The 133202-nt window shown below is 37.7% G+C and overlaps 1 protein-coding gene across 1 annotated transcript; it reads left to right on the top strand.

Moving 5' to 3' along the window:
• Positions 1–12560: 12560 nt before the first annotated feature.
• On the top strand, positions 12561–120894 carry VAT1L (vesicle amine transport 1 like). The gene is made up of 8 exons (XM_074282493.1): positions 12561–12716; positions 14315–14530; positions 49743–49885; positions 55595–55698; positions 59456–59511; positions 64412–64606; positions 108455–108538; positions 117847–120894. Exons 1-8 carry the CDS (start codon positions 12609–12611, stop codon positions 117943–117945), a joined length of 1005 nt encoding a protein of 334 aa, XP_074138594.1. The 5' UTR covers positions 12561–12608; the 3' UTR covers positions 117946–120894.
• Positions 120895–133202: the final 12308 nt, after the last annotated feature.

Below are 133202 nucleotides of genomic sequence, written 5' to 3'. Positions count from 1 at the left end.
CCTTCTCTCTCTCTCCTTCTCTCTCTCTCCTTCTCTCTCTCTCCTTCTCTCTCTCTCCTTCTCTCTCTCTCCTTCTCTCTCTCTCCTTCTCTCTCTCTCCTTCTCTCTCTCTTTCTCTCATTTTCTTTTCTTTCCTTTCATCCCCTCTTCCCCCTTCCTCCTTCCCTCCAACTCTTTAACCATTCCTTATTCTTTCTCCCTCCCCCCTCTCTTTTCCTTATTTCCTCCTCTCTTCTCTTCTCTCCCACTCCTTTTCCTCTTCTCTTTCTCTTCCTCCTTTTATTCCCTTCCTTCTTTCTCTTTCTTTTGCTCTTTCCCCTCCCTCCCCTCTCCCTTTTCCTCTCCCTCTCTTCTTTTCCCCTCTCCTGTTCCCCTTCTTCCCCTCAGTCTCTTTTCTCCCTTTTTCTATCTGCCCTGTTCCCCTCTTTTTCTCTCCTTTTTTTGTTCCATCTTTCTCTCTCTCTCCATTTCCTCTCTCCCTTCTCTTCTGTTTCCTCTTTTGTTCTCTCTTCCCCTCCCCCTCTCTCTTCCCCCTCTCTCTTTCTCTCTCTCTCTCCCTTCTCCTCCTTCCCCCCCTCCCTTTCTTTCTCCCCCCTCCTCCCCCCTCCCTTTCTCTTTTTCCCTCCCCCCCTCTTCCCTCCCAACCCCACCTTCTTATGTATCCACCCCTCCTTTTCTCTCTCACTCTCTGTTGAATGTAAAAAACACATACATTACACACACACTCACTCAGAGAGCACATTATTTACAGTCCCCACAGGAGGTTATAAAACAGGTCATACCCAAGTGAATTGATTTTGGGGAACAAATGGGACTAATTTTGGGTTTCTTTTAATGGTACTAATCTAACCTTTACCAATTTTCCCCTGTGTTCTGCTATCGGGATAACTTAGACTAGCTTTAGTGTCTTTTGTGTTCTCCTTATCCCCTTCTAACTTTCCCGACTTCCTTCAAGTCTCAGCTAATATCTTTGCTGCAGGAAGCATTCCTGGGTTCTCCTTAATTCTGCCTTCCCTCTCCAGTTATCTCCAGATTATCTTGAATCTATCTTCTTTGTACATAGATGTTGTGTCCTGCGATAGATGGTGAGCTGCTTAAGGGCAGAGGCTATTTTAGCCTTTCTTGGCATCCCCAGCACTTAATAATGTCTGGCACACATGCAGACAATCTTAATAAATGTTTGACTTGATTTTAATTTAAACCTTTTTCAACATCTGAGTCTTCTCTCTTCTGACTGGGAATGTGCTAGATTCCATCATAAATGATCAAAAATTCAGAAAACTCACTTTCATTCCAGGAGGGCTTAGATTCAATTTAACAGGTATTAAGGACCTCATGAGAGTAGGCCTTGGGCTAGATACCAAGCATACTAAGACAAAAAAAAAAAAAAAAAGAAAGAAAGAAACAACATTATAAGGGAACTTTTTTATTTTATTCAGGGAAGGTTGAACAACAGCCCCAATGTTAAATAAATGTAGCATATACATATAAAGTAATTTGAGGGAGGGAGGTGGCTTGGAGATGAACACTGGCTAGAAAGGTAAGTTGGAACCAAGGAGTTTGTATTTTATCCTAGAAGCAAAGAATAAAATATATCACTCATTTCCATTGAGCTTTGTAGTTGTTGTAAACATTAATCTGTTGATAATAAATCTAGGACTTACCAACTAACAGCTGTTCTTTGGAAGCTAGAGGTAGGATGATATAAGATACACCTGAAGGAAATATCAGATTCCTGATGTCTTTTTTTCTAGGGCTCATTAGCCCCCCTCGAGACTAAGTAGGAAGGAAGCAAAATATGAAGGAAGGAAGGATGGGTAGATTAAAAATTGAGTAAATGTTGGTAGATATTAGAGAACCTTGAATGTGGACCAGAAATTTGAAATTTTTCATCCTCAATGGCTAAATCACTCTTGAGAGAATGTTAGAAATAACTTAAGATTATTGGGAACAACATCTTGTTAAAGAAGTTAGGAATCAGGCTAGTGCATCTCATTTTTCAACCAAAGTGAGGTTGACTACAAAGCAATGAGGCTTTCTTACAAACTATGTGGGAAGAGGATTCCTAGGGAAGTTCTAAGTATGTTTTGAGCTTTTTAATTGATTTACTAAGAAGGCAACAATCCTTGTTTGGATATGGTAGGGTTCAGAACAAATGAGGGGAAGTTGTAGAGTAAAGATACATAGCTCACAACACTCTTCAAGTACTGCTTGAACCAGATTAAAATGTAATTGGGAAATATTTTCAAATAAATAAAATTACATTAGGACATAGATAATGTTGATATGGTTTTCTAAGTTAATATGTGGCCTTCAGGGATTCCCAAATATTTTTTAGAGCCTGTTTCTTTCTTTTTCTTTTTCTTTTTTTTTTTTTTATGAATTTGACACCACTTGTTGTAGAGAACACTATTTTTGCTCTACATAAGGAAAAATGTCCAAGTAGGGGGAACTATCCAATTAGACAGAATTTTCCTTGTAAGGGAGTTATTTTACTGTCACTATAGATTTCCATGTAGAAGCTGGAGGATTCCTTATTGGGGAAATAGTAGAAATAATTCTTGGGTTGAACAAGAAGGACTCTGAGATCCAGTGAAGTCTTTTCACTTCTGTGGTCCAGTGTTTAAAAGTGATTTGTTCAGGGTCCTTTACTAGATCTTAGTACCCACTTCTTCTGAGTACTAGTACCCACTCTTGTGAGAATGGATATGCTTCAGGGAAAAAACCCACAACAAATTTGTCTTTTTAGTGGTACCCTGGACATTCCCAGTTCTTTGGATATGTGGAGGTCAACTTTGTTATTCCTGGATATCTTTAAGCAGATACTAGATGACCACTTATTGGACATATCAAAAAGACAATTTTTGCACAGAAACAGATTGCATTAGATGCCTTTTGAGGGTCCACCTCTGAGGTTTTGGTGATTCTAAGTGGAGGAAGGATGGGGATGCAATTCAATATGACTCATTAGTATTTGTTAAGTGGATAAAGTCCCAGGTTATAAAGACAGCAATGAAGGCATTCTTACTCTCAAGAAGATTACATTCTACTGGTGTAGCACCAGTACACCTTGATAAGTGAATACAAAATAAATCTAAGTGATAAAAGTTTTTTGTAGAAGGGAACATTTAAACTGAGTCTCTATGGGAACTAAAGATTTCAAGAAGCAGAGAAAAAGAGAGTATTGAGAAGTTGAGAATGATTCTGAGATCATGAACTTGGGTGATAGAGACAATGAAGGTGCCCTTGAAAGAAATAAGGAAGTTAGGAGAAAGGATGAGTTTACAGGAAAAGATAAACGAATTAGACATGTTAAGTTATCTTGCAGACAATTGGTGGTATGGAACTAGAGTTCAGGAAACAGATGAGAGATGGATATATAAGTATAGAAGTGGTATTAAAAGGGAATTGTCAAGGCAGCTACTCAGTGTAGTGGATAGAGCACCAGCCCTGAAGTCAAGAAGACCTGAGTTCAAATCTGGAATTAAACACTTAACACTTACTGGCTGTGTGACCCTGGGCAAGTCACTTCCCTCCCTTTTTTTTCTGAGGCAATTAGGGTTAACTGAGAAGGAAGACAAGAAGAGAAAAAGGAGAATGCTGAGTCTTAAAAATCCAGGAAAGAAATTATCTAAAGGGGCAACAGTTTAAATCAGTACAGAAAAGTCAAGAAAGATGATATCTGTGGAATAGTCGTTGGTGTTAGCAATTATGAAATCATTCCAGCTTGTGGAAAGAAGCATTCTTGGTCAGAACCTTGACTAAGAGCAAATAAATGTGTGGGACATTAAGAAGTAGGGGCAACCAATATAGACTTTTTTTTAAAAAAGGAATTTTGTTATCAAAAAGGAGGAGAGAATTTTAAGAAATGGTAGATTCAATATAGGCATATTTGGAAGCAGGAGGAGAGAGGGAGGTGTGTGTGTGTGTGTGTGTGTGTGTGTGTGTGTGTGTGTGTGTGTGTGTGTGTGTGTCTATTCAGGAAAGAAAGAGGGAGGAAAAAGGAGGGAGAGGGGGAAAGGAGAGGTAGATGGAAGGAAAAGGGGAAAGGAGAGGGAAGGGAAGAATCAAAGTAGTAAACAGCTGAAAACAGCTCTCATATCCATCCATTAGCCTCCCAAAGCTTTCAGCTGAGATTAATGGGTCATGATGTCAAGGCCCTTCATCCATTCAAGTTGCCCTTTCCTGCTTACTCTTCACCTTAATAATAAGCTTTCTAAAGTTCCAAATGGGTTTTTACTAGGACAGAAGACAGGAAGAGTGTCATCTTCCTAATCTGAGATATTCCTGCTCTTGCAAGTTGAGATGGTTTTAGGGATCATCTTCTAGCATTTTGAATGGAAAGAAACTTTAACAATCATCTCTCTCAGCCTTTTATTTTACAGATGAGGAAACTGAGGCCCAAAGAGAAGAAGTGACATTCCCAAAGTCACACAGGCAATGAGTAACTAAATGTCTTACTGCTCTCAATGTTCTACCTTAAGATGCCCCTTATTCTGTGTGAAGTAACTGCAGATGAGGTTGAAACAATAATTCCAAGAACAAATAGTGCCCTTTTTATTTTGATCTCCTTACCTCTTCCCCTTCAATTTAAGCCCAGTGCTTCAGGTATACTCCTCAGCTCTTGTAATGAAGTACCAGAATAAATCCATCGTTAAAGGCTTCAAAAACAAAACAGAACCAGATTATTGTCAGGTTTCAGAGTGCTAAATATTCATATGATGGTTAAAAAGAAAATTATTACCGAGATAGAGATGACTCACATCCTAATCTGTTTGGGAAGGAGGAATTGGAGAATCTGATGTTCATATTGTTTTATTAATCATTTCTTGCCTGATAAGAGCTCAGTAGTCCATGATTTACTTGAGTCTTTGATGACTGGCCCTCTCAAGAGTCCTAGGGAGAAGAAATCCCCTGTCAATAAGACAGAGAGAACCAGCAGGGAATAGAGAGATGAAATGGGAGGACGGTGGCTTGGTTAGCACAGGGGTGCTTGATTTTTTTATATGTTATTGGGACCTCTGGCAGACTAGTAAAGCCTATGGTTCCCATCTCAAAATAATATTTTATTTTATTTTTTATTATAGCTTTTTATTTACCAGATATATGCATGGGTAATTTTACAGTATTGACAATTGCCAAACCTTTTATTCCAATTTTTCTCCTCTTTCCCCCCACTCCCTCCCCCTGATGGCAAGTTGACCAATACATGTTAAATATGTTAGAGTATAAATTAAATACAATATATGTATATATGTCCAAATAGTTATTTTGCTGTACAAAAAGAGTCAGACTTTGAAATAGCCTGTGAAGGAAATCCAAAATGCAGGCAGACAAAATTAGAGGGATTGGGAATTCTATGTAGTGGTTCATAGTAATCTCCCAGAGTTCTTTCACTGGGTGTAGCTGGTTCAATTCATTACTGCTCTATTGGAACTGATTTGGTTCATTTCATTGTTGAATATGGCCACGTCCATCAGAATGTATCCTTGGAATAATATTTTAAAATGTTTATGACATAAACAGTGTTACAAGGGAAACCAGTTATATTGAAATGATTCCAAATTAAAAAAAAAAAAAAATAAACCAAGTTCACACTTTCAGGTTAAAACTCTCCTTCTCTCCCCAAAAATCAAGATGGGTTAATGATTGATCAGCAAAGACGTAGCCAAAAGGTCTTGGTCCAAGTGTTAGCTCTTATATTAACAAACTATGTGATCTTTGACGTAGTCAAAAGGTTTTGGTCCAAGTGTTAGCTCTTATATTAACAAACTATATGATCTTTGACAAATCATATAACTTCTCAATTTCCTTATCCATAAGTGGAAATAATACTTGCACTACCTATCTCAGAGTTGTGTTGAGGAAAGTATTCTATAATAAGCAGAATTATTACTGTTAACTAATTGGTGAAAGATTCTCTCCTGTAGGGTATCGGTATACTAGGCAGATCTAGTGAGAGAAACTCAGAGGATCTTGTCAGCCACTCTGGGTTTCACTCTCCCATAAAGCCAGCATAGAGTAGCTAGTTTAAAAAATTTACACAGAGACTATTTCCATGAAAGTTATAAAGGATCATTTTCCCTACTTCTTAATTGAAAAGAAACTTTCATTGCTTAATAGTAATACCAATAGCTCCCATTTCTGTAACATTTTATAGTTTACAAAATGCATTTCTCAAAACAACTCTATGACACATTAAGTTCAAGTATTGTTATTGCTAACTTATGTATATGCAACTGAGACTTGGAGAGGGATATGTGCAACCAATTGTGGCTACTTTTGTCTCTCATGGCCTTAGATTAATTCTCTATAAAATGAATGGATTGGACCATATGCCTCATAAGATTCATTGCAACTCTAAACTGTTTACCATAATTTTTACATGTAAACACACACTTTAAACCAATGCCTTCCCTCTATGCCACTATACCTTTTCTTGTCATAGTGTCTTGCCCAAAGATCTGATATAGTCTGAAAGGTTATTTTCACAACTGTAATAGTGTCTCCTTAGATTCCTTTTTTCCAGACAGCAGTGACTCTTTATAATTCTTGGCATTTATCAAAGAACAGAACTGTCTGTTTTATTAGAAGCAAGAAAAAGAAATCCTTAATAGAAAAGTGCGTTAGGCATGTGGCCTCAAATTAGTTTTATCCTTATTTGTGTGTTCTCATCTAGAAAAGACATTGAAGATGATATTTTAAAACAAGCACAAGAAAAAAAATTCATGCTTGAAGTATCACTAGTCAATGGAAGTGTTAACATCAAAGTACATTATTTTTGAGATGTTAACAGGCAGAGGTCTCACATAATTCAGCATTTCTTCAAAGGACCTGCCCATTTTGAAAAAAAATTAATATAAGAATCATCAAGTTTCCATCTGTGTGATAAAATGCTACCACTTGAATAAGGGTAACCATGTCCTTTGTTTAACATTGGTTTATATAAGGAACAAGAGATGTTCAACTACCACCTTGGGAGGAGCTGTGAAGGCATGAGGGAAGCTACTGCTCATTTATGGGCGTAAACACAGGCAACATACTTTAGTCTTTGTTGAGGATTCATAAAAGACATGATTCATTGAAAAAGACCCTGATGTTGGGAAAGTTTAAAGTCAAAAGGAAAAGGGGACAGCAGAGGATAAGGAGAGATAGTCATAGAAGCAATGACAATGAGCTTGGAAAGATCTGGGGAAATAGTGAAGGATAAAAGAGAATGGTGTACTGTGTTCTATGGAGTCACAGAGTCAGATGCAAACAATAATGATAAAAGGATCCTTCAATGTTGGCGATTGGTGAGATTACAGACTGATTCTGTGGGAAATGTGAGAAATCATTGTCTCGAATACAGCTTTTTTTTCTTGTCTTAGCCCATGATTAAAACCTTTATGTGGAACTATATGACCTATAGATTCCGCCTATGAGATTAGAATAATAGTGAATGAACCCCAGCAAAATGGGGACTCACTCATTGTATCTGCTTGTAGGTTTCAGGAGGGGATTGGTTAAAGTCTTCAAGTTGATTATAATTATCAAGAAAACTGTGATGATAAAGTAGACCCAGAATGGAGTTAGTAGTTCATGCCTGAGTCATCTCTCCTGAGACACATCTTTTCTCAATCAGGATACACTGGGATGATGCAGTAGTGCCTAACAGCCCAATTTAGGTTATATATTTTTGAGACAACATCAATCTGATATTTATCATTTAAAATAATCATGTAACTTTATTCTTCATTTTGAATATAAGAGCTACCTTAGGTATCTCTACATCCATTAATTCTGTTGCTGTCATGCTTTATCTCATATTCCTTGACTTTTGATTGGGACTGTACAAATATATTATACTTCAAAGGGACCTGTGATTTCATTGATCCCTAGGTCTCAAATGTCTCATAACCCTTTTATACTTTTAAAAATAAGTGGGCTTTTAAAGAGCCTTTGTTCACATGGGTTATATCAGTATTTGCTATTAGAAATGAAAACATCTTAGTATTGTAATTAAAATAGTTTTTGAGCTCCCGGACACTCCTAAAATGATTCCTTAGACCACAATTTGAGAATCAAAGGTCTAAGCTTCTAATTGGAGCTAGAAAGCACTTTAAAACATAGAATGTCAAAGCTGAAAGAGGCATTTGAACATAGAACATCAGAACTAGAAAACAACTTAGACTATAACATGTAAGAGCTGGAAGGGACTTTGGAACATAATGTTCATGCTGGAAGGAATCTTAGAGTATAGAATATCAGAGCTAGGAGACTAACCCTCCCTTATTATTATAGAGGAAATGACCTAGCTCAGCTCACCTAGGTGGTTACTAACAAAGCATTCGAATCGGAAACACTTTTGAACTCTTTAATGAAAATAATTTCCTGGTAGTACATTCATGGATCTTTAATTTGGGGGTATTAGGCATGTAGTCTACAAGTGCAGGAACCAAATTAAAATGTAATTGGCAAATATTTAACAAAATGAATAAAAACACAATAGAATATAGATAATGTTACTATATGATTTCTAAGTCAATATGTGGCCCACAGGGATCCTTATGCCTGATTTAATGGTTCTGCTTCTATTTTGAGTTTGACACCATTGCTCAAACCATTTTTTATCTTGTTCCTTATTTACAATTAGCTGCTATGGATTACTGAAGTCCAGAATCCTCAGAATGGTTCCTTTGCAGAATTGTGGCCAAAATTTGTGATTTACCTTTTGAAGATGTTTCCTTAACTGTGTCTACCTTTATAGACAGATTCGTTCTACCTTTTTATCACATCATTCTATAGTCTACCCAGGGAGACTGTCTACGTGTCTCTCCTTTTCTCTTTCTGTCTGTGTCTTTCTGTCTTTTTCCCTCTTTGTTTCCTCTCTTTTCTCTCCTTGGCCTTTATTTTTTTGTTGTTGCTCATTTGAGACCTAAAAACAATTATTTCATTTATTTGTACATCCCAATTCAATCATCTTAATCAGGCAGAATGATTTGATTCTCTTTCAAGCCTGAGCTCAGATCACCTCCATACTCCCACCCTGAGGTTTAGAATAGCCTCTTGATCTGAGGCTCCTGGACCTGCAGGTGAGGACCTTAGATTCACAGCCAGGTGGGAGTCTGGAGACCTAGGCCTTATTCTACCTCTACCTCTCATTTGGTTCCCTGAAGCTAATGACTTTTCCTCTCCTGGCTTCCTCATCTATAAAATAAGAAGGTTGGAGCTGATGAGCTCCATTGCCTCTTCTAGCTCAGAGCAGATGCTATATTCTCTCTATTTTAAGGTTTCTGCCAGCTCTGAAATCTTTTTACTTCTGTGTCATTTGTCAGTCACTTCAACCTATCCTCATATGGTTCAGCAGTAAGTGGTATCTGCATTTTCCTCTTCTTTCAGTGCCCTAGGAAGGATAATGTCCACAAAGCAGAGCAAAGGCCTCACATAGCCTTTGAGACTATTTCATAGGATATAACCCAAAAAAGCACTTTTATTCGTACCTACTTCTGTTAGGGAAGAGATACAGATATGGAAGTATAAGAAAGTAATTCTTAGGATAGCTCTGTCTCTGATGCTTCTTTAGTCACTGACTTATAGAACCAGGAAAGCCTGGGAAGTCATTAAGCTCAATTGCTTTATTGTACAGAAAAGGAGACTGAGGCCCAGAGAAATGAAACAATTTTCCTATGGTCACATGGTAACAAAGACAAGCCTCATTTTTAGGGCTTCAGATATCCAGACCTATACATACTATCCATTACATTGAGTATATATCTCCTTTCTGCATCCACCTTCTGGCTCAGATGATATGAAGTTCAGAAGGAAAGTATCAAAGTGTTGCAAAGGGAGTATTCCTGTATGCTACAGATACTGGGAAAAGAGGTTGATTGACTGTATTTACTCTGGGGTATTTAAAAGCATCGGGAATTAAATAGAACAGTGATAGGTGGTGGTAGATGGTGAATGTAATATTAGCATCGGGGTAGAGGTAGAGAATGGCAGTAATCAGTACTTGCTATAGACAGCATTGGCAGACTGGAGAAACAGGGAGGCATAGTCACTGAATCATAGGAGTGGGTCCCCTTTTGGGGATCACCAAGAAACTTAATGTACCTTTTATTTTTGTCCCTCTTCTCCTCTTCTCTTCTCCTCTAGTTTTTAGTCCCATCAGGTCCCCTCTGAGCTAAAAATTGCCAATTCCTGGATTGAGGAAATAAAGTACCCTAATACTAGTGATCCTGTTAGTTGGTATTGTTCTCCCCATAAATCTATAGCTCATATCTTGCTTAGACCCTAGTCAGTTCTTTCTCAGAGCTTCTCAAACCAGCAAATTCATGCTTCTTTTTTAGTCTATAAATATCAGGCTGTACCAACTTTTAGTAGAAAGAGCACTTGATTTAGACCCAGAAGACGTGTTTTTGTAACTGATTTACTGTGTGCCTTTGGACAAATCACTGCCCTTCTGAGCCTCAGTTTATTCCTCTGTAAAGTAGGGAATACTGATTATTACATAAGGACATTATGAAATCAAATGAGATTGTACATGGAAAATGCTCCTTAACAAGGCAATGCCATGAAAACATCAGCTATGATTGTTATTGTTTAGGGTAGAATAAACAACCATTGCTGGAGATCAAATTTCAGTATAGCTTCATCAAGTCTAAAAGTTATTGAATTTATTCATTCAACAAACATTATTTCTATTGTCAACAAAGCCTGGCATTCCTTATCATGTCATTTTTAAATTAGAATTTGTTTTTAGACCTGAAAAATCAATATAAGCCAGGTCAATGCTGAAAGGAACAGATTTTTTTTGTTTGCTATATTTAGAGGAAGTTTGGGGGGGAGGGCTTAAACGAGAAAGCCTTATTTAAGTGAAGGTATCCAAGGAAGCCAGATGCAAGGACAGCAAAAGGAACTCACACACAGGCTAATGGGGTTGACACATTTAAATCCTAATTGGGAAGAAGAAGTACATCATTTCACTAGCACTGTCTTCAAGTCCTTTCAGGAGGAGATCTTGTGAGAAGACCCTTGATGTTCTTGGTAGACTTTATGCTCACTTAAATCCAACTCACTTGCATGTCATGTCGTTACTTCCCTGATGTCATTGTCTTCTTCAAGAAAGAAAGATAAATAGTAGCTGCCTCTGAAGACCCAATTGGAACTGGCTAATTGGACAACACAGCTCCTTCCTCATCTTTTCCCTTTTTCCCCTTCTCCCCATCTTTCTTTCTCCTCTTTTTTTTCCCTCCCTCCCCTCCCCTCTCCCTGCCTATCTGCTGAAACCTTTCAAGATAATCTTGGAATTTACTGGCTAGATTCTTTCTTAAGAAACCTACCTTAATATATAGTAACACATTTAATATGTATGGGATTGCCTGTCATCTAGGAGATGGAAGGAGGGGAAAATTTGAAAAAGTGAATATAAGGGATAATGTTGCAAAAAAAAAAAAATTACCCATGCATATGTACTATCAAAAAAAATTATAATTATAAAATTAAAAAAAAAAAAAGAAACCTACCTTAAACCCAAATCACTTTGACTCTCTCTTATAGGCCCCAGATCAAGACTTACTTGGTCATTGTATGGACTCATATTGTCTCAGAGTGAACATAAATACCAATTGTTTCTATTTTGGCCCAAAACCCTGAAGGTCTTTCCCTCTCTTATTGATTTTTTTTTCCTTTGACTAAGTAAAAGAGGTTATTTTCTGCCTCATTTCTTACCCAGTTTTAATTACTGGTTAGGTGTTGCCTCAGTCAAACTGAGACTTTTAAAACTCAGCTTAAAAAGGCCAAGGTCTTCCATTACCTCTAGGGCCATTTTCAGTCATTCTGATCTATATTATGTCGATGGCAAATGGACCCCAATGGTTTGAGGAAAAAGTGAGACTGATGACTTTATACAAGCCCTCCTTCACTTAAATACAAGTCACTTGCACGTCAATACATTGCTTCCCTGATATCACATTCCTTTTTGAGAAAGATGGACAAATAACAACAACTTCATAGAAATTTAGGAAACTAGGTTCAAGGCAGCTCGGTGGGTTTAATGAATTTCCTACCATAAAGCCACACTCAGAGGAAAGGGGAAAAGGCATATCTGGGACCTAGAAAGTTTGCTGGACTGAAAAATTTGGCCAGGAAAAACAAACATTTTCCTAGGCTACAATACCTCTGCATTAAATGGCCCCATATAATTTCGCTTTGGGTGCTTGTGTCTGTATTTTGTAGTCTTTCCATCTCTTTCCTTTCTTATCAGGTTTTGCTGCTGCCCGCAGATTCTTGGCCCCATGCTGATCTGTTTTGGGCTAGAAAACAATATAATTCAGTTATTTCAATTTGTATCTAAAATAAGATTAAATCAGTAAAATGAGGACGTAAGAGAAGTGTGGACTTTGTAGCAGCTGTAATGCCTACTCTGATGCTATTTCTCATACTCTGTCATGTTGTCTATGTTCTGCCTAGATGAGATTATTGAATAAATTCTGTCTCAGTGAGTGATGTGTTCCTTGGCACATTTCAGGAGAATACTTTTAAAGTTTCTTTTAGTCAAATTTCCATCACATTGATTTCCTTTTCTCCTTTTTACTGTTCACAGTGGTTTAAACTTTATTGATCTGATGGTGAGACAAGGGAATATTGACAACCCTCCCAAGACTCCCTTGGTCCCTGGATTTGAATGCTCTGGGATTGTGGAAGCCATTGGAGACAATGTGAAAGGCTATGAGGTAATAACAGGAGGGTGATTTCAGGAGCCTGAATTATCTGGAATCACCTGATGAGAGGGAGATGATATCAAAGGGACATGTATAAAAAATGTGTAACCTGTCATAGAATCAAAGGTTTTAGGACAGGAAGGAAATTTAGAGATCATCCAGATTAGGGACCTCTTTGGCATAATACTATTGTGCCTTGTAATCTACACTCATAATTGAAGGAAATGCCAAATTTCAGTTAGAGGTTAGTGAAAATAAATATTCCTTCCTAGTACAAGTCGCCAGATTTCCCCTCCTCTTCCACTTCCAGAAATCTCTTCACATATTGCTTGTGGATTTCAGGTTAAGAACCCTTGGCCTAGGCCATGTTTGATTTTCTATGTGGATAAAGTGAAGGCTCAAGTGGTAATTATTCATTAAATCATGATTCCGAGTCATATCATCTAATCTGAAATGCAGGGTTTTTCCCACTATAACCTGGGAACTTGAATATGACAGCAGGAAGAGGTCTGATGTTAGAAAAGACTTTACTTCTGATACATAGTATCTGTGTGACCAAGCCATGTAACCTCTGCAGTTCTCAATTGGCTAATTTATAAAATGAGCATAATATTTGTAAGTTGTATTTCTTAGGGTTGTGGTAGGATGGATATAAGCACTTTGGAACCTTAAAAAGTATACCTAAATATATATATATATATATATATATGCATGTATATATTATTTATTAATATATTCATTCTGTATATGTGTATACATGTGTATGTATTTTTATATGTTATATATATATTGCCATATAGCCATTTAAATATGTTATTGGGACTGAGAATACTGTTGGCTTCCAATCCCTGCTCTGTCTCTACCTTTATGTATGACTTGAAGAAAGTTATTTCCCTTCTCAGAGCCTCAATAATAGCTAACATTTACATACTACTTTAAAATTTATAAAACATTTTATATCCATTATCCTGGACTGCCTCGTATCTCAGCATGGATCCTACCTCTAATTTTGCTGGCTGGGGGACCCAGCCAGGTCTCATGGGGATGGGGGTCTAATTAATCCGTTCAGCTTTGGAGTGCTGCCCTGGGGGTGAGTTGTCCTCCTCATTGGTAGGTGAATGATCTCCCCACCCCCCATCATGTGCTATGCCTATCTGGCTCCATACTATGCTTCACACCCCAGCTAGCCATATACCAAGATATTACCCCAAGAGCTAGCTGGTGGTAATTGCCCCCTAGCTCCCTTCACTGGTTTCCACTTCTTACTATGAGAATAATAATCAGATCAGTAACACCATGTCATTTACATCACTTGGGATACCTGGACCAAGACTCTTTCTTGGCGATTGCTCTCTTATGTATATAAGTCCCTGGGCCACTCTGGCACCTGTTTTTCCCTTACAAAGTGAGAGGGTTGGTCTAAATGATTCACAAGAGCCCTTCCAACTAGAAACCTTGTTGTCATCTATAGTGGATACTAATTTCATTACTGTGTCTTAGGACTTTAACAAGTATTGTCATCATTACACAGCAGGGGAGCTAGTAGTCCCCTTTCCCTGTTTTGAGGCTATCTCCAGGATTTTCCTCTCACCTTACATTTTCCCCCACAGATTGGAGACCGTGTCATGGCGTTTGTAAATTACAATGCATGGGCAGAGGTTGTTTGCACACCAGTGGAGTTTGTCTACAGGATCCCCGATGACATGAATTTCCCCGAGGCTGCCGCCTTCCCCATGAACTTTGTAACTGCCTACATGATGCTTTTTGAGGTTGCCAACCTGCGAGAAGGAATGTCAGTGCTAGTGCACTCCGCCGGAGGTGGTGTGGTAAGTAACTTTGTCATCTGGGGTCAGGAAGGCATGGGCCAGGGAAAAGGAATCTTGTTAGGGGAATCTTGGAATGCTTGTGCCCTTTAAATCAAGGGTCTTAATAACTGAGCTCAGAGATGGTGTCTCTGGGTGAGAGGGATCTGAGAGGTGGTTTCTCTCTAACATGTTTTGGAGATGCCCTCTTCATGTGAGGGGTTTCATTCTCTTTGGATGTGTGGACATCTCAGATGTGGTCTGAGAGATCTCAGAATTGGTGCTTGCAAATGTGAGTAGAGCTTTTGATTTTGGATATCAATAATGATATCTGGTAGATGGGTCTTTCTGTCTTTGACTCAGAAATAGTCTCTTGGAGTTGATGGGTGTCTCAGATAGGCTTTCTATATATTAATTATCTCAGATTCTCTCTCTCTCTCTCTCTCTCTCTCTCTCTCTCTCTCTCTCTCTCTCTCTCTCGGTATAAAGGATCTCAGGTGGTTGTTTAGGTTTAGGTCTCACAGGATTTCTCTGGATGTGAGAGATTTCAGATAATGTCTCGAAGTGTATTTAAAAGAAGCAGAAATGGTCTTTTTTGGTTTGGGTCTTTTTGAGTCTAGATTTGAGTGATATGTTTTTCTGAGTTTGACTTTCAGAGAGGCACACCAAATTACAAATAACAATTTTTAAAAAGAAAAATATCAGCAAAAGTGCTCAACTAATTGAAAAAGTCTGAAAAATATGATGTATTTCACTCATGGACCTTCCATTTCTGTAAAGGAGTGAAGTGGAATTGTCTTATCACTTTTTTGGAGCAATATTTATTCTTTGTAATTTTGAAATATTTCCTTTTGATTGTTTTGTTCTTTCCATTTACATTCTTTTGGTCATGGTATACATTGTTTTCTTGGCTTTGCTTCATTTTGTTTCTATTCATGTAAATCTTTCCAAGCATCTCTGTATTCATCATTTTCATGGACTGCTATTTGTATAGTCACTCCCCAATCTGAGCAGCTATTTTGTCTTCGATTCTTTACTATCACAAAAAGTGCTGCTGTAAATATTTTGGTATAGATGAAGATTTTATTTTTATTGATGATTCTCCAGCAGTGGAATCTTGATGTAAAAATTTATGAACATTTTAATTGTACATACATAATTCCAAATTGCTTTCCAAAATGTATGTACTTATTACAGCTCCATCAATAAAGCACTAGTGTATTTGCTGCCAATGCCTCCAACATCAAATCCTAGCTCTGTTAATAATTATCTATTTGACTTCAGCAAAGCCACTTCCTTTCTTAGAGCAGGGCCCCAGTTCCCTCATCTGTAAAATGGGAACAGTAGTACTTGTACAAAAGTACTTTGTAGATGTTAAAGTGCTCTTGAGACATGCATTACACTTGTTTCAGACGGGGAATCAACTTAGTTTGTCTGGTTTTTGGCTTGGGTTAATATTAAGCAACTGTTGAAAAAGAAAAATGACAATGACATAGATCAAGAGGTAAGATATATTCGACTTGTGATTGTCCTAAACACAGTCATTTCTCAATAATGTCATTAATAGAGTATAACCAAAACCCTAGTAAAACCACAAAACCCCAAGATAATGCTTTTAAATCATTACCCATTTATAACCTTGCTTCTAGAATTAAGTGCCCCTTGTAATTCCATTTCACCAATCAATTAACAGTCTATCCTTAGCTATTTTCTATTCCCTTCTTCAAACTAGAAACTGAATAAACCCAGACAATAACCTGTTTAGCCTAATTAAGACAAAAGATCCTTAATGAAAAATGTAGATCAGGGCTTCTTAAACTTTTTCCACTTGTGATCCCCTTTTGCCTGAGAAATTTTTATGACCCTGAATATATAGGTATACAAAATAGGTATAAAAATAAAATATTTGCTGATAATAAATCATAATTTTATGGCCCTCACATTCAGTTACAAGCCCTCCTAAAAGGTTTCAAATCATGGTATAAGAAGCTGGGGTCTAGCTGATGTTCAAAGAACCCCAAGCTTCTATCAGGTTTGTGCTCAAAAAGGGGTCACTGGAAGAACTCGGCATAATTCTGCAGCAAATGTTAATAAAAATTGAAAAGAAAAAACATGGGAGAGTGTTGAGTTCTTACTTATTCATTTTATATTCAATAACCTATAACCTCAAAGTATAGAAATAGAAATATTTGGTATTTATCATTGTTGGATAATGCTGGAACTAGAAGAGATTAAAGACCATGTACTGTTAGATCTCCATGAGATTTTAAAACAGAAATGAGCTGTCAAGACTGGGAGAGATGTTAGAACAAACATTCTTATGACTAGGAGGGACATTAGTACTCTTAGATATGGTATGTTATAACTAGAAGGCATGTCAGGGATCATGTGGTTCAGCCACCTTATTTTTCAGATAAATAGCTGAGAGTCAGAAAGGAGTTATGACTACCCAGGCAGAGCCAGGATTTTAACTTAGTTCTCTTGTGAATCTCAATCTACTTTTTAGTCATTTTATCACTTGTATGGAATTCATTTGTTCGCCTATATATTCAAATATAGTTTAAAATTATAAACAGATGGTTGGATTTAAAAATGTTTAATTTGAAAGTGTCCTATTATTTGAATTATTTAATAAAATCAATTTGATTTATTAATAACAGCAATTATAGCTAGCATTTATATAATGCTTTACCATTTGCAAAGCATTTTACACAATCTCTTTTAATCATGGCAGCAACACTATGAGATGGTTGCTATTGTTATTCCCATTTATAGGTGGGGAAAGTGAAGCTGAAAGGAGTTAAATGACTTGGCCAGGGTCCCATAGCCAATAAATCTTTTAGGAAAGATTTAGCCCAACATCTTCTTGATACCTCCATTTAAATTTAAGAGTTTCTAGTCTCTTGGGTAATGAGTGTTAAATCTCCCTTACCCAAATATTCCTTTATTCCTTTATTCTCTATCAGAATTAGAACATCAATCTTGGATGAGGTTTCAGCAATCTTAAGTTCAGAATCTTTTGGCTTTGGCATTAGTACATCTTGACAAATTAAATCCAAGAAGTCCCAAATTTGAAGAATTCTCCTTGAAAATAGGGTTTTGTTTTGTTTTGTTTTGTTTTGTTTTCCTTGATGCTCTCCTGTTGTTTCAAGGTAGACCACCAAAGGATGTGAATAGACAATTTTTGGATGAAGGAATTGAAATCATTTCTAGTCACATGAAAACTTGTCCTAAATCACTGTTGATCAGAAAAATACAAATTAAGACAACTCTGAGGTACTATTATATACCTTTCAGATTGGCTAAGATAAAAGGAAAAAAATAATGATGAATGTTGGAGGGGATGTGGGAAAACTGGGACACTGATACATTGTTGGTGGAGTTGTGAAAGAATCCAACCATTGTGGAGTGTAATTTGGAATTATTCCCAAAGGGCTACAAACTATGCATACCCTTTGATCCAGCAGTGTTTCTACTAGGCCTTTTTCCCCAAGAGATCATAAAAAAGAGATCATATGCAAAAATGTTTGTAGTAGTCCTTTTTGTAGCGGCAAGAAACTGAAAACTTTGTAAGTGCCTATCAATTGGGGAATGGTTGAATTGAATAAATTATAGTATATGAATGTTATGTAATATTATTGTTCTAGAAGAAATGATCAGAAGGATGGTTTCAGAGAGCTCTAGAGAGACTTATATGAACTGATGCTAAGTGAAGTAAGTAGAACCAGGAGATCATTATACATGGCAAGAGCAAGATTATAGGATAATCGATTCTGATGGATATGGCTCTCTTCAACAATGAGATGATTGGCTAGTTCCAATAGACTTGTGATGGAGAAAGTCATCTGCACCCAGAGAGAGATTGTGGGGACTGAGTATGGATCAAAATTTAGTGTTTTCACTCTTTCTGTTGTTTGCTTGCATTTTGTTCTCTTTTTTTCCCTTTTATCTGATTTTTCTTGCTCAGTATGATAAGTATGAAAATACATATAGATGTACATGTTTAACATACATTGGATTACTTGCTGTCTAGGGGAGAGGGTTGTGGGAAGAGAGTGAGAAAAAAATTGTAACAAGGTTTAGCAAGAGTGAATGCTGAAAATTATTTTATGTATATGTTTTAAAAATAAAACCCCTTAATAACAATAATAATAAGAGAAAAGAGGCCTCATTCTAATATCCTGGTGATGTAAAAAGTAGAGATACATTGGTCTAGTTTTGACTCCCACTTCTCCTCTGGACCAGAATTCAATGTGCATTTTGTGTATCCAAAGCACTGCTACCAAAAAAAAAAAAATCTTTCGTCTTTTTGTTCTTGTTAGTAGCACTCTGTGGTTTATTCTTATGGGGAACTGCCCTGGCAAATGTCCTATTAGCTACAATTATTGCTTTCATCAGGGATTTTTGAACAGGTCTTAATTGATTTATAGTGGGCTTCTTTACTGCCTTTTTTCATGATATGCCAAACCGTCTGTCTAGCTGCTTTTGATGGGCAACTAGCACATTCTTGCCAAGCCCCAGTGCAAATGGAAGCTGTTTTAGCATTCAATTGCTAACAAAGTTCTATCAAATTAATTTTAATTACCTCTCTTTTCTCTTTCAGAGAATATTTTTCTTGCAAACTAGGAAGTTTAACTAGGAATGTTTACATTGGAGAAGGAAAGATTTAAAGGCATGTGATTGATGTTTGTATTTGAAATGCTGTCATGGTATAAGAGAGATGAGTATGTTTTTCCCAATTAGCTCTAGGGGGCAAAATAGGGGAAAATGTTATTGGGAATCAGATTTAGCTTAAAGTAAAGAAAACTTTCCTAACAGTTAGACCTATCCTAAAATGGAATAGTTGCCCTAGGATATGGTGGTTTCCCTATCCCTAGAGGTCTTTAAACTTAAAGATCACATCTTGGGAAAGCTGTATTTTCTGAGATTCTGTTTAGCTCTTGGACTCTGCAATTCATGGATTTCTATTTAAATTCAGCCAACATGTCTTAAGCCACCCTACCCAATCTAAGGTATAGTTCTAAATCCTAAGGATGCAAAACCAAAAAGGAAATAGCCAACTCTTGAGAAGTTTACATTCTACTGAGAAATTACAAGTGCAATAGTGAATATATCTGAAATAATTTGTAGAGACAGAGATCTCTAGTCCCTGGCAGGATCAGGGAATGTTTACATATGAAGTGGTACCTGAGCAAAACTCTGAAGAAAAAAAGAAATTAGACAGGTGAAGTTAAAGAGGGAGTTCATTCCAAAAAAAAGAGGCTTATGCCAGTATATTAGGGTGGGGCAGGGTAGGAATGCTGAGTTTGGGAAATCACCAATGGTCTAACATGTTTGGAACACACAGATTATGTAAGTTATTTAATCTAAAATCAAATACACCCCAGTTTTTTTCACATGAATAGTCAATAAACAATGTCTTCCCTATTCCATATTTGTGCATTTGGATACACTGAATTGCTTCCAAAAAACTGTTCCTGATGAGAAGTAGTTCCATACCATAAGACATGGTCCATTTTACTGGAGATTCATGTAAAGTCATTAATACCCCCTAGGTTTTAGAGTGTTAAAATGCTCCCTGTGACCCCAGTTAAAGACTTCTCTTAGAAGTACCATATAGACCTGTACTGGTCCAACATCAATTCCCCCGTGTAGCCTAATCAAAGAAGATTCCAGGTACGGTTGAATGAATAATCCTTGCCTTCCTCAGTTTTGCATATAAAAGTGACAGCCATGGCATGGATGCTGAAAGGAAGAAATTTGGGAGAATTTTAAGTACCTACCAGTAAGCTGATAGCAGGAGCTTCGTGTCCCAGCAGCATCTTCAGTGCCAAAGGTCTTTGGGATGAAATCAGGGCATGTATTTAGATAAATGATGCTCAATTATTAAATTCTATTCATTATATATGTTGCCTTTACCACTGTAGTTCAAACCACTTAGAGTTGAAAGCTCATAGAATTGTTCATTGGGATTGTTAGAAAACTTCTGATCTGCTTCTGGGCTTCTTCATTATCAAATTGCTGCCTAATGAGCTAACTCTTTTTTTTTTTTTTTCCCCCCACCTGAGCCTGGGGTTAAGTGACTTGCCCAGGGTCACACAGCTAGGAAGTGTTAAGTGTCTGAGACCAGATTTGAACTCTGGTCCTCCTGAATTCAGGGCTGGTGCCTCTATCCACTGCGCCACCTAGCTGCCCCCCACGAGCTAACTTTCTAAAGATTCACTTCAACTATCACCTCTTCCAGGAAACCTTTCCTGGTCCTTCTAACTTCTAGTGTCATCCCCTTGAAGTAGGGCTATGTTGATGAATGTTTTACAACTGGCTCTGTGGGTGGAAGGGAAAGGCAGGATTGAGAGAGAGCTAGAATGTATTGAAGGCACACTTTCAAGCTTAATCTGCATTAATCACATTTTCTCCATTCACTTTCTTCAGTCATTCAACCAATAAACATTTATTAAGCACTTCCTATATACCAGGCTCTGTGCTAAGTACAGGGGATAGAGAAAAGGGCAAAATACAATCCCTGTTCTCAGGGAGTTTACAATCTAAAAAAGAAGACAGTGCATAAACTATTATGTACAGATGAAATAAATAGAGGATAAATTTGAAATAACTATTAGAAGAAAAATACAATCAACAGAGCAATAAATTAAGCCTTGATTTTTAGTACTTGCCAATTTCCAAAATGTACATACTCATAATGAAAATTTAGCAACTCTAGGTAGTAGAATTGGTAAGTTGGAGCTGGCTCCAGCACCTCTGTCTTTAGGATTACTTTCCATTTATTGTACTCTATTTTTGTCTTGAGTAGTCTGCTTCTGGAAGCATTCCCAGTGCTTAATAGGGTCTGGCACACCATAAACATTTAATAAGTGCTTATTGAATGAGTGAGAGAAAAGAAAGACCTATCTTGGAGAGAATTATACAACAGAAAAGATAAAAGCAAGAAGGGATGTTACAAAGTAGAACTCCAGTCCTGAGTAATTAACACTTAAACATTTCCACTTGGATGTCCTGTCATCCTTGCTGTTCCTCAAATGTGACACTCAATTACTGCCTATTTCCCATATTAGAAGCACTTTTCCTCCTTATTCCCACCTCTTGTCTTAGACTCAGGCCTTCCCTCTGTTTCTTTCCCCAGTTTTTTCTCTTGTTTGTACATCATTTTCATATTGTCTCCCTCATACGACAGAAAACTCCTTGAGAGTAGTAGCTAGTTTGGGATTTTTGCCATTCTTTGTATCCTCAGGATTTAGCTCAGTGCCTAGCACATAGTAAACACTTTAACATAGCAGTCAACTGACTAAATACTATGTTTAGTAGTATAGCCATACTACACAGTCCACCTCTTTGCATATGTATCCCATCCCTGGAATTTATTTTCTCCTCATTTCTGCCTTTCATAATTCCTATCTTACTTTGGGATTTAACTCCTCCATGATGCCCTTTCTCTTCCTCCTATTTATGTTCTTCCACTTCTCTGATTTCCTTGTATTTGTTTGTTGTTCAGTCATTTTATTCCTGTCTGACTATTTATGACTCCATTTGGGGTTTTCCTGGCAAAGATCCTCGAATGGTTTGCCATTTTCTTCTCCAGTTCATTTTGTAGATGAGGAAACTTGAGGCAAACAAGTTATTTGTCCAGGATCAAATAACTTTACAGTGTTAGTGAATAAAATGTTATTAAAATCTGCAAAAAACATCTGCAAGTAGAGGTATTTGATTGAAAAGACACTAAGTGAAAAAAGGTTAATAAGGAGTTAATGACTATAGAATATTTCTGTGATGATTTTGTCAAGATATTAGGAGACACCTTGTTTTCTAGAGCTGAGACCCAGTTTACAATCTATGCCCTGATCTTGACTTACCAATAAGCCTTTGCGCTCACCCTGTCAATAGCCTTACCCTCTGATCACATAATCACATAATTGTGAATCACAAAATCACATAATTATTGTATTGTTTTTACTAATACCAGGTATTCTCTGAGCTCAGACGAGTTCTGGTCATGGAGCCTTGCTATGAATCAAACTTGGTATATTGTTGCTGTTACCTTTAATTGGCAGACCTACAGCTCACTATACAATCATTATTATAAGTATCAGGATATCCCCACACTGCCTTGGGTCCCCCCTCAAATGGTGTGGGGCTCCAAAACTTGAGTCCCTACTTGCAAGCTGTTTCCCTCACTTTGAAATTAAGCTGCTTGCTTTGTTTGACTTCATGCGTAAGACAGAAGCCAGTTCTGTGTGGTTAAAAATCTAGAGTGTAATTCATTGAAGGTTTTACACCGTTAAGAAAACTGTTCCTGATAAATAGCCCTATGCCATATAAGAAATGGCCCATTTTATTTGAGATTCATGTAAAGTCATTAACACCCCCCCTAAGTTTTATGAAGTCATAGAACTGTGAAATGTTAAGGGACCTCAGAAGCAATCTAATCCAATTTGTACCTGTATCAGGAATTTCTTCATTAACCTGCCAGAAATGCAGTCAACCCTTCTCTATTTGAAGACCTCCATTGAAGGAGAATTCACAAGCCCATTTCACTTCTGGACAGCTCAAAGCATTAGGAAATGTTTCTTTATATTAAGCTGAGATTATTTTCCTTACATATTCTAGCCTTCTCTTTTAGTTTTTCCCTCTGTGTTGAAACAAAACAAGATCCCCGCTATGTGATAGCCTTTTAAATTCATAAAGATAGTAATCTTGTTCACTCTAGATCTCCTCTTCTCCCAACTACACATTCCCAGTTCTTTCAACATATCATAGCTTTGAATCTCCTCACCATCCTAGCCACTCTCCTCTTTAGAAGTGCTCCCACCAATCAATGTCTTTACAATGTAATGTGTAAAACTGAACACAATACTCTAGGTGTGGCTGTGTAACATTGTTGAGTTATTTAATTTGAAATCACCAAGACCCCAAGTCTTTTCTCAATGAATGATCAATAAACAATGTTTTCCCCATTCTATATTTGTATATTTGATTTTTAAAATATTTAAAATCTTTTAAGAATGCATTTTAAACCACATTTATTTTCCAGTAATTCCCTCCACATGCACATATTACACTCCATTATAAAAATAACAAAGCCATCTGAGTCTGATATATAACTATGATTAATAGGCATACCTACTACTTCTCACCAATAGTCTTGCATCCTCTCAAGCAATTGCAAGAAAATGTTTCTTCATCCAGATGAGTGTCTGCAGCCAAAAGTTGGGCATTACTTTTAATCTGAATTTCATTTTCCTTTAGTGTTTTATTTGTCATATTCATTGTGTCTATTATTCCCTTGATCTTTCTTTACTCTGTATCAGTTTACATAAGTCTAATGTAAAGTACTGTTCCTTTATTATATAAACATTTTATTGACTGAAAGGTGGAGAAATGAAACATGTGAGAAACACAGGGAAAAAGTAGCTTGAGAAGAGATATAGACAATTTTAGAAGAACTTGAATGAAAGCATTTTCTCTGAAATAAATGTACTAACAGATGACTGTAGGCCATTATTTCTCAGTAGGTAATATGACTGTTTTCTAGGACGTGGACATTAATTACTGAAAACCCGAATCAAAGAACTGTGGAAAACTTTGGGAAAATTATATACTGGTTATTTGTGTCATGTGACAGGAATCTGGATTTGGTGGTTGTCAACTTAAATGGGAAGTTTTTCACTGAAGGCATGGGAAATCTACGGCTCCCCTGCACACACGTGCACACGCACATGCACGCACACGTACACACGCCACAGTTACCTTAGGACCTTGAGAATGAACAGTTGCAATGTGGTCACCACCTATCCCCAGCATGGGTACATTTAGGGTGAGTAAGCTTAGCCTCAACTCAAAAAGAGAAATCAAGAAAGTTGAGGGTAGGTCCTTGTAATGTGATTTAGGAGAGCAATTTCCAGCCAAATTATGTTTGTGGTTCAGTACCAAATGAGGAGATTGATTTAGGCACCAAATGTTGGGGTTCTATCATGTGAAGAATTCACTATGGCTGTTCTCTTTGGTAAAAGGTAGACTTATTTATAAAAAAAAATGAAGATTTATTATAATAGATACCAGGAATGGTAACTGCGAAATAGAGTTGGGAGAGCATGTAACAATTAGCAATGGAAAAAACAAATTCTTTAGTGGAATTCATAATTAGCCAGAGAAAGGGAATACTCCATGAAATTGAAGTATGCTTTTAGCTGGCAGGATAAATTTATAAAAGAGTTTAGCACCCTAAAAGAGTCAGTTAGCTATAAGAAAGAGAAAGACACCACATGGCATGGTGGGGAGGGGAAAGGGGAAAGATACCACGATATATATAGCTGTGAAAGGCCATAACCCCAAAAGAGATTCAGCAAAAGTGGCATGGGCCATAAACAGATTTATAGGAGAAATTTAACATTGGAGTTTTAATATAACTTTGATTTCTCACTGCATACATCAAATTCATGGCCTCCACAGAAGGTGGGACTACTATAAGTTTGAACTGATTCCCATCAGCGCCCTTTTCTGCTTGCCTCAGGGATTAATTTTATCAGTACTTCAGGCTCTCTCTGCTAACTCTGTTTAGTAATCCAGGACCTCATCAATTGTCACAGGACATTCTATTATATTCATGCATCACAATTGTTCTTCTGTTCCCTAATTGATGTCCACTTTGTTTCTCATGTTCCTGTAATTTATTTATTTATTTATTTTTTTTTTTGAAACTGTATCTGTGATGCTTTCTGCCTGTGTATCCAAGACACTGGATTTTAGTTTCTCTATTTATGAAATGAGAGGTTTTGACTATGTGGTCTTTGAAACTCCTCCTAATTAGGGGCAGCTAAATGGCTCAGTAGGTAGAACCTAAGTCCTGAAGTCAGGAGTATTTGAGTTCAAATATGACTTCATACACTTACCATAACTAGCTGTGTGATCCTGAGCAGGTCATTTAATCCCAATTGCCTCTCAAAAAAAAAGGCAACAAAAACAAAAATCAAAACTAAACAACAAAAATAAAACTAGAAACTCCTTCCAATTTTACCTCATTATATTCTCACAATAATCCTAGGGTTTTAAGTGAGACAACTGAGCCTGAAAGAAGTGAATTGACTTTTGAGATGGAAGTCAAAATGACTTGAGTTTATATTCTAAGTTCATCCACTTTGCCACCTAGCCACTTTTCAAAATTATCCCTATTAAATGTTAGATCGTCAGCACTGTATGGGTGAGTTTTTTCAAGCTCATTTCTGATATCCTTTGCATGAGTGCTTCTATTCAATCCTATCACCAAAAAAAAAAAAAAAAATAGAGAGAGGGGGGGGGGAAAGAGAAGGTTCTGGAGAGAATCTTGGAGAGATATTTGTGGTTAGTGAATATGATTTAAATGGAGATCAAGTAAAAGAGGAGTAAAAGCAGACACATAAGGGGAGAACCAGGATAGGGTAAAAGAGTGACAGAAGAATCAAAAGAAAAGACAGACTATCCAAGAGAAGTAGACAATTAACCCTGCCAATGACTGTAGAGAGGACAAGAAAAGTGAGGATTGGAAAAAAAACCTTTTGATTATATCATTTGTAACATTAGAGAGGATTGTTTCAGATAAATGATGAAGTTGAAAGCCAAACCAGAGAAAATTAAGAAAAGAGTGAGAGAGGAAAAAAAAGCAGAAGGATTTTTCAGTGGCCAGCCTCCTCCTAGAAGTCAAAAGAGATGTGGGGCAATGGTTACTAGGGCTGAAGGGATCAAGTAGGGATTTTTTGAGTATGGAGAGACACAGGCATGCTTGTAGGCAGGAGGAAAACAACCAGTAAAGTAGGAGGCACTGAAAGTTGAGAGAGTAGGAATGATAGAAGGAAAAATTGCATGTACAAAGGTTTGTCCTGGCAAGAAGAACCACCTCTCCATGTGAGACAAGAGTAAAGAAAGAGAGAGCAATAGAAGGTATCCGGTTAATGTTCGATGGTGAGAGGGGAAGAAGAGGGAACATAATCTCCCCCATCTTAACCCCTAAGTTAGAACTCCAGAAATATGTTCACGTGAGGCCTGCCCTGTCAGCAGTTCCACTCCCATGAGCCCTGTGCTGGTAACTGGAAGAATGGAAACTATTGAAAAATTAAATAGAACAAAACCTCTCTATCACACCCTTCATTAATAATAGAGAGAACCATACATTAACATCTTGGGCTTAGATATTTATTGAACATTTGACGTAAAATGTAATGGGGTATGCTTCACTTGCTGACCAGGAAAATCTGCTCAGCTCCTTTTAAATGTCAGACATTTCTGATGACTTTAATTACACTGCTTGACTGCCCCACCCAAATGACAGACTTGCAGTTGGGTCAAAAGTATATTTTGCATATTTTTAAAATAGAATATGAGAATCATGCCATTCCCTAGGTCTGAGAAAGCTTTCTGGACATATAGAATGTCCATAAAGCCTTTGTGTAGTTATTCTTTTATCCAAGGCTTTTGTGGAGTCTTTTTCCGTGTTTTTTCTTTTATCCAAGGCTTTAAGCAATGATTACCATAGTTTCCTTTTTCTTGATTCCACTTGTTTTTGTATCATATTGTATTTATATAATGCTCCTCTTCCCCACTGCCATCCCCTTATAATCAACAGTCAGACAAAAACCATGGATATAGTGGCCTCCAATGAGTAAATAACCTTCTGCTCTCATAGTTGTCATCTTCTCTTTTGAGAGGAAAGAGAGAGATTTCATTATCTAGTGTCTACAACTAATATTGGTTTGTCAATTACTGAGCTTAAATTCCTTTTTAGTGTTTTTAAAAAAACTATTGTACTCTTGTCTATTGTTTTCCTTGTACTTCTTGTCTATTATTTAGTTACTTACCTTATCATCACTTTACAGAAATCTTTCTACATTTCTTGAATTCCTCATGGCCATCATTTCTGAGTACATAATAATTAATCTTCCATTACATTAATGTATCACAATTTATTCATCTCTTTAGGAGGGACTAGATGGTACAAATCCTCAAGTTCAAATATGGTTTCTGATATTTATTATTATATATGTGTGATCCTGGACACATGACCCTTTTGCCTCAGTTTCCTCATCTGTAAAATGAATTGAAGGAAGTGACAAATCACTCTAGTATCTTTGCCAGGAATCCTAAATCAGTCAAGAAGAGTCCCACATTGTATAAAGCTGAAGAGTCTTACATTATAGAGCGCTGGAACTCTGAAAAGGTCTATTTGAATCAAGGACAGAAGGTGCTTATAGTTAAGTACCTACTCAGTGTGAGATGATGGTTCTCTAAACATATACTTATTGTGATATGGTGATATAATGGTTGTACATGCTCAGTTGCTGTAGTGATATAATCGTACTAAAGGGCTGGGAAGGAGCTTCTCAGCCACAGACATAGAAGAGTCTCAGACATAGACACAGAGAAGATTCGGGACTCCATCTCTGACAGCCTCATAGTGGCTCTCCTGCCTTCATCACTTATCCACCTAAAGACTAAGGCCTGTCCTGAGACCCTCTAGAGCACTACCCAGACATTCCATTACATGGCCAAACAAAAGCAACAAAAAAGTCAGCCATTCTCCACGTGGTAGAGATATTCTTTGTTTCTAGCTATTTGTTACCTATCAAGTGTTGCTGTAAATGTTTTTGACCCACTCCATACTTTCTTGAAATAGGTGTTGGGTTCTATTTCTCTCTATTAAACAAATTCAACAAAAATTATGGTGCATGTTCTGTGTCCAGTATTTCTACTAGAGTCTTGCTGATACCTCACTATGTTGTGAACGTGACCCTGGCTTTTCAAAGACTATGCATGTGGCACAAATGTTCTAGTATGTCCTGCCAAGCTTGAAAAACTTGGGGATGGAGGCTCAGAAAGATTATCTTTCTCTTATCTGTGGATCAACCTTATTTAAGTTCATCGAGGGTGGTCATAAAGTGGTGAATTTTTTTGGTCACTGAAATTCATGAAGCTGCCTACCTCAGCTTTGGAGAAGGGCCGAATTTCATTGGTAGACATTAGCTTCAACTCGGTGTTGAAAATCCTCCAAACATTTCCAGATTTTTCATGTTGTTTCCCTTTTCACACTCTACATTCTAGACAAATGGGCCTGCTTCCTGGAACTGGCATCCCATCTCTCACCTCCAGGTTTTTATAGAGGCTGTCTTTGAATTCCTGGAACATCTCCCTCTTCACCTCGGTTATACTCTCAGAATCAATTGTAAATGTGTCTTTTCTGATGATCCAAGCTGATAGTCTTCCCTTCATTCTCAAATTCTCTGATAGCTATCTGTATAAATATTGTATCTGATAAAATGTAAGTTTCTTGGTGCTATGGACCATTTCTTGCTTTACATCCCTAGCATTTAGCTTAGTGTTTTACTAATTTGGGGCATTGAAGACTGTCAAAACCTTCAATCAGTGTGGGCAAACTCTCAGTATGAAAATTCCTTATACCAATACAGACTGATAACTTATTTTCTAACTTATAGTCATAGTTCCTGAGGGCATTGAGGAATTAAGTAATGATAACATAGCCCTCTGGCTCATTATTTCATACTGAGAATTCACCCTCCCAAGATTGGTGTCAGGATAAAATGGAATAATATTTGTAATGTGCTTTATAAACTTTAAAGTAGTCTATAAATGTTTACTATTGTTACTGCTACTGCTTTTGTTATCTTCTATACCATACTGCCCTCACAAAACAGGCACTTAAAAACTTATTGAATTAGTAGAGTGACAGACCAATGAATTCATATTCATATTGAATTGAAGCATTAATGGGAATGAAAGGCTTTTTCGAGCTGTTGGGATAAGATATATACAAAAATAAGCATAATAAGTTAAGAGTATGATGGGGGCTTCTTTCTTTTTAATAAGGTGTGCTTCTCTAGAGTTGCATTTAAGTCATGGGTTTCATTGCATTTGGTGTCAGTGATACCTATGAAATCAAATTTACCTTCTAACATTTACAATCCTAAGTCATCTTGTTTACTGCCTTAACTTTGAATATTTGTGTCCAGGCTTTCAGACTGTAAGTTTGCTACCATCTTGTTTTCTGCATTTTTGCTTCCTGTGAATCTGTGAGTATTTTAATTGTCATTCTTTGCTTTAGTTCTTCTTTAGGACTGTCTTGATAAATATATACAGAGGTGATATATACTATTCTTTTTAACTTAATGCCCTTTTGATTTTATTGGCAAGATATCAAGCAAATGCATTCTCAACGTTGTTAAGTACTAGACAGTAATGTATGTATTTAAATCCAGGATCCAGAAATTCAAACTCCATTTTCAAACACTACCTTCTTGGGTTCATTCCATATCTGGATGTCATCTACCTGACAAGGTACAGATTAAATAAAATTTTTCAAAAATTAAAAAAAGAAATTTTTATTTTTTTAAAGATTAAATGATATAATATATGTAAAATGTTTTTTAAACCTGAAATCCATTACAGACTCACCAAACATTTATTAAGCTACTCTTGTGTCGGGCACTATTACTAGCCACTGCCTTCAAAGAGTAACATTCCAATGGGGTATACACAGCAGATACAAAGTAATCTTACTATGGAGAAGGAATGGGGTGGGGTGGGGGGAACCATGAAAAGCCTCATTTAAAATGGACCTTGTTATTTTTATCTCCATAAGATCTTCTGCATCTTTCTATTTCTCTATCCTCATCTAATCACTCTTAGTTTAGGCTTTAATCAATTTTTACTTGGGCTAGCCTCAAGATTAGTTTCCCTTACCCAAATATCTTCCAATTCTAATTCATCTTTCATATAGCTATAGAAGTGACATAACAAGAAATAACAAGCTTAAATGAAACCAAAGATTCTAAAAAGTAAAGATAAATGGAATGAAATGAATGGCTGGAAGAGCATTTCAGGCATAAGGAATAGCAGGTACCAAGACACAGAGATGGGAGATTCATCATATGAGGAACATCAAGTAAGGCTAGTATGGCTGAATCACACAGCGGGAGATGGGAGTGAGATGGCAGAAAATCCAAAAGATAGGAAGAGTATAGCTTATGATGTGCTTTAAATGCCAGAATTGTTTGTGTTTGATTCAAGAGGCCTTGAGAGTCTAGAAGGAGTCATTTGGGTTTATTGAGTTGGGAGTAGCATGGATAGAGCTATACTTTAAGAAAATCACTTTTACAGTTAAATAAAGGATGAATTTGATTTGTGTAATATTTGAATCAGGGAAACCAACCTAGAAGTTCCTATAATAAATAGCCTAAGTGAGAACTGATTAAGGCCTAAATTCAGAGAGTAGTTGGATAAGGGTAGAGAAATGGGAAGATGCAGAAGATGTAATGGAAATAGATTTGGCAACTGATTTGATCTCATTTGAGGGCTGAATTTAGGATGCCCAAGGTTGTAAGTCTCAGAGACTGAAAAGATCAAGATGCCCCTGAACAGGGTTTGTCAGGAAATATGAAAGGTGTTTTTTTTATATGAAAGTATTGCAAGCATGTCAATTGTTTTTAATTTTTTGTGTATTATGTGTATTGATCCACTTTAATAACTTTTTTGAAAACCTTTACCAATAAAATATTTGTCTTCTAAGTTCTTCTTTGCAAATCCCTCTTCATATGTTGTATTTCTACAAACAGTGCTGCATTTATCCTAAATGAGTTCTAAAAATCTAATTATTCCTTGCAAGAGATCCAGTATAAATTTGGTTTTAAAGTGTTTTAAGTAAGATCATTTCAAAATGTTATGATTATTAGAATCATCCCTAAAGCTGCCAGTCTAGTTTAGGTTTTCATCATGTCTTCCTTCAACTACTAAAGAGTTTCTTCACTGTTCTCCTTGCCTCCACTGTCTTCAATCATAAGGTCATAATTATATAGGTTGAAGGTAATTCAAAAGGCATTTAATTCAGTATTCTTATTTTACAGATGAGGAGACTGTTAAATGCTTTGCTCAAAGGTAACAAAACCTCAGAGGATTTAGAGCCACCAGTTTGTATTACCAATTGCTATTGCCTCTTTCATATTCATTCCTATGCACAGGTCTAATCACCTGTTTGACTTTTCCCCTCTTCCCCATAAAGCTTTTTGTGGCTCCCTTGTAATTAAGATGAAATTGAAGTTCAGCCAATGATCAAGGATCATTCAAATCTCTTTCCAATCTATTCTTTCAGGCTTATGTCTTCATAAACTGTGTCTCCATCAAAAAAGTCTATCCACTATTCCCCTAACCTTCTCCTAACTTCCCTTGCCTCTTTTCAAGTTTTCATTATCTCCCATATCTAGAATGATCTCTCCCATTTAAAACCATTTCTAAGATTTAGCTCAGCTACTACCTTCTCCCAAAGTTTTCCCTTATCTCCATCCTTCCTTCACCCCTCTAGAAGTGTTCCAACTCTTCTTTAATCTCATGGCATTTTATTTAGATTTTTCTTCGTACACTTCTATAGATTCAGAGCTGGAGGAGTCATTGAGGCTTTTAAAACCTGGATCATCTGCTTTCATATCCAGCAATCTTTTCATTCTACCCACCAATCAATTTATGGCAATTGATATGTATTCCTTAGAGGAGGAAAAGGGAAGAGCCTTTTCCTTACCCCCTTACTGATGCTTCTCATTTAGTTAAGAAGAAAATTAGGGAATAACACTAGTATGCCAGTTCTGATAGCCATATGCTCACCTGGATGCTATGACTGGCAAAACATCCTTGATAGCTACTTTCTGAGTATATATTTGGTATGTGTAGTGGCAGCAGATAGAGTATATGTAGAGAAATTCCAAAGAGCCTAGGAAATATTTTATCTGGCTCTGATCTGTTGAAATTACTGCTCTACAAATTGGACTTGTGGGGACATGATTTCTACCTTAGCATCTTCATTCTTGTGAAGTCATTGTTCAGTGCCTTTTGTTGATTTGCCTACCTGCTTCCCATCAGCAGAAGACTGGATCAAAAAGGGGCAGCAGCATAATGCAGTGAAAAAAAGCACTGGATTTGGAGACAAAAAACCTGGCTTGAATTCTTAGTTCTGCCACTTTTTAACCATGTTACTCTTGGGCAAATTATCTATGGACATCTCCTTTATTTGAATGAGAGCCTCTTCAGGACAGACACTAGTCTTTTATTCATATTTGTATCCTCAGCACTGAGCAGAGAATAAGTATGTAATAAATGTTGTTCAGCAGAATTGAATTGCTGTAAAGTACTGACTTCCTTATATTTAACATATCTGAGTTTCTCTAATTTAATTCTCATACAAATCTCACCAAATTTTAGACCCTATCACATTGTGAAGAAAAAACATATTTACTCATATTTCAGCACATGATGAGTCCTTTTTATGGACAAATATGATTTCTGATGGGTCCTCTTCATAGACAAATATGATCTCCAGATTGGGGTAAAGCAACTTTTTTTAAGCCTTTGAGAGAGTAAATTATGCATTGAGTGGCTTAATTAGAGCATAAAACCTTGTTATTATTAAATCACAGAAACTCAGAGCCCCAAAGGACCTCAGAAGACCTCTAGCCCAAGCATGACTTTAAGCAGATATTCCCTTATATTGCCTCTGCTTGGAGACTGCCACTGATCTAGAACTTACATTAAGCACAAATCTGTCTTCTTCCAACCACTTATTGTTGTTCTCATCAGAGCCAAAGCAGAAAAGTTCTGCTATGTTTCAAGTCTTGTTCCCTGTTCCCCAGGCCGCCAATGTTCTCTTCTCTAAACTAAGCATTTCAAATTTCTTCAACTAATCTTTTTCCCCTAAGGCAATTAGAGTTAAGTGACTTGCCCAGGGTCACACAGCTAGGAAGTGTTAAGTGTCTAAGGCCAGATTTGAACTCAAATCCTCCTGACTTCAGGGTTGGTGCTCTTTCCCCTATGCCACCTAGTTGCCTTTAATTAGTCTTTATATGGCCTAGCACCCTGTGGCTCAGCCATTCGAATATTCAAAGGAAGTATATGTACCAGCTTGTACAGTGTCCCTTCTGAGAAAGAAATAGTCATAGCTCACATCTTTATAATGCATTATGGTCTATATTGTTCAATCGTTTGTCAGTTGTGCCTTATTTTTCATGACCGCATTTGGGGTTTTCTTGTCAAAGATATTGGAGTGGTTTGCCATTTCATTCTCCAGCTCATTTTACAGATAGGAAATTGAAGCAAACAGGGTAAAGTGACTTACACAGGGTTCTACAGCTAATAAGTGTCTGAGGCCAGATTTGAATTCTATCTAGCTGCCTAGTTTACAAAGCATTTTCATTATGACAATCTTTTAAGGTACATAATGCAAATATTATCACCATTTTGTAGACTCTGAGATAACAAGAATTTGTTAAGCATTTTCTATGTGACAAGCACTTGTTAGTGCTAAGCATTGGGATCACAAAGAGGCAAAAAAAAAAAAAGTCACTGCTCTGAAGGAAGGCACAGTCTAATAAGGGAAACAACCTGCAGAAATTTCTTGTGCAAATAATATATGAACAAATTAGGGAAAATGAGACGAATTGAAGTTAATCTTAAGGGAAAGACACTGGCATTAAAAAGGACTAGAAAAAGCTTTTTGCAGGAGGTAGGGTCTTGTCTAGGACCTAAAGGAAGTAGGGAAGCCAGGAAATAGAAAGTCATAGAGATGAAATGACCTGCTTAGGGTCATACAGCAAGGAAATGTTAGCATTAGAATTTAAGTACTATGTGATACTTCTCTATAACTCTTACTAGGTAAAGGAAGGGAATGAGTACCTGCTATGGCACAGGTGCTGTTCAATATACTTTACAAATCTGTCTTTCTGGATCTTTACAATTGCCCAGTGACATAGGTGCTATTGTGCTCATTTGATATTTGAGGAAATCAAGGGAAATAGAGATTAAGTTACTTGCCCAGGGTCACACAACTAGTATGTCCAAGGCCTGATTTGAATTTGAGTCTTCCTGGCTTCTGGTCTTAGAGTCTACCCTTTGTGCCACCAAGTTATATCTTATATAACAAAGAACTTTAAAAATAGAGGGAAAAAACCAGTTCAGCAAAACTAACCATTATGCCAACCAAATCTGACCTTACAAGCATTGCTCTTCTACACCCATTCTCTCCCACTAATGCAAATAAGGGAGGGGGATAAATTCTTATAGTCATTCTTTGGGGGTCGAGTTTGGTCATAATTTTAGTGTTCACTTTAAATTTTTGTTGCTAATTCCATTTAAGTTGTAGCCATTGTGTATATTTTTTCTGGTTTTGCTTCCTTCACTTTGCAGAAGTTCTTGAGTCAGAAATTGCATTTGTCACATCTCCAAACCTTAAGACAACATCTGGCACATAGCAAGTGCTTAATGAAATGCTTTTTCATTCATTTATTTTTCATTCATTGCATTCACAACTTGCTTAGCTATTTCCTAGTTATTGGAAATGTACTTTGTTACCAGATTTTTGATACTACAAAGTGTATTGCTATAAGTATTTTGGTATGTGTGGGACCCCAAATGCGTTCATGAAGAATAAGGCACAACTGACAAACGATTGAACAATATAGACCATAATGCAGTTCTTTTTAACATTGATCTCCCCAGGGTCATTTTCATTCATGCTTCCTGGTCACACAAATAATCGACAGTAAATAGTTTTAATAGGAAAGCTACTCGGTAGACAAATGTAGGGAGGGGAGTCAAAACCCAAGCTAATGTTCTATATATTTTGGGTCCCTATCTGTGTTTAACTGGCGTTGTTAAATCAGTTTGTATGTTAATTTTTTTTTTTCTTGCTAGAGATATTGCAGCTGGAGCAACTAACTTGGGGGTGGGACAACAGAAAGAACAATTGGTCATTACAAAACTCTGATAAGTTCTGATGCAATCAGCATAATATCATCTACAAATAAGAACATCTGAAGAACCTTGTACCCATAGGGAGTCCCACTTCTATTTGAATTGTGCTATATGTATAAAGTCCCCATGATTTTAGCGAACAACTTTAACAAGCATATATATCTTGTTTTTATGCTTTTCTTAATAATAATAATTAGAGGATTATTGGGAAAAACACTTATGAAATCTTTCAAGGTGTCATGCACCCTATTGATATGTGCATTAGAGACAAGATGTTGGGAGAGTCTGTAAGGCTGTGTTTTGCTCTAATGAATTACATAATTTGTATAGATAACCATAAAGAGATTTGGTATTATCTAAACCTTGTAATCAATTGTGTTTTTATAAAAGATATTGTCTATTGTGGAATATTAGTTATAAAAGCCTTTCAATTCCCTTCTATACCATCATCAACAATTTCTTGGGTTGTACGCATAACATTTTTATATACATGAAAAAGTAGGCATGAAGATTAGCTATTATTACAATTTTTCAGTCACCCTTTTTGGGAATAATAAGTTTTGAAATTTATCTATGCCTTTTTGGATTCTTCCTTCCTTTTAGAAGTCTGGAAAGTAGAACTTTCAATGCCTTAAATATTGTGTCACTTCCAGCATGGATCCCCTCTGTCTATTTAGGCTCTTTCTCTCATCTTTGTTTTCTTAGGTATTTCCATTCTCTTACAAATTCTTGGTAACTTGATTCAGCATATTAGTGACTATAAAATTAGATGCTATGATAGCTTTACTGTCCTTATGTTAAAAAGTTTGTTATAAAAATCTTTACAGATTTTTTTCCATTTTTTTTTTTTTTGTTTGCTGCACTACTTCCAATTTCAACCTAGAATGTCCTGGGCATGTTTTCTTTCTTTCTTTCTTTCTTTCTTATTTTTTTTTTTTTTTTTGCTTAGTTAGATTTCTTAGAAAACTTTTCATTCCACTGTGCCTTACTATTTTGCAAGGCAATACTTCTACCATATTTCTTTAGAGAATTTTATAAGTGCATTTGTATTATAAATCAGTATTGTACTTGGTTGCTGTATAGCTCCCCTTGGCAAGGATAGCGAGCATTTTCTGTATGCTGAAATTTCTAGGCTCTTGAGAATTTTTCACTATTGCAACTGATTTGTATCAGTAATTAAAAAATAATAACAAACTGTTGTAACCAGCAGCAATGTCTGTCCTACAGTCAAATACTCTTTTTTTTGTTTGTTTCAATTCCTTATTTAAATAGGTTAGATTAGTTGCGTGTTTTAATTATTTAACTTTTTCCCACTTTAATTTTCAAGTTAATTTTGATCTTTAACTTTTTTGATTAATCTTTATTAATTTTGATCTCTCCCTCCCTCCTCTCCCTTCCCTCAAGCCTATTATATGACTGCATACAGATGATCTAGTAATTATTTCCACAAATGTAGAGTTGTTTCCAGTCAGCTAAAATATAATAATTTCATTTTTATGATGTTAGTCTTTATCATGTCTAGTTTTTCTTGAATCCTTTTTCAAAGAAAATAATATCGATATGTGTGTGTGTGTGTGTGTGTGTGTGTGTGTGTGTGTGTAGTTTGTAAGTCTATGTCCTTTCTCATTTCTTACTCACAAAGCATATTTTCTTTTTTTCTTTATTAAAGCCTTTAAAAAAAAAAAACATATGTGTGGGCAATTCTTCAACATTAGCCCTTGTAAAACCTTGTGTTAAAATCCCCCCCTTCCCCCATGTCCTTCTCTAGGTGACAAGTAGTTCAATATATGTTAAACGTGGTAGAAATATATGTTAAATACAATATATGCATATATATTTGTATAATTATCATTATGCACAAGAAAAATCAAATCAAACCAGTAAAAAAAAGAGAGAGAGAACCAAAATAAAATGCAAGCAAACAACCACAAAAAGAGTGAAAATGTTATGTTGTGAACCACATTCAGATCCCATAGTCCTCTCTCTGGTGTAGATGGCTCTCTTAATGACTAAACAATTGGAACTGGTTTGAATCATATTGTTGAAGAAAGCCACATCCATCAGAAGTGATCATCATATAATCTTCTTGTTGCCTTGTATAATGATCTCCTGGTTCTGCTCATTTTACTCAGCATCAGATCATGTAAGTCTCTCCAAGCATTTCTGAAATCATCCTGCTGGTCGTTTCTTACAGAACAATAGCATTCTATAACATTCATATACCATAATTTATTCAGCCATTCTCCAATTGATGGGCAAGTATTCAATTTCCAGTTTCTTGCCACTACAAGAAGGGCTACCACAAACATTTTTTGCACATGTGGGTTCCTTTCCCTCCTTTAAGATCTCTTTGGGATATAAGCCCAGTAGAAACACTTCTGGATCAAAGGGTATTCACAGTTTGATAACTTTTTGAGCTTAGTTCCAAACTGCTCTAAAGAATGGTTGGATCCGTTCACAACTCCACCAACAATGTATCAGTGTCCCAGTTTTCCCACATTCCCTCCAACATTCCTCATTATCTTTTCCTGTCATCTTAGCCAATCCGAGAGGTATGTAGTGGTATCTCAGTTGTCTTAATTTGCATTTCTCCGATCAATAGTGATCAGAGCATCTTTTCATATGACTAGAAATAGTTTCAATTATTTCATTTGAAAATTGTTCATATCCTTTGATCATAATGGTTTGAATTCTTATAAATTTGAGTCAATTCTCTGTTTTGGAAATGAAGCCTTTATTAGAACTTTTGAATAAGAATGTTTTCCCAGTTTATTGCTTCCCTTCTAATCTTGTCTGCATTAGTTTTGTTTGATTACGTTAAGTTTAAAAGTTTTTGTACAAAATTATCTATTTTGTGATCAATAATGATCTTTAGTTCTTCTTTGGTCATAAATTCCTTCCTTCTCCACAGATATGAGAGGTAAACCATCCTATGTTCTTCTAATTTGTTTATAATATCATTCTTTATGTCTAGATCACGAACCCATTTTGACCTTATCTTGGTATAAGGTGTTAGGTATGAGTCAATGCTTAGTTTCTGCCATATTAGTTTCCAGTTTTCCCAGTAGTTTTTGTCAAATAGTGAATCCTTATCCCAAAAGCTGAGGTCTTTGGGTTTGTCAAACACTAGATTACTATAATTATTGACTCTTTTGTCCTGTGAATCTAACCTATTCCACTGATCAATTACTCTCTTTTTTAGCCAGTATCAGCCCATGGCCTATGCTCTCCTTTGCATAAAAACAACTCATATCAATGTATATGTTGCTTTATTCTTGATATATTTTCTCTATTTCCTTATCTTCTGAAGCTAGTAGTGTATTAGCTCATTATAATTATGGGGGTCTTTTTGAAAATGTTTATAATGAGCATGGAATTACAAAATGAACAAATGTTACAGAAAATGTTTCTTCTTTCCTTCCGACATGCAAGAAAAACATATCAGTCATCTTCTTTATTTGCCAATTCAACATGAACCTATTATGCCCTTTTCCATTTAGCTGCAACTTCCTTTTATTTTCTGGTTTTGTTTATAGTGAGTGTTAAGATTTATATGATTAATTTCCTCCATAAGAAGATCCACTTGTTGGTCACTGGATCAGGGATCTCACATTTAGAGTACTAATAACTAAGGTAATGTTTAGAGATGGTCTAAAAGAATCTTCACAACCTCTTTTCCCTTTTCTTCCACTCTCCCATTGCTCCTGGAGAAGCAGAAAGGAGCTATAATAGTGCTGAAGACTATTTTATAATTTTGTTCTATGCATTTTCATGAATAAGAAATTCATCTCTAAGTGGTCAACCTACTGGCAATGAGCTTCTCTCCATTCTTAGCTGGGGAATGGGAATGAGAAATAGACACTCAGATTAGGCTATACTTAAAGTTTTCTCAGCATGGTAGAACCTGCTAGAGCTTGCTCTTCCCTAACATGCACAAATAGACTTTTCAGAGTTTTATGTTGTCTTTACACCATGATGAGGCATGAGAGTGGGACTTGATTAGTTAATAAATGAATCACAAATGAACAACTGAATTATTGGATGTTCTCTTTTCCCAGATTGTCTAGAACCAAGCCCTGTCTGTACCTCAGCCAACTGTCCTAAACATGCTCATATTTACTCCTCTATGATCCAAATGGTTGTACAAGCTTTAAAAGTACAAAATCTGATTCATAAACCATATGGAATTCCACATGAGGCAGCAAGTGATAGTGATAAAGAAATGAGATATTTCTCAGATAAGTTTAAAATAATCTAGAGGATGGAATGACAATAATTCAGCATTCCATTGATTGAGAGGCAGTCAGCATAGTGGAAGGAACGAGGGAATGGCTATCAGGAGATGTGAATTTCTATACAAACTCTGACTCATTATGTGATCCTGGACAAATCATTTCTCCTCTAGGTACCTGTTTCCTTATTTGATAAAATAAGATGACTAAACTGCATAGTCTGTAGTGTCAACATTCAGTGTTCTTTGTTCTAAGTTTCTTTTAGCTCCAACATTTTATGTTCTAAGGCACCTTCCAACTTTAATATTCTATGATATGTGGTCCATCCTAACTTCCTTTCCAGCTCTTAGATTTATGTATCTAGGATTCTTTAATTCAGCTCTTGGTCAAGGGAATATAGAGGGGAGGGAAGAGAAAAAGGATTTTCCCTCTCTACTCTGTGTAAATTACTCCCATATCCTGAGCCCCAAGCCAAGAGTTAATCTCAATTTTTATACCAAAGGTACTTAAAATTTTTCAACAAAGACTCCAGTGAGCACAAAGTATTTGCTTTTCAGAGATCAGGCGAAAACTCCAACAAAGAATTCATTAAGAAGACCAAAAATGTTAATATTTTAAGCCAGCACTGTGCTTGTTCTGTTCTGTGAAATTACCACATGGTTAGTGGTATGAACGTTCATTCCTGAGCTTTGTGTTAATAGAATCACACTCTGTAAGTGGGAAGGAACCTCAGAGGTCATTTCCAGGGTAGTAATCCCCCTCCTCCAAACACAGCAGATAGTCTAACTGCCTCATGCTATTGAATCATTGTCTATGACCTTCACCTGTTAGGTCAATCAGCCCTTTCTTGTGTCATGCAATTCATGCTTCTTGTCAGAAGTAGACATTTTAGCCTATCCTTCCACATAGGAGATACCTCTTCATGGAGAGGCAGCCTGGTAACTTGGATTCAAATCTTGATTCTCGCACTTTCTTGCTGACTAACTCATGAATTCTCTGGGCCCCAGTTTACTTCTTTGTAAAATGGTGATAATACTCATTACTTTCATAGGATCTTCTTGAGGATCAAGTGAGATGAGATACATATAGATGTATATCTATATATAGGCATAGAGGTAGATATTGAGATATGTAGTGTTTTGCAAAACTTGAAGTGATATAAACATGTGAAATGTCTTTAAAATGATTATCTGTTGACTTCCTTCCCTTGTCTTTAAATAATCCATTAATATGCTTTCCTCATTCAGCAACTCTTCTAGGACCAAATAGATTTCACTGGCCTTTGTAGCTCTTGTAAAATTACCAACTTTCCATAAACTATCATTTCTTAGAATCTTACTCTTGCTGCCTAGCAATAGAATAAACTCTAGACAAGGGGTCAGAATATTTTAATTTTAAATTTATTTCTTTCACTTATTAACTATGGAACTTTGGGAAAGTCATTTTCCATCTTTGGCACCATCTACCTACCAGAGCTTATGACCTTCTGGTTTAGCCTTTAGGGACCCATGGGCATCTCTTACTACAAATAGGTTTCAGTGGAAGGCTTCAATCAAAGAGACTATAGATCTATGTATTGAAAATAATCCTCTGAATTAGGTTAAGTTGAAGTGTCCAAATCTCTAGAGTTTTTTTTATTGTGAGTTTGCAGGGGAAAAAATGTTTCATTAATAAAAGCTATTGTGTAAGTTAAATTCTGACTGCCACATTTTAGTGAGTATATTAACAAATTAGACTATAGCTAGAAGAGGATGGCTAAAGTGATTAGTGACTAGGAAACCATTCTATGTGATAATTAGTTGAAGAACTGGATATGTTTTGTATCAAACAGTAATTTATTAAGCGGCTCCTATGTTCTAGGAAAAGTAGTGCCTAGGAGAAGACTTGGGAGGGATATGATCCTGTCTTCAAGTTTGGATAGTCTGTTATGAACAAGAAAGGTTAGACTTTTCTGCTTGCCCTTAGAGAACAACACTGGGATCAAGAGGTAGACGCTCAAAAGAGGCAGATTTAGATTTTAGAAAACTTAATAATTGGAGAGATCCAACAAAATAGAACGGAGGGCTTTGAGAAGTTGTGAACCATTTGTCACTAGTGGTTTTCTAGAGGACGTTAGATGGCCATTTGTTAACCAGTTGTTTGGATTCATGCTTTAGGTAAAAGTAAAATGAGATAAAAAACTCTTACGTTTCTTGGAATTTAGAATCTATAATTCCATTAGTGGCCGTTCTTGTTTGCTTTCTCACAATTTATTTTTTTCAATCAGAAATCACCCCTTTTTTCATCCAGAATCTCCCCTCTAGCCAGTGCTACAGACCTCCTTCATATTTGTGCCTTTGAAAATTTTACCTTATAACCTAAATGAGATCATTATAGTTCCAAACTTCTTAAATCCAACATTGCCTTGAATGTTATGGAATATTATTGTTCTGTAAGAAATAACCAGCAGGGTGAATACAGAGAGGCTTGGAGAGACTTACATCAACTGATGCTGAGTGAAATGAGCAGAACCAGGAGATCATTATACACTTCAATAACAATACTATATGAGGATGTATTCTGATGGAAGTGGATATCTTCCAAAAAGAGAAGATCTAATTCAGTTCCAATTGATCAATGATGAACAGAATCAGATACACCCAGAGAAGGAACACTGAGAAATGAGTGTAAACTGTTTGCATTTTTGTTTTTCTTCCCAGGTTATTTTTACCTTCTGAATCCAATTTTTCCTGTGCAACAAGAAATTCTGTTCTGCACACATATATTGTATCTAGGATATACTATAACATATCTAATATGTATAAGACTTCCTGCCATCTAGGGGAAGGGGTGGAGGGAAGGAAGGAAAAAATCAGAACAGAAGTGAGTGCAAGGAATAATGTTGTAAAAAAAAAAAAAATTAGCCATACAATGTACTTTCAAAAAAAAAAGTTATAATTATAGAATTTTAATTGTTTTTAAATCCACTATTGCTTTTTCTTATATTCTGCATTTCCCAGAAAGCAATTTTAGTGAGCCAAATCATTTTGCTGCATTAGGAAAACTGACTTCCATTATGGCAAGTGCCATTTGGACAGAAAGGAAATTTGGATAAATAGGACCAAAGGATTTAGAGCTGGAAGGAAGCTTAGGAACCATCTGGTCCAAAGCTTGCTTTTTTTTTTTACCAAGGAGGGAACAGATGAAAAGAAGGGAAGGTATTTATCTAAGATGGCTCAGATGCTGAGATTTGAATCCAGATTTTCTGAAAACAAATCCATGGTACTTATATTTTTGTTGTTGTTGTTGTTTTGTTGTTTTTGTTGTTGTTTTTGTTTGTTTTTTGGCCCTTTACTAAGAAAATCATTTTTAAAGTAGCAATCAAATGATAGTACAATTCCTGAAAATGGAAAGAAAGTAGGCAAAGAAACTAAAAGCTAATTTGTTTTTCATGACTTAAGAATTCATTTTTATACATGCATATGTGTGCACACGCGCACACACACAAATATATCCCCGACAGTAGAAAAATCCAATACAACCACCACAGGAGTTTTAATAGCTGAGAGGCTTCACAGTTCCCTTTTATAGCGTACATTAATAAAATTCTTGAGGAAAGTGATAGTTCTGCTCTGGTCAGTTAGTCAATAAGCGTTTATTAAGCATCCACTGTATGGCAAGCCTCTGTGCTAATACAAAGAAGCTCATAGTCTAATAGGGGAAATAATGTGGGAAAACTATACAAACTTATGCTAGACAAATTAGAAATAATCAATACAGGGAAAGCACTGGAATTAAGATGGAGGATGGGGAGCCAGGAAGACTCAGAAAATTGCAATTCAGCTACAATTTAAAAGAAGCCAAGGAAATTAATAGGCAGAGATAAGGAGGGACTGTATTCCATTCATAGTAAATTACCAGTAAAAATGCTAAGTCTGGAGATGAAGTTTTTTACATGAGAAACATCAAGGAAGTCAGTATCACTGGATACGTTATAAGTGGGGAAGGATAGAAGATATAAGAAAACTTGAAAGACAGGAGGGGCTCACATTGTGAATAGTTTTAAATACCAGAGGATGTCATGTTTGATTCTAGAGGTGACAGGGAATGTATTGAAAAGGAGGTGACATGGTCAGCTCAGTGTCTTAAGAAGATTAGTTTGACAGTTTAGTGGAAGATGGAATGAAATGAAGAGAGATTTGAGAGAGGAAGAGCAACCAGTAGGTTAATGCAAAAATCTAAGTTTCAGGTGAGAAGGGCTTGTACCAGAGTGACATCAGTGTCAGAGATGAGGAGATATGAAGCATTCCATTTTTTCCCCACATATAACTTTTATGTACTTGGCTCACTAACTTGATGTGATTAGATACATCAAGAATACTGAGTTTGGCTATTTGGCTCTTATACTTTGAGAGATACTGGCAAGCTAGAGAATGTCCAGAAAATAATGAACAAAATAATGAGAAAATTGGGAACCATCATGTGAGCATTGATTGAAAGAACTGGGAAAGTTTAGTCTGGAAAGGAGAAGACTTGGAAGACATGGGAGAGATATCTGATGTGAAAGAGGAATTTGACTTGTTGAGTTTTACCCGAGATGGTAAAATTTAGAGTATTAGGGGGACGTTATATGAAAACAGACCTGAAATTAATATGTTTTTAGAACTGTCCAACAATAAGCTCCCATCCCCCAAAAGCCTTCATATGGAGGTTTTATAAATACCTGTTGAAAATGTTTTGAAAAGAATTCTTGTTTCTGAAATGGATTAGGAGAGAGAACTTCTAGAACAAATCCTTTCCACTCTTAATTGTTTTAACAAACATAATAGAAGAGGCAGTGTGTTGCAATCAGTAGAGTTAGGAAGAACAGTTTGAAAATCTGTTTTCAAGTCTCAATTCTGATACATACTGGCTGCATGACCTTAGTCAAGATACATAATATCTCAGAGAACCAGGTGACCTAAAACAGACTAAATATTGTAGAATAATTGCTTATCTGAATTGGCAGTTTCCTCACCAAAAATTTCCTGTTCCAATGGAATCACTATGAATTTTTTAAAAAATTCTAATTAAAATATGATGATAACTTCAAAAAGCCAAGAGATTGAAAGGGAAAGATTATTTCCATCTGTGGCTAATAGGAAGTTTATGGTGGCATTTGAACTGATACTTTTAAAGGACTGTCAAATAATTTAAGTATATTTTATTGATGCCTTTATTTTACATTTATTTCTCAGTCCCATCCAGACTGAACCTTCCCTTGTAAAAGAAATTGAATACAAATATCCAGCATAGGAACTCTATATGATAGTATATAGATTATTTCATTCTGGTAGTTCCACATTACTCATTTATAAGAGAGGAAGTGTGGTTTATTATCTCTTCTCCTGGACTTACATTGATTTTTTTTTCCCCCATTATTCAAGGCTCAACTTCCTTTATACTGATTTCTTTCATTTATATGACTATAGTCATTTTATATATTTTTTCCTGGTACTTTTATTTTTGCTTTGCATCTATCCATACAAATCTTTTTTGCTTCTCCATTCACCATTTCTTTCTGTACAATAATATTATATTTCTTTTTTTATTAATTTTATAATTATAAATTTTTTGATAGTATATATGCATGAATAATTTTAATAACATTATCCCTTGTATTCATTTTTCCAGATTTTCCCCTCCTTCCCTCTACTCCTTCCCCTAGATGACAGGCAATCCCATACATTTTACATGTGTTACAGTATAACCCAGATACAATAAATGTGTGTAAATACCATTTTCTTGTTGCACATTAATTATTAGCTTCCGAAGGTATAAGTAACCTGGGTAGATAGACAGTAGTGCTAAAAATTTACATTCACTTCCCAGTGTTCCTTCTCTGGGTGTAGTTGTTTCTGTCCATCATTGATCAACTGGAAGTGAGTTGGATCTTCTTTATGTTGAAGATATCCACTTCCATCAGAATACATCTTCATATAGCATTGAAGTGTACAGCGATCTTCTGGTTCTATTCATTTCACTCAGCATTAGTCCGTATAAATCTTCAAGCCTCTCTGAATTCACCCTGTTGGTCATTTCTTACAGAACAATAATTTTCCATAACCTTCATATACCATCATTTACCCAACCATTCTCCAATTGATGGGCATCCATTAATTTTCCAGTTTCTAGACACTACAAAAAGAGCTGCCACAAACATTTTGGCACATACGGGTCCCTTTCCCTTCTTTAGTATTTCCTTGGGATATAAGCCCAGTAGTAGCGCTGCTGGGTCAAAGGGTATGCACAGTTTGATAACTTTTTGGGCATAATTCCAGATTGTTCTCCAGAATGGCTGGATTCTTTCACAACTCCACCAACAATGTATCAGTGTCCCAGTTTTCCCACATCCCCTCCAACATTCATCATTATTTGTTCCTGTCATCTTAGCCAATCTGACAGGTGTGTAGTGGTATCTCAGAGTTGTCTTAATTTGCATTTCTCTGATCAGTAGTGATTTGGAACACTCTTTCATATGAGTGGATATAGTTTCAATTTCATTATCTGAGAATTGTCTGTTCATATCCTTTGACCATTTATCAATTGGAGAATGGTTTGATTTCTTAATAAATTAGGATCAATTCTCTATATATTTTGGAAATGAGACCTTTATCAGAACCTTTAACTGTAAAAATAATTAATATTCTCTTTCATTATGTAGCATCATTTTTTCCCAGCCATTTCCCAGGTAATGGGCATATTATGACAAAGAGGTATTATGACTATATTGGTACATATTATTTCAACTTAGTCTCAATGTATTTACATCTTTGAGAGGTATTTGTCCAATCATTTGCTGGGCCAAAATCTATTGACAATTTAGTTACTCTCCTTGTATTAATTCTGATTTGAAATCCTGAATAGCAGGATAACTTTATAGCTCCATCAGCATTGTGTCAGCATGTTGCGGAGTGAAGAAAGCAGAGGAAGAATAAAATTCTGTACACGATTACTACAACACAAATGGATTAAATAAAAATGGGGAGACTGAGAAATATAATTGTAACCAGTAAACTGGCCCCAGAGAAGAAGGAAGAAATATACTTCCCTCCTTTCTCTGTAGAGATATAGGACTATGGTGTGGAACATTGCCTATACTGCCAGACTGATTTAATATGTTGGTTTGCTTTCCTATAGTCTTTTCTCTCTTTTATTCTTTGGTGCAAAGCAGGGCTTGATGGGTAGGGGAAATGGTAGTTATCTACTTGGAAATGATGTTATTATAGAATAAGAAGATAGAAAAATTATCATTTAAGAAATAGAAAAGCTTTGTAGCTATGTACCTTTGTTCCTACAACTCCTGTAGCTTTGACTGTTTTGTCATTTTTTTTATCATCTTCGCCCAGTCTGTGTTGTGTGAATTGAAGTTTGGGAATTGTTTTGATTTTCATTCTTACTATTAGTGATTTGGAATAAGTTTCCATGTGGTCATTTGTAATTTGCACATCTTCCTGTGTAAATTGTCCTTTGACTACTTATAGGATGATTAATAATTCAGCAGGCAAAGTGGTAGGGCTGACATTCCAGCCAATAGATAAACATTCATTAAATAGCAACTATGTGTTAGGCACTATATTAAACCCCAGAAGCAAAAGACCATTCCTGCCCTCAAAAAATCTTGTAATCCAACAAATGAGACAGCATACAAACACATATATGCAAAACAAGCCATACACAAGAAAAATAGATGTAAGTAGCAGAGGGAAAGCACTAGAATGAAAAGAGGTTAGAAAAAGCCTTCTGTTTAAAAAAAAAAAAGGAGGGGGAGAGGGTGGTATTTTAGTTGGGACTTACAGAAAACCAGAGAAATTATATAGATTGGAATAAGCAATGGGCAAGATATAGAAAACTGTAGAAAATATATGAGGACCACAGGTAGTTCAGGATGACTGGTTCCTTTTGGAAAGTAGGAAATGAGACTTAAAAGGTAGAAAGGCACAAATTCATACTAATTTTTTATTCTAAATTTTTCCATTCCAGTCAGGGGCAGGCATATTAATAAGACTTTAACAAGGGATCAGAATCATCTCCTTTGCCAACTTAATGCAGAATGTCAAATTTTGGAGGCATCATGGACTTATGGAAAGAACATTGAACTGAGAATTGAAGATCTGGATTTAATTCCCAACTCTACCTACATAATTGTATCGTTTGAGCCACTTGTCGCCCCTTCTCAAGTCTGTTTTCTTCTCTGTAAAATGAAGGGGTTATAGAAAACAGTACCTTCTAACTCTGACATTTTGTGTTCAGAGTCCTTTCAAATCTGACATCCTGTGTTGTATGTTCTAAGGCCCCTTTCAACTTTGACATATTCTGTATCTGATTTTCTAATTTTAACAGTGATGAGGAAATTGCATTTCCTATCTGATTTTGTCACTAATGTGAAGACCTGTAATTAATACAATAAACAAGTATTGCTTCCTGCAGTTTACTTCAATGGATATATTTCCTCTTTGTTTTGTGACATAAGCTCCTACACAGACACAGTGATAATATCATTAAATTTATCTTCAGGACTAAGAAATTCAGTTGATAGTAATGTTCTTGATCTTGTGCTAAATGTGTATAATATTCTTCAGGTAATTTAGAATTTTTAAAAATCACACATTTTTTTCCATGTGGCTGTATTCCTCAGTAATAGCTTGAATTCTAGTCACTAAATATAATTATTAATATTAAATTAAAATAACTAAATATAATTATTAATATTAATTTAATTTAAAACATTATTAGTACCTGATGTGTGCAGAACATTATGCTGGATTTTGTGGGAAATACTTGACTATAATCGTGTCCTTATGCAACTCAGTCTAAGAGGAGGATGTGAAATGGTTCCAGATCATTTTAACATTCAATTAACACAGAAAAGAAGGACAAGCAAAATGTCATTGAATGACCCTAAGAAAGGAAAGATAACTTCATCAGGAAAAACTTCATGAAATTTTGGGTCTTGAAGGATAATTAGAATGACACTAGGTAGAAATATGGGGAAGGAATAAATTCCAGTCATAGACATTACTATGAATAAAGACACAGAGATTAAAAAAAATAATAAAGTGTGAGTCATGTAATGATTACAGCATTGTAAAGGAAAATAACTGAGAAGACTTAAGAACTATGATCAATAACGTGACTGCTAAAAATTCCAAAAGACCCACCTCTTCCCTGAGAGATACAGGAGTAGAACTGCAGAATGAGACATGCATTTTCAGACAAGGTTAATGTGCTCTTTTATTTTGCTTGACTATTTGTTACAAGAAGGAGATGGCTTTTTTCTTCAGGGAGAGGTTATTGGGGAGTATATAGGAGGATTATTATAGTGATATAAAAAAGAAAAGAGCATCAATTAAAAATTTTAAAAAATAAATATAAGAGGCCAGGAGGTTCCAAAGACATAGACAAATGGAATAGTGTTGACAAATGTGTTAAATTTAATAGCATATTTTGAAAAAATCTATACATACAGATTCACAGTCCCATAATCTTTTTTTCTGTTTTTCTTTTTATAAGGAAATATTCTCGTTTGTCTGGTTTCTAATTTTTAAAAATTAGGGAGTATGTTTGAGGCATAGGAGTCAGTTTGGGGGTCTTTAACCAATAGTTCACTGACTCCTGAGGAATCCATTTGGGGAATTCTGTGAACTTAAATTGGAAAAAATGTCTTTATTTTCATTAACCTTTGATTTCTTATGTAATTTATTTCATGCATTTAAAAGCAGTATTCTAAGAAGGAGTTTACAGGTTTCATTTACAGGTTTCATTAGATTGCTTAAGGAATCCAGAAAACAAAAAGTGATTAAACCCCTGGAGTAGCTAATCCCTTGAGTGGAAGGAAATAGTGTGAGCTAAGTTTGCAAAGTAATTTGTTTCACTAGGGTGTGAGGCACCTGAAGGTGATAGATGTAAAAGTGGGACTGGAAAAATTAGCTAGATGGTCTTAAATGCCCCATAAGAAGTTTGTGTTTTATTCAATAGGTCATGAGGAGGCATTCAGCTGTTTGATATAGAGCAGTGATATGATCTGATTTGGGAAATAGAAGAATATAAATATTTATGAGCCTGATTTTTGTTAGTAAGGCTGTATATTAGACTAGAGGCTGGGAGAGAGAGAATGCCCCAAGACCTGTAAAATGTAGCTATGGACATTGGCACTAACATGTTCCATCGATGTCTAATGTAATGACTTTGATTTTCAGGGCCAGGCTGTTGCCCAACTCTGCTCAACCATCCCCAATGTCACAGTCTTTGGAACTGCTTCTTCCTTCAAGCATGAAGCCATCAAAGATTCAGTCACCCACCTCTTTGACAGAAATGCTGACTATGTGCAGGAGGTTAAAAGGTAGGATATTAACCCACAAAGCTGCCTCATGGTATCCCTCTGACCTGTATCTAATAGCACAATGAAAATCACTCCAATTTGGGATGTTTTATGCTTATCTTTTATTTAAACATTGTTTCTTTGTTCTAAAATTCATCATTGGCTAACTATTGCTTGTTGAATAAATCTACCTACTCCAAATTGGCATCTTAGGTCCTCCTCCATCTGGTACCCTCCTGCCTCCCCAGCCTGATTTCATACTTATTCCCTTTATGCTCAGCTTCCCTGTGTCTAAGAAGTTTTCTTAATTTGTACTCCATCATATCTTCATTGCTCCCCCTCCTTTCTCCAAGTTCTAGCTTAAATGCCACTTTTAAGAAGACTTTTCTGATTCATTCATCCATAAGTTGGATTTCATAGCACTTTAACTTATGCAATTATATTCTGATGTTTTATAATCACTCCTATTAGACTGAAAGCTTTTTGAAGGTATGGATGGTATGTCACTGGTCTTTGCAGTTCCCCCAGATCTGAGCAAAATCCTCTTCACAGAGTTGAGTATTTCAAAAGTCTTTGATTTTTCTCTGTGTCTGCATCCTCTGCTGAAAAATCCGTCTTCTGGCAGCCCACTCTCTGGTTATGAACATTTCCACTCCTAGCTAGTCTGATCCGTGAACAATGAGCCTTTACTTAACTCATTTCCATTTTGGTAGAATCTTTTGGAGATTATACTCTACTGGCATAACTTTAAAGAGCAGAATCCCTTTAATGCCATGAGAGAGAATCACAGGATGCCTTTTATCCCAAACTTACTTAGAATCTTCTAGGCTGTAATTGATTAATGATAACAAGTGATTACATCTTGAGTTTTAAGTAGTGAAGTGACATAATAAGGTCAGTTAATGATTAAACATCTGGCAGTATTTATAAGTTGGATGAGGAGTACCATAGGGGTGAGCTAGGGTAAGGTTATATGCCCGAAGAGGGTGCCTGTAATAGGGATCCAGGTGTTGAGGATACAAGGGCAGGGATCAGAGTGGGGATGGAAAGGAAGAGACTTTAGAGGGAAAATTTATAAAACTTGGGAATGCCAACAAATACGGAAAACAAAATGGTAAGAAAAAAGTCAAGAGATTTGGGGACTGGCTGATTGAAAGAATAATAGTAACATCAATAGAGTCAAGGAATTGGAGCTCATTTGGGGAGGAGTATGATAAGGTCATTTAGAGGCATATTAAATCTGAGGAAGCAGGGAGATATCTAGGTATCAGCTCCTTGTATACAGAAATGAGATCCTGGCTTATTTGCCTCTGTATGTCCTCTAGACCTGACCAAACAGTTTCTGTGTTTAGTCTTTATAGATGGGGTGAATTGTCTCTCAGCCTTTGTAGATTGGGGACTAAAATTCTTAAGTGTGGCTGAGGTTGGAAATTGTTGAGGGGATATCAACATTAGGTAGGGATGGTGGCTTGAGATTGATTGACCTCACTGAGCAAGAATGAATTACTGGAGCTTAGGCAGAAGCCAAGCTAGAATTGAAAGGCATAATAAAAAGAAATGAATTTCCTAATAAAGAGGCAGGAGTATTTTAGTGAACATTTTATTGAAGAATTGTAAAGTAATTACTACTCAGGGAAATTTACAATAGAACATTTTTAAGAACTCTTTCAAAAATAATGGCAGTAAATTATTAGGAAAGAAAAAGGGGGAAATAAAAAAGAACCTGAAGAAAGGACAAGGAGGAAGGGAAGAGAAAATAGGGAGAGAGAAGAGAGAACCTAGAGAAAAGAAGAAAAGAGAAAAATAAAAGATGAGGGAGTCAGAGCATTGAGAGCTGAAACAGGGAGAGAAAGCTACAGCTCCCCAATATCTTTGAAAGAACCAACTGCATTTCATGTCATTTTTTTTTTAATGCCAGGTGTGTTTAGAGCTTTGCACTTAGGTTATAAAGACTAAATTCAATGTAACCCTAATTCATTTTTTTGGTTTGGTTGACTTTTTGATATCTCATTGAGTCATTCATGTCATTCATAGCCAGAGCTCTTTTTGCTTTTTTGCTCATTTTCAAAAGTTGACTTCTGCTCCTAGAGCACAGGGGAGATTGCCCCAAGTTTCCTCTACAGGAGGACAGGGGCTTCTCACTGACTGCTGCTGGGACTGGTGGTGCTGAAAGCTTTCCCATTCTGCTGGGTAGGCCTGGCCAAGTTATTCTAGGGTTGGGGGGCTCACACTTCTTCTGTAGTTCTGTTGGAGATCTCACAACTGGTCTGCTGATCCACTGGCTTCTGAACCAGTTCCAAGTAACCAACACTGCTATATTTTGGCTGAGATCCTCCCATTGATTCTTCTGCTGGGTCTTCCCAGAGTGCATTCCGCCCTGCCCAATTAAAACAGATTTCCTGAAGTCCCTGCAAGACATCTTAAGCTAGAAAATTATTACACTGAATATTTGTGGGTTCTTTCACACCCAAATTAATTCAGAGCTTTTCTCTGGTGTTAATTCTAAAGGAAGGGAGGAAGATTTGTCTTCTCTCTGCTATCTTGGCTCCACTCCCAATGTAGCTCAATGCAACAACTATTCCTAAGTATGAAGCACTAAGGTAGGTGTTGGAGGTTGGAACAGGAGGCTCTGGACCTGGTCCAGGCATTTCACTGGTCATGAGAAATCCTGGACCGGGAAACTCCTCCTACCAATGGAACTTGGCACCTTCTCTGTAGCTCATCATTTTAGAGTGGCCTAAAGAGCTAATGTGCCTTGCCCAGGGATCCCACAGCCATTGTGTGGCTGGAGCAGGATTCGAACCCAAGCCTTCCTGGTCCTGAGGCTCTGAGCAGCCTGCAGCTGCCATGTTTGAAAGAGAAAGAAAAAAAAATTATTAAATTTGGGGAGCTTCCATTCTCCTAGGAGGATACAATATGGACAAAAAGAAGTTTACAAAAAAAGATACAGAATGAATATGAAATAGCATCAGTGGTTAATCAAGGGTGAGGAGGCGTCACATGAATGGAGCAAGAGATACAGTAGATGAAGAAAGGTGAGTGCAGAACATTCCAGAAATGGGGCCAGGGGAGAAGGAGAAGGGACAGAGGGGGGAAAGGGGGAAGTAGAGGGAGAGGAGAGAAGATGGGGGAGGAGAAGAGAGGGAAAGAGGTAGAGGGGAAGGGGGAAGGAGGAGAGAGGAGGGGAAAGAGGGAAAGGGAGAAGAGAGGGAAGAAGCTCATCAAGCTGGAAAGATAGATTGGACCCCAAATTGGGTAGGTCTTTAAATGGCAAAGAAGTTTGTATTCAGTCCAAGAAGGAATAGCTTCTTTAGTAAAATTAAAGAACTGGTATTAGGAATATCAGTTTGGTTGTTGTTTAGAGGATGAAGGGAAGAGAAGAGACCCAAGTGCAGGGGAACTTATAAGAAACTAGTGTAATAAACCAGGTGAAAAATGGCCAGAGCATAAATTTGGTTGGTGTTGTGTGACTGGAAAGAAGAAAATGGATGAATGTGAAATATGTTATAGAGGTAGAATCAACTAGATTTGGCAAATGATTGGATGGGGTAGAGAGAGGAGTTTTCTACCTGGAAAAGGATGATATCAAACATCCTCTGTGTCCAGCTCAGATGGTTTCCAAGGGAACATTGATTCTCTGCATTGCCTAAGTGGCTTTAGATAAGAGATTGATTTCTTGCTTCCCATTCACAATTAGATAGACTACAGCTCACACTGACCAAGACAATGAAAAGGTTTTATCCTGAGGGGGACTTCCAGGAGACTCTGGGCTAATCTTAGTTATATTCCAGTTCATCAAACTTATAGATTAAACCCAGCAGACTTCAAGCTGAAATCAGATACATTCTGGAGCTTATATAACCTAGTGAGATCAGTTTGGGGGCTTAAAGATAGACTTGTATAGATAAGAGACAAACATGAATATGATAAAGAAATGTCTAAGAGAGGAATGAGAGATCATTGTAAGCAGGATCCTCAGGGAAGGTGGCCTTCTGGAGGAGATGAGCTTTAAAGTAAGGGAAGGATTTCCATAAAAGGAGAGGAAAGGGAGTAAAGAGACCATTATGAGCATGGGAAAAGCTGTGAGCAAAGAGAGAAAAATGAGAGCATCCAAATTGAAGAATAGGTTAGTTTAGCTTGAATGTACACTGAGGGAAGAGAGGAAGAGATGAGATTAAGGTTTAGAGAGATAGAATGCAGCCATAGTGTAAAAATAATTTTTCAGTAAAGGGCAGTTTTTCCAGTTGTCACATACACCTTGGTTCATTGTTTCTTGAAGTATGAGAAAGAAAAGACCATGAAATGTTTCTCCAGGCTCAACCACTAGACAATTGCCCTGTAGGTGTGATGGATACCCAAAGGTAGTCCTTGATTTTTGGGATTGGAAATTGGGACTTTTGTTGAAGGAGTTTCATTTCCAAGAAAGGTCCTGCTGTTTAACATAATTGCTTAATTAAAGAGAGTTACTAATGTTTTTACAGCTGTGTTATTCTCTGAGATCAGGCATTTTGGTATGGAGTGATAATTATAATAGACCCAAATGAATGGAATTTGTTTTTGCCTTCTCAATAATGAGGCTGTAAGCAGAAGGTCTAATTATTGCCAAATATTTTGTAGTTTGGAAGTTTGTGCCTAAGAAAATACTATTTCAGTCAAAGTGCCACATGGAACAGTAGAATCTCAGAACTAGGAAAAAAACTCAGAAATCATAACTGAAATAGTTTTTTCACTCATGAATGTCCTGCTCCACATGGAAATCTCCCATGGGAAATTCATTGCTTTTAGAGGCAGCCCATTTTACTTTCAGATATCTTCATTACTAGGAAGCTCCACACTTCTTTCTTTCCCCCTTTCTCATTCTCTTTCCTCCTCCCACCTCATCATTTCTTCGAGAAAAGGTGAAATACAAATAGCTACTATGAAGCAACTACTGTGCCAACCCTACAAATACTATAGGATATTGGTTTTGCTTCCTCCATTGATATTATAAAGCAGTAAGGACATAGAAGGCACACACATGTAGCCACAGAACATTGTATATGGTGATTGCATTGCATGTATCATGTCTAGGTGCACACAGATGGGTTTTTGAATTGAAAGGGATGTCAGGAGCCATCTGGTCCAACACCCCTCCCCCAAAAGTCATCATTCCTGACAACTGATCTCTCCAGTGAAAAAAAACTTACTGCCTTGGGAGACAGCCCTTTTCTTTTGGACAGCTGTAATTGTTACGAAGTTTAACTTTGCCTCTTTTCAGTTTTCACACTTTGTTCCTCATTCTGCCTTCAAATCAAAATAATTCCTATCCCTCTTAGTGTGACATCATTTTAGACATCATTTCTAATAGCTAGCATATCTCTCTGGGCAGCTAGGTAGCATAGTGAATAGAGTTCCTGGCCTGGACTTGGGAAGACTCATCTTTCTAAGATCAAATGTAGCCTCAAACATTTAGCTATGTGGCTCTGAACAGGCCCTTATTAACTCTCTTTGCATCAGTCCTTCACCCATAAAATGAACTGGAGAAGGAAATGGCAAATTATTCTAATATCTTGGTCCCAAACCCCTAAATGGGGTCATGAAGAGTTGGATATGACTGGAAAACAACAATAGTGTCCCTCCAGATTTTCTCTCTGTCAAGCTAATTTATAATTAAGAATAAGCAGGAAGGGGAAAAGGGATAACCTTCTCTGTTCCCTGACAAATACCTATCTTTGTTTCTCCACCATTCAGAATCTCTCCAGAAGGTGTAGATATTGTCTTGGACTGTCTATGTGGAGAAAACACGGGAAAAGGCCTCAGTCTTCTCAAACCTCTGGGAACATATATTTTATATGGTGAGTATAAAAAATGTGGTGCACACATCCATGAAAATTATCTTGAATAACCCAGTTGTCAATTTAAGGTTTTGTTTTGTTCCATTTAGGGGGTAGGACAAAAGAGGAAAAGGAAATAATCAAATGATTTCCTGGGATGGACCCAATTTCCAGACAAGAAATAACAATGACATAATTTTATGACCCTTTTAAAATGGATAAAGTACTTTCCTCACAACCACGTTAGAACAATTATTGTTATCACCAGTTTGACACATGAGGAGACATAGGTGAAGTGACTTGCCCATAGTCATAGACCTACTGAGTGATTGAACCAGAATTCAAATCTGCCTCTCCCATTTCCAACACCATTCTGGCTCTACCACATCACCCTGCCTTTGTATAATGAGTACTTTAAGTGACAGAGCTAAAAGAAATCATGGGATGTGAAATGCAGCATGTCAGAGCTGAAAGGAACCTTGGAACACAGAGTGTGGAACATTCAAGCTGGAGATGACCTGCAATCACAGAGCACAAAATAGTAGAGCTAGACAGGATATTAAAAGAAAACAGCCACATCAGGAAGGAACTGGAAAACACAAAGAATAGACTGTTAGAATTGTAAACGATCTGAGAACAAAGAGTACTGCAGTCAGAAAGAACTCTAGAAAATATGACTCAATGTTCAAATTGGAAAAGAGCTCAAGCTAGAACACAGGAGAGCAAAACTGAAAGGAACTTTACAATATGGAGCATAAAAAGTAACAAAACTAGAAGAGACCTTAACAATTAGAACAGAGTATGTTCCAGCTGGAAGGGGCCTTAGAACATGAAGCACAGAATGTTAGTCAGAGTTAGGATCTTAGGACATAGAACATACATTACCCAACTGAAAGAGACCATAGAGACCATCTAGCCCAAACCCATCATTTCAAAAAGAGGGAGTGGAAGCCCAGTTCAAGGTCATACACAGAATGCGCTACAGAACTAGGATCCACTTGGGCTCTTTTTCATCCAATATGTGAAATACTGCCCAGTTTCACCACTGAGCATAGATCTCCTAGAAGAAATCATTTGGTTCTGAACTCTTTTAGATCTCACTTTTCAATCCCTATCACAAAGATCCTGGAGGTCCAGAAGGGACTCCTGGGAGTGATATTTCTGATCACAATGACATTAGGATTGATTCCTCATTTCAAAGTATGTAAGAGTTCCTAGAGATAGGCATGACAGTGCCTGTGATACCAACCAGTAGGAAGGTTGTAGTTCTTTTGAGCTCAGGAGGTCCAGGCTTTGGTGGGCTAAGCTGTTTAAGTCTAGCTGCCTAAGTGGGGGTGAACTGACTCATGTAGGAAATGAAGTAAATGCCAGTCTCTATAGGGCAGGACCCTTATTAGCCCTGTACTTCTAGCCTGAGCAAGACAGACTTGGACAAAACAGAGTCCTCAGTAGCTGAGAGGTTAAAGGATTTCTGAATCCTTGTGTACCTTGCTCCTTTGTTCCTGAATGTGTCATATGAAAAGGATTTCAGGGAGGAAGCCAAATATTGTATTGAAGAGCTTACATAAATCAGCCCAAATCACTTTTTCAGAGGGCTCCTAAATGTTTGTTTTTCAAAAATAACAAAAAAAAGTTATCAAGTGAAATGAGTCATCTTTCATTTCAGGGAGATAATTATTCCCATTTCTCTAGACCCAGAGTTCTTAATTCTGTGTGTGTGTGTGTGTGTTTGTGTGTGCGTGTGTGTGCCTGTGCACATGTGTGTGCGTGTATGTGCACATGTGAACACACATGCTTGTGCATGAGCTTTTGGTCCCTTTGGCAGTCTAGTGAAGCCTATGAACCCCTAATCAGAATCAGGCTTTCAAATAATTGAACAAAATTACAAAATTTAATTAAAGGTCAGTGAATATATAACAACAACAACAAAATGAATGTAAGAAAATTATAAAGATCATGTATGACTTGAATGAAGAGATAAGAAAAAATCCTCAATTCACTTCTTTGTAAGAAGGGGAAGGTCCAGAGCTGTTACTACACACACGACCAATTGTGCTAACTTTTTTTTTTTTTCCTTTAAAAATAAAAATAAAAATACTACAGGCAGCTGGGTGTTGAGTAGATAGAGATCCAGTCCTAAAGTCAGGAGAACCTGAGTACAGATCTGGCCTTAACTTCCTGGCTGTGTGACTCTGGGCAAGTCACTTAACCCTAATTGCTTCAGAAAAAAAAATACTATTTGTTACATGGCATGGCTCTCTGGGAAGAGAAGGGAAGGCTGCTGAGGATAAATATGATGATGTAAGAAGCAGAACTATTAATTTAAAAAATATATTTTAAAAAAGAATTAGCTCCCCCCATTAACTCCCCCCTTTGAGAAAAAAGGTTAGTAAAAAATAAAGATACAATATTTTCCCCACCTAGGTTCATGGATGCATTGAGATCTATCTTTGGGATATCTATGGACTATGGTTAAGCATTTTTGATCTAGACCTTTAGGATATACAAAGTATTTTTCCTTAAACTAACTCTATGAGGTAGGAAGTCAAGTCAACAAGTATTTATTAAGCATCTACTGTATGCCATGTGCTGGTCTACATAGTAGAGATACAAAGAAAGGCAAAACAACAAGCCCCTCTCTTAAGGAACTCACAGGGAATAGAGAAGACAATATACAGCCAGCTATATTCAAAGCAGATACATGATGCATTAATTGGAGGTAGGCTCAGAGGGAAGACACTAAGCTTGAGGAAGACTAAGAAAGGCTTCTTGCAGACATTTAGGTTGTAGCTGAGACTTGAAGGAAGCCAGAAAGTAGAAGAAGAGGAATAACCATTGGAAATGTATGGAGTCGGAAACAGTGGCATTTGTGAGGAACAGAAAGGAGGCTAATGTCAAGTACAGTAACTCCATTTTACTGAGACCCAAAAAAGGAACATGGGGAGTGCTCATCCTCAGTCTCAACTAATCAGCAGCAGAGCTGTAAACCAAAGTCTCCAGACTGCCTTTGGTACCTTCCTTCTCTGCTATTCTCAGATACCTCACTGAATGATAACTAACAGATTATCAATTTCACAGGTCTCAGAGGCCATCTAATCCAACCAAGAGGCCATCACATCTAAGCAAGAATCTGTTTTATAGAGTTCCTAGGAAATTCCATCCACATGCCAATAGCCCCAAGGATGGAGAAAATGTACTCTATCCTGAGTGAAGATATCCATACTGCCTTTGGGTAATCCTAATGGTTAGGAAGCTTTTCCTTACATCAGGCCTAAATCTGCCTCTCCACAGCTTCCATCCATTGCTCCTACTGCTATCCAGTGCTCTACCACATCACAGTAGCTATGGTCTCTCTGCTTTTCTTCTAAGTTAAATGTGACAAGTTTTTTGTCTTTGTTTTCCACAGCTGCTTATTCACTATGACCTCCAACATTTCAGTTCTTTTGTTCTTCCCAATTTCCCCCTCTTCCTTTCCAAGGAAATTGGGACTTACTTCAAGTGTATTTTTTTAAAATTCCTTCCAATTCTGGATTCAAACAATGTCATTCCTTTCCTTTGGGACAAATATCAATACTTTTGTTCCCCCAAAGAATTTTTCTTAGGATCTAGACCTAGAAGGGGTCATGGAGATCATCCAAGCTAATAGATGAGGAAACTGAGGCAAAATTAGTAAAAGCAACTTGCCTATGATTTCAGACCCATCTCCAATTTTCCTTTTACTCTATCATTGTGCCATTTTTCTTCTCAGTGGCTCATGTCCCATGTCATCTCTTCACAGGATCATCAAACACCGTGACGGGAGAGACCAAAAGCTTCTTCAGCTTTGCAAAATCAGTGAGTATTTGCAGAAATATGACATGCAGTCCACATTCACGTGGCGGGGTGCCTTCCTAGCCAAGCTAGTGCCAAATAGGCACCAATAGTCAATAAAAGGGGAAAAAAGCCAATTAGCCAAAGAGCACTTAGGAAAATCCAGAAGCCTGAACAGCTGAGGATGTTAGACCTCGTGGAGGGAATCCTATGATGGTCAGAAAAAGGCCATCTACTTCTGAAATGTCAGAGAGGAAACTCGAATAAGGGGAAATAGTCTAAGAATTGAGAAATGTCCCAAGTCCACTTCTAGGTGGGCAGAATTTAGAGATGGGATTAGGAATTGGGAAACAAAATGAAAGGAGCAAGCATTTATTAAAAGCCTGCTATATGTCAGGCACTGTGTTAAGTTCTTTGCAAATATTCTCTTCTTGGGAGGGCAGTGCTATTGTGATCCCCATTTTACAGATAGAGAAACTGAGTCAGAGTTTAACAGACTTGTCCAGGTTTTACAGCTATTGAGTGTTTGAAGCTGCCTTCAAATAACATTCATATAGTGCTTACTGTGTGCCAAGTGCTATGCTAAGGGATTTATGGTTATTATCTCATTTGATCCTCACAACAACCCTGAATGATAGGTGCTATTATTATCCCCATTTTATAGATAAGGAAACTGAAGAAATCTGAATTTAGGTGACTTAGCCAGGATCACATGGCTAGTAAATGTCTGAGACTGTATTTGAACTCAAATCTTTCTGTCCCAAGGCCCAGCACAAATAGCACAAGAAATAGAATGTTAGAAGTAATACAGGAGACTGCTATAAGATTGGATAAGGTAGCTGTATATAGACTAGACATAATATATATATATATATATATATATATATATATATTTCTTTAGAAGTTATTTATCTTAGCAAAGTGTTTGATTTTCACTAGTAGGATTAGACTACATTTTTAAAAACCTGAAGGAGCAGAACAAAAATAAGGACATTTAATTTGCTAGCACCAGTTTTCTTCTGGTGTGGTAGGTGGAGGGAAAAATGCAAGAAATGCTCAATGTCATCTAACCAGAGACAGCTTGTATTTTGAGCTTGTTGCTACATACCAAGATTTGTAGAATTTGAATGTTCTAGCTAGAATCTCAGAGTTTATATGAAGTCTCAGAGGGAATTTCATTCAAGCTATATCTAGAAGATTCTCCAAAAGGAATCATTCAGCCTTGAATTAAAAACCTTTAGAGATAGAGATGTTGGTACCTCCCAAAACTCATCCATTGCTGATAGCTGTAATTATTAGCAGTTTCTTAAATCTTAAAAACTGTGTTCCTATAACTTCCACTCACTGCTCTTAGCTCTTAACAGATTGAATAAGTCTCATCTCTCTATGACAACAGTTTTTCAAACACTTGAAGATGGCTAACACATCTCCAGCTAATTCAATAAGCATTTGTTATTACGCTCCTATTACTGTGTCCTGGGCAACCTGAGTATATGGTAGAGCACTGGGCTTGGAACCGAAAAACTTCATCTCTATGAGATTTAGACACTTACTATGTGCCACTCAGCAGTCACTTGACCCTCTTTGCTTCAGTGTCTCTTCTATAAAATGAGCTGGAGAAGGAAATGACAAACTAGTTAGTGTCTGCCAAGAAAAACCTGCATGTGGTTATAAAGGGTTGGACATGACTGGAAAGACTCAACAATACCAATATTATTGTCCAAGAGTTGTGTTGTCTTTCCATCCATAGGTAGCTTGCACAATGGTTAGAACACTGGGACTGAAATCAGGAAGATTTGAATTCAAATCTAGCCTCAGACATTTATTTCCCTATGTGACTCTGTAAATCACTTCATCTCTGCCTTGAATTCCCCAACTGTAAAGTAGGGATAACAACAATTACAGGGTTGTTGTGAGGATCAAATGAGATCACAATGCCTGGCACAAAAGTGCCGAATAAATTGCTTGTTTCCTTCTCTTAAGCATCTTCCAAGTTCCTTTCACTGAATCTTTTATCAAGACATAATTACTTTTAAAATGTGTCATACACTAATATGGAAATATGTTTAGAAGAATTGCTTGCTGTCTTGGGTAAGGGAAGGAGAAAAATTTGGAACATAAAGTTTTGCAAAGGTGAAAATTGAAAACTTATCTTTGCATGTATTTGAAAAAATTGCTATTGAAAAAATAAATCTTTAGAAAAAACAGAAAAGAAAGGGAAAGAAGAAATAAAAAACAATAAAATATCATGCAAAGCCAACACAGCATTCCAGATGACATCCCAACAGAGCAGAGTATAGCAGGACAATAGACTCTCTTATGCTAGGAGATTCATCATTAGGAGCCTCATTTGTTTGTTGAACTGAATTCATTAAGTGTTATTAATTGAATTCATTAAGTAATTGTCATTATAAAGAAGGATTAGACTGGTTCTTCATGGTCTTAGAAAGCAGAAGGTAGATGTTACAATGAGACACTTGGTTCAATGTGAGGAAGAATTTCTTAATAATTACAGTTGTCCAGTCCTGCTTGGGCCACATTTGAAAGATAGTAAAAGGCGAAAGATTTATACGATCTGAAGAGAAACCAGAGTAACATTTGAAAGATAGTGAGGTGTTTGGCACTGGATACTTTCTAGGAGAGGCTAGGTAACCACTCGGAGGAGATATTGTAGATAGCATCCCATCTCTAGGATGGCTCGGTTGATAGCATTATTTCTGTCCAGCTTTAGGATTCAGAGCTTCTAACTCTAGATGAGAAGAAATAATATGTGTGAACTGGTGTGATTCAGAATATGGGATAGCTATTGCTGGGTAAATAGTCATTTTCTTTTTCTTTTTCTTTTTTTTTAATATTTATTTATTTATTTTACAAAAAATGTATGCATAGGTAATTTTTCAGCATTGACAATTGCAAAACCTTTTGTTCCAACTTTTCCCCTCCTTTCCCCCACTTCTTCCCCCAGATAGCAGGTTGTCCAATACATGTTAAATATGTTAAAGTATAAGTTAAGTACAATATATGTATACATGTCCAAACAATTATTTTGCTGTACAAAAAGAATCGAAATAGTCTTTTTCTTAATATGATTCCATTGTATCATTGTGCTAAGAAATTCAATTTTCCACTGTCTCATGCTTATATTCATAGAAGGTCAGCGTCGAGCCTCCCTATAGAAGCTAGAATATAAGGTCTCAAAGCAGAAGATGGCAAACATTTATTAAGTGCCTAATATGGGCCTTGCACTGTGCAAAGTGCTTTACGAATATTCTTTCCTTTGATCCTCCCAACAACATTGCCATTTACGCTGGACCTGAAGTTAGGAAGCCCTGAATTCAAATTCACCCTCAACTGCTGACTTAACTGTGTGATAGTCAAGCATACAGAGGTTAGGTGACTTTTTCAGTTTCCTCATCTACAAAACAGCACCTCCTTCCCAGGGTTGCCATGAAGACCAAATGACCATAAAGACCAATTATAAAGCCCTTAACAAGCACTATATAAATATTAGCTATATTTTTAATTTTTTTTCTTCAAATCTATCCTCACTCACTACCTGTGTCATTCTAGGCAAATCAGGTCACACAGATTCAGTTTCCTTCCTTACCTGTAAAATGGTTATCAGAATAGCACCTCCCTCCCAGAGTTGTAGTGAGGATCAATATAGAACATGGAATGTCAGAGGTGAGAGGGCATCTGAGGGGATCTCTAGTCCAACTTCCTCATTTTATGGAGGAAGAATATGGTTTCTTCCAGTTCCAAAATTCCATGGATCTTTAAAACCACTATTTTCTCTATTCACCATCTCCTAACTGAAACCACTTCATGTAATCTCCCTTGCCCTTCTGAGATAAACATTAAAGGTTTCTTTTCCTTTGAGCTTGAATATGAGAGGAGAATTACTCCATCCCAGAAAAAAAAATGAAAAGACAAGATGCCTCTGTGAGCATTTCTCTTGATGAATGCTTTCAGAACAAGAATAGCTATTTTTATATTGCTGTAATTAACTCAATGCTGACAGATTGCTGTGTGTAAGCAAATTGGTCCCAAATTACATTCACTCGTACAAAGTGTTTTCCCTTCTCTCCCCTAAATACAGGCTCCATAAGCACAATGTTAACACAATAATTGCATTGTGTACATATTTGACTAAAGCATTCAGAAAAACAAGGGCCCCTGTTGAAAACTGCATATGGTGTGAAGAGTAGGACTGTGTCCTTTTGGCAGCAGCAGCATGCTGAATAACCATACCATTGGTATGGCAGCATGTGCTTTTGGATGGGCTTTAAACATGGTGAACTATAAAGAACTCTAGATTTGAAGTCAGAGGATCTGATTTCAAATCCTATTTCTGCCACTTTTATCTCTTGACCTTATAGGAGTCATTGAGCTTCATTGTTCATCAATATTTGAAATGAGTTGGTTGAAAGAAATGAGCTCTAAAGACCCTTCCAGTTGTAAGTCTTATGCTCTAGGAACAGATGAGGGCTCCATGGGAATCTGTATGAAGAAAGGCTTGGGGTGGAAAGCCATGACTTTGCATTGCATCTTAGAGCTAAAAAAGGCTTTAGAACATAAAAACTCAAAGCTAGAAAGGCCCTTAGAATGTAGCATATTAAGTCTGGAAGACATCTTAAATCACAAGCTTATCTTCAATTTGCTCATTTTTTAGAGGTGAAAACTAATGCCAGAAAGGAACATGCTTTACCCAAGGTCCTGCCACACTTTACACATTAAATAATATTACTGACATTTATATGATACTTTGTAATTACTGAGGCATTACTAATGGAAGGATTAAATCTCAAGTGCCAAAGTTCTAGCGTTTTCTGGTACCTTCTCTTTCCTTCACATAGTCTCATAGCTTTGATTGGCTTTTTCTGTTGTCCATTTCTTCTAATGCTCTTGTCACTTCTGTTCCCAGTGGTGGCAGGTTGAGAAGGTGAACCCTATCAAGCTATATGAGGAGAACAAAATCATTGCTGGATTTTCACTCCTCAATCTCCTTTTTAAACAAGGCCGAGGAGGACTGATTAAAGGCATAATGGACAAACTCATAGCCCTATACAACGAGAAGAAGATCAAACCCATGGTGGACTCTTTATGGGCTCTGGAAGAGGTAAGACTATCTCTTTTCTGAGAATCAACACTGACTTTTTTTAACCATTTTATAATTTATTCAAAACCTATTTTGTTTTGAAGAGTTCCAAAAGTTTACACATCATTATTGCTGGAAAATTTGAAAACAGTTGTTGTAATGTTCTCTATTTCGGTTTCTTTGGGAGCAACCTTCATTTCAGTTCAGTAATCACCACAAGTGTAGCCAGATGTTAAAGTCCAAATCCTTGATTATCTCCTTGCCTGGGGCCTGGACCAGCTTTCTTGAGGTCCTCTTGAATGTGTCTTGGTTTCTATGGGAGAGGCAGGAGAACTACCACCATGGTCTCTGTCTTCCTTAGTTCTGTTTCTGGCTGAGTTTGTCCGAGCTTATATGCTCTTTTATCATAGGTGTGAATCTTGTAGAACTATATTAACTACTAAGTACATGTACTGAACTACCATTGTCTTTAATCAATTCCACTGACTTAACAACTTGTAAGAATCCTTTGTTTCAGGTTCAGAGTTCTAGCCCATAACAAGTTATAATCAGCAATGATGATGAGTCATTATGTACTAATATGTAGTAAACTAATAATACATTTTCTTAATAGTTGATTATTTCTCCAAACTTAGGTCATACTACAATATTTATATAGCATAGATAATAATTAATGCAATAATCTGTATCATCAGAAAATACACTATTCTTCATAAGTGAAACTATTTTAACATTTTCCAACAAAAAGCTTTTTTTAAAAAAATACATGAGACACTTCCCCCACTTTCTTAAACAAAATAATATAGATTCACAAAATAGTTTCATTATTTGTCAGTCACATCTCCAAAACGGAAGAACTGAGCTTTTTTTGCTAATTTATTGCAAAAATAAATCACTTGTGCTAATAGAATGATACTACTGAGTCTACCAAGATACATAGAGGTCTAAGTCTAATCTCTGCTATCAATTTTTATTTATTCAATTGTTATTCTTTCTATTCTATATTCGCATATGTACAATTAGCTATGTAATTGCCCTACTAATTGCCCAGCCTCAGCAATTGTGCAGGCTGAGAGACTAATTGAGATAGGTTTTATTATGCTTTTTTTAGATGTCTGTGGAAACCTAATCTAGACCTGTACCATTATACCCATGTGGTATGTATGGATAATTCTACATTATTAGAATCCCTTTTGGGGGAGATTGCTATGGTGAACTCTTATTATGAAAATTCCTTCCAACATAAATCGGCTTACAGTCTTGGTATAGACTGCTTCTTAACATCGTAATTAGGATCGCTATACAAATTGTAATCACACAGTAAATTGCTGTCCCCTCAAACTTTTTGAGGATTTTGTTAAGGTCAGCACTGACATTTTAGCATGGTATTTGAAAGAAAGAGATCAGTGATCCCCTTTCCTAATTCTTTAGGGTTCTTATTAGCCAACAACATAATATAGTGTAAAGAATCCAGGATTTTGAGTCTGGAGATTTGGTTTCAAATCTGAGCTGCCACTTGCTATCTTTATGATCTTAGTCAAGTCTTAGTGTCTTTGGCCCTCAGTAAAACAATTAAAATAGAAATACCAATTGTCAGAATGTGGTCTGAAAGCCCTGGGGAATTCCAAGAGCTCTCTGAGATTCTGTGGACTTAAAAGTATTTCTATAATAAAACTAAAATGTTTTCATTGATAGTACAGAGACATTGATAGATATAACCCATAGGAACCAAACTGTGTCCTCAATCATGTTTAAGTATGTAAAGGGGTCCTGATGCCAAAAAGTTGGAGAATTGCAAAAATAAAGATTTCTAAGATTTCTTCAACTCTGAATTGAAACTCATGTGAACTAAGTTAGTTCTTACATTAGAATCAATCTTGTTTTCAAATCCTGGTTCTATCACTTCTTTGGAATATGACTTTGGACAGATCTCAATTCTTTAAACATGTTTTCATTCATAAAATAGCAGGCAGGGGGAAGAAGAGGGATGGGTTGTAGTGAAAGAGACTTGTTACCTAAAAGCATCAAGGGAATGTGTTATATTTATCTTGTGGACAAGATAAATCTGTGATTTCTACAAAGGAAAGGATTTTACTCATAGGATTATACTGAAAGGGCTTATTAAGAGAGGAAGCTTTGGTCACAGGAACAATTTGCCAAAAAATGTTTTTTTATTTGAACCTCAACAAGCACCAACAAAGAGGAACATTTTGATATCTAAAGAACAAAAACAAGATAACCTCAACTGTGAATGTCTGTTCATTCAGTTTGTTCAAATATATGTTAAATTGAACAGCATAGTAGCACAACTACCCTGCTTATCTAGGTTCCCTTGGGAACTTAAATCATTTCCAGACAAAGTAGAGCCAGCTTTCTTTACCATCTCCAACATGTAGATCTTTGTGTTGATCAGTTGTTAGAATGAGAAAGGACCTCAGGGATCATCCAATACAACCCCCTCCTTTTATAAAGGAAGAAACCATATCAAAGGAGAGAACAAGAATTTTCTCAGGGTCACACAGCCAGAGCTGGAACCCAGCCATTTTCTTTATTTCAAGCTTATTGGTTTTTCCTCTGCACTTAAAATCCCTGAGTATGCATCTTGAAGGAAGAGAAAGGTTTGTGTTTGGTGAGAATGCACAGATTGAGATAGGCTTGAATGAGACTAAGGTGCACTAAGGAGCCCCGTTTATCTGGAATGTAGTGTGGGCAAGAAGATGTATGAAATAAAATGTCATGATTCTACATAGCAAAAACGTGGCAGAATTTGTCAGACCCTGACATAGGAAGAAGGCTAGTCCTGCCTCAACACCAGGTTACAGATGGGACCTAGCTATATCTTTGTTCACATAGTGTCACTGAAATGAACCAAACACACCTGCATCACTAATGGTATGTTATTGCCAAAGACTTGGTATAGCTGGTCTAAAAAATGCCATTGAGCACATGTATGACAAAAAAGGAAGCATCCAGGTCCTGTAGTAGAGCAAGGGGTGATGGGTGGAGAGCCTTGGGCTGGGCTAGCCCTCAAATATTGAATTATTAAGTATTTCTCCGTGCAAAACCCTGTGCTGGGAGGTGGGGGATACAGGAAAGTTAAATAAGACACAGTCCCTGCCCTCGTGGAAGTCAGAGCTAGATGGTGAGATGGGTAGAACAAGACTGGAGTCAGGAGACCTTAGCTCAGAGCCAGATCAGACACCTGCTAGCTCTGTGATCCTGACTAAGTTATTTAATGTCTGGTTTGCCTCACCTGTAAAATGGGGTAATAATGGCACCTATTTCACAGGGTTGTCAGGATCAAATGTGCTAATTACAAAGCACTTTAAAACAATGCCTGATATGTGGTAAGAGCTCTATAAGTGTTAGCTGTTGTTCTTACTATTAGTAGTGCAGGGATGAAACATAGATACTAATGATGTGGAACAATTCATAAGAGTATCAAAGAAGGGTTTTGTTTGGCTTTTTAAAATTGTTTTTACTGCCAGAGAGAAGAAATCAAGGCGGAGAAGTGAAATAGGTGATGATAGAATTAGGGTGAAAAAATGGGCAGAAATTTAACAGGTGTGAAGAGGAAGAAGACATGTTTCAAATATTTGTGGGCATCCTGTTTTGTCGGGGTGTGGAATGTCCCAATGAGTGATTCTTCCACTGAAATGGATGGAAGCCAAGGAGATGTTTGAGAGAAATAGAAGTTGAGTGGCCTCTCTAGGGTCATCCAACTGTCAAATATCAGAGGAAGGAGATGACAGCCAGTCTTTCCATCTCTAAGTCTAGGATCTTATATCTTGTGCTTACAGAGCAAAGTGGAGATGGAAGATCTTCAGGCAGTTTTAGAGAACATGGTCACAAGGTAGAGTATAAGAGCAACAGTGTATGAGAAAAGGAAGTTTCCAGAATGTGGGGGTTCTGACTGCTAGATCAGACTTTATTCAGTAGACATTAAAGAGCTATTAAAGGATTTTCAGTAGACATTAAAGAGCTATTAAAGGATTTTGAGCAGAGAAGGAATAATTACATGTACATCTATGCGGGAAGAAGATGAATCTGTCTTTAATGAATGATGGAAAGGACAGTAAAGAATGTGGGATAGGGAGAGAATGCATCCTTTTAGAGGGAAATCATAGAACTAATCAAAGGAAATCATAGAGCTAACAACATACTCTAACAACACTCTAAACGCATTCATTATTTCCTGCTTAATGAAGAAGGCTCTGGTTCAGTTCTAAAAATCAGATGAGGCAGCGTTACATAGTGGACAGAGCAAAAAATTTGGAATCAGAAAGATCTGAATTGAAATCCCACTCCAGATGCTTGCTGTGTGACTTTGGACAAGTCAGTACAACTCAGCCTCATTTTACTCAATAGTAAAATTAGAGGTTCATACTAATTCCTTACAAGATTGTTGGGAAAATCAAATGAAATATTATATGGAAAGATTTGAAAATCTTAAAATGCTATAAAATGTCATCTATTATTATAATTTAAAAGAGAAATTCTAATTAATAGAAACATCTCTGAAGGACTAGTCTTCCAGGGTCAAGGATGAATGACAGCATCCATACCTTGATCTGCTAACAGATGTTTCTGATGCTGTATGACAGTGACTTCTTTATTTTTTGCTAAAATGAGCACATATCCATTCAAGGATGCAGTTGGATCAGACTGAGTCATTTATATGTTCAGGGCCACTTTTAGGCCAGACTTGTGAGTCATCAAGCCCACACAATTTCCTGATGCCAGAAGACAGTTTACAGTACTTAGTACTTGCTTGCTAACCACTGTAAGAAAATGATAATGATTCTCACCCCCAAGAAATTGCTTTGGGAGATAACTTTATAATCTCATGCAAAAAATATAAAGCCCTGAGAGGCTGAAAGAAAAATTCTCTTTTATTTAGTTGTGATAATAACTTCAGACACCATTAGAGGTTCTTTTTGGCCATTCATCTCTACATTTATTATGAATTGTAGGGACTAGTCATGCAAAGCACAAATTGTCTGGCTGCAGATCAGAAGATTCGAACTTAGTCTTCTTGCTGCTTTTGCTCTCATCTCCTCCTGCTAATTATAAATCTCATGGAGAGAGAGAGCAAGTCTTTTCACAATTTTGAATTTCCCAGGTGTCAAATATATAAATATTTGTTGAATATATGAATTTCCTAATACTGATAAAATGGTTCGGTATGCTTTAAAGTGTCTTTTTTTAACCAAACTACTTTAAGAAGACTTGAAAAAGACATTCCAATATTTGAATGGATGTCATATGGAGAAAGGATCAAACTTGTTCTTATTGATCTCAATAGCTTACTATGAAATGGAAGGAACTTGCTGGTCAAGTACCTCTAAGGCAACATGCTGACCGTTCTGACCTTGTGCTAATGAACACTTTTTTTCCTTAACTGAGAGGAAGATATAGATATGATATAAATGTAAAAACTTTTCAGCTTTATCAATGACACAAAACTAAAAGGTATAACAACTACATTGGATGATAGTCAGAATCCAAAAGGATCTTAACAGTCTAAAAGCCTATCCTGATCCAATAAGAGATGTTTAACATAAATAAATGTAAAGTTCTATACTTAGGTTCAAAAAAATTAATTTTATAAGTGTGAACTGAGAGTGTTGAATCTTAACCAAGCGGGAAAAAATCTATAGGGGTTATCAGTCAACAATTCAGTCATTCAACAAGAGTGTATTAAGTGATTTCTATGAGTTGGCTACCTTGTTTAGTGGATATTGGCAATAAAGATGATGATGATAGTAGATAACATTCATAGAGTGCCTACTATGTGCTAGGTTCTGTGCTAAGTATTTTACCAGTATTATTTCATTTGATCCTAACAATAACCTTGAAAGTGTCATTCTCATACTCATTTTTTACAATTGAGGAAACTGAGGCAAACATAAATGAAGTGATTTTCTCAGGCTCACACAGCTACTAAGCATCTGAGACTGGATTTCAACTCAGAACTTCTGACTCCAGACCAGGCACTCTATTCACTCTGCCATCTAGTTGCTCCAACAAACTCAGTATGAGTTAACTGTATGATAAGCAGCATAAAAAGTAAAGGTGATTTTAGAACAAAGATACTATGAAGAACATGTGAGGCAATAATCCCATTAGACTCTTGTTTAGTTGCACTCTGTATGGGTTATTATAATATTCATTTCTGTATGGTACATTTTAGAGAGGTTCCAGTGCAGGATGAGCAGTATGATGAAGGACTTTAAGACTTTGCCATATGACAATCAATTGAATTGCCTGGGAACACTCAGACTGAAAAATAGAATACTAGGATGAGGTTTGAGATAGGGGGAAGAAGCATGATAATTATCTTCAATTATGTGAAAGGTTTTCATATGGAGCAGGGATTAAACTTGTTCTTCCTCACACTCCTATGGTAAAGCTAGAGTGATAAGTGAGAATTGCACAGAGGTAGATTTAGGCATTATGTGATGATAACTTGTCTAATAATTGGAGTTTCCAAAAAGCAGAAGGCTAGCTCAGGCAGTCATAAGTTCCCAGCACATTAAGTCTTCAAGGAAAGTTTGGATGATATCTTGTTGGGAATATTGTAGAGAGGGCATTTCATGAGTATATAGTACAAGTGGGACCAAATGATTTCTGAGGTCCCCCAAAATTCTGATATTCCATGGTTCTGTGACGTAGATACAGATGGAACAAGGTAACCATTAGTCCCCTATTAGCTAAAAGACATAAACAAAATAAATATATGGTGCTTAAGATGAGATACTAATAACTAGAGGAAACAGGAATGGCCTTTGAAAGTCAGGAGCCCTTCAGCTGAGCTTTGAAGGGAGCTGGGGATTCTAAGGCTTGGAACTGAGGAGGAAGAGCATTCCTGGCACGAGAACAGTCTGTACAAAGGCCCAGAGACAGGAGATGGGCATAGGAGGGAGGCTAATTTGGCTGGACACAAAGTACATGAGGGGGAGCAATGTGTTATCAGCCTGGAGCTAAACTAGGAAGAGCTTTAAATGCCACATAGCAGTTTCTAAACGCAATGGGAAGCCAGTGACGTTTTTTATTGAGTAACATCATCAGACCTATGCTAAAAGGAATATCAATTTGGTAACTATGGGGAATATGGATTGCAAGAAAGAAAAAAGCTATCTGTAATAAGGCCAATTAGGGAGTTCTTACAATAGTCCAAGTGATCAAAGATGAGTTCTTGGACTAGGAAGAAGAGATGTTGAGAAAACATGGCTGGTAAGTGTAGATTTGAGGATTATTCCAAAGGTTTGGATTTGGGTAACTGAAAAATAGCAGGTCTTCTACAGAAATAGGGAAGTTAGGAAGAGGGATGGATTAAAGAAAGATCATGAGTTCTATTTTGTAGATGTTGAGTTTGAGATGCATTCAGGTAGAGAAGAAGAGTGCAAGTTGTAGGGCTATCTTATCTTCCATGACTCAGGAAGAGAAGAAGATGTGAAATTATGCTGAGGAAATTTGAATATTGGAGTGGGCAGTGAGAGGAATCTCATAATTGATGGCTTCATTGTTCTCTGTCAATTATAAGAAGAGCTATGCCATTGAGAGGAAGTCCCTGGGAAGTAGATGGCATAGGTAGATTGTAGGATAAACAGTCTATCAGTGAAGAGTAAAAGGTTTGGTATGCAGTAAGAGAGAACTAGTTGAAATCTAATAACACAAGTTTACAGCAGACCCAGTCGGCATAGTTGTGGAACTCCTCCAGTAGTTATTTGGCAACACCTAAACCAGAATGGAGAGAATAGATGGAGAGAGCTATTCAGAGGTGGGATTTAGAAAAGGATGAGTGCCAGCAGCTCAGCAACTGAACAAGGCAAGGGGTTGAAAGATTGAGGACAGTCAAACTGGTTTACTAAAAAATTTTGAAGGGAAGAAAATGAGACCAGAATTGGGTTGGTGACTTGAGAACGTAGAGAGGGGAGTGAAGTAGCTTCAGTCAATCAACTTTTATTAACAACCTACACATAGTGTCAAACACTATGCTAAGTGCTGGGGATACAAATATGAAAAAAGGAAATCCGTGCCTTCAAATAGCTTAAAACTGGGGGTAAAGGAAGGAGAAGGTACAGGTTGCTGGAAATGGAAGAGGAGCAGACTGAAAGATCAATCAGAATTCTTAATGTTGTGCAGCCAGAGAAAAAAATGACTTGAATTTGCAATGAGGATGTAGAAAGGGCTTAGAAGAATGGAGAAGCCTTAGAAATGGCTTTAGTAAGGCAGAGCAGGAAGGAAGGACATGAAGGTATATAGTCAAAATAGAAGAATTTCAAAATCATAGATAGAATATTTGTGGGTGAGTGATGGTGAGATTAAGGGTATGTCCATTCCTGTTTGAGAATGAGATAGAGTGAGGATAGAGATCAAGGGAATAAATGTTCCAGAATTCATCCAGGGTTATTGGATTTAACATTTAATTTGAAGTCCCCAAGGACATCTGCTAACTATTTAATAAGCAATCAACAGTCATTAAATACAACATTTATCAAGTGTCTACTATATACAGAAGCACTACAGGAGTTACAAAGTTTAGATAAGATTCAGTCCCTTTTTTTTATTTTCTAATTAGAGAGGTACATGCCAATGAATAACTGATCACAGAAAAAACATAATACAAATTAGAATATAAGTTCATGAATGTCTTATAGACAGTAGATATTTGATAGATGCTTGTTGGATGAATGTTTTAAACTAATAAATGAAGACTTTAAGGTCTATGAAAAAGGTGAGAGAAAAGTGGCCTTTATCCTGCCTGAGTAAAACTTCTTGAGGAAGATGGCATAGGAATTAGGCCTTGACGGATAGTCAGTATCTTAGTGGAGATGGGGGAGGAGAATGGGCAGAGAGAAAACTGAACAAACTTGCTCAACCAGGCAGAACACATGACGTATCGGGCAGTCCAATTGGTTTTTCGCTTTCATTTTTGTATTTGTGGGGTGTTTTTTTTTCAGGTTAGGGTCATTTCAAGGGAATTTCCCTGCCCATTTGAAAGTGGCTTTGCTCTGTTGGCCATCAAATTTAACACAGAAATATCTCGTTGGCTTCTGCTTATCTTACCTCAGTGTTTGCAAAAGCAGAGCCATGCTTTTGAGGACTAGAATAAAATGCAACATAGTAATATCCTGGAATGCCCTATGCTAAATGTTTTCCCCCACCCCCTGCCCTTTGCCTCTCTCCACCAATTTGTGAATGAGTGTTCTTTTAGGGCCAGAGTTCTGGATACTGATCAAGAGAAAATGGCTGTTGTGTGCTGTGTTTCTGGAAAGGCAGAGTTCTCTTATAGATAACTGTTCATCTGGTGTATCTCTGTAAGGCTGCAAGGATCTGGAGGGAAGTTAGTGGTGATTGGTGCTTACTGAGAAGAGGTGAATTCAAGATAATGCATTGTTTCTCTTCTGAACGTGGGATTGTGATCCTATTTCCCTCCTTGTGTTGAATTACTATACTCAGGAAATGGTTTGATAACAGATCACAATCAGTTTTGAAGCAAAGGGACAATAAAGGGACATGAGGGTATGGTTTTCATATTTTCATGTGATGAGGTAAGAGAGAGATAATTAATTCATTGGACACTACAACTAGGATCCAAAACATCCCTGACTAGATAGGATGAATTGAAGGTGACCAGATGAGGGATATGGGTAAGCATTTATCAGTGATGTTATAAAAGAACTCCTGATTGGATTAGAGAATTCTGAGGTCTCATTCAGTTCTGAGAGTCTGTGAATCTATGACTTAACATTTTCACTTCCTTAGTTTCTCTTAAATCTTTTTTGGGGAGAGTGGATGATTTTATTTAAAGAAGCTTTCAAAAGCCATAATATTATGTAGTTCCCCACTCCTGCACTTAGCAGGGTGAAAAAGGCTAGGATGGGTCCAAGGAAACTAGGTTCTGAAGGAATAATATTACACATCTGCCAGGGCACACATATATAATCACATACATGCATCTCTCCACTATGAGTATTTCATTGTCCCTACAAGCATTCAGTGTAAAAGCAGTTCTTGGTTTTTGGTTTTTTGTTTTGTTTTTTTTTTTGTTGTATTTTTTTTGTTGTTGTTGTTGTTTTTGTTTTTTTTGGGGGGTGGGGGGGCTGTGGTCTCTGGGTGGCTCATCAGGTTCCCATAGCAGGCTGATGAGCCCTGGGCCAAGGTGAATTTATTTTTTTCTGCCAAGCACTTCTCTTAGAAGACAGTGAGCTTGAACGATGAATGCGTGTTCCTGCTGAGGAGAAGGCCCACACTTGTTGTCAAGCCTGTCACTTGGCTGAAAGGAATCTAGAAGCTGGCATTCTTTTCGAGCCAAGTGAGAGGCGGATTGACATTACTATTTGCTTCATTTTGAATGACATCATAGAGAGTTTGGCTGTAATTATTTTCTCCCAAAGTCAAGATGCTAATGCTTGCATCAGTTTGAAGGATTATATTTTTTAACACATATGTGTGTGTGAGACTTTGGGCAGGAGGCCAGAGTCAGCCCTCTGCTTTTCTGTCTTTTAAGGAGAAATAGAGGATTGAGGAAAGAACTTCTCTGAGAGGCAGAGGACCTGGCTTTCAGTCTTCACTCAGTTACTTAACTTTTATGGGATAGGTCACATCATTTCAAGTTGTTTGCTCATCTATAAAGCAAGGAAAGTTAGACTGGATCACCTCTAATATCTTCTTCCAGCCCTAAATCTGACCCTGTGATCATTTCTGTTCACTACTCTGAATTACTGCTGCTCAGTGCTAGATTCAGCAAATATTCAGTGAATACCAGCTGTTCTTAGAGCTGTCTCCATTCCTAGGAGAAATAACAAAGTTTAGATAAAACATTCATTTCCTGCATGCTCAGGAAATGGCCCTCAGAAGGACCAAGCTCCTTTCTAATTTATAAACTAATTCATAAAATGTTTGAGATGGATGAGCCTTTAAGAAACAATATAGTTCAATTATGTCATTTTATAGATGGGGAAACTGAGACCTAGAAAGGGAAAGTTATGTTTTTTGTTTTTTCTAAGATCACACAGTCACTAATAATACTAATTGACATATATATAGCACATTGATATTTGCAAAGGGTTTTCCATTTATTCTCTCTACTGATCCTTACAACAACCCTGAAGAGAGGTGCTATTATTATTATTTCTTATTTTACATATGAGGAAACTAAGACCCAGACATGTAATTTGCTCTAGGGATAGCTAAAATGTGTCAGAGATGGGATTTGAATGCAGTTTTTAACTCACTATCTCAATTATTGCAATTGCCCTCTGATCCCCCCTCAAGTCTCTCCCCACTCTGCTTCATCCTACACTCAGCTGTTAAAAGTAATTTTCTGTAGTCGATCTGACCTCAGGAGGAGTGATCACCTCACTCCTCAGCAAACTCCAGAGGTCTCATCTCTAGGAGAAAAGATTAAACTTAAGTGCAGTGATCCAATTTCAGAATCACAGTTATACTATGCCCAAAGGGCTATCAAACTGTGCATACCCTTTATTCCAGCAGTGTCACTACTAGGTCTGCATCCCAAAAAGATCATAAAAAAGGGAAAAAGGCCCTCATGTGCAAAAATGTTTGTGGCAGCCTTTTTTGTAGTGGCAAGGAACTGGAAACTGAGTGGATGCCCATCAGTTGCAGATTGGCTGAATAAGTTATGCTATATGAATGTTATGGAATATTATTGTTCTATAAGAAACAATGAATAGGATGATTTTAGAGAAGTTTGGAAACACATGAACTGATCCTGGTGAAGTGAGCAGAACTAAGAGAATACTGTACATAGAACAGCAAAATTATATGATGATCAGCTGTGATGGACTTGGCTCTTCTCAGCAATGTGATGCCCAAAGACAATCTCAACAGATTTGGGATGGAAGATGCCATCCACAACAGGAGAGAGAACTATGGGGACTGAATGTGAATTGAAATATAGCATTTTCATCTTTTTTTGTTTGCTTACTTTTTCTTTCTTGCAGTTTTTTTTTCCTTTTTTGGTCTGATTTTTCTTGTATAACATGACAAATATGGACATGTTTAGAAGAATTGTATTTAACTTATATCAGATTGCTTGCTATCTTGGGGAAGGGCATGTTGGGGGAAGAAGGGTGGGAAAAATTGGAATATAAATGAATGTTGAAAATCATCTTTGTGTGTATTAGGAAAAATAAAATACTAATGAGGGTTAAAAAAAAAAGAAAAAGATATAAAGTCTGGAAGGCAATGTTATGGCCTCTGAAATGTACATGATGATTTTAAAAAATTGTCACCCCTCAAACAAAGAAAATGAACTTAGAGAATATCTTAGGGAATGTGGAGTAATTGTTGGGACAGTGGGTAGAGTTTGACTTGAGCATTTCCTCTGGGCAAGTCACTTCACTTCTGGCTGCCTTAATTTCCTAAGATAGGGATCTTAATAGCACCTGCCCCCCAAAGCGTTGTGAGGAGAAAAATGGGCTAACATTTGTAAAATGCTTTGTAAACCACCTTGAAATGTCACATAAATGCTAGCTATGATTGTTAATGTGGCTGTCTTCAAATGGATGACTAGAAATCAGGCTAGTTAACTCAGACAGGTATACTAAAATCTTTGGTTATAAAAGATAGATCCTAAAGCAGGATTCTTAGGCTCTATAACAATGCCTTACGTTCTCTGTTCAGCTATTTTATCTCCTTTCCCTTAGTTACCTGAAAAACCCACTTTCAGTTTCAGGTATAGGAAAATCCTTGTTGAGGTCAAGAGAATGGTAGGAATTGAGGGGATTTCCAAAGGCCAGACACAGATTGGTGGCCAGCAAGAGAGACAAAGGCCCCTTCCCTAAATATCCCTCAAACCACCTCTATCCTAGCAAGGAGGTATTACAGCATAGTGAGAAAAGAGGTAGCTAGGGAGCAAAGTAGATTGAGTTATGAGCCTGGAGTCACTACAACCTGAGTTCAAATCTAGCTTCAGACATTTACTAGCATTGATGCCTCACTTTCTACAATTGTGAAAATGTGGATAATAATAGCATTCTTCTCCCAGACTTGTTAGGATCAAACGAGATATTTGTAAAGTACTTAGATGTTTGGTACCTAGTAGGTGCTTAATAAATGTTTGTTTCTTTTCTTCCTGGAATGGAATTTTGATTATCTGAGTTCAAATTCAGTTTTTCTGAATATATTGTGTGATCTGCTAGTCAGTTTACCTTTATGATCCTCCATTTTTTCATTTGTCATATGAGGTTGTTGGATTAGATGTTCTCCAAAGCCCCTTCCTCATTTTGTGGTCTAACATCCCTTCCAGAGCTAACATATGGTGATTCTTCAGTGCTGTTTTCTGGTTCCTTTTACAGCACATGTGTTTGGGCTTGTACAGCTTCTGTTTCCAGAAGGCATTCATGCAAACAATGTCTGCAGCTATTAGGAACATGAGGAAAACTTGGGCTTTGTGCTTATCATTTGGCACAGCCAACTAGAAACATATGCTGATGATTACATTTAGCTAAAATCTCAGCAGTGCCATCTTTCTGTTTGTTAAACTCTCAGTTCTTTTTCAGGAGTGATATTTAAAAGGGTTCTGTTGTGTTTATACATGCAGTGAGCAGCTTGTCAGGGAAGCTGTAGAAAGGACTCATAACCAAAGTCTTAGCACTGAAAAAAGCCTCATAGAACAGCTTGTCAGGCAGAGCAGTTATGCTGTCTGCAACCTCTATGATGAACAGTCATTCTGACTTCTAGTAATCAATCAACAAGCAGTTGTGGAGTACTTATTTCTTTAAAGCTTTTTATTTTCAAAACATATGCATAGATAATTTTCAACATTCACCCTTGCAAAACCTTGTGTTCCAAATGTTCTCCCCTTTCACACACACCCCCCTTCTAGTCAGCAAGTAATCCAATATAGGTTAAACATGTACATTTCTTCTATGCATATTTCCACAGTTATCATGATGCACAAGAAAAATAGATTAAAAAGGAAAAAATTAGAAAAAAATGCAATGAATAACAACAAAAAGTGAAAATACTAGGTGGTGATCCACACTCAGTTCCCACAGTTCTCTCTCTGATTGTAGATGGCTCTCTTCATCACAAGATCATTGGAACAGGCCTGAATCATCTCATTGTTGAAGAGAGCCACATCCATCAGAATTGATCATCGTGTCCACATAAATCCTCAGCATTTTTATATATCACCAACAAAATGCAACAGCAAGAGATACAAAGAGAAATTCCATTCCAAACAAATGTTGAGAGTATAAAGTATTTGGGAATCCATCTACCAAAGAAAAGTCAGGAATTATATGAGAAAAATTACAAAACACTTGCCACAAAAATAAAGTCAGATTTAAATAATTGGAAAGACATTCAGTTTTCTTGGATAGGCCGAGCGAATATAATAAAGATGACAATACTCCCCAAACTAATCTATTTATTTAGTGCTATACCAATCAGACTCCCAAGAAACTATTTTAATGACCTAGAAAAAATAACAACAAGATTCATATGGAAGAATAAAAGGTTGAGAATTTCAAGGGAATTAATGAAAAAAAAATGTCAGATGAAGGTGGTCTAAGTGTACCTGATTTAAAGCTATATTATAAAGCAACAGTCACCAAAACCATTTGGTATTGGCTAAGAAATAGACCGGTAGATCAGTGGCATAGGTTAGGTTCACAGGGCAAGATAGTGAATAAAAATAGCAATCTAATCTTTGACAAACCCAAAGATCCCAAATTTTGGGATAAGAATTCATTATTTGACAAAAACTGGGAATTAGTATGGCAGAAACTAGGCATGGACCCACATTTAACACCACATACTAAGATTAGATCAAAATGGGTCCAACATTTAGGCATAAAGAACGAAATCATAAATAAATTGGAGGAACATGGGATGTTTACCTCTCAGACTTGTGGAGGAGGAAGGAGTTTGTGTCCAAGGGAGAACTAGAGACCATTATTGATCACAAAATAGAAAATTGATTACACCAAATTAAAAAGTTTCTGCACAAACAAAACTAATGCAAACAAGATTAGAAGGGAAGTAACAAATTGGGAAAACATTTTTACAGTTAAAGGTTCTGATAAAGGCCTCATCTCCAAAATATACAGAGAATTGACTTTAATTTATAAGAAATCAAGCCATTCTCCAATTGATAAATGGTCAAAGGATATGAACAGACAATTTTCAGATGATGAAATTAAAACTATTTCCACTCATATGAAAGAGTGTTCCAAAAAACTATTGATCAGAGAAATGCAAATTAAGACAACTCTGAGATATCATTACACACCTGTCAGATTGGCTAAGATGGCAGGAAAAAATAACGATGAATGTTGGAGGGGCTGTGGGAACACTGGGACACTGATGCATTGTTGGTGGAGTTGTGAAAGAATCCAACCATTCTGGAGAGCAATCTGGAATTATGCCCAAAAAGTTATCAAAATGTGCATACCCTTTGACCCAGCCATACTACTACTGGGCTTATACCCCAAGGAACTACTAAAGAAGGGAAAGGGACCTGTATGTGCCAAAATGTTTGTGGCAGCCCTTTTCATAGTGGCTAGAAGCTGGAAGATGAATGGATGTCCATCAATTGGAGAATGGTTGGGTAAATTATGGTATATGAATGTTATGGAATATTATTGCTCTGTAAGAAATGACCAACAGGAGGAATACAGAGAGGCTTGGAGAGACTTACATCAACTGATGCTGAGTGAAACGAGCAGAACCAGAAGATCATTATACACTTCGACAATGATACTGTACGAGGATGTATGCTGATGGAAGTGGATTTCTTCAACATAGAGAAGAACTAATCCAATTCCAATTGATTAATGATGGACAGAATCAGTTACATCCAGAAAAGGAACACTGGGAAATGAATGTAAACTGTTATTTTTACCTTCTGAATCCAATTCTTCCTGTACAACAAAAAATTCGGTTCTACACACATATATTGTATCTAAATTATACTGTAATATATTTAACATATATAAGACTGCTTGCCATCTGGGGGAGGGGGTTGGGGGAGGAAGGGAAAAAATCTGAAAAGAAGTGCAAGGGATAATGTTGTAAAAAATTACCCATGCATATGTAATGTCAAAAAAAAAGTTATAATTATAAAATAAAATAAAAATTTAATTATTAAAAAAAAAAAAAAGAAGAATTGATCATCGTATAAACTTGCTGTTGCTATGTACAATGATCTCCTGGTTCTGCTCATTTCACTCAGCATCAGTTCATGTAAATCTCTCCAGGCCTCTCTATATTCATCCTCTTGATCATTTCTTACAGGACAATAATATTCCATAACATTCATATACCACACTTTATTCAGCCATTCTCTAACAGATGGGCATCCACTCAGTTTCCAGTTTCTGGCCACTACAAAGAGGGCTGCCACAAACATTCTTGCACATACGAGTCCCTTTCCCTTCTTTAAAATCTCTTCAGGATATAAGCCCAGTAGTAACAATGCTGGATCAATGGGTATGCACTGTGCCCTCTGGGCATGGTTATGGAATGCTTATGCCAAGCATGGGTGACAGGCCTAAACCAAACGGCCTCTGCTTACTGGGAGCTGACATTCTTTCAGGAGAGGATATGTGTGTAAAAAGTACATTCTAAATGTATACAAAGTAAATTCAAGGTAATTTGGGGAGAGATACTAGTAGCTAAGGGAAGTAGGCCTCATATAGATTGTAGTAAAATTTAAATTGAATTTAAAAGGAAATAAAAGGGGCAGCTAGGTGGTGCAGTGGATAGAGCACCAGCCTTGAATTCAGGAGGACCCGAGTTCAAATCTGATCTCAGACACTTAACACTTCCTGGCTGTGTGACCTGGGCAAGTCACTTAACCCCAGCCTCAAAAAAATAAACAAATAAAGATAAAATAAAATATTCTAAGAGGTAAAGGTTAGGAGGAAGAATATCCAAAATCTGGGGACAGCCTCTCTATGTCCCCACAAGGACATGAAGTGTCATGTATGAGAAATAATCAGAAGGCTACTATAGAGTGCCTACAGGAAATGAATATATAATAAGTAGTATCATTTGGAGGTAAGTTGGAGCCAGAGTCCAAGGAAACTGACTGGATATATGTAGGGTGAGGGAAATGGAAGGGTCAAAGATGTTGTGAAGGCTGCTGGCCTTCCCCTGAAGATCAGTAGTAATAGGAATTTATATCTCTTGAGACAGCCCTTTCATTCTGTTGTAAATTGGCTCTGATTGTTATAATTTTGCTAGTTTTGAGCTGAAATATGTTCTAACCCTTTTCTCCCATTCCCTGTGCCCCTCCTGCCAGGAGTCAAGCCAAATGAGTGTAACCCTCACTTTCATGAGAATCATTCGGGATACATGCGGTAACCCTGTTCCTCCTCAGTTTTCTCTTCCTCAGCTCAAATATTCCAAATTCTCTCAGCTGATCCTTAGATCTCAGAGCTTGCCATCTCTTCCCCCTGGTTGTCCTTAATCCCTTTCCTTAGAGACTCTATGAATTACAGACTTCACAGGATATTAGATATTAACAGTGATCTAGTCCAAATCCTGTCTTTCATAAGTGAATAAACAGGACTAGAGAGGGGAAGGAACTTCTCCCGAGCAGGGACTTGAGCTCAGTCCTATTCCATGTGTTGAGGCAGCTGTGTGATACTGAAGAGAGAGGGGTAGGCTTGGACTCAGGAAAATTTGAGTTCAAATATGGCCTCAGACATTTACTGTGTGACTTTGGGAAAGCCACTTAATCTTTGTTTATTTATTGTTAGAATCTCTATTGACCTGAAATTCAAAATGGTATGTTCCAGGGGGAAAAAGCCAAAGATTTTCTCTTGGAATTGTATATATAAACCTTTGCCATCTCACTGACACACTGGTACCAAAAGGAAGGTAGAGAGAATGACTCAGGTTAAAAATTAAAGGCACTAAATCAAGAGCTCTCTGAGCAATCTTTATTTTTGTTTGTCTCAGAAATATAATTTTTGACAGATGGAGCTTATCATTGTCTTTTCCCAAGGCTATCTGAGCTTAATGTCTTGGTCTCCAATTTATGTGATAAATCTTCAGGGTGAGGGCTATGGTTTGATTCCCTCTCTTAATCACATTGACCATAAGAAGAGTAACAGAAAGGGGGCTGACACTGAGTGGGCTTGAGAAAAGGCATCTCAGCTGTAGTGAATCATTGCCTCTAGAATTGCACTTGATTATTCATCCCCCAGTCCTTGAAAAAGAAAGCTTTGGATGAAAGACAGATAGGAATAATTTCATTCTTCAACCCATAGCCAATTACATTTCAGGACCTCACAATAGCCATGATTTCATCTGTGTGGGCACCTCCTCCACCTACATGTATCCCAGACCCTCTGTGCATTCATAGGTTGTTTTTATAAGTTACTTTACAAAGCCATAAAATTAAACTTGATGAATAGTCTCCCTGCTCTGAGAAAGGCTGTTCTCAGATTATAAACACCCAGGCTCCCTTTAGGCTATAATAGGAGCAAGTACAGTTAGTTTTATAGCATCTGTTCTTTGTCATAACCTTCTCTTAAGGGCCAAAGGTCAGTCAGGCAACAAATATTTATTCATCTTTTGTTATGTGCCAGAAACTATGCTGGGAATTTGTGATGTAAAGAAAGGCAAAAACACAATACTTACCCTCAAGAAGCTTACACTCCAATAGTGTTATTTTCTAACCAGAAAATAACTATACCTACAAGATACAGTACAAATTGGAGGTAATCGTAGAGGGAATGCATGAGGACGGGGTTGGTGAGAAGGATATCAGGAGGTTGGTCTAGGAAGGTCTATAAAGGTGGGATTTGAGCTGAGGCTTGAAGGAATCCAGGAAAGCCAGGGGACAGAGGTGAAAAAAGAGAGTGTTCCCAGCCCAATGCATCCAAAGAGAGAACTATGGAGACTAAATGCAGATCAAAGCATACTATTTTCACCTTTCTATGTTTATTTGCTTTTTCCTTCTTGTGATTTTACCCTTTTGTTCTGATTTTTTTTTTCAAAATGTGACAAATGTGGAAAAAATGTTTTCCTGATTCTGCTCACTTCACTTAGCATATATATTCCCATATATACCATCTGACCCTTTCTCTTTCCTCACATAACCATCAACTCATGTGGCTACTTGGCCCCTTTCATTTGGAGTATTGCAGTAATCTTCTCAATGTCTCCCTGTCTTAAATCTCTCTCCACTCGTGGCACTCTCCAATCTACTCTCAATATAGTTGCCAGAGATTTTCCTCAATCACAGATCTGACCTTATCACTGAGCTGCCTCCATGATAAAGTATAAACTCTTCTTTTTACTTTTTAAAGCCCTACACTATGTGGCCCAGCCTCCTTCCTAGCTTCATTATCCATTACTTTCTTTCCCCTACTTTATGGATTAGTTCAGGTGGCCTTGTTATTCCTACTATATAATACTCCATCTTCTGTCTCCATCTCATCCCCTACATCTGGAATTCACTTCTGCTTTTCCTTTGCATCTTAGAATCCTTTATTCCCAGTAAGACTCAAGGATGTCCATGTAAAATATACATGAGACTTTCCTAATCCCATCTAGTTCCAATTGCCCTTCCTACCACAGCTGCCTTGTGTTTGTTTGGGGCATATATTCTGAATGTATTTATTTAAATTTTGTGTCTTCTCTCCCAATAGAATGCCAGATTCCTTGAGCATGGGGACTTTTTCATTTTTTTTATTTGCAGCCCCAGAGCCTAGTATAATACCTAACATATGGTTGGCCTTTAAAAATGCTTGTGGATTGATTGGTTGATCCCAAGTTCAGTTTCTTATCTAGGCACAGAGAGGTGGATGTGGAATTAGTCAGAAAATGGGTATCACAGGAGAAGATGCATCCCATGATGAATTCTTTGCAAAATAGGAAATCCTGTCACATTAATCCTATTAGATATTGATAACAACTTCCATTTCATAAGCAAGATCAATTTGGCAGACCTTAATAAATGCCAACTACATACAAGGGACTGTCTTAAGAGTATATCACATTGTAAAGCACTTTCATATTGTCTTGTTTGAGTTTCATAATATACCTTAGGAAAGATAAAATGTTTGGGCATCATCATCTCCTCTTTGTAAATGAAGAACTTAAAACTCAAAAGGGTAATGTGGGAAATAAGTGTCGATCAGAGTTGGCATTGAAGACTCACAGATTATAAACCTCTTGAGAATGGGGACTGTTTGTTTTTAATTTGTTTTTGTAACTCTGGGATTTAGCACAGTGCCAGGCATATAGTAGGCACTTAATGACTAAATGTTTATCAACTGGTTACTCCTAGATAGTGCTCTGGCCGTCTGGGGAAAGGGTGGGTGCAGATATTGCCTATTGTCTCTGGTATATTTCATTTGTATTCTCTTCCCCTCATCCCAAACTTGGTACTTGAATATTATCCAAACCTTTAATTTTTCTAATAAGGGTTTTGATTTTCCATTTGGCTATTTGTGGCCCCTGACTATTCAATATATGTAGATGGGATAATTTGCTTATTATCTGTTGCATAATTTAATGATTATAAGGGGCAAGCTACCCCAAACATTTTACTTTTGTATCTTTCTGGAAAACTCTTCATTTGCTCTATAGGGAAATTCTTCCAAGATGATTATATACACCCTACTTTCTAACAAGCACTAGAAAACCAGACATCTTCTTTTCTGTCTTTAGCATGATGCAACATTCCAATGCATAGCTAGTCAGTTTACTAGCATTTATTAAGCACCTAATATATGTTAGACACTATGCTTGACACAGTCATCATCATGTCAGGTTGAACCTAACTGCTTGGCCTTCCATGGGCATCTCCTCATTGGTCAACTATGTATAATTATAGGTGAAATTGATCTAGGTTCTACTTTTTATCCATTCCTCATCCATATTCCTATCCTGCTAAAGATAGTAACCAAGATACTTTCCTCTCGGCTCTCTAAGTATATATAGAATGTGTGTGTCTATATATGTGTGTGTGTGTGTGTGTGTGTGTGTGTACATATGTGTATACATATATATGGGTGTATATATAAATAAAATAGTCTAAACATATACTTTATAGGTAAGGATTATTTTATATTTGTTTTATATTGAAGCTGATCAGCTTGACATAAAAAATGCAGTCTGCTTCTTTCCTCTTATGTGGTGTTTAAAAAAAATATTTTTTGACCAGAAAAACAAAATTGGACAGTAAGTCACTGGAAATGACTTGCTTCATATCCCTGACCTCAATTGGTGATAAAACAAACAATAATTCAGAGAGGCTTAAATAATTTTTCTTTGTATATTGATAGCTGTTTATATGGCAAAGATCTGAGAGTTTTAGTGAACGATAACTTAGGTTGAATCAACACTGCTGAAAAGTTAACCTCATCTTATCCTGCATTAAGGGACTATAGGGTCCAGAGCTTGAGAGACAAAAGCCTCGTTGCTCTCTGCTCTGGTCAGACTACAAGTGATGTATTCTATTCAGTTCTCTTCCATTTAAAGAAGAGTATAAACTATCTGGAGTACATTCAGAGGAAAGCAACCAGGATAAGGCCACTGGCAAAGTAAGGAGGTTGAAGAAATTGAGGATGCTCAGCCTAGATAATAATCAGGGAACCTGCTATCTAGTTTCAAGTATTTGGAGAGCTGGCCTGTGAAATAAGTTTTAGATTTGTCCAGCTTGTCCTTAGAGGACAGAACTATGTCTGGGGTAGAAGTTAAAAGGAGACAAATTTAGGATTGATCGAATATACTATCTTCAGAAGGAGTTTCTTGTCACTATAAGTCTTCAAGCCAAAGTTATATGTAGAAATTGTTATAAAGCAGGGGTTCTTAATCTTTTTTATGTTGTAGACTCATTGGGCAATCTGATGAAATCTATGAAGTCCTTCTTGGTATAATTTTATTTTAATTTTAATTTAATCTGATTATACATAGACATTCATTTGTTTTTTATTTTAGTTTTTATTTACCAGATATATGCATGGGTAATTTTACAGCATTGACAATTGCCAAACCTTTTGTTTCAATTTTTCCCCTCCTTTTCCCTATCCTTTCCCCTAGATGACAGGTTGACCAATATGTGTTAAATATGTTAAAGTATAAAATAAATACAATATATACATAAACATTCATTTAAAAGAAATTTCTTTTGAATCATGTTGGGAGAGAAAAATCAGAACAAAAGGGAAAAACCATGAAAGGAAAAAAAAAAAAGTGAACATAGCATGTGTTGATTTACATTCAATGTCCAAAGTTTATTGGGATTGCCTTGGATCACTGAACTGTTGAGAAGAACCAACCCCTTTTATAGTTGATCATCTTATAATCATGTTGTTACTGGGTACAATGTATTCCTGCTTCTGCTTGTTTCACTCAGTATCAATTCAAGTAAATCTTTCTGGCCTTTCTAAAATCAGCTTGTTCATCCTTTTGTATAGAAAAATAATATTCCATTACTTTCATATATCGTAACTTATTCAGCCATTCCCCAATTGATGATTAACTACTGGTTTTCCAATTCTTTGCCACTACAAAAAGAACTGCTACAAACATTTTTGCACATATGGGCTTAGTATATTATTTTTAAGTACATAAAGTAAAATACAAAGATTTACAAATGAAATCAAAGATTAGTGAAAATAAAGATATAATTTTTGCCCATCTAAGTTCATAGACTTTCTGAAAGATATTCACAAATCTCTGATTAAGTTAAGAACTTCAGCTATAAGAATTTTTATTCATATATATATATATAGTTTAGACTAGTCACTCCTGGGGTCCCTTCTAGCTATGAGAATTCATGATTTGGGGCATCAAAAGACAGTTAAAAATGACTATATCTTTTTGATGAAGATGCTGATGTTCCCAAGATAACAAAAACAATGATGATAATAAACTTACATTTATATAATACTATATGGCCAGCATTATGCTAAGACCTTTATAAGTAATGTCATTTGATCCTCATAGTGATCCTGGGAAATAGATACTATTATCTTTAATTTACATATGAAAAAAACTGAGACAAATAGAGGTCAAGAGACTTTCGGGGCAAGTGTCTTGAGGCTGGAGCTGAATTCCAAACACAGTGTTCTCTCCCCTGAATCGCTTCACTGCTCCTGAGAATTGGAATTTTCCAGCTGGGCTGATGTAGTCTGAAAATAAAATGGGTGGTCAATATGGTCTTTTTCTTTGTGCGGAGATATTCCACTTTTTCTCTCTGCTTAGCTGATTGACAGAAAGTTCTTCAGGTTTAATTTTGTACAGACAGAGGTCTTGGTGGCCCAAAAAAAAAAAAAAAAAAAAAAAAAATCAGTCTTTTTCATCTTAATGTAAAAATGGGAAGGGAGCAGCTAGATGATGCAGGTAGATTCATCTTCTGGAGTTCAAATCCAAATTTCCTAGCGAGGTGACCCTGAGCAAGTCATGTAACTCTACCTTCATTTCCTTATCTGTAAAATGAACTGGAGAAGGAAAGGGCAAACAAGAAAACCTGAAATAGGAACAATTGAAATGACTAACCTTCAATAGCAACAAAAATGTAGTCAGAAAGGCATAGATTTGAATCCTCCCTCTGGCCATGGCTAGCTGTGTGTCCATGAACAAGTGATTCTTAGCACGCTGTGTACCTCTCTAAGCTATAAATCATAGACAGTTTGTCTCTGGTGGAGGAAATTCCCATACTGACTAAATTGTAGGTCTTTGATATAGAAGTGAAAGTTATATGAGCTTAGGGGCTTTTTTGTTTCAATTATAAATGTTTTGAAAGCTGTAAATTACTTTATGGAAATCATCATCATTGTTATCACCATCATTATTATAAAGGGGTGTTTTTCTTGATCTCCACTCTTATTTTTGGAATAAGACATGCACCAGAATTCAAGACTTATTTTATACTTGGAAGTTATGGGGATCTTGGAATGGACTTGGCAGATTGGCTTTTAAGGTTTTTGTGAGTGGATCGATGCTTTAAGCATCTCTGGTTCTGGAGGCGCAATCCCTCACTAGGAGCCACCTCTAGATTCTGTAGCTGTGAGTCACACAAAGCACCTCTGTCTTATAATTTTTGCTATAGACAAATGATCCCCTTCATGTATTTTCTTACCTCTGGGCTTACCTTCGGAGGGCCTATATTACCTTCTAGAATGAGATCAATATTTGGAGTTGGAGAATTTGATTTTGAATCTTGACTTTATTACTGATTGTGTGACCCTGGGCAAATTATTCCTCAGCTTTCTCACCTGAAAAATGACAGAATCAGTCACGGTGCTTAATATGGTTCCTTTCAGATCTTATTTCTATTATCCCAGGGATTCTTAGCTGGGATAATAAGATTAAAAGTTGAAACCATATGATTCTATATACTCAACAATCTCCTTTAGCAATTGCCATGTAGTCCTACTTCTTTCTTCTGCAAATGTCTGGGCTTATGAATGGCTTGACCAAGTATCCATATAGGCCATGAATCATATCTCTTCTCATCTCCCTCCAGGCTGCTTCATCCTTTATATTCTAAGCTTAACAAAAAACAAAATTGCTATAGGCTTTGGGAGTATGGCCTGAATTTAATAATATGAAATTTCATAGAGTTAAATATAAAATCTTGCACTTAGGATGAAAAAAAAATTAACTTCATAATTAAAGAAATGAGGTTTGTCGTTGTTTACTCTTGTTTCAGTCATGACTAACTCTTTATAACCCCATTTGGGATTTTCTTAGCAAAGATTCTGAAGTGTTTGCCATTTCCTTCTCTAGTCACTTTACAGATGAGTGAACTGAAGCAAAAATGTTAGGTGACTTGCCCAGGGTTACACATCCAATAAATGTCTGAGGCCAAATTTTAACTCGGATCTTCCTGATTCCAGGGCTAGTGCTCTTTCCACTACATTACCTCCCTGCCCCAGACTGATAAGTCAGTCACTATGCTGACTTCTGATGCCAGGCACAGTGCGTATTCCTGAGAATACAAAGAAAGGCAAAAATGCATCCCTACTTTCAAAGGAGCTCATGTCTAATGGAGAAGATGATATGTAAGCAAAAATGTACATATAAGCTCTCTACAATGTAATTAGAAGGTGATCTCAAAGGGAGGTATTCAATTCTGGGCACATTTCAGGAAGGACTTTAAAAGGAAGAGAATGGCCAGAGAGTGACCAGGTTGGTAAGGAGGCTGAAGACCATGATAGATGAATTTTGGCTAAAAGAACTGCAGATATTTTTTATTTTGTTTTCTGTAGAACATAATACATAAGAATATAAGAGAACATGATGACCTTCACAATGCAAAGAATTGCTATGAGAAAGAGGGATTATCTTATCTTTACTCTGCTTCACCCTAAAGTGCAAAGTTAGAATCCATAAGTAGAAATTAAAGAAATAGTTTAATATAAGGAAAATGACAATGAGCAGAGTTGCCTCTAGAGTCAGATTTTTAAACAAAGGTTACATAACCATTTGTCAAGGATGTGGAAAAATAGGATTCCTGCTCAAGTATAGGTTGGATTAGATGCCCCCTGAAGTCCCTTCTGACCCTGAGATTCCAATAGTCAGTGGTCCATTGAAAGTGGAAAATTGCCTTAATGCACCAGGGCTTTAATTTCTCTTGTAGCCTGCACTGTTTATAGAATTTAGGCAGTGTAATGGAGCAAGAACCTGACCTGGCAGCAGAAGGTAGGAGTTTGAATCTCCAGTCTGCTTCCTGCTAACTGTATGATCTTAGAAAATATTCTTCTTACATTGCCTCAATTTCATTCTCTGTAAAATGAGAGTTGGTTGAAATAATCTTTTAAGGTCCATTCCAATTCAAAATTCTATGGCATCCTATTTCTAAGCTGGGGAATGGGAAAATAGCTCCTCCTTCTCACACCTGGTATCTACCCAGTGGCCAGGAATGAGAGGAATTGGCCCTGCCTAGTTTGTGGAATTCATTGGAACCTGCTTACCAGACAATTTGGTTGGAGTTTTTTGAGAAGGGAACAAGTCTTTGTGGTGGAAATTTTCAGAAGTCATCCCTGCCAGTGACCCTGCTCATGATTTCTTTGAAGATTTTAGGGAAATTACTTTAGGTCAATCCTTTCCATCAGCACTCTTCAGACTCCTAAGTTTTGCTTTCAGGTACGGTTCATAACCTCCCTTCTATGAGAAGGCAAACAGAACACTCTCCCTTAGGAACCCAAGTAAATTTTCATTCAGTCAGGAGTCCAGGCATTGGCCTTTAGGAGGCAGCCCTGGAGCATCAGGGGCTGCTGAGTAGCTATGTATTTTAAAAGCTTATTGATAGCCAGGACTTGTAATATCCAAATCTCTACTTATACCTGTGTCACTAAAAGATATTATAAGATTTAGAACTGGGGGCATTGTTATGTTTAATTAAATTCCCATCAGCTACAGCCACCAAACAGGTTCCTATGGAGGAGGACCAATACCCGGGCAATACTTCTGTCGCTGCCTGTGGGGCCAGAAATGCAGAAATGGTCTCTGCTTTTTATGCTGCTTCCTGGGGTATCCCAATAGTTTCTGTAGAAACCAGCAGAGGGCATCAGAGTGCTGCTTGAGTGGGTCCCATCATGGGCATCAGAAGGCAAGGACTACAGTCAGCTGGAGTAGTGCCAGATCCTACTGGAAACAAGTTTCCTCATGGGATCTAGTGTCACTAGTTCAGGGAAGATGGAGTCAGTGTAGACTGGCAAGGATGTAGGACCAGGAAGGAGGTACCCCCCAACACCTCAGGGTCATTAAACTGGTCACACAAGTCAGCTGGCACTAGTGATGACTGAAAATGCATCGTTTGTAGAGAGCATTCTCGGTTACTGCATTCTGTACGTGTTTAAAGTGTTAGCTTCCTGAGAGCACAGACTGTCCTGATTTTCTATTTGAATCTCAGCCACTTAGCATTTTGCCCAGAGTAAGCACTTAATAAATGTTTTCTAATTCATTGATCATAAATATAAATCGAATGGATGACAGACCAAGATAAGGGTCAATGGCTGCTGCATAGCTTCTGTACCCTAAGTAGTACTGGATTCTGTTCATTCGCCCTGTGTATAGCTACTTATAAGTTCCAGATGTGGGAATCATCCAGTCCTGTTTTTGTGTTTTCTGAGAGTGGAAATACCTGAGGAGACTTCATTTATCTCCATCGGTGGAACTGGACAAGAAAGCCAAAATGTCTGTGTGAGGCAGTGGAGTCATTTGGAAACTTAGAGAATTCACTACAAGAATTTGATGTGAGAGTAAATAATTCTAGATTTTGAGTTCTAATTTTTTTTAACTGAGGGCAGAAACATATATACATAGACACACATTTTTTGTGTGTATGTGTATTATATGCAGAAATGTAGCAAGGAGAAGAACAGTATAATTGTCATCAAGCCATATACAAGGCAGAGTGAATAGAGGTAGGAAATGATTGCAATAAAATATGAGAGTTCCAATTGACATCCCCAGGATCACGATGCAGAAAGGAGCATTATAGAATAGGGGAAAGATTACCACACTGAAAGCAAATAATTTTACTTCAGACACTAGCTTTGCCCTTAGTAGGCAAGTCACACCTTTCTCTGGATCTCATTTTTCTTATTTGTAAAAGCAGCTAGGGTAAATCATTAGTTCTCAGACTTTGGTCCAGGACCCTTTCAGGAAGTCCCAAGATTAAACCTTTTTTTCATAATAATACAAAGATTTTCACATTATAAATATGGTAAATATCAATTTTATATAAGTCACCTAAGCCAAAGCTCTTTGGGAGGTTTCCAGTCATTTTAAGAGCATAACTGGATTGGGAGACCAAAAAGAATCTCTGTATCAGATGATCTCTTTAAGAATGTTATCCTATAATTTCTCAATAAACAGACCATATACTGGATACAGAAGTAAGAGTTACTATAGACCACAACCAGGGAGTGAGTTTTAGAAAGACCATTCAAGTAAACTGTCCAATATGAATTGCAGGGAGAGATATTGGCAGGTGGAAAACAAAGTTGTTCCAGGCATGTGTCAGGATTCCTGGAAAAGACTAAAAGGCATCAGAAAGCACAACTAATGTCAATTAAAAACAAACACCTTCTTAATACTCCAAGTTGTCCCAAAGTGGACTGGACTCCCTTGAAAGAGAAAAGATTCTTCACAATTGGAATTCTTTAACTTGGAAAACTATTTGTCAGGGACATTGGAAACTCCTGCTCAGGCACAGGTGCCCTCCAAGTCTGAGTTTCTGGGGCTCACTAATTGGTGCCTAAGCTGAATTGTGTAGCCTTCCATCAATTTGCATTTGCTTGAGGCATTTTCCCTTCATGGTTAGGTGCCCATCTGGGACAAAGACCAGAGACCCATAAGCAAATAGCAGCCCACAGGTCAGTCAATCAACAAACATTTATTAAGTGTCTTGTATGTGCCAGGCACTATACTAGGCACTTGGCATAATCTAAAGGAATGAATGAAACGGTCCCTGCTCCCAAAGAGAGGCACTCTTGACATAGGATTAGAATTTAGAACGGCAAGGACCTTAATATAAATCATTTGGCCAGAGGTGAGTGGGGAATAGGTATTCACAGCTCTTTCAGAGTTGAAAAGAGAAGAAGGCATAAAAGAAAATTTAGGTGTAACAAAAACCAAAAGGTATCAATATTTATTTTTTCAAATAAAAATAATTTCAAAAGGAAAAAAAAATCATCTAGTATGACTTCCTGGTTTCAGAAGATGAAATGATGTTGGCTCTGAAAAGTCAAGAGCTTCATTTGGAGTCATTCAGGAAGTAAAGAGCAGAACCCAAACCTTGGCTGAGTCCCTCTCCCTCAACTCACTACAGCAGGGAAACTGCTGAAGAAATCTGACAGGGAACAGAAATTGCTAGAAGAATCTTTTTTTCTGTCCTTTGACATTTTTTTTCCAGTGTTAAGTCTCTTTTGAGTTTTGCTGTCATGGCAACTCATTCCCAAGAGTAATAGATCTTCCTTCATGCTAGAAAACCATTTTCCTAGCTGACTGGCATATATGCAGGGTTGCTCAGACTAGAAACCAGCAGGCAAAATTTAACTCTGTCTTCACACAACATCCATTGTATCCAGTTCAGTTCAAAAAACACTTATACACCTATTGTATGTGGAGTATTGTGATGGGGCAGATGTAAAGCTCAAATTAGACTTAGTCCCTGTACTCAGGAATGAGTCAATCAGCATGCATCCTGAAATTGTATGAGGCATCTGTGACAGTGGCAAAAGTGCCACAAACAGTGTTTTCCCTCAAAGAGCTAATATTCTATTGGGATAGGGATATGTACAAATACATATCCCTTAGTTCATAAGTATGTATACATATCTAATGTGTAGATAAATAGATTTAAAGGATTTTGCAAAAGTCTTAGTGCAGTCTTAAGGTACTAAACACCAATGTAGGCACTTAAGCTGAGAAAATATAGATAAAAATTAGTCTCTATACTTACTTGAAATCACAGGATTCCATTTTGAATTCTGCCCTGCCACTTACTACCCAAGTCACTTAATTTCTTTACATCTCAGTTCTCTTATGTAAAATGAGAGGATTGACTAGATTCCCACCAAGATTCTTCCATCTATGATTCAGTGTCATTAAATAAATAAATACAAGATAAAAAAAATTTTAAGCACTATATAATTTATATTCTATACTCTCTATATTATCCCCACAAAATCAGGAAAGACAAATTGTAGGAGAGAAGGCAACAATGGGTTCTAAGAGGCAAGAGGAGGAAGGGAAGGTACTCTAAACAAGGAGGACAGCATATACCAAGTCATAGAGGCAAAAGAGAGAATGTCATGTACAAGGAATGGCAAATAGAGCATAGGATACATGTGGTCATCCTATAAAATTAAATAGAAAACAGGATGTGAAAGAGTTTTAAATGTTAAAAAAAGAGATTTTGTGTTTTAATAAGGAGTCACTATAGCTTCTCGTGCTAGTAAGTTTTTTGTTGTTGTTGTTGTTGTTGTTGTTGTTGTTGTTTTTATCAAATCTCTGATTACCAAATATCACTTTACTTTAGCAGCTGTATGGAGGATAGGTGGGAGAGGGTGATATTAGCAAGAAAAGATGAAAAATCTGAACTAACTAGGGTGGCTGAGGCACAAATGAAGAGAAAGGATTAGGTGAAGGAGATGTAAAAGTACAGTTGACATTAGCAACTGATTAAATATGGGGAGTGGTAACTTCCAAGAATGGTGGTCCCTTTACAGAAATAGGGAAGTTAGGATGAAAGAGGGGCTTGAGTTGATGGTATGATGAAATCATCAAAATTGAGTGTTCAGGAAAAGAGAATCCAAGACAGGGGCATAACCACATCTAGGAGATAGAGATGGATGATGGTCCTAAAAAATGAAACTGAGGAAGGACAGTCAGATAGGTAGAAGGTAAATCAGTAGAGAAAACCCAGAGAAGAGAGGTGATGCAAAAGGAGAAGTTGTTCAGTAGTGTCAGATGCTATGGAGAAGTCGATGAAGATGTGACTGCATGAACCAGTGGAAAGAACATTGCCTTTGGATGCTGAGGATCAGTATTCAAATCCTCCCTCTCACACTTACTACCAGTGTGACCTTGGGCAAGTAACCATCCTGAATCTCAGATTCTTCATTTCTAAAGATGATCTCTGAGGTCTCTACTACCTCTAGATTTATGACCTTATGATTGGCAAGAAAGAGCTTGTGTCAGGTGACCTTAGAGAGAGGGTAGAGAAAACGGTATCAGCAAGTGATTAGGGCAGGAACCAGACTGCAAGAGTTGGGTAGTGAGTGGAAGGTGAGACAGTAGAGGTAACAACTGGGGAAAGCTTTTTCTAGATGTTTGGCTCTGAAAGGAAGAAGGAGATGCAGGATGATAGCTTGAAGGTTATACAGGCAAGGAAAAGATTTTTAAGGAGGGGGGAATGTAGGCATATTTGGTAGTTAACAGCCAGTAGATAGAGAGAAATTGAAAATGAAGTTTCCTCATCCATAAAATGGAGATAAAACCAACATCTACCTCTCAGATTTGCTCTGAGGATCAAATGAGATAATTATAACATTATTAGACTTTAATTGGCTAATTAGTTAAAAGACTCATATGAGGCATTATATAAATATTAGATATTACTTTATTATTGTTATTATTATTTTAAAATGTCAGGTAGTAATCAAAATTTGTATATTGCAATTCTGCCATTCACAAATTGCTAATTTATAAAGTGTGATGTTTCTTTGACTTCTTCATTTCCTCATGCCAGCTGACTCTGAAACATTTGCTGTGAGTGACATGGAGGCAGGTATGAATCTTGCCTAAAGGGAGATACTAGTCTCAATGAATAAATAATATAAATATTAGCTCATTTCTACTTTATTAGGAATCAGAAGGCCCGAGTTCAAAGCCTGGCAACATTACATAGCTCCTGCCCTCCCCAGTCTGGTCAGGAATAAGACACACATAGCTAAAAGATCAAAGAAAAAAGTCAGACTTTGCATTTTAAATGAAAGTAGGAATTCTAAAACTAAAGATGGGATTGGATGTTCTGGGCCCAGGGAACACCATGAACATTGACACAAAGGAGAGAACAAGGTGTGCTCAGGGCCCAGAGAGTTTGATTCAAACTTTGAGTGCATGGAAGGAGAAAAATGATGTCAAGCTGAAGATGAAATAGAGACTTATGGGAGTGGAGAGTCTTGAATGCAGAGACATTCAACTTGATTTAAATGGAAGGAGGGAAGCACTGAGAAGTTTTAAACCTAGGTGTGAGGATCAGATCTATTCAGAAGTGTAAGGTAGAGAAGATTGGCCTGGGAAAAAAGGCAGACACAATGGAGGCACAGGAGATGAGAGAACAGAAACTGGAGATTTTTTGGAGGTGGACCTTGGAACAGGAAAAGTCTGAACTTAACCTTGTAGCTTTCTGAGTCTCCTTTTCTTCTCTGTAAAAGCCACCTGATAATCCCTACTACTTCCTTCCTAGAGCTATAATTAGATCAGATGAGCCCCTGGACATGAAGCATTTCAACCCTGTAAATTGCTATAGAAACAGGAGCCACTGTTCTTTTCTTAATTTCCTGTGGAAATTTGAATGTGACCATTCTGACCAATTGTTGGGTTGAGCCGACACCTGTTTTTGGCGTCTGCCCAGTTCTTTTTCAGGTGATTATCCTAGCCAATCTCAGCAAGAAGAGGTTTTTTGTTTTTTGGGGTTTTTTTGTTTTTTTTGTTTTTTGTTTTTTTTTTGGTGCGTTGCCAGAGTAACCTTCCTATTCTCCCTCAAACCCATATAAAACACATGACCCAACTGTCGCCACGGAGACCGGGTCTGCATGCAAGATACCACTGATTCCCCTGCCAGCTCCTTTGGGCCATTGAATGGAGACAGCGAGGAGAGTTAATTAAGGGTGAAAAAAATATTCTGAGACTTCTTTTATATACTGGATGGAATTCAAGTAATTGGATGCTTACGCAGAAAGCAAATATGAATTCTATTTCCTTTGCAGTTGCCCATGGGGAGAAGGGGGGGTAACTGAAATCTCTGTTGGTACCCGAAAGACTATCCCTATTCACTGCTTTATTCATTTAATAAATGTTCATCAAGTACCTATTAAGTACATTATATTAGACTTGTTTTTAAGGGATATTAGAAGGACCATTGGAATTAGGAATCAAGTCCTGGGTTTGTGGATCCATTCATCCAATGTTCAATAAACTTTTATTAAGGACTTGGCTGTGCCAAGCACTATGATTCAAACCCAGATTCTGCCATTAACTAAAGTCACTTCATTTCTCTGGAGATTTCCTTGGTTGTAAAATGTTGGATCAGACGACGTGTAAAGAAAGCCCTTACCAACTCAGAATGTGTGATCCTATGGTTCTTTACTCTTTTTGATATTTGTAGCTCTTTTTTGCGGGACAGTAATCTTTGTGACCCAGGCATCTGATGGATGTTTAGTAAATGAATGACTCTTTTTATGACAATCAGTGAATTGAAAGAAATAGGTGAAAGAAAGAAATATGGTAGTGAAAATCCGACTGTATTCTTATTTTGTTCTGATTCAGTAGTTTTAAGCATAAGGCTTTGTTCTTATCCAAATTAAATCACCTGTGATTGTGGGAATTTGTGATTTGTTTTTTAAATCCTTTCCATTCTATTTGTAATTCAGTTTTTAAAAATGGTACTTCAGGGTGGTTAGTTTCATAAATAAGTTTCATCTCTGCCTCCTCCTGGTGTGGGGGTGGTGTGGTATACAGTAAATGAGATGATCAAATTCTGTGGAGTATCAGCTCAGAATGAATCAGCAGAGTGAGTTGGCTGCCAAAAAGGTTAATTTAGTCTTGGGTTGTTTTAGTGAAAAGAAGGTAAGTTTCCAGAGCAAGGGAGCTGATACATAATCAATCAACAAGCATTTGTTAAGCCACTATTACAGGCCAGGCACTGTGCAGGATACTGGGGACACAAAAACAAACGTGAAACAGACCTTGCTATCTCAGGCCTTTCATCCAAGTGGAGAGGGGAGGTGGGGACGGGAGCTGGGTATTCACAGATCAAGAACTAGAGGAGATATATTCAAAATATATCTGGGGATATCAGGAAAAACATCTTGAACAATGTGTTACAAACTCAGCTTTCAAGGGATCTCAGTGTTCCAAGAGGCGGAGGCAAGGAGAGAAAGTCTTCTGAGCATGAGAAATAACCTATTTAAAGGCATGGAAGAAGAAAATGGATCATGGTGTATAGTGAACAGCAGGAGGGTCAGGTGGTATAAAAAGTTGAGTTCATGAAGAGCAGAATCAGCATTGGAAAAACAGACTAGAGCCATGTGGTGAGGAGCTTCTAGTATCACAGGGCTTTATCTAATCTTGCATAGATAATGGAGCACCATTGAAGCCTCCTGGGCTGAGAATGTCATGGTCAGACCTGAGTTAGGAATGTCATTTTAGAACATGAACAAGATTGGGGAGAGACTAAATGTAGGGAGACTAATTAAGAGGGTGTGACCGTTATCTCAGTGAGAAGTCATGAAGGCCTGGACCAGGGCTATTGTGGTTTAAAAAGAGAGACAACAACATTAGATTAGATATCAAGGCAGAATCTGTAAGACTTGGCAGCTGACTGCATATGGAGGAAAATAAAGAGCTAGGGATGATTCCTAGGTTGGGAACTTGGATGTCTGGATGCGCCACCTGGCCTGTGATCAGGGCAGGTCCTACCCGAAGCATTGTGCTCAATTCTGAATGTCACACCCTAGGAAAGCTATCAGTTGGTCTGAATACCTGCTGTAGAAGGACCACATGAAGGAATCAGAGGCACTTTGCCAGGAGAAGAGATATGTGAGGGACGTGAACTTTGTTTTCAGCTGTGAGGAAGAACTACATGAAGACAAAAGCACAGAGGGCACACCTGGGACTTTCCATTTACTCCACATGGATCTGGCACATACTTATATACACATTGTCTCTCCCTTCAGAATATGAGCTCCTTGAAAGCAAGGGATTGTTTTTGTCTGTCTTTATATCATCAATGCTTAAAACAACTGCTGGCATATTGTCGGTTAGCACTTAATAAATGCTTATTTTCTTGACTAATTAGAGAAAGCTGTCAAGATTTTGCTTTGATGTAAGAAAAAAATGTCATGCCATTTTGAACCATGTGATCATGACAGGCTGAATTGTGAAATAGTGAGTTTTCTCTAATTATGGGTATTCAGATTCTGGACAAGCATCTGTCAAGGATATTGGAGATAGGATTCCTGCTCAGGGAGGGATTTAAGTTAGGGGTCCTTTGGTCCCTTTGAACTGTTAGCTATTAAAATTTGGTGATTGATTATATCATCAGCCATCCATGTCTCTTTTGGATATTGACTTCAATTCAGGTCAAGTCACTGATGGCCATAATAAAAACAGAATCTCAAAATTCAGTGATTTCTGTGTGTCCAATTCAGAGCAAATAAATGGCTTGGGTGAGGAGAGCCACTCCCAACAGAACAGTCCTGTCTCTCTCTTCTTCCTCTTCCCAGTCATATCTTTCCCAGCATCTTTAGAACTTTCTGTCATCCAAAAAAGGGTACATCTATAGCAATCTAATCTTTGACAAACCCAAAGATAACAACATTAGGGATAAAAATTCATTATTTGGAAAAAACTGTTGGGAAAACTGGAAATTAGTATGGCAGAAATTGGATATGGATCCACACTTAACACCATATACCAAGATAAGATCAAAATGGGTCCATGATTTAGGCATAAAGAGGGAAATAATAAATAGATTAGAGGAACAGAGGATAATCTACCTCTCAGACCTGTGGAGGAGGAAGGAATTTATAACCAGAGGAGAACTAGAGATCATTATCGATCACAAAATAGAAGATTTTGATTACATCAAACTAAAAAGTTTCTGTACAAACAATACGAATGCAAATAAGATTAGAAGGGAAGTAACAAATTGGGAAAATATTTTTAAAGTTAAAGGGTCTGACAAAGGTCTCATTTCCAAAATATATAGAGAACTGACCCTGATTTATAAGAAATCAAACCATGCTCCAATTGATAAATGGTCAAAGGATATGAACAGACAATTCTCAGATGATGAAATTGAAACTATATCCACTCATATGAAAGAGTGTTCCAAATCACTACTGATCAGAGAAATGCAAATTAAGACCACTCTGAGATACCACTACACACCTGTCAGATTGGCTAAGATGACAGGAACAAATAATGATGAATGTTGGAGGGGCTGTGGGAAAACTGGGACACTGATACATTGCTGGTGGAGTTGTGAAAGAATCCAACCATTCTGGAGAGCAATCTGGAATTATGCCCAAAAAGTTATCAAACTGTGCATACCCTTTGACCCAGCAGTGCTACTACTGGGATTATATCCCAAAGAAATACTAAAGAGCGGAAAGAGACATATATGTGCCAAAATGTTCGTGGCAGCTCTTTTTGTTATAGCTAAAAACTGGAAGATGAATGGATGTCCATCAACTGGAGAATGGTTGGGTAAATTGTGGTATATGAAGGTTATGGAATATTATTGCTCTGTAAGAAATGTCCAGCAGGAGGAATACAGAGAGGCCTGGAGAGACTTAAATCAACTAATGCTGAGTGAAATGAGCAGAACCAGAAGATCGCTGTACACTTCAATACTGTATGAGGATGTATTCTGATGGAAGTGGATATCTTCAACATAAAGAAGATCCAACTCACTTCCAGTTGATCAATGATGGACAGAAACAACTACACCCAGAGAAGAAACACTGGGAAGTGAATGTAAATTGTTAGCACTACTTTCTGTCTACCCAGGTTACTTGAATCTAATACGTAATGTGCAACAAGAAAATGGTATTTACACACATATATTGTATCTAGGTTTTATTGTAACACATGTAAAATGTATGGGGGGAGGGAGTAGAGGGAGGGGGAGATAATTTGGAAAAATGAATACAAGGGATAATATTATTTTTTTTAAATTACTCATGCATATATACTGTGGGAAAAAAATTCTAAATAAAAAAAAAATTTAAAAAAAAAAAAAAGAACTTTCTGTCATCTTGATCAAAAAGAAATTTGGCCCCAAATCAAGAGATGTGGATTTCAGCCCTCGTTTTGATACTAATGGTATAATTTTGAGGAGGTCACTTTGTTTTTATGGGCCTTGTTTTTCTTGTCTGGAAAATTGGAGATAATAAATAGTCATGCCCAAGAAAATTTCTTACCTGTTTTTAAATCTGCCTCTTTGCAAGTTGAACCCATAGCTTACAGTTCTCTGCCCTTTTCCCCCATCCCCAACTTTTTCTTCTTCAGGTTTTAAATATCCTCAATTCATTGGCCCTTTGACATTCTGGTAGCACTCCTCTCTGGTAGCACTTTCTAACTTATTAGTATCCTTCTTTGGATGTGATTTCCTCCTCTTCTGTAAAACCAGGTGGGTTGGGCTAGATGATATTGACAGTTCCTTCCATCTTTAGCATTCTATGACTCTCTAATATTCAAAGGATGACTTTGGTGGATCTGCTCTTTAATTATAGCATTACTCATTTCTGATTTTTAAAAGCCTTATATTTATCATTTAAATAAATAGTGCATGATACATAGGATAATTTGGTTATGTTTATATTTAGGACGTACTGTATGTACCATCTTCTTAGCAGAAGGACATTGCTTTGCTTATGAAGCCATGTCATTGGTGGCCTAATGATTATGCCCTTCAGACCCTTTAAGAGGAAATTGAATGTTATTAAACATTAATGAAAGTCTAAATAAAAATCAAATAGCATTAAGTCTCATTATCCCAGTGTGAGAGACCTGACCAATTTGATTTCAATGATAAAAGATGACTGCCCTTAGAAGTAAATGCCAGATTGTGAATGACTGATATTTTAATAATGTTTTTGAGATCTTTATTTTTATTAGTTAAAATAACTCCCATTTCCACAGATCTTTACAGTTTACAAAGTGCTTTCTTCCCACAGCCCTGTGGAGACTTAGCTATTATTTCTAATTTTACAGACAAGGAAAACAAGACCCATAAAGACAAAGTAACCTCCTCAAAATGGGGACTTAAATCCATATCTCCTGACTTGGGGCCAAATATCTTTTTGCTGAGATGACAAAAAGTTCTAAAGATGCTGGGCAGATTTTGAAAACCTTTAGATACCAAGGAAAGAGACCATACACATCATCTTCTAGTCTCTTTGTCTCTCTTCCCCCCCTCCTTTTTTTATTTTTTAACAGATGTTCTCATCTGTTAAACTGAGAGTCACATGATTATCAGACAGCCAGGGTGTGACATAGCTAGGACTGAAATCCAGGTCTTCTAACTAACTGCCAGCCAGTTTTTCACATTCTCCTATTTCCCCAATCTCCTGCTACCTCATCTCTCCTCAGAGTCCATGAGCCTGCTTGAGTCCAGAATTTCTAATGTAATAAATGTTTTATTGAAATATTTATTGTTGAATTAAGCCAAGATTTGAGTCTTAAGGGAAATCTTGAAAAATGAAAAAATAAAGGGAGATTCATATTTCTAGACCTCAAATTATACTCTAAAGCAGTAACCATCCAAATTACTTGGCACCCCTTAAAATAAGAGAGTAGATCAGTAGAATAAATTACATAAAGAAGAAACTATCTATACTTGATACCACAGGTACCAGATGCTGTCCTTGCCTTTGCTTCAGTGCTGATAGGAAGACTAACCAATTACACTCCCTCAGGGTGTGTCTTTCTGACTTCTACAAGCTAGTCTTATATCCCTAATTCAGGTAATCAGCAAACCAGACTAATCAATTTGAAGAATGAGCCTCACCAAGGTCAGGGGCACACTTTTTAATGTCATATTTAGATCATCATCTATATTGAAGCTCAGTAACAATCTCCTCTTAATCATTCTGGAAGATGTTGACTATAGGCCAGGAGACACACTCTTATCTCTCATCCCAGAATACATTTAGCTAATAGAAGATTAATTATGGAAGGAATTGTTTTGACCAAAGCAAATCATGAAGACAAAGGCATGGAGGGAGTAGGAACTATGTTGGTGGAAGGAGTACAGGAGTACCAGGTTCAAGGGGGAAGAGCATTCTGAGTAAGGGAGACAGCCAGTTAAAATGCAGAGGTGTGAGTTGGAGGAAAAGCAAGAAAGCCAGTATCATCAAATTACAGAATTTGGGGCTTGGGGAGGGTGGTGGTTGTTGTTTGTCCTTGTTCTCCAAGAGGACCTTGACATCAGGGAGAGGACGCCATGACATGCAAGCAAATTGGATTTTAGTGAGGGAGCAAGGTCTCCTCCCTCACTTTCCCCTTTAGAGCCATTTGAGTCCAGTGGCCAGATATAGATCAAGATTTTATAACCCTGGATGAAATGGGAACCTTGGACTATTTAAGCTAAGGTCTTGATAGGTCTCAGTTTGACTCAGGCTGCACCCATTCAGTGATTGAGGCTAGGTAGCAATAGGAAGGCTAATTTGTGAAGGACTTTAAACTCCAAATAAGGGATTTAATATTTGATCCTGAAGATAATGGGAACCCTGGAGTTTATCGAATGGGGAGCAGAGATAGCATTACCTGTTCATTAGGAATTTCAATTTGACAGTTGATTGGAGGATGGACTGACATGGGGAGAGACTTGAGGCGAGGAAACCAAGCAGAAGGATACTGCAGTCAGGCAGGTGTGAAGTTGTGAGAGCCTGCAGAAGGGTGGAAGCAGCATCAGGGGAAGAGGGGGTGTATATTGCAAAGGTAAAATCAACAGGATTTGGTTATTCGGATGTGGGGGTGAAAGAGAACGAAGACCTGAGGATCACACCTGGGCTGCCTGCACTGTGGTGAGCTTGCCCAGAAGACACTGAGGCAAAGTAGAGCATGACCTTTACCTTCAAGTGTTTGAAGGCTTCTCCTCAGGAAAAGAAATTAGATTTAACAGAGAAGGGGAGTAGAGATATAGGACAATAGCTAGCAGGGAGAGTGGGATAAAGTGATGGTTATTAAGAATGAGGGAGAAATGGGCATCTTTTGTAGGCAGCAGAGAAGGAGCCAGCAGATAAGGAAAGATTGAAGATTAGAGAGCACGGGGACAATAGAGAGCACAATCTGCCAGAGATGACAGGAAGGGATAGGACGGGCATGCAGAGGGTTTTGCCTTGGCAAGGAAAAGATGTAGAAAAAGAAGGAAATCAATATTGGCTGGAGTTATTAGAAAAATCTGAAAGAGTTCTTTTCTCTTTTCAAAATTGCCTCATCTCTGTGATCTGATTTCTTCAGGCACAAAAATAGGTTTTAAGTATTTATCATTTATATAGCAGTTTACAAATTGAATAGAAGAGACATTTAGAGCTTGGTTGGAGTGTGGAGGACAGCATTAAATTCTCCAGTCACACTCAGGTTCAGGGAAGGGAGACTCATACTTGGCCCTGAGCTGAGACATTAACATTAATATTGGATATTAACAGTGTGGGCTCATTATGAAATATGGAATGATATCTTTTCATTAAAAACCAAACCTGGGGTGCCTAGCACAAATTCTTTTCCAGCTTCCAGCTTGGTTTGTGCCCTGTAAGAATGTTTTATCAAACTGTGACAAGAGAAAGCTTAATGAAAAATTAATTTCCTGTTTTGGGGGCTGAGGAAGCTATACCAATATGCTTACCCAGCATGAAATCCTGACCCTCTGCAGTCTTTGCTGTCCCTATTCACAGGTCCCAGAGTTTCCCATTGTTCCAGAGAGATTCTTAAACCAGTCCTGGCTATTAAATCGCATTAGGTTATTTTTTCCATTCATCACCTAGCCCACGTAAGCCAGGAAGTTGATATCTGTGAATTAGGCAAGGGGAAGAGACCATTAGCATCACTCTGCAGAAAACAGACGGGCCTGATGGAATGGGGAAGCTTGCTGGATTTAGTATCAGGAGACGTGGGACCTATGCCTGGCTTTGTCCCTGCCTTGCCCTTTGATGCTGGGCAAATTCCTTTCTGTTGATGGCCTCAGTTTCCTTCTCTGTGAGACTGTAATGATATTACTTATACTTTCTGTTTCACAGGGTAGGAACCATAGAGCACAATAGAAACAGCTTTTATCAATTCCCTGCGACCTAAGAAAATCATGCATCACAATGACTTCTCCTGGGCTGATCTATTGATTGGGATAGGTTTCCTCTTTTCTCTCTTTGGTTATAATCAATCATTAACTCATATTTTTATAGCATTTCAAGGTTTCCAAAGTGCTTTTCTCACAATAGCTCTGTGATATAGGGAGTGAAAATATATTAGCATCCTTTCACACAGGAGAAAATTGTAGCCTAGATTTATTTTCCAAGTTATTTTCTAAACCTACCCAATGTCACACTGCACGTTAGTAACGGAAGTAGTCCTAGAACCCAGGGTACCTCTCTCCAGATAGAAGGAATTTCTCTCTATATCCCATGAAGGCATGCCATAGCTGTTATCCATCCAGTTACTGTTCATCTGATGGGTGCTGACCACATGAGAAACATTTTTATTTATACGTATCCAGATTCCTGGAAAAGGAAGTGGTAAACCACTCTAGTATCTTTTATTTAAAAAAAAAAATTTCCTATCCACTCTAGTATCTTAGCCAAGAAAACCCTATGGACAATATTGGTGTGCTATGACCTGTACAGATATAAATGGGCATCAGATAAGTTTTATCTGGAGTTTTATTGGGTGATTAGGCACTCATCGATTTTCCTTACTAATGATCAGCAAATACTTTCTAAATTGTTGATTTTTGTGGTGCAAGTGGCCACACTAGAAAAGTTTAAAAAAAAAAAAAAAAATGACCCCATATGCAAAACTTAAGTATCTGAAGCCAGATTTATTGGATACTGGAACAGTTTCAGTATCAGTCGTGGGTATGTTGTTCTAGGCCTTCCTCCATGTCTCATTGCAGCCCTACTGCTCATCCATTGATGTAGGATCTTCACCCGGGAGTCACATCCACAAGGGAACAGTTGCCCAAAGAAGGAAATGCCTGGCTTTCCCCACAGCGAGGAGGGGCCACTTTTCTCCGCCTATGGGCTAGGAGGTTCTTGTCATTTTTTCCCAGCTTCCAAGATTTATACCTTGTAGAGTCAGAAAGCAGCCTTCAGTTTTATTTCATTAACTGTTTCATAGCTCTTGGGCCTGTGCTCTGCCCACTGTTCCAGAGAAACAGAGCATTAGGAAGGACCACAAGTTTGTGGATAAGGACTTACTTAGTCATGGGTTAATGAGACATAAAAGACCATTAGGATAGTTTAACAAAAGCAAAGTTAATGATAAATAATCCTAATGAGAGGCAGCTAAGTGGTATATAGTAGGTAATACACTGGACTCCTGTGAAGAGCTGAGTTGAAATCCAAGCCTCAGCCACTTACTAGTGCCTGGGTGAGTCCCCTGTCTGCTTCAGTTTCCTCATTTGTAAAATTGGGAAAATAATAGCATTTACTTCACAGGATGGTTATGAGATAACTTAGAACTGGAAAAGCCTTGAATAACTACATAAATTCTGGATAGTAGAAACAGAGAGAGAAAGGAGAGAGACAAACAATAAGAGAGACAGATTATTTTCATAGTCTAGTACAAGTAGCTTTATAATAAAAATCACACAGCTCTCAGAGCACTTAGTCCTATAGAGAGCATAGGAAGAAAGAGACCAGTGGCACAGTATTTAAGGAATCTTTTTTCTTTACTTTCAACAATTATTGGTAAGTGCTAAGTCACAGAGATATAATTAATAACATAGAAACAGGACAGTTTCTGCTTTCAAAGAGTTTACTTACATACCAGTAGGGAAAAGTAATATATATTGGGGAGTGGGGGAGAAAGGTGATCAGAGAAGAGTGTTCTGGCCCAGGAGGTCAGGATTGATAAGTTGAGTCACGCAGAAACTTGGCTGGCATGTCCTTTATAGGTATGTAAAAAGTCCTTTGAAACATTAAATTATTATATTAAGTCCAGTCAACAAACATATATTTGTCACCCACTCTGCTTAGTGCTTTACAAATATTATCTCATTTGATTCTGACAATAATCTTGAGAAACAAGTGCTATGATTATTCCCATTTTACAACTGAGGAAAGTGAGGTAGACAGAATTTAAGGAACTGCTAAAGTCACACTGCCAGGAACTATCAGAGGTCAGGTTTGAACTCCGGTCTCCCTGACTGAGCTCAGTCCTCTGGGCTCTTCTAGCACTCAGTGGGGAATAGGAATAGAATTTATTTTATATAGGAATATATAGGAATAAAATAAATTCTAACCAAGTCAATATAAACTACTTGGGGACAAGCAGCACCACTATTGATTTACAGGAAGTCAGGATAAGGCAATTATCTATTTCTATTTGCTAAGTACCTCTCTTTTGTTCTAAATAAGGAAAAGCAATCTTTGGGCTTCCAGATAGCATTTATCTATATTATTGGTGGGGAGAGGTTTTTGGTGGGATAGATTTTCTTTAAATGATTGTTTGAGAGGGGAAAAAACCCTAGGAGTTTAATAGGACAAAGAGAAGATTATAATATTTGTTCACATACCTAAATCTTTGCGTAATTAGAGATAACAGAACATGGGTATGATTGTCACTCATACCATATATTTTTCACTGCTGCTCTTAAGAGATGCTTATAACCTGGAAGGGATTTCCTTTTATTTGCAATTGCTTGTGAAATCTCTTCTAAAGAAAAGCTAATAAAAGAAACCTCCCAAAATACTTGATCAGTATGATCTCCATTCATTATTCTCATCTAGTAAAAGTGGAGCTGGGATCAGATTAGGAGGGGCTAGTTGGATAGAGGGCAAGAAGACTTCTAATTGCAGCTTTCTCAGCAGAGAAAGGCAGAAGGTTTTCTCATATCATTTCTCAAAAGTGCCTCTTAGTTCCTTAGTTGCAGTCAATGTGCAGTATGCAATAAGGGGGAGGGAGCGGGGGTGGAGGGGTGGGGAAATAAATCATGGAATTGGAATCTGAGGCTCTCAAATGGTCATTGCCACTTTCAATTCTTCTTAAGTTATCTCATTCTAATTGTATTGTAGTTATCAGTAACCTATCTTCTGGGAACTTATCAGGCAGTATCCTGTATTAGTTATTGGTGTCTCTATCCCTCCCTCCCCTCAGATGGTGTTTTACTACTTTTTACCTGCCATCACTAAGCATACTAATTTGTATGGAGGAGATGATCAAACAGCATTTGTTGAATTAAAATAAATTTAATTATTCTAGCCTCCTCCTAAACTGCATGCTGGGCTTTTATTCATTTCTGCTTCTACTGGTGCTCAATTATGTTAACTAAGCGTAGTGCTCTATACAAAGTGGGTAGTAGAGAGATATTTGGTGGGTGTAGTAGTAAATCATTCCCAGCCCCTTCTTCCCTTCCCAATGGATTTGTGGTTCATGACTATTTCTTTCTGTCCATTTATCTCACAGGTGAAAGAGGCCATGCAGAGAATCCATGACAGGGGCAACATAGGAAAATTAATTTTGGATGTTGAAAAGGCCCCAACTCCCTTGGTAAGTATAGAGCACTGAACATGAAAACATAAGTTATGGGCAAATTCAATTGTCTGATCCTACTTCCTAATGAGAAAAAACAGTGTCCTTTGATTGGTAGATGTGGAGGTATAACCTGTCTGTACTATATTTCAATCTCATTCAGACCCATGAGTTAAACCACTGAATAACCTTGGGACAAACTGAGACCCGGGAAAGACCTTAGCTCAAAAAGGCCAAGGTCTTCCCCTGCTTCTTGGGCCATGGTCAGCAGTCCTGACTCTGTCTTGCACATTGGACCCCAATGACTGGAGGAGAGAGTGGAGCTGATGACTTTGCACAGGCCGGAATCACTTATATCCAAATAACTTGCAAGTCAAGATGTCACCCTTCTGACATCATTGGTCCTCTTTGAGAATGAGCAGATGGATCCAAGCGTGATCCCCATGCAGATGATGTCTTAATCTCTAACTGCCTACAGGACTCCCCGCTTACGTGCCTTCTCAGCATCTCAAACTCAGCATCACCAAACCAAGTTCATTTTCTTTCCCCCAAAAACTGCTGCTGCTTATCTGACTTTGCTCATTCTGCACGGGATACCACCATTTCTCCGTGACCCTGTGCTTATGATCTTGTCTGTATTTCTTCTCTCTCTATCACTTCTGATAGTCATTCAGCTACCAGATCTTATTAATGGTGTGTCCTCAGGATTCCTTCCATGCATGGCCCCTCTCGCTACCCCCAACCCAACGTAGAACCCCATTCATCATCACAGCTTCCTTCTGTCAGCTCTTGAGGGCAGGAGCCATTTTTGCCTTTCTTCCTATCCCTGGCATTAAGTGCCTGGCCCATAATGGGTGCTCAATAAATGCTTGATGACTGCCGCCCACATACATCCCTAGATTTATCTTCTCTATGGTTCTGGTCCCAGTCACTCCTGCCCAGAAGTTAAGAATATCCCTTTTTTGCTTCCTGGATATATTTTACATTGCTTTGCCTGGCATTTAAAGCCTCCCAAGATTTGGTACCACCTACCTCACACGGCATGACTCTCCAAGTATTTTGTGAATGTAAAAGACTTGATTCCTGGATTAGACATGTACTATGGCACATGCTAGTAAGCAACTTACTTAGCTTCTCATGACCTCAGTTTCTTCATCTGGAAAATAAAATTCCCAACTACACCAAGTTGTTGTGAGCTTCAAATAATATAATATAGAAAGTGCCAACCTTAAATGTCAGCTAACATCATTATTACTCCCCTCCTCCCCCCTCAAAGGCTGGACTTTCCAGATTAAGGATATATTTCTATATCATCGGATCACAAAATCTGATATCTAGTGTTTCCCTCTGATATTATCTCTGACTCATTCTGCATAGATCTTTTTCTTTTTCTTTTTTTCTTTTTTTAGAGGCAATTGGGATTAAGTGATTTATACAGAGGCACACAGATAGGAAATTTTAAGGATTCAAGGTTATATTTTAACTCAGCTTCTCCTTATTCCAGAGCTGGTGCTCTAACCACTGAACTATCAAGCTGGTCCCCTGCATAAATCTTGATTGCATTTTCTCTCTCCCACCAGAGTGAGTTCCTTGAGAGCAAGAAATGGTATTTATCTTTCTTTGTATCCCCAACATTTAAGACCAAACTTGGTATACAGTAGGTGCTTGTTAAATTTGTGCTGACTAGAACTAGCAGTTAGTCAAGTCCTTTCCTTTTACTAAAGAGGCAACTTAGATCCAGGGAATTTGAGGGACTCACCTGAGGTTAGCCAAGTATTAAGGGCAGAAGCAGAATCTGGACTTGGGCTCTCTGGCTCCACAATCAGTGATCTCATCATACCTCTGCTTTGAGCTTTACAAAGTTCCTTTCTTCCAATGATCCTGTAAGATAAATTCTCCTACTATGATTATTTCCATTCTAAATTTAAGAAAATTGAAATCCATGTAAAGTGACATGATCAAGCACATACTCCCAAGTTCAATGCTTTTTTCTTTATGTTGCCTCACCAGCCCATTGTGAATAGGATAATCCTAATTATCCTAGCCTGTAGACTAATAAATCTTTGAGTCTGGTTGCTGTCACACAGCTTGTGTGCCTTTGAACCAAATCCTACTCCCCTCCCCCTCCTTTTTTTTTTTTATCCCTTCTGGATCCCTATTTCCAGGGTCCACAAGTCCAAAGTGCCAAGAAGAATATCAGGTCTTTTCCCCTCTGCCTGAAGTGATTGCCATTTACTCTTTGCTTTTTGAATTCCTGCTCTTCCTTCGAAATCCATCTCAGCTGCCTCTCTTCCAGGAAGTCTTCCCTGATCCCTCCCAGTCAGGATTGATCTCCTCTGCCACCACACATCTGTCCCCAGAGGCTCATAACCCTTTGTTTTACCTCTTTATTAGGCTTTTCTTGTGATGTTGTAAGCTCCATGGGTGCTTTGCTTAATATTATATTCCTCACATACAGTGGATACTTAAAAATATTTGTTGAAAAAGGAATGAAGTAGTGATTGAATCAATGAACATGAGGCCTTAGTGGAGATCATTCAAGATCAATGATCATCCTTTATTCCAAGGCCTACTATGACTCATAGATTGTTTTCCTTTCCTGCTTGGATGAAGGCTGCCAAATTCTATAACTTGCAAACAAAATGAGCATCTGCCTCCAAGTGGCTGCTATTGAATTTCTGTATAGTTTGTATTGAATATCTATAATCAAGGTAAAACTATCCTATCCGTTTCTGTTTATTTGATGGGAAGCAAACAGCTTCAGGGAGCCCTGCCAGTTCTAAGAAAATTCTCAGAAATCTCATTGTTCTAAGTGGTGAAATTGAGGAGAGGGGATTGAATGCGACGGAGAGAAAATATGCTGGGTGTCAGGAGACTGGGTTTTAAGGCTCTATCTTGCTATCAACTCAGTGTGAGATATGACTCCCTGGGACTAGGTTTCCTCCTCTATAAAATGAGCAGGCTGATTTTTTTAAGATCCTCCTTCCAGATCTAATATTTAGTGATTTTTCATCAGTGCCAATATGCCCAATCATCTGCTATTGGTAGAAACAATTATTTCTGCTTTCATAGTTCTTCATTACTGTGTAAAGGGTTCTTTTAGATCATGGAGGTTTGTGTGCCATAGCATTCTGGAGTTGGAAGGTGTTAGGTTCTTACTAAGTGCTAATGAGATATTAGGTTCTTACTAAGTGCTAAGTCGGTACTTAACAATTCTCTAGTTCTGGCCTTTAGGGGAGTTTTATCTGTGACCTCCTGGGGAGGAGCTTACATGTTTAGGAGGAGCAAGTTCATTGGTTGAAGTAATTTTTCCCAGAAGCCCTTGCGTTATCCCATGCCCATTCTCTGGGAGGATAAAAGAGGGTGGCACTCGAGAGATGGAGAGTCTTGTCTGGGCCAGACCTGAGGCGGCTCTCTGGAGGGAGAGAAAGAGTCTCTACACCAGGTCCCAGTTGGCAGCCATTGAGACAGCAGATCTCCTCTCAGAGAGCGATCGGCAGTTTCTGAAGACAACAGCAAATGACTCCCGAAATGACTATGCTTCACAATGAAGTAGTTCCTCTGCAACATCTCCAACAAGAGGTCACTTCACCCCTCCTTGAACACTTCTGGTGACAAAGAATTTAGTCTTACCCCATTCCATTTTAGGGCAATTCCAGTGATCAGGAGAATTCTTCCCTCTCTGCCTCCCCTCCATTACTCCAAGTTCCGTGCTTGGGACCAAGCAGACTAATCTCTCTTGCCATGGCCATGTGTCCCAAAGCCGTCTCTTCTCCAGGATAAGTGTCATCATTTTTTTAACCAGTTCCCAACTGAACTGGTCTCAATTCACTTTTACCAAGTGGGCTGCCCTTCATTGAATTCGCTCTAGTTTGTCCATATTTTTCTTTTTTAAATGTTATATACCTACAGCTAAATACCTGATGTGGCCCGATCAGGGCAGAGCACAATGGGTTCATTCCCCATCTAGTTCTGAACACTAGGCCTCCATAAAGTCCAAGATCACGTGACTTACTTTTACTCTTGCATTGTTCATTTGGCTCAGATTGGACTTAGCCTCTGCTACAAGTCCCAAATGGTTTTTGCTTGAACTGCTTTAGTGCCAATATTTTGTAACCAAAGATGGCTACATGCCTTTCTTTTCATTTTTTGTATTTATTATAAAATAGCTATAAAAGCATTTATACAGCACTTTAAGATTTAAAAAGCACTTTGTGATCTCAGTTGATCCTCACATAAAACTTGTGAAATAGGTGCTATTATTATCCCCATTTTTATAGAAGAAACCAAGGCATGAGGTTAAGTGACTTGCTCAGGTTCACATAGCCACTATGCGTCTGAGGCAGTGTGAAATTGGTAAATTAGAAAGCTCTCTGTGAAGAATTATTTTGGTTCACGTTTCTTTTTCCTTATTATCAAAATTTCATTTTTGTGAGACTCTCACCTCTCTTGAGCTGCTTCTTTTTGGAGACTGAGGTCCTGAGTCTCTGCTTTACTTTCTCTGAACTCTGAAATATTCTTCTCTAAGCCCCAGGGAAAGCATCAGGCAGTGTCCTGTGTTTCCCTTCTTTAAGGGATGATGGGGTTACTGCCTTCCTGACATTTGCACTCCTTCACCATTAATTTCTCCTTGCAGTCAGAAGCAGGTCCAAAATAGTAGTTGCTCTCATTGTTTCTTGTTCTCTTCAAAAGATGAAAATTATCAGCAAGGAACATGAAGAATTTGCCAACCACTCTGCTTTTGTAAGAAAATAGGCTCCAGCATACGTCCATAGAGTGAAAATCCTCCATCACTATTATTTTTGGTTTTTGCCTCTACGCTAGCCATGTGATCTGTATTAGAAAATGACTATCCATTTTCTCCTTTTGTCACAGAAGCCTATAAGATATTCCCATAACAATTTTTCATCTGTTTTTTCTCCCTTTCTCTTCATGTAGTGGTTCTCCACCATGCTTCCTCCTAATCCTTGGGTTTTTAGATACCTGCACAAGAGTGCATAATTTATCAGTCAGTGCTACTTTCCCACTTCCATCCATATCCATGTCTGAGGTCTCTCTACACACACCTTTCCTATCTTCTTGTACGTTACATACTCTCCCTGCCTCCTTGGACTTTGTGAAACTGTGACGCTGAGCTCATGATTTTTCCTCTCATTAGACACTCCTCCTATTCTAGGCATTTACACTAGCTGTCTTCATGCCTGGAACTCTTTTCCTCCTCATCTTCACTTTTTAGAGTGGCCCTGGCTTCCTTCAGGTATCCCTTGAATGTCCCATCTTCTGCAAGGGTCTTTTCCCACCCTCCAAAATGCTAAGTCTTCCCTCTGTTAATGCTCTCCCATTTATCTTGTATATGTCTTGTCTGTACCTGATTTTTTGCTTTCTGCGTACCTTATTACATTGTGAGTTCCTTGAGGGCAGGAATTGTCTTTTGCTTTTATTGTATTTTGCTTTCTCAGGGAAACCAGGAAAGTAAAGGCAGGAATTCAGAGGAAGGGATCAAGGAGCCAGATGGAAAGCACCTGGTAGACCAGGTCCCAGATCTGTCTAAAGATATGATAATTTAATTTTTGCTTTTATCCCCAGTGTTCAGCTCAGTGGCTGGCACATAATATATTGGTGCTTAATAAATTTTAGCTGACTGATTAATATCTTCTTGAATAAAAGGTAAACTCATTCCCATATTTCAGTTATGAATCCCATCCTGCTGATGAGGTCAGAGTAGCAGTTTGAAATAAACATGACAAAGTCACAGTGGCCATTCTCTTTGCCAAATGGTAGGTTTATTTAAAGAGAAAAGGTTACAGACAAAATAAGAGGTAAAATAGGTACCAGGAGTGGCAAATATGAAATAGATGTGAAAGAGCAATAGGGTGATCATTATGAAGGAAAGGACTTTGGAAGAATCCACTAAAGGAATAGGCCATAGGCCTGAGTATGCCATTGACTGGCAGGTTAAATCCATAGAGGAGTTTAGCAGACTAACCAGAGTTAGCTAGAGTAAGGAGAAAGATGTCATTAAAGGGAAGACACTATGAGGGAGGGGAAAAGAGTGCCTCATAGTGGGCTTAGTCCTGAAAAGAATTTAGCAAAAATTTTCACTATGAGCAGATCTTTCATAGGGAGAATATAGCCTTGGAGGTTCCTCCAACCGAGGGGAAAAGAAATAAAGATGGCAACTCACAGGGAGGGATCAAGGAGGAGCCAGATATAATGCACCTGGCAAACCAGATCCCAGACCTGTCTAAAGATATGCAAATCAATATCTCAAAGATTGTCTATTCCCCAGCCTAGCTTTACTTTTAAACGATGGAGGCTGATAAGAGTTCCATCCTCACGATCACTCTGTACAAACAGCATAGTCTGCGTTTGGTTATGCCTGTTAATAGCTGGTTGGGCTTCTTCCTGCCAAACGTCTGTAATGCCTGTGAAGTCATTTTAACCTCCCAGGGTTCAAACCTCATGTTATTATATGTGACCTGCATTTATATTAGAAATATCTCAGGGCATGAGTATGATTTTTGTCTCTTCTTCTATACTGTGTTTTCTTGGGGATTCTTGACTATTTCTATTCAATATCTTCCCATGGAAAGGTTGGAAGAGAAGATTTTGCAAGGGTCAATGTTGAAAAATTACCCATGCACATGTTTTATAAATAAAAAGCTATAATAATAATAATACAAGATCTTCCCATGCTTCCCCTGACACATCCTAAGATCCCTTAGCTTTGGAGATGGAGAGGGAAAATCACATAGTGAACAGAACATGGAACTTGGAGTCAAGAAACATGCCATTTAACAGTATGACATGACCTTGACCAAATCACTTTTGCTTTCTGAACTGGAGTTTTGTCCCCTATGAAGTTATAACCAAGAGGTCCTTGCCCTCAAGGAGTTCCCAGTCTAAAACAAGCAAACTACCATGTACAAATATACTGTATAGAGAAAGAATTGGAAATAAAGAACCTTGGGCAGGGCCTTAAAATGTAGAATGTCAGAATTGCATGGGAACTTAGAACATAGTATGTTGGATCTGGAGAGAATCTTAGTGAATCCTTGTATTTCAGAGTTGAGATCTCAAGGCAATCTGGTTCATTCTGTAGCTCAGCAGGCATCCATCTACATTATAACATTCCCCTAAAGTAGCTGGCCATCTCCTGTCTGAATACCACCAGTGATGGAGACCTTACCACCTTCTAGGCCACAGCATATCCATTTAAACATTGCCTTATAATTCAGGGACTATTGATCCTGGAGTAGAAAGAAAAGCAGCCAGCCAGGGAGAATGTGTCCTGACCATATTGCTCAAACTCCTTTCTTTGATAATGATAATCTTATTGCTCTCCCAACTCTATTTCATATTTCCCACTCCTGGTGCCTATTTTACCTCTTATTTTGTCTATAACTTCTTCTCCTAAATAAACTTACCTTTTAGCAAAGAGAATGGCCATTGTGAACTTGTCCCATGTTTATTTTGAACTAGGAAATGCTATCCTGACCTCATCAGCAAGATTAGATTCATAACTGAATATTTCAAAGTGGCCCTCAGATAACTAAATCTGGGTATATTAATTAATCCATGATCTCAAACCTGTATCTACAAGAATGTTTGTGGCAGCCCTCTTTGCAGTGGCCAGAAACTGAAAGTTGAATGGATGCCTATCAGTTGGAGAATGGTTGGGTAAACTATAATATATAAATGTTATGGAATATTATTGTTCTATAAGAAATGACCAGCAGGATGATTTCAGAGAGGCCTGGAGAGACTTACATCAACTGATGCTGAGTGAAATGAGCAGGACCAGGAGATCATTATATACTTCAACAACAATATTATATGATAATCAATTCTGATGGACGTGGCCATCTCCAACAATGAGATGAACCAAATCAGCTCCAATAGAGCAGTAATGAACTGAACCAACTGCACCCAGCGAAAGAATTCTGGGAGATAACTATGAACCACTACAAAATTCCCAATCCCTCTATTTTTGTCTGCCTGCATTTTGGATTTATTTCAAAATCCAATTCTTTTTGTACAGCAAAACAACTGTTTGGACATGTATACATATATTGTATTTAATTTATACTTTAAAATATTTAACATATATTGGTCAACCTGCATGGGGGGGGGGGGAGAAGGAGGGGAAAAATTAGAACAAAAGGTTTGGCAACTGCCAATGTTGTAAAGTTACCCATGCATAAAATTTTTGTAAAAATTAAGTTAATTTTTTTAAAGGGGAAAAAAAACCCATGACTCCAAAAACATTAATTAAGCATCTCTTCTTCTGTGACTAACTGGCACAGTGCTAAGCGAAACAGGTTTTATAGACTGAGAATCTGGAGATCTGGGTTTGGATCACAGTTTAGCTACTTACTAGTTATGTGACCTGACCAAGGCACTTCCCATAAAGTTTTTAATGCAGCCTCAAATCTTATGTTTTCTGTGAACTAAGGACCAACCCATTTTGTGAATGATGATACGGTGTTCAAAGAATCAAAGTCTTGCTGATAGTAAAACAGCTAGCATAAGCCAGGATCAGCCTTATACATCCCAAAAGTGTTCATGCAGTTTTAAACTTTAAAATATGTTGATACGCCATTGTGGAGAGCAATTTGGAACTATGCCCAAAGGACAATCAAACTGTGCATACTTTTTGATCCAGCAATACCATTACTAAGTCTGTATCCCAAAGAGATCATAAAAAAGGGAAAATGGCCTACATGTACAAAAATATTTATAGCAGCTCTTTATGTGATGGCAAACAATTGGAAACTGGAGATGCTCATCAATTGGAGTATGGCTGAATAAGTTATGGAATGTGAATGGAATGGATTCTATTGTTCTATAAGAAATGATGAGCAGGCAGATTTCAGAATAACTTTCATAAACTGATTCTAAGTGAAGTGAGCAGAACCAGGAGAACATTATACGCAGTAGTGGTAATGTTGTGTGATCATCAACCATGTCAGACTTAGCTCTTCTTAGTAATACAATGATCTGAGACGATTCCAAAAGATTCATGATGGAAAATGCTACGTCCAGAGAAAGGACTGTGGAGTCTGAATGCAGATCAAAACATACTATTTTCACAATTTTTATTTGTTTGTTTTTTTTAAATGACTTTTTCCTTTTATTCTGTTTTGCCTTTCTTGTATTCCCAGTACAGTCTGGCATATAAGAAGTGCTTAATAGGAATGTATTGTCCAACTTAGGAGGGAAATAATTCAAAACTTAGCCTTCTTGCCACAGTTAGGCTGAACCTAAGAAGCCGGGGAAGTTGGAGGGTCTATCACCAGTAATTGCACTTATTTTTCTGGTTGCAGATGGCCAATGACAGCACAGAGACAAGTGAGGCTGGAGAAGAGGAGGAAGACCACGAGGGAGACAGCGACAACAAGGAGCGAATGCCCTTCATCCAGTAATGGTCCCCCCTGTCCAGTGAAAGGAGGGCAGATATGGTTGGAGGAAGGGAACCGGACTGGGGAATCTATTCTGTGCGCCCGTGAACAAAAGCCGTAGTGCCGTGTGTGTTGTGTTTGTCTGCAGTCCGCCGAGCTATAAAGCTGTTGATTGTTGTTTTTTGAACTTCAGTGCCCACCCCACCCTGCTCAGTCTCGCATCTTGGCATTGGTATGACCTGCCATCCCTTGTCCTTGTGTGAGCGAGGTCCGCCAATGGTGGTTTCCTCTCAGTATTCCTACAACAGCCTAGTAAATTAGGATGAGCCCACAAGCCCAACACCTAAAAGATATTCCTGCTTCAAGAGGGATTGGACTCCTAGATCCTTTCTTAAGATTGTAGGATTTTTTTTGCCTGGCAGTAAACATGGTAGAGTTTGAAGAAAAGGTAGAGCATTTGATAAGTCTTAGGATTTTTCAGACCAGTCCTGCTACTCACTGCCCCATGGCAGCCATGCCATTGCTCTGACTTTAGGATATAGAGACCAGATTGACTCAAACAAAGTAGGCCAAAAACAAAGGCCAAGGGTTAGTGGACTCTTGAAACCATTCCAATGGGGTATCCTACCACTACTCCTTTACCTAATTACTGGGTCTCTTTCTCTCTTGTGGAACCTCCTCCAAATCTTTATTTGTGGCTCTTTTTAGGAAGGAAATAAAAGGTCTATGACCTGTGGGCTTTCAGGAAAGACAATGTAAATGGCCTTGTTTGAGAAAACAAGAGGTAGGATGGTAACAGGTGTTGTCTGAAGTTGCATTTCATGTCCAACAAAATATTCTTCCCAAATGCCACATTTTTTAATCCATGAAATTTTATCATAGAGTGTGGCAGGTGGGAAGCCCAAATTAGTTCCTGAGAGGCTGTAATTACACTAGGATTTTTGCACATTAGCCATCAGAAGGCCAAACTGAGCTGTATTTAAGCCACTTTCAGTATTGATCCCCTAAGAACCAGAAACTTGCAGAACTTGTGTGAAAAAGTCAGTGAAAATCTTTCCTTGTACAGAGCTTTGTGCCAACCTTGAACTTTTGTTAATGATCCAAAAGGTTAATTTTCATTGGCTAAAGCCAAACACAAAAGTAGCTGGATCTTTTTTGATATGCAGTGTTTCCAGAGAGCCACTATTTCAGAGACCCTTTGGAATAACTTGCCTTTCTTCAATTCAGTATTTTAAACAATCTGCAGTTTCATTAGTATGGGTGCTTCCTTCACTTATGCAGATCTCGGCCCCTTCCTGCCTTAGTACCTATTCTTTTTGAGAGGCTATGGCCAAAAGCATTCATCATCCTAAGGTGACCAACCATGTGGTGATGAGCCTTTCCATACACACAGCTAGGCTGGTCCCTAGGTGACAAAGTCCGGCACTAGAAGCAAGCAGCTGGAATGACCTAAATCCCTTTGCAACCAATAACCAATTATCCGTATACCTCTGAAAATATCAAACATGATTTCCCTTACCCTTTTTTAAGGAACAGCTAACGTAGCTACCTCCCAAGGATGGATAGAATCCCTAGGCCTTAGACAGAAGCACTTCATATTAATTGTCTCCACTAAGCAGCTCCACAGACAGGCTCTCTTCCCCAAAGACAGCCATATGACCACCCCAGTCTCCAAACAAAATAGGAAATAGGGAGAGGCTATCATGGCCTGATGCCCCAACTCACTTTCTGTTCCTGTAGGAAATAGGAGGATTCCTAGGGCCCCATTTCTCACAAACCGAGGACCCTAGTTCTCCCACAGTACTCCAGGGCAGTCGTGATGAATATTTATTCCAATGCTCCCCAAAGTGATGGGAATGATGGAGTCTTTTGTAAATTGTATACACATTTCCTAATACACCCTCATTTCTTCATTGATGTAGCTTATTGGAAACCTCAGAAATTGTGCTCCTTTCATGGCATTCAACATGGGGTAGGGAGGGCAGCCGCGAAGTTGCCTCATTTGTGCCAAACCTAAGTCAGATATGAGTTTCCCTTGATTGTGTACATGATGTAAGTAATATTATAGAGGAGGGGAAGAAGTAGCTACTCTTAGAAGTTTATCAAAAGGCAATTTTCCATGAAAGATAAAAAACATTTCCTAATTAATATTGATAGAATTTTCTCTTTTCCTAAGTATATTCCATCCCAGTGCCATTTAGAGAGATGGGCGATATACTCTAATGAGAACTGTTGTTGGGTTTTACTGTGGGCTTTGTCCCATTCTGTAGTTGTGTCTTGTTAATTTGTCTTACCTCTCCCAGAAACACATCCAAAATGGAGGCAGAGGAGAACCCCAACAGAGCTATGTACCCTGTGTGTCTGAGGCACTGGAAAAGCCTCTGCCAGCTGGAAAGAGTCAGGTGGTAGTGGGAAGATCCAAGTGGGATGGCAAAGGGAAAGTCCTAGAGCTCAGCTGTTTAGAAATGAAGTGTTTTGGGTATCTCGGTACCTGGGAAGGGTAAGCGGGATGCCCGTGTTCTCCAGCTCTTCCTGGTGTTATAAAATGGGCCAATGTAACCATCTGCCACTGTGGCAGTCAAAGGTCAGTGCTGCCCCCCAGATACTGCCTGCAGGCACCAATGGGGGTGCCAGAGGATGCGTGATCAGATGCCTGACAAAATCTGTCTCGACCAGGCCAGAGCTGATCCCAGGGGCTGGAGGGATGCATGGAGGGAAGATAGATGCGAGCTCTACCACAGTTACTGATTGTATCACCCTCTTTCCAGTCAAATGATTGTTTTCCTGGAGCAATGGAAAGTCTTGATTTGCCTTAAAGGAACTGTGAAGGCCTCTTTGGAACTCAAGCCTGATTGGAGTGATTTTAAACATTGTTTAATTGTCCCTGTTGCTTTAGAGCTTTGGTTATATTGTGCCTACAAAGCAAGTTATGTTTACATTAAAATATGAATAAAATATCACGCATAGCATTAACCCCTGCCTGGCTGTCACTGATTGAACATAAGCAATCAAAGTGCTGTTGCATCCAGGGAGGCAGCAGGTCCCAGCAGGACTCTGAAATGCTTCTTCTACGAGAATATCCATTATACACAGTTATTTTATAGAAAAGCCTTATATCTGAACTTATATATATCTTAAATCTGAACTTATAAAACATGGGGAAAAAAGCCACCAGTATCATGAAATTCCATTTTACTCATTTCAACATTTTTTAAAGGACATATGGAAGGCTTGATGGGATTTAGAGAGTAGATGTTTATCCCACAGACTCTGACTTCAGGGAATTTACAAATGAAAGGGAATAAAGACTAGGACACAAATATGGGGGATGGGGGGAAGTTGTTCAGATAAAGTGCTTTAAGAAACTTGAGGTGGGAAGTTATAGGAGAGGCCTCTAGAGGAAGTAATGGCTGAACTGGGCCTTGAAAGAAACAGGAAGGGGACAGAAGAAATCCACTCTGGTGTGAGCAAAAGCAAGGTAGCTGGAGAGGGTAAGTTAGGAATGAGATGGAGTTCAACTAAAAGGTCAAAAACATGAAGGACAAGATAAGGATGACAAAGGGTGATTTGGAGTCATTATAAAGAGATTGGACCAGATGACTCTTTGATCCACTTCCAGCTCTAATAATTTATGAATGAATGAACAAGTGAATGAAAAACACTTAGTAAACGCTGGTGATATGCAAAGCCCCATGCTGGGGATACAAATAGAAATAAGACAGTCTCCACCCACCTTCAATGACCTGTCTTCCCCATGGTCAACAACGAATCTATGAATCCTTGAATCTATATATCGAAGAAAGCTGCTCGAGGATCTGGAGATGGTTCCTAAGACAAAAATCTCCTTTTCCCTTTCTTAACATTTTTTTCCCCATCAAAATCTCATAATATGGTCTATAACACATGTACAACCTGTCCCTTTTCTAGCCTCATTTGCAAAATTAAAGGGCTGAATTAGTTATCTCTCAGGTTCCTTCCACCTCCAAATCTCTGACCCTGTACAGATCTACAATGTGATTCAATTTGAGAAACCATGATGGAGAGACATCTTTTCAAATACACGTGGACTTCTTAAAGTGAGGCAAACCTTCCCTGACATTCTCTCAAAAGATTAATGAATCACTACTTTGTAATGCTGGAGGACATGGCTTCCACAAATTCCCCCAAACTCATTTTTTAAATTGAGCGAATTGCTCAATCCTCAGTTTATCCATTTATCAATGGGTCTATTCCTCAGTGAAAGATTGTGTACCTATTTCTGAGAATGGGATAATTAAACAGTTGTGATTGATTTGAAGCAGTGTGGTCAGTGAAAATAAGACTCATTCTGGAGTCAGAGGACTTGGGTTCAGCCCCACCTCTGCTGTTTGCTGCCTATAACTAATTTAAAAAGTCACTTAACCCCTTTGGGGCTTCATTTTCCATTTCTGTAATATTAGGATGTTGGACTGGTTGGCTGTAGAGGGCTAAGAGGTAAGACTCCATTCCAGGTTTTGAGTCTTACAGTGATGTGGCTCACCAAAACCCCCTTATTGAAATAGCAGAGACTGCTTGTAAATATAATAAATTAATAATCTAGCGTCTGAAGCAAAATGCAAACACTACTCTTTGGATTAAAAGCTAAACCTTTCAATTTAGGACAGGAAAGACTGTCCAGGGAGAGACTAAAGGTATTTGGGAGAAAGATACCTGAGATAATGATATAATAAACTTTACTCTGATGCATATCTCAACTATTTACATCAGTCTAAGTAACCAAGATCCAGGGCTTAAGGGGTTTAATCATTTACATCATAGCAGGATTTTGTTAGGCTATAGGAATTTTAAAAGAGTGTACTTTGTATCAAACCTATGAGTATTTGAGGTATGTATACTTATGTGTCTGATCAATAAACTTGAAGAGTCCATAAACAGGACTTCTCCACTTGGCCCTGGTACGTCACATCCTTCATCTCCCTTCAGGAGCTGGACTCCAACAGTTGGCTCCCAATGTTCTTTGCCCACTTGAATATAAAAGGCTGTTGGATATGAGAATCAGGTTAACATATTAAGGACTCTAATAGAGCTGTTGGGACATCCCAGTGTCCATGGAGAGTTATGAGGCATAGAACACAGAGAGTAGAAGCATCAACAATTCCTTTTTTTTTTTAAATAATAACTTTTTATTTTTTAAAATACATGCAAAGATAGTTTTCCACAAGTTTTCCTTGCAAAACTTCATGTTTCCTATTTTTCTCCCTCTCTCCTCACTTTCCCCCTCCCCTAGAAAGCAAATAATCCAATATAGGTTAAACATATTCAGTTCTTCTAAACATATTTCCACATTTATCATGCTGCACAAGAAAAATCTGATCAAAAAGGATAAATGTTGTTTCCAACAAGTAAACAACAACAAAAAGAGTGAAAATGCTCTGTTGTGATCCACACTAAGTTCCCAAAGTCTGGGTGCAGATGGCTCTCTCCATCACAAAACTATTAAAGCAGGCCCGAATCTTTTCATTGTTGAAAAGAAACAACTCCATCAGAGTTGATCATCACACATTTATAACATCAACAATTCTCGTGAACCAATATCTATAAGGACACTTATGACAACCACCTATGGTGGACAAGATCAAATGAAAATCCTTAGAGTTGCTTGAGACATCTCATGTGAAACTCCCAGTAGCCTCGCTGATCTGCTAAATGAAGGAGTATGGCAGATGAAAGATGAAATGACGGAGGAAACAAAGGTTTGACTTTTTACGCATCTCAATTTCTTAAGCAATTGCCTAACAAAGCAAGAGCAGACCTCCTCAACTTAGACCTGGACCCTGAATACAGGGACAGTCAGATTTTTATACATTAAAAATAAGATCAGTTGGTTAAAAGGAAACATCCTAACATTTGGAAATCTGATTTCTAATTGGATTAGGAACTTTCTGAGTTAGGAGGAAAAGGGTAAAAGGTGCATTTTCAGAAAATCAGAAAAGGAAGTGTCCCAATCACCATAGTGTCTATAAGGAAAGGAACATGGAAATAAACGATAATTGATCGGTACAGTTTTCAGGTAACATAGACGGATTGCTTAAGATGTAGAATTATGAGAAAATTTGCCCACATCTTTGATCTGAGTTTCTCAGCATAACCTAGGTCCTTGGTTAAGGTCTCTAAATAGCAGGAAAAAGTCTTCTAGCTTCCCAGTCAAACAATGCAACAGTTTTCTTTCAATTCCTATAATTGAATAAAGTTTTCTCACAGAAAAGAAATTGGATTAGACCCATAATTGGATACAAAGGGAACTGAGAGAGCTTCAGAGTTGTCACAAGATGGAGTCAGTGTGGTTCACTTAATTCCCACAATTAACCACTTGCTCTCCTGATCTCCTCAATTCCCTCAAAAGTCAAGGAAGCTCAAATCCATCGTGTAAAAAACCAGCCAAAGTAAGTAAGATCCAATGTAATGACCAAAAACTCCTTTTCTTAAGACTCTGCCATGTATGTTGGGCTAGTTTTCCCCAAATGGCAGTGAAGTAATCCACCAATGGAAGAGGGATCCACTCATCAGGATTAATGGCTGTCCCACTGCTCTGCAAATACCGAGTCACCTAAATCAATGCTCTATCGTTGCTGAGTATACTTTTTATGCTATTGGTAAATAAATTATGTTTTATTAAGTGTTGTATGAGGTAGGAATGACTACTGGAACAGCCTGAGTCTAGCTTGATCCACAACACACTGGATCTTAAAAGGTTTTAGAACTAAAAGAGCCTTAGAAATCACCTAGTTCTACTCATTAACTTAAAAAAAAAATTTTTTTCAACTAAAAGATATTTATTTTCTTTCCTTTCCACTTCTCCAATGAAAATGAAAGAAGAAAAGAGAAAACTCTTATAACAAACATGCATAATCAAGCAAATTCCAACAGTGACTGCATCTAAAGAAATATATCCAATCCAACATCTTGAATCTGTCATCTTTCTGTTGAAAAGCTAATCTATGAAGAAAAGTGATGCCCTGAGCTCACACAATTTGTATAAGTAAGAGAGAGTTCTAGGACCAAGGTCTTCTGACTCAAAGTCCGTTGCATTTAACATTATTCTGCACTGTTAGTTATATGTATTTGCTAACAATTCCTTTGAGAGGATCAACAGATCAGGAGTTATGTCCCCTATTCCAATAAAACACCATTTTTCTCTTAAAATTAGGGAAAGACAAGAGCAAAGCATGTGATTCTAAAACTCAACCTTTAAGATTTTAAACCCTCACTTGCCTGTGATGGCCACTGGTTGGGGATGTGACTTAGATAGCATAGTGTTGAGAAAAGACCCAGAGTGAGGTAGCTTGGGTGGAAGTCTTGGCTCTGCTGCTTATGAACTTGATAACCCTACCTTCTTCGGGCTTCCCTTATCTGTAGGACAAAGGGGCAGATCTACATGGCTCTCTCAAGTTCCCTTTCAGTTCTCTAATTAAGCCTTGGGGACTGAGACGATGGAGAGGGCTGCAGGCAACTCCTCTCCTTTTTTATACAGGATAGATTGCCCAAGACCTAACATCTAGCTTTCCGATTGGTATAAGATGATTTTTAGTCTCCAAGTAATAAGCAGGCTCCTATTAACAGCCAAGCAAAGCTATTTGAAAGTATGCTTTATGAATTATTCAGGTTTTAGACAAAGGATTGCAGCCAGGCAGGAGCAGACTTAACAAATGCATGCACACGCAAATATACACCCACACTCACAATGCTGGCATGCATGCACATACTTTTTATATGAGGAGAGAGATCCAGAGTCCTGATTAAATATTCACTTACTCTTGGTAGCAACTATTGAGCACCTACTATGTGAAGAACCCAGTTCTTGTATTATCGGGGAAACAGAGAGCAATCTCATTATGTGAAGCTAAAGAAATCATCTCCCCCTCTCTATGTCTGAATTTAATCCTTTGTAAAATAAGAAATTCAGATCAAATGACTTCTAAAGTCCCTCCCACCTTTGATATTGTATTATATGTTCTAAGGTGCCTTGAAGACTTAATCTTTTTATTTTTTTAAATTAAAGCTTTTTTATTTTCAAATCATTCATGGATAATTTTTCAGCATTGACCCTTGCAAAACTTTGTGTTCCAAATTTTCCCCTCCTTCACCCCCTCCCCAGATGGCAAGTAATTCAATATATGTTAAACATGTTAAAATATAACATTCAATCTTCTAAAGTCCTTTCAATAAGATAGCTGGGTGGTACAGTGGACAGAGTACCAGCTGTGGAGTGAGGAGGACCTGAGTTCAAATTTGGCCTCACACACTATATGGGAACAAGTCACTTAACCCAGTTGCTTCCCCAAAAAAAGCTATAAATATATTCCCCCCAATTAATAAAGTTCTTTCAAGCTCTGATATCCTATTCTACATTCCAAGATCCCTTCTAATTCTGATATTCTGAGCTTTTTAGGATCTTTTCCAATTCCGAGTTACATTCTTGAAAGTCTCTTAGAATTCTGACAATCTATATCCTATTATTCTGATGTCCCTGGTCTTAAGGAGCTTATAAGCTACTAGGAGAGAATAAATACTAAGTCTAAGACAAAATAATGTGAATACACTAAAAGCTCCTCAAGATGGAGGTATCAAGAAAGGATTCACTGAGATGTGGCTTCTGAGCTGGAGAGAGAAAATGTTAGCAGATAGAAATCTGTGGGGAAAGTAAAGGAGAAATTAATTCTAGGTATTAAGGAGGGAAGTATGGAAAAGCATGGAAGTGGGAAATGACAGGACCATATCTCAACAGGGTAAGTGGTTAGTATATGTGAAAGGAAGTACATAGTATGAAAGTAGGCTGAAAAGGTAGATTTTACGCAGATTATGAAAGGGCTTGGCTGCCAGGACTAAACTTTGAACTTCATGCTGTTTAGCTGGTAGGAAGGTGCTGAAGGTTTAATCAGAGGAGAAGTTTAGATTAAAGTTGGATTAAAGAAAGATTGAAAATGAGAAAACCAGTTAGGAGTCCATTATGATAGCTCAGGCAAGAGATAATGAGTTTCTAATAATAAAGACGAGGGGATAAATGCAAGAGACATTGTGAATAGAGAATCAATGAGACTTGGGAACTGATTGAAAGGAGAATGAAGAGGAAGAGCCAGTGATTTTGCAACTTGAGTGATTGAGAATAGGGTGACAGTAACAGAGAAAAGGAAATTAGGAAGAGAGTAAAGGTATATTATGGAACATGGGGAAGATTACTGGAGAGACAGTGGACTACTCTGCGCTCAGCGTGATCCAATGGTAGTCTTCCTCAAAAGTTGATTTGAGTGACATAATTGCTACTTATGACAGGAAATGATTGGTTGATGAGTCTGCTGGAGGAGTGGGGGCACCTTCCTCCTAAGAAGTATAACTTCATGTAACTTCATAATTATGGGCTCCAGCTGGAGCCACAAATTGGAAGTAGAGAAGAGTTCCACAGTCGTGTGCCCAGTGGAAGCATGTCTGATAGCAAACAGCATCAACATGATCACAGAAGATCAATCTAGCAATTGAACCAAAGGGATACTTAAATATATTTAAAATACTTAAAGAGACTATGCATCAGTAAGGGAGTGAAGTTCCCACAAGATCACTAGGAAGAAGATCTAATAGGAGCAGCAGCATCATCACAATGACATCACCAAAACGCATTGATCATAATGACGTCACCAGAACACACTGACATACCTATGGTATCCAAGCTGTGAGTTGCCTCTACACATGGGTTCTTAGCCACAAGCATTCCTAGTGGCCCCAAGAGACCAGTGGTCCCCTCTATCTGTGAGCCTGGTTACATATTTTGCCAAATGAGCCCATTCTTTCTACTTACTATGTATTGGTGGGAGGGTATGACTGTGAGTTAACCCTGGGTTAGCCATTTCATTGAGGTTGTTATTGTTTTACTAAACTGAATTAATTCCGTGTTTTTGCTTTTAACCAATTGGGTCCTCTCACTGACAGTTGCCTAGGCTGACTCAGCAGCTCATACTCCATCTTGCTCCTTAGCTCAATTCCTCCAGATGCTTTGCAAACTTGGAGATTTGAATTGTAAAAAGATTGGCCTAAGGGCAGAAAAGATTATCAGAAATGTTTTCCAGATGCAAAGGCCTGCAGGGTGCTTCCTTCACATCCTGACTGCTGAAGGGGGGAACTGAGTTTTACATCCTTTTAATTCGTATATGATGTGTTTTTAAACTTCAATTATTAAAGTAATGTTCACTGGATTTTTATAGTGTCTATTGGATTTTAAACAAAAACTCTTGATCCTGCTAGTCTAAGCCATATTTAGCCTTGGTAATGCTGAGATTGGGAAGGGGGGGAGCTCAGAAGTTTGGGTCCCAGACCAGTATTACAAGGTATCTCAAAAGAATTTTCAGGCTTGAACCCATTTCCTTAGCCAAGGGGAAAAGCTTTATTGCAATAATAACCAAAGCATGCTAAATTATAAGGGAATTCAACAGAGAAACAGAAGCAAGGAGATACATTTATCTAGCTTTCAATCATAGATATGCTAATTCTATGGCTCATAGGTGGGAAGGGGTAGTCTGGAATTTGGTTCTCGCTGATCAATGAACTGAGGAGTGACTCTAGAACTCGGTTTCCATTGACAAGATTATCATTCAGCAATGACTTGGGAAATAGTCTATTCAGAATCAGATTGTTATTCTTTGTAGGAGATCTCTGAGGCAGATTCCAAAACCAAAAGATTTAGGATTTCTTGACTTGTTGTTAGAACAGAAGCCCTCCCCCCCCACAATCAGGCAGTACCAATAAAAGATAAACATATTAGTACAGTCCTCTGAACTATGGTGTTGAATTAATGTAGGCTTTGTAATGCCAGAGAAACTGAGGCAATATATATATATTTTTTAAATAGTAAAGAATTTGGGTTAGCAAAGCTAGCATGATGAATGGGACTCTTGTCTCAAAGCATCCAGCACCCAGTAAGTAATTCCAGAGACTTTTATAGGGCTCCTGCTATCAAGGAAACAAAGGCAAGGGGGGGCAGAACACTAGCTGAGTGAAAATTCCAGAAAAAGACCATAATTTAGTCCTGGACAGATTGGGAATCAAGATAAGGAGGTGGAATAAGAGACAGATGTCTGAGGCAGGAGATAACCAGGCATTTGAGATAAGCCATCTGGAGTTTTATGACTTCCTGGAATATGAGAATGACCAGACCTTCGAGGCCCCAATTCTCTCAGTCCTATTGGGACAAGGAAGGTGGGGGTGTTGGCCACCACAAAAACTGAGGCAGAACAATTCAGGGAAACTGAGGTATTACAACTTAAAGGGGTAACCTTGTTGAGGAAGTCTACCTTGCAAATTGGTGCCCCTGTAGCTAAAAAATGACTAACTCTTACTTACATGAACTGATGCTAAATGAAATGAGTAGAACCAGAAGATCACTGTACACAGCAAGAACATTATATGATGATCAATTCTGAAGGATGTGGCTCTTTTCAACAATGAGTTGATCCAAATCAGTTCAATGATCTTGTGATGAAGAGAAGGCTTTGGGAACTGAGTGTGGATCCCAACATAGCATTTTCACTCTTTTTATTGTTGTTTGCTTGCATTTTGTTTTCTTTCTCATATTTTTTCCCTTTTTGATCTGATTTTTCTTGTGCAGAAAGATAATTATATAAATATGTATACATATATTAGATTTAATTTATATTTTTACCATTTTAAACATATATTAGATTACTTGCCATCTAGGAGAGGGGGTGGGGGGAACGGAGTGGAACTTGGAGCACAAGGTTTTGCAAGGATCATTGTTGAAAAATTATCCATGCATATGTTTTGAAAAATAAAAAAGCTTTAAAAAAAAAAAAAAAGACTAGCTCTTTTCACTTCTGAATGGCATTGCTATTGTTCTAAAGAATAATGAGGGTTGTGCTGATAAAGGAATTTCAGAAAGTGGAGGTTGGGGCCCTTCATGAAAGACTCAGTATAAGAAATATCCCCATGGTACTCCAATATGGTACAGCAAAGTGAGAGTCCTCTAAGGAAAGTTCAAGGCCTTGTTTTTTTTCTTGATAAGGAATTTTTGCAATCACACCTCATCTCACATTTATTTCCTCAGATTTTGTTTGGATCCATGTTGTGACCTGGCTTCTATACAGACGCTGCTTAGGGTCTCTAGTTCTATAGTTCTACTTCCCATTTCTTGTTCTTCCCAATTATTAATCTTGGCAAGTTTGATGTTTAAGGACTTACTGGCAGCAACCCACTATGTTAGGAAGACATTGACCTTGGACTACAGAATCTATGTATTCAGCTATATCTGCTATGGGTCTCAGCTTTGACTCCAACCTCGACTCCAATAGAGCATTTATCAAGCACTATGGAACAAGTGCTAAGTGCAAGGAATACAAGTCCAAGCAAGCAAATTAGTATTTTCCCTCAAGAAGCTTATACTTTAATGGAAGAAGAAAATACATAAAAGGAAGCCGGAAAGGAGAGTAAAGAGATTATCTAATATCTTCACTATATCCTACACTTCCATTCTATCCAAATAATTACCCATTAAAGCCAATAAAAGGGGGGATTATTTTGCTAATGATCACATAAACATTTGGGTGACCACACCTCTCCTATCCCCTACCCTGTAGTGAGAGGTAAAGTACTTCCATCATTAATTACGGTGAGTTTGTTAAATGTGAGAGATATCCAAAGCTACAGCCCTCTAGGACAATGTTATCCCAAGAATTGGAGACTCCATTTATGTGATAGTCCTATGTGAATTTCCTATGTCTTTCTTCCTTCCTTCCCTCTTTCCTTCTTTCCCTCTTTTCTTCCTTTCTCTTTCCTTCCTTTCATTTCTCTCCTCCTTCCTTCCTGCCTGCCTTTCTTTCTTTCTCTTCCTATTGTGCCACAGTTCTCTTTTAATGTCCTGACCCAGTTTCCCTAATTGTCCTATTCAATTACTCTGCCTCAGGTTATAACCATTCCCTCTTAAAGTTAGGATAAAGGTTTTATATCTTAGACCTTAGGCTAGAGTCATTCCCTCTTAATGTTTGATGGGATAAAGATCTTTATCCATTTTAGACATCATTAGAATATCAGAAACCTCTCTAGTACTTCCCATTATGTCATCCTAGGTACTTCCCCCATTATGTCATTGTTCTTGTTACCCCATAAAAGAATGCTGTATCCGATCTTTAGTGCTGGATTCTTTGAGGCAATAGTCTCCTTCAGCCCTGGGACCAACCATGGATCCATTTGGTCCCAGTCAATCTCTCCCTTTTAAATACTCTCTAATCTCTGTCTTGCTCAGTTTCTCTGGCACTATATTTCTTCGTCCCTTGTCTCCTTTTTGCTTCCTTTCTTTCTTCAGAAGCAACTAGATGACACAGGAGATAGATTGTTGGATCCCTAGTCAGGAAGACCTGAGTTCACATTCTACTTCAGACACTTATTAGTTATATGACCCTAAATTAGTCACTTAACCTCTGTTTGTCTCAGTTTGCTCAACTGTAAAATGTGGCTAATACTCACAAAAGCTCACAAGGAGCATCAAATGAAATAATATTTATAAAGCACAGCACAATACACAGCATATATTAGATGCTTAAAAAATGTTTGTGTCCACCTTCTTTTCCTCCCTCTCTTTCCTTCCCTACCCTCCATCCCCTACCTCCTTCCAGCCCTTTGTACATGGAGGGAGCTGACTCTGCTGTTCAGCTAGTGGACAAGCCAGAAACCAAAGAGAAGTCATTAGCAATCTCTACAATCTTTTGACTTTGAAAAAGATTTGGATTTTTAAACCCAGACCCTCATTCTCTGAATGCAAATGTTCAAACTAGGTCTGGAAGAAATAATTATCCAAGGACCTTGGCTTCTATGTCCTTGCCACTTTAAATCAACATTATTTCTTGTTTTGACCTAGAAGTTCCATACCAAGATCCTGATACATTCCAGAGCTTTCTTGGGTAGATTTTTTGTTTTGTTTTGTTTTGTTTTGCATGCATAGGGTAACTTCCTGCAGGAGCTTTTTAGAGCCTTATTCACAGACATGTTATTTTGTCCCCTACAGAGCAAATAAATCACTCATCTTTTCTGAAACTCAGTTTCCTGAACTATAAAATGGAGAAAAAGTTCCTAGAATTATCCACCTCATCAGATCACAAAATGGCTACAGGCAAGGCATTTATTCTTTTTTCGCTTCTATTTTCTTCCTCCCTCAAGTGTAAGAAGGACAAATTATCCAACTCTTAACCTTGGACAGTGATGGGAGGAAGAGAACAGAGGAGGAGAGGGAAGGCTTGCCAATAACAAGATTCCCCATTCCAGATAAGATTCCAGGAGTCACAGGGCTTATAAAGCCATTTCCCCAGAATTCCTTGGCATTGTTCATTCCTGGATTGCCCAGGTTAGGAGAGATATACTATACTTCCCTGGGATAAAGGAGAGAATAGATCTCCAAGTGGCTAGACCCTCTCTTCATTTACTCTCAATTCAAAAAGGGTTAAATGTAATTCCTTTCAGAGTTCCCAGCATCCTCTCAGCAAGTAGCTGAGTCACCATGGCAACACAACCACCAGTGGCCTGATGACTTCAGAATGGGCAGAGGAAGTAATGGCCCCTCCTCCAGCCCTGGAGGTGCTCTGCCATGGGTCTGGCCCTGGATCTGCAGGGGGAGGCACAATATGCTATGAAAGCACCGGACCTGCAGTCAGGAGATCTGACTTGGAAGGGGAGGGGGAGAAGGAAGGAATATCAGACCATATTCAACAAATGGTTGTGATGTAAATAGCACACTATACTAGGTGATGGTGATATAAAAAAATGGCAAAAACAGTATTTACCTTCAAAGAGCATGTCCTCCAAGGAGGCACCTTATAACCAGAAATAATAGATTGCCTAGAATTTGTATTTGATCTTGTAAGGGTGGGATTGCATTAAATTAAAAATCTTCCCAATATAAGGTGGATATTGTAATCCCCATTGTACAATTTTGGAAACTGAGCATGAGAGAAATGAAAAATGACTTTCCCTGGATCACATAGTAAGTGCTTAACTCAGGATTTGAACCTAGATTTTTGTAACTCCAAGTCTATTGCTCTACCAGGTGTGTGCTGGTAAAAGTTTAACAACCAGTTGGAGGGAAGGGAAACGTATACAAGATCCATGAATTTAACTTGCATTTTTAATATTTTCTCTATCACTTTCTTACATCCAAGTTAACAAAACAGTAACTCAAATTTTAATTCTAGCATTTGTGGATTTCCAAGGTACATGCTTACACTAAACATGCAACAATCAGCTTTCCTGAG

The sequence above is a fragment of the Sminthopsis crassicaudata genome, chromosome 1 (assembly GCF_048593235.1).
Source record: "Sminthopsis crassicaudata isolate SCR6 chromosome 1, ASM4859323v1, whole genome shotgun sequence".
Classification (NCBI taxonomy): Eukaryota; Metazoa; Chordata; class Mammalia; order Dasyuromorphia; family Dasyuridae; genus Sminthopsis; species Sminthopsis crassicaudata.
Note: the sequence above shows the minus strand (reverse complement) of the source record. Positions and strands in the feature narration are given on the sequence as shown.

Bases quoted from the DNA above. Each gene is read 5' to 3' on its own strand.
- VAT1L (XM_074282493.1), top strand. From the start codon at position 12,609: ATGGTGAGACAAGGGAATATTGACAACCCTCCCAAGACTCCCTTGGTC. The intron at 55,699-59,455 runs GTGAGTATAAAA...ATCTCTTCACAG, and splicing joins GGGAACATATATTTTATATG to GATCATCAAACACCGTGACG. The intron at 59,512-64,411 runs GTGAGTATTTGC...TTCTGTTCCCAG, and splicing joins TCTTCAGCTTTGCAAAATCA to TGGTGGCAGGTTGAGAAGGT.